Here is a 139,176-nt window from a genome sequence, read left to right as displayed (position 1 = left end):
TGATTCTATGATTCTATGATTCTATGATTCTATGATTCTATGATTCTGCGTTGCTCTATGCTTTTAAGGTCAGCAGCTCTTCCTGAGAATGCAAATGTGATCTACTGATCTCAGCTGATTGTGCAGTACAGATAATTGTCACAGTCATGGCTATGAGTTATATGAGACTTTTCTTAACAATAACAAGCTTCAGGTGTTTTAGGGCTCTGGAGATGTACTTCATTCCAGCTTTTAAGCTGGAGTGAGTCTGAAGAAATACTTCCAAGGTATTGAACTATTGCTTCGTGCTTTGTAGTTCTTTAGAGGTGGTGACTGGGGTAAAAAAGAAATGTTTTTGCACGAAGCCCAACATTTCTGAAGTAGGATTTGCCATTTTGCTGCAGCGTAGTGCCTTGTGCTTTGGTTTGCTTTCTAGTAAAGTGATGCATTCTGCATTTCTGCTATTTTCCCATTTCTTGCCTAAGGGTGAGCTAACTGGATGTGATGTGCTTACCCTGAGCTGCTCTGGGAGAGCAAAGGGTAAAGAAGATAAACTCATGGTTTGCAAAGAAGGAAAGCCAGGGAGGTGAAAAGGGAGGCTGGTGAGTTGAATTCTTAGTAGCACAAGAGGTGAGCATTTGAATTTTCAATTCAAAAAATCTGGCGCATAGGAGAAGAGAGTCTCAGCTGAATCACTGGACTGTAAGTTGAGAGAGCTAATGCTATTGTTTTTTTTTTTTTTTTTAAAGTAAGGAAATAACTTGGCAACTATGACAAATTAATTTGAATACTTTACCAGTGCCTTGTAAACTTGTGGATAACAGGATAAGAATGAACTTGTTTTCATTTTTGAAGTTATTACTGTTAATAATGATACCTAGTGGAGAATTTGAATTGTTATATTTGTATGGAGCAAACTTTTTATGCAGGAATCAAAGGTCTAATGTTAAGGTAATGTCATGGTGAGAGTAAGTAGAGCCGGTTGGTTCTAGTATAACCCCACACAAAATTTCTTAGCTGTATGCCATCATCCTCCCTTATTAAGTTTGTGTTTTGTAGCTATGACTGACATGGAGATATTTGGGGGGGGGTTATTTTCTTGTTTTTGTGGTGTGTTAAATAATATTTTATGTGGGAAAGAAATGTACAGAACAACAGTGCAGTTTTTATAATCTTGCATTAACATGTTCCTGTGTCGATATGTTACTGTTTTGTCTTGGCTTTTTTTTTTCATTTAATCTTTTGTGAAGGAAACTTTCAGATTTTTGAGTGGAAGTGTTTGACTAATAAAGAGGATAGTTGGCTGTAAATAATGTGCAAATAAAGGATGGAAAAAAAATGGAGAAGAGAGGAGATTGCATGGAAGGCTCAGGAGAAAGGACGGATTAGGTTCAGAAAGCAGAAAGCCATCTGAGGGACTCCTTGTTAATGCTTGTAGATCATGGTGAATACAAAGAACAGGGCTCTTGTCTGCTGAGAGGAATGTTAGAAGGTACAGAGCTACTCTTCAAAAGCAGTTTAATAGATTACAGAAGACAGTACTGAGAAGTCTTCCCGTGGCAGGATTTACTCTTCAAGGTTTCTGCTGGAATGGATTGTGTGTCCTATACAAGGAAGGTATTCAGATAATAAGACTCTACAGTGTAATTCTTGTGCATTTTTTTAAGGGCAGGCAAAGACATGTCAAAGTGTTAGAAATCAATAGCTGCTATGATAAGTGTGATTTAATGCCCAGTCTTTGGGAGATGTTTGCAGAATGACTCCTCAGGAGTGATTGATTCCTTTGAGTTTCCTTTTAGAGAGAATGTTTTTGTGATGGTTAAAAGTTTACATGAATCTTCCCTGACTTTTCACCCTCACTCCGTACTTGGGTTTAATTTCCACACAGCCAGGACAGAATTGGGTAAATGTGACTATAGCAGTGCATACAGAGTCTCACCAGCTAGGGTGGGCTGAAAAGAAAAGCCTCTCAACTAGAGCACTAGTGTGAAGCAGGGGAGGCATTTAAAGAAGGGGGAGAAAAAAAGAGGCTATTCCTAATCTGACTAGAATACAAAGGGAAAAAAAAAATAAGGAAATGGCACCATGCACTGTATGTGTTGCTTTAACACTCCTTTTTCTTATTTATTGTCGGTCTTGATCAAAGTCATTTTCAAATGAGATGGTGGGAAGTTCTGCTGGTACAGCATTGGGCTTGTAGGTTCCTAGAAGAAGATTTTGGTGTGGACGGAGCATTTTCATCTTGGCAGGAAATACGGGTGGGAATTATGTAATTATGGAACTTAACTTCTCTGGACTAAGGAAATAAATGCTGCTAGTGATGGCATGGCTCAGATATCTCAGGAATTGTTAGCCCAGTGATTTAGTCACCAAATTGCTACTGAATCAACAGGAGGTGGTGCTATTTTGGACATGACGTGGCAAGCAATAAGGTCTTGGTAGGAGAATTGCTTCTGGAAAACCAGCTTGTCTTGTGTGATCACAGGTTGGTTTAGAAATTGTGCAGCTAAGGTGGTTGTGGTGGTATCAGAGGCACATTTTTGGAGCACTGGACAGAATGCTGCTGTTGGTAGTTTTCTAGAGACAGTTCTGATGATGGTGCTGGAGGCCAGGGATTTATTCTGTTAGAGCTTCTAAAATGAAGTAATTTTATCCTATGTGATCCTCATTAAAGGGAAATATTGTAGGAAAACACTCCAGATTTAATTGGCTTAATAATCGCTTCAGTACAGTTAAATATTAGTTATTACTCGAGGGATGTACCAAACAGCAAGAATTGGCAAGGTCAAGCTGAGTTGCACCTTGAAAAGTCTCCTCGAATAGTAGGAAATTGCATTTCTATTTACATAGCTGAAGAAACATTGGTTATATGGGGGGCAAGCACGATCCCCAAACTAAATTGCTCTGTACGCTCCGATGGTGTAATGCAGCCCGCTGTTCTTCAAGGCTGCACACCGAGGAGCAGCCACAGCTATCACAGTAAGCTCACCATCTCATGGGGGTGGTCTGGGCTTGCCGGCTGGGAAGAATGGATCGCAGGGTTAGTATTGGGTTGCTCTTTTCTACCACGTGCCTCAGTCAAGAGGGGCTGGTTGTGGGGAAGTGGCTGGCGTGGTGCTAACTGGGATGGAAGATGAAGGTGGGTAGCCAAGCTGCTATGTCAGTGTGCAAGGTCTTAAAGAAAACACTGAAGAAAAGTAAAAATATAAAGTAGGAAATTAAATAGTAGCATGGGTTGACTGTAGATTGTGTCATTGACATTCACCCCTTTTGCTCTTGCTTCAGTCCTCAAGATGCGTAATTGTGGGCTTACTTGCAAAGAACAACAAGTCCTGCTGTAAACTTGGAGCTTACCAGTTGCAGCTGACAACAGCTTAGCAGTTGACAGCCGGAGAAACCAGCGGATGTTAGAATGATTGCAGGACCTGAGCAGGTAGCTTTAGTGACCTGTTAACTAACTGTAGTGGTTATCTAAACCAATGTGCTTTCCTGGGAAGTAGGGACAGCACCTCTGATGGCATAGTGCAGACACTGAAGAGGAGGTAACTGTAACTGGGACTCTCACGCTTGATCTCAGCCTTGTGCCATGCTGCCATGGAAGAAGGCAAATGGGCTTTTAGGGTATACTGGCCGTGATGTGTTTTCAGTGAGTGTAACAAAGTGTGCACAGCACTGATTCTGAAACTTTACTGAATTCCTCTACACAGGGAAATTAATTTCAGCTTGCTTACAGCGAAATGAAGGCTGAAAAAGGAAATTGTTATAAATATAACAAGAGGAGTAAATACTAGAGGTAATGAAACTTGTTTTAGTTGGGAAAGAATGCTGTCACAGAAATGGGTGGGTGTTAATAGATTGTAATTTTTGCCTAAATCTGTATTTGAGGAAGCTTTTAGCAGTTGTGAGTTTGTGCGGTGACCTGCCAATTAAAATAGTGATGGAGTTAAAAAATAAAGGGCGGGGGGGGGGGAATCTTGGAAAGCTTGCAAGAGGCATGGGTTACCTGTGATTGATTTGGGGTTCAGAGTCTGTGGCAGTGCCTGGCTTTCTGGGGGCAGTTTGCCCTTCTGCTGCTCAGTATTACGGAGACAAAGCTTTTGAAGGGTCCTTCAAAGAAAACTCTTTTGGTTGATCTCTGGTCAGGCAACCTCTGTGAACAGTAGCAGAAAAGAGCCAATCGGAAAACTTAAAAATGAAGGACTATTATTTCATCAGTTCCATTAATAGCATCCTTCCCCTCTCTGGTGTCTTAGCTAAGGTCACACGAGATGACACGGGACCTGATGCTGAGTTTAAAATAAAAATATATATACAAGTTTAAAAAAGTAAAAATCCCGTTGCAAAATACAGACTTTCCATTTTGGAGGTGCATGGTGCGTTTTTAATTTGTATTGTGGTTGACTCTCTTGTTTTTTGAAGTGTGCTTTTGCTTGTCCTCAACTATGCAATTGCAGGTGCTTCCTCCTTCATGTGGGTTAAGGGGTTTTCACCCAAGTTTAAAAGAAAATTTGTGTCACTAGATATGTAAAAAGCTCGCAAATCATCACTGCATTAACTTGTTGTAACTTGCATTTGGATCCTTTACATGGTGAAACTATTACTTAACTTGATTTAAAAATATATATATTTTATAACTGGGAGCAATTGTGGTCTGAAAGGTGAAAGGCGCACCTTTTTTGGTGGGAGGGACTGAATCTCTAGCATGTTTATAGAAGGGAAATGGGTTAGAGATAATGTCTAAAGCTGTTCCTTGGTGAATTCTGCACCCTTAATAGCTCGCATCACTGGCAGGTCTAGGAACCAGCTGATAGTAACCATCAGCTTCACATTGTAATGGCCTGGGAAGGTGGCACAAAGGTTTTTAAGAAAACAATGTTCAATTCAGGAAATCCCTGATGTATTCAGTGAGCATGGTATACAGGATTATACAGAACAAACCTTCAAGAACATGCCTCTAAAAATAAAAACCTTCATAGTGTCTCTCTCTAAAAAGAAATTTTGCTTCACAGTGTCCAAAAAAAAAAGTTACTGCCTGAAGGATCTGTATGAATTTCATTAATGCTGCTCTCCGGATTTGGAAGGCAAATTCAATGGAATGTATAGCTCTGGCTACACACTTCTGAAAAAACATATGTTTTCCAGAAACTACTTTTCAGTATCAAAATCCAGTGTTTTTATTTTGTAGGCAAGTTGGTATGGGGTGTGAAAATGCTGAGGAGGTGACAATGAAATTCAAGTGTATAAATAAAATAGTACCTTACATGTAACTATTAAAGATAAACATGATCTTAAACAAGGCTACAATATTCTGTGTAGTTCATGATATTGTTAAAAAATAGTGAGCGCTCCATTTGGGGAAGTCTTTCTGTATCCCAGTGGAAGTGACAGATATGTCTATTATTATTTTCATAGCTCTAAACGAGAAAAAAGCAATATGTGATTAAGTCAATGCAGTTTTAGAATAATTTAGAATTCATAGCTAATTTGACAGATTGCACTGCCTTTTTAAATGTGACCAATGAAAATAGCTTTAGCTTTGCTGGGTTGTTTTGCTTATTTTAGTGATAGTACAAATGATAATGAATTTTCTAATGCTTCACAAACTGTCTTTTAATGGAGGAAAACTCCAGCTGAAAGATAGCCATCCACTTTAGGTTACTGAACTAAAAAATGAAAATGACTCTAAACTTTAAAGTATATTTTGGGGGAGATCTGTGTGTCAAATGCTTACTTACGACTCTTTTGTTTCTCTGTTTATTTTTAAGACGAGCAAAAATCAAATTAAAGTAGATCTTGTAGATGAGAATTTTACAGAATTAAGAGGAGAAATAGCAGGACCTCCGGACACACCATATGAAGGCAAGTAATGTTTTTGTGTATGCAGTCATTGTGTACTTCATGTGTCATGAGATGCGTTGTTTGTAAATTAATTTACAGCATTAAAATGTAGAGTTGTTTTAAAATCTAATTATTTTTAAAATAGAACTGAAACATTTTTTCAAGCTTAAAGTTTAACTTCTCTGTTGCCTGAAGATGCATCTGTTCTACAGCAGGACAGACTGTCCAATATCAAAGGTTAGTTTACAGGTATAAGCTGTGCAGTATGACTGGTGTAATGCTGACTTTGTTTACGTTTTTAAAAATTTTAGATGTCTTACCATCAAGAAACTAAGTTTCACAGTCCAGTGTAACTATACGTTCATTTCTGTGGTGGTCATTCAAAAATCTGTTGTGTTATCCTGTCTGAGAGATGCCATTGCAAGTTAAATCTGGGATTAATCTCAGGCATCCATGGGTCCCAGTACTTAATTCATACTGGAGCGGGAGCCAGCTTCAAAAATTACCTTATTGACTTTCTAGTTTGTTAAAAGCTGGTATCAGTAGTCATTCATCTCTGTCTCTTCAGTCTAAAAAAAAAAAAGAGTTAATTTAACACATTTAAAAACAAAAAACCTTAAACTGATCAGGTATGTGCTCTTAGCTTCTGAGATGGCGATTTACGCAATAGTGCTTATAACTGTGAATGTTCTGTTTGTGTGTAATACCTACTGAGCTGGCAGAGACACCTTTTGTTAAAGTTCCTTGATGACAAACAATGGTAGCTTTTAAAAGATTTATTTACTTTTAAATGGTATTTTATCCAAATTTCCCATGCCCGTCTATTTCAATTTGAATTTTTAGCTAAACTTTCCTTGATAGTTTTGTTTACTGAATGTTAGAGACAAATTATTTTGAAGATTAAAACAATTTTCCAAGTTTTCAGTTGCTCTGTGCTTCGAAGCTAAGATTGAGATTTGAATATTGCCTAGGGATCAGACACAGGCTGTTTGTCACTGGTCTAAAAGGTAAATTGTAATCAATTGGGGAAAGTATTTGAAAATTGTTGTTGGTATAGGTGTACATGCACTCAAAACCTCTAGTGGCTGCTGATGAAAATCCTCATCGCGGCTTCACTGAGAAGGAATCCTCTTGGAATTGCATCCACAACAGTAAGGGACTGAGAGTAGGGTTTCCCAACACTTCTGCGTGCTAGGACCGAACAAAGGACAAGCTGAGTCTGGGAGGAGAGTGTAGAAAAATGGAAGTGTCTGTAATGTAGGGCTGCTCCCCTCCAGAACTTGAGTCCCCTCTGCTGTCAAGCAAGTAACGATGGTTCCCTTCTCTCATACCTCCATAGCCTTAGCTCATCGGTCACTAGGGTTTAGTTGACAGAAGATAATGTCTGGAAAGAAGATAATTTCTTCTGGTTATAACATGTGCTTTCAATTTAAAAGGAGAATTATGCTGTGGATCTAAAATACGTGATCCTTCTGGTAAACCCACCTGGAAGTGAATCCTGCTTTGTGGAGTAGTTCTCTTGAAAATAAAATTGGTCTTGTAATACCAAATCTTATTTACAGATTGTAAGATTACAAAATGAAGTAATTGGGTACTATGACTAGGATACATCTGAATTGTAGGGGTTTCTTTTTTGGTTTTGTTTTCCTCATAGTTCATACTCCTGGGGTGAATAGGTATATGATGGCTTGCAATTTTTTCCCCTCCAGGTCAGCATTACGTTGGTTTATAAATGGGCCTTTTTTGAAAAATGTATTAAGGGTTATTGGACAGAAAAATGTATTGTGTCACAAAATTAAAAAACTTTATAGCGGCTCATGAAGAGAGTAAAAAGTTTTGCAGACAGCCATTGAAACCTGAATTCTTAGCCCATGTAATGCAGCTAGGCCAAAATTTCAAAAGCTGAGCACTGTGTTTGGCATATCCTGCTAATGAAAGCCAGCATTACATATTTAATGCTGAATTTGTTCATGTGAAATGCACACAGGCATACTTGCATGCATACATACGTACTCTTATGTTCAGTGATGAAGATGAAAGGATCCCTTTTTCTGGGGAGTAAGGGAGAATTGTTAAATACATTGTGGAAGGGGTACTATGGAAAACAGCGTGACCCTATACTTCAGTCTGCAAGGCATATGCCCCAAAGGGCAAAATTAGTTTCTGTCAACCCAAATCCCTGTGTTCCCTGACATTTGTGTACTTTACTTTGGAATGTTAATATTTCTGTAACTTTGTAATTACATAAGGAAATAAATGCATAAAACCAAGGGCTTTCCAGTGTGTGTAGTTTACATTTTATGACTAAAGCAGTAATGCATGCTGCATAATTAGTAGATGATTTCCTGTTGTCTGTGGTCTGAACGACACAACAAGTACTTAATGGAGAAAAGCTAGCACAGCCATTCATGTCAGACAATTCCCTGATACAGGAGGGAGTTCTAGGGCTGTTGTGAAGTGAAAGAACAATAATATTTGTCACTGACTACAACTGATGGGGTATCTGAAAACAAACTGCAGCTACAGAATTCTTTTACAGGCCATGCTGGGACATCGGCCTAAGTATGGCTGAGAGGCAGAGTGCAATCTGTTTTTGACAAATTTACAGCTTTTATTTTTCTGTAAGTGTTGTCAACTGATACTGATCAATTTTCAAAATGTTAAATGCTGTTGCATTCCGTGTTAAAACACCCGCTTGGAGAGAGGACCTTTAAAAGTCAACATTAATAGATGCTAAAAGTCTATGTTAATAGCTGCTGCGTTTTACTGGAATTCAAGAGCTTTTTGATAATCAAAGTTTTAAACATTCTGTAACAAAGGTATTAATTTCAAACCAAGTTTGCATGTGAACCGCAGTAATTGTGGAATTTATAGTAGGACATTACTTCAAGGAAAATTATTAAAACTCACTCTAATTCTATTGTGAGATGTCCTTTCCAGTAGGAGTACAGAAGGAATGTTCTTCATTAGTGGCTAATTTGGTCTCAAGTATTAAATTAATAAAAGTCATACGAATGCATGCTCACTTTCTTTTTTTTTTTTAAAAAAAAAAGTAAATCAGAAATACCAGGATACGGAAGTTTGTATGTTGTTCACTTGCATATTAAATATAGTATTGAGGAAATGAAACATTGTCCAGATTTGTTCAGTTTGTTTGGTCTTCAAGCCCATATATTTAACTGTAAACTTCAATGCACAGCAACATACTTAATAAGTAATATTGCCAACTCATTGCTCCTTGCAGTTTTAAAATCTTCTGGAGCTGTACATTCCAGCTGGAAAATTTTGGCAGCCAAATAGTCTATTATGGAGAAGGCTGCAATAGACTGTCTTTTACAGGCAAATTTTAATAGCAAGCAAAAGAAACAATAATATCCAAGGCTAGGTATTACATTGCATTACAAAATGGCACGGCAGTAAAATCATAACAGGGATTGATGAACGTCTGTAATCCAGCAGCAGTTGAATTGGTCTGTTTCTTCGGGAAAATTGCTGCTGAATTGTACTTTGATTCAAACAAAAGAAAAAGCAAATTTAAGGTTTGTAAATATTAAGTGTCTTCAAAAGTAGTTCGCCTGTGCCGTCTCGTAAGTGAAGACAAGCAATCAATTTAGAAATTAACTATGATAATTTTGGGCTTATTGGCCTTTATTCTGTTGTATGCTCTTCTAAATCTTTTGGAGTTACCCTCGAATCAAGTGATGAAAAAACACTTGTAGCAGGCAGCGTAAAATGCCAAACTCACACCAAGCAGTTTCAAGTGTACTGTATTTAGAGTTAAATATATTTAAAAAGTGAGAGGTGTTAGTACCTTTCAATATGTATTTTGGCACAGATTAAAAAGGTGCCATAGGCTTTACCTGTTCAGTGTTCGTTGAAGTTTTTTTTCCTGCATGTGGACCTCACTGCCTTATTAAGACTACTTGAGAGCTGGTTTTGTATAGAGCTGTTGAAGAGGAAAACTCTTGAAATCCTAAAGGAAAGTGATTGCAAATACTTGAATTCACCCAAACTTATGAATTGTAACAAAGTCTATTTAAGGAGATAGTTTCTTTCAGAACAAATAGAGGTAGAATGGGGAAAAAATAGCAAGTGAGGAGCAATGCTTTCAGTTTCTATAAAAACTAATGTCTAAATTGCTGTATCTGTTTTGTTATAGTCTGTGCTTTTCATCGTTAAACTGCTGCCTAGCAAATAATCTTGAGTGAGTAGGCAGAGAGAGTTTGAGATTGCTCCAGAAGACAGAAGTATTGATAGAAAACTTGAATGTTAACAAGGCTGTAATTGAAATAGACTTAGGTAATGATATAGTAAAGGGAGATGGAAAAAAAAAAAAGTTCAGAAAAGGGCAGTATAAGATTCCATCCTCAAAGCTCATGTTATTCTTTATTACATGCTCTTAATTCTACAAACTATGTTAATAGTGCTAGAGTGTAAAAGTGCAGAATTGGAATGTAGTTACCGTCTTCAAATAGTAACATTAGAACATACTTTAAGTAGCATCGGAACTTCCTTTCTTCCGAAGTATGGTAACTTTTCTTAGATGGCATCCTTCAACATTCTGAGGTCTGGAAAGCTTAAAATGAAATATAATTAATTACAACTGTGTAATTTGGAGGGGGAAAATAATCAACCTTGTTAGTAGGTATGAGGCATCAGGAGAGAGTCAAAATAATGTTTCATATTTACCCTGTCCACTTCCATGGCTTTTCATTTGGTATTAGTCTTGGGGATATTGTTTTGTATTTTGGTGTATTTTACTTATATAGAATGTGCAAGTTATAATTTTGGAAATAAGTAACTATAGGTGAATGCACACACTCAGTATACCTAATAAATATAGATTCTGATTTGCATAACCAATATGACTTTATTAGATTTTGTTTATATTCATTTATAAAGTATGTGAAATCTGGAAGTATCTTCTAGGTAATACTTCTGAGTAAATGTAATTACGTGAAAAGCTCTGCATTTAGAAATGTGGGCTTCGCCAACATAAGACTAAGCTTGATTAATACGCTGGTTTAATTTCTACCATGTTTTGTCTTTTGAAGGTGGAAGATATCAACTAGAGATAAAAATTCCAGAAACATATCCATTTAATCCTCCTAAGGTAATATAAACATATTTTGGTAAAATAATTTGTCTAACAAGTTGTTTTTGAGTATTCTTATTTATTTGCTTGTGTGTGTATCTTTGTAGTACTTACCTTCTGTTCCTCTAGACAGATGTTGGGGCTGTCTTCTCTAGGTAGAAATCATGCAGGATGTATGCCTGTTCAGTCAGATGTGCAACTAAACTATTCAGTCAGAAATACTCTGATTATTCTTAAGAGTGCAAGCTGGTAAATTCTGGGCAGCGGTTTATTGGCCTCCTGTAATTTCTTTTTGGCAAGATACAGTCTTCAGATAATTCTGCTTGATGTAGAGAGTATTGATTTCTGCCAGCCACGCCTCAGAATCACTGAAGAAGTGCTGTATTAGATGGTTGTTTATTCTTTTAATTCCTTGGACTCCATAAGCTATATTTGGTAAAGTCTTGGGTTTAACCTGCCAAGTTTCTAGAAATAATTAAATGCAGCTAGACATGCAGTTGTTGTATTACTTGAAGGACTAATAGAAATAATATGATCTTATTGCAACTCTACAGAAGGAATACATAAGTGCACAAGGATAAGATATGTGAAAAATGTTTAAATTTACTCGCATGTTTCTGGAACTTAGTGCACTTCCAATTTTAACAAACCTTTCTTGTGTCTCTCTGGTATTTTCAATTTGTCTTTGCTTCCATCTTAACTAGATCAGGATAGTGTTCTTTTCCAGCTGTGTGCAGCTGTGATTTTTATATTCCTGTACCCTTCTTCAGGGGCTTATGATGAGTCAGCAGACTCCTGAGTTATCTTACAGCTGTCTAACAGCTTCTTGATTGGCTTTCTGGCTAAGTCTGAAAGATTTCTTTGATTTAAGAATGTGTCCTACATCCTGATTTTTTTTTTTTTTTTTACTCTAGTGTAACACTGAGAAGGAACTAGGGAAGAGGAGGAGGGGAGAGGTGTCAGTAGTTCTTAGCTCTTGTCCTTTGAGTGACTTCCTTGAGTCTGGAGTGAAACACATAGTTCTTCTTACTGAAAAGTCTGGTTTCAGTTCTTTCATCTGCATGTGTTTTGGTGGGAGCTAAAATAAGGAGGGCTGAAAGTGGCCATACACCCTGAAAGATGGGTCTATGGACTGTGGTTTAATTGCTGCTTTAGGGCTTGGTGCTCATTGCCAAGGCTTATGGATAGCTGTTAGGAACTCAGTGCACTGTAGGATAGTACTGCTTTTTCTGGAGTAGGAATTTATGAATTGGAGGCCTTTTTGCTTGTGTCTAGCCCTGCCTTTCATCTGAAAGATTTCTTTATCTTGTTCAGAATGTGGTTTGACAGCCATTGTTAACCTGCATTCACTGTGAGAAAATACCCAGAATTTACATGATGGGTTTTGTTTTGTGTTTTTTGTGTGTGTGTGTTTTTTTTTTTTTTTTTTTTTCAGAGTTGAGGTAGTCAGTCAGAGGCTCAGCAGACATGATCTCAGTTTCTGTCCTGGAAAGCAGAATTGTATCGCCTCAGTATTTGTACACCATTTTGTGTATTTGATTTTATCATAGCCCTGTGTGTACAGTATTTTGCAGTAGTATTTGACAAATGGTGTGTTCTCTGTTGGTCACTTGCTTTCAGATTGGGGTAAAAGATGAAGGAAAATCTGTGCCATTCATAAAATGTTTGACAAGGGTTTGGGATTAGGAGATACAGATGGGAAAAACAGAGACAGGTGAAAGTCAGTAGGAAGCAGTTAAAATGCAACTTAAGAGGTTTGAAGAGAATGAAGAAGAAAATTCTATAGGTAATCACAGGTTTGTATACGTTCCTTTCAGAGGACAGCTTTGCTTTATGAGAATTCTAAAATAAAATGCTACTTTCTCAGTGTCCTTAAAATTAAAAATGATTTTTAATGCATGCTTTATAAGCATGAATAAACTTTTCAGTGCTTAAAATGTGGACATGATCAATGAGTGAGTGCTGAGCCTAGATCCTTCCAACAGCAAAGAAAAATAATCTAGCTAGTGTTTGGTTTGTGGAAGAGCACTGTGCATAGGGATAACAGGACTGGATAGTTGTAAAAGTAGTAGTGCTCACCAAGGAAATTCTTCTAACTTCTGTAGCTATCAGCAATTTAGCTGAATGGTGAGATCCAATGTCTACATCTTGGGTTCAGGGACCTGTTTCACTGCATTAATTGAGCAGACTTTCCAGTGGTTAAGCTAATTCAACAATATTGGAAGATCTACATCTGTATATAACCGTCTGTTGTTGAAACATTGGTAGTGCTGGAAGGTATTTCAAAATGACTTCGTGGTGTGAGGATGTGCCCATGTGAAAAACCATCTAGGAAAACAGCTGGGGATGATTTTGGTGTACTCAAATGAGCAGTCATCCATTTCTGAGTAAAGCAAGGCTGTGTTGGACTTGCAAACCACCTGAAATGTCGTACCTTATGTCTTTGTTCTGTTTTTAGCTTGATCTTTCCTAAATTAGTATTTCTTCATAATATGATTAGAAATGATGCATTTTAAATGTTTACTTAATATACTGTATGTAATAACCATTTTATTTTTACTTTTATTTTTTTAATTTTCTTGTGTTTTAGGTGCGGTTTATCACCAAAATATGGCATCCTAATATTAGCTCAGTTACTGGGGCCATTTGTTTGGATATACTGAAAGATCAATGGTAAGATTCCCTACAGGCTTAAATATGCAAAATAAGTATACCAGTGTCCTGGATGGGAGGCAGCAACTCATGTTTGCATCTGTAATTTCATATGTCCTTAAAGCTTAAAGTATTGCAGTATAGTATTTTGAGTTAAAAAGAGGACCCTAATGAAATAGCTGGGTAGTAATTTTGGGAAGTATTGAGTAGATATTAACTGAGTAGAGAGCTTTTTCAATATTTTTTTTTTGCATTAGGATTAGGGTGAGCATTGTTAATGTCTTTTATTTAATTCTCTAGTAACAAATGCTACCTGTTGCCTCCTGAATTTTGTCCTTTCAGCCTCCTGAGGTGTAAGCAGAAAAACCAAGTGCTTATCTTCATTGTGATTCTTGGCTTGTGCTTCCAAATAAACTTAGTTCCCAAAGAGCTAAAACAACAACACATGGAGTATATCTGGGAATCTAAGAGTGTAAAAGGTAACAGGTAGACAGTAAGAAAGAGAAGGAGACCACCATACTAATTCTGTCTCGGTTATAGTTGATAATACTTATGATATGGACCTCTAAACAATTTGCAGTTAAATTGTTTGTCAGTTGCTGACTGATTCTTTGTTACTGTAACATTACTGAAAAGGCTGTAATGACCAAAATCCTTGGAACAAATCTGTAGGTGCCCAAACTGTAACAGCCAAACACATTATATGCTTGTTTTTCTAAGTGGTACAGTATGAAGTGCATGCACCAGTTGTACTGTAATTCTGATACCCAGCATAAGCGTGGAGTTCATCTCCTGTTACTTTCCTCCATGTCTACCCCAAAAAGAAGTGGAATTCCCAGCTACATAGATGCTCCTGACTTCCACAGCTTTATCAATACCAGTATTGGCCAAGAAGGGGTCAGCTGGGTTTGGAAGAGAAACTCTAGAGCAGAAAGCTTGAGTTCAGGTCTTACAGTTGACACACTGAGAGTATACTTCTGTGTGGTGATAAGATTATGTGAAACATGGCAGGGTATGGTGCATAACTAAAATGAAATAATAAGCAGCCATAAGTTGGCATTACTTATTGTCTTCATTATTGGAAGTGCTTATTTTTTCTTACAGTCTTGCAGCACTTGACTATATTTCAGGCAGTATGATCTTTCAACATATGTGCCATGGTATATTGTATAGTTTTTTTATCACTAAAACTAGTACTTTTCTAATCTACACATAGGTATCCATCCACCCTACAGCTGTACTGGAGATAAATGTTTCTTCAACTGTGCAAGTGCAGTTTCCTCAGATTATAACTAGATTAGCAGAAGGGTGGGAGGAAGGCTGGCTGGTTGATTTCTGTGCTAGATTTTTTTTTGGTTGGCTGTTTTGGGGTTGTTTTTAGTCAAAATAACAAATCTGGGGGGATGTTCTTAAGAGATTGTTTCGCTGATCTGATCTAGAGCGTGTGAGCCTACCTGGGAGAGCAGGTTTCACCCAGGTAAGGCTTAGTTAATGAGCGTATGGGAAGGCGTTCTTTATTTCTAGCAACAAAGATGGTTTACAGGGAACTGCATCCCAGTCTCATTAATACTCTCTGCAAGGAATTTGTCCAAAGCTTATAAGTTCAGGGTTGTCTTTTCTTCCATCTTATGCTACTCCTTTATGCACTGTCGGGTTGCTTTATTCACAGTATTAAGGTCTGTGACTTTAACAAGTATCTTCAAGGCTAATCTTACCATACTGAAGCTCCTAAACAGCGGTGGTGTGTTTTTTTTTTAAATGACATCTGTCACTTTCTACTGAAAACTTGCAGGAAAGAGTTCCTCGCAGAAGCAGAAGTCTTCGCTTTTATTTCCAAATATGATAAATAAGGAAGTCATTTAACAGATTCTTTAAAAACATTTTCTTGTCATCTTCATGTTAATGTATTTCCTAATTATTGTTTCCTGTGAAGAAGGATGGGTATTCTTGCCTCTCTAGCAGTGGGCTAGGATTCAGGAGACCACACTTTGGAACAGGTCCTGGAACAGCTCATCTTTTGTCTTTGAGCATTGCCAGACATTGAGTTAAAACTCAGTCTTATCCCACACCGTTGCTTTTGCTTTAGGAGTTAGCAGTTAATGGCTTTCAGATGAAAGTTCCTGGCCTTTTCAGCTGCTGATCAAGCTAAAAATTGTAAAATATCAAAAGGCAACAGACAAACATTTAAGACACAAAGAAAGAAAGAAGGAGCTTCCTCCTTTTTTTTTTTTTTTTCCTAAATGAAATTTGGAAAGGAAGACCAGGAGAGGAGACTTGTTCTGGTGATCCTTGAAAGTTAGGTCTTGCACAGATCGCTTAATCTGTGTCTTAGTTCTGCCAATAAAGAAAAGATCTTACCTTCCACCATCAAGATGTTTACAAAATAAGGGTATTTGAACAAGAACTTGCCTTGTGTGTATTTAAACTCTGGTACAGGGAGCACCAATATCACACCATTTGTGTATCACTGAACTCTTCCTTTGTAATGCTGTCTTCATTTAGAGGCACTGAGGAAATAATTTCACAGAACTTGGTGGTGGCAGAGGGGTAAGGCTTCTTATGTGCTATATTCCCTTTTCAAAACAATTCTTAATGTAGTGATTCCTTAGTCTTCTAATGTGTTGCTCTTGGTGATTTTTTTTGTGTGTGTTGTCATCTTTGTTTTTTTAAATCACAGCATGTTAAGTGAAAATTGCTAGTCTGGTGTTGAAGTGTTTTTCAAAGCCCCAGGTCCTTTGGGAGAAGAGGATGTGGTTGTGGCTACATCCATCCTTTCTCGTTTGAACAATTTCAGTGTTGTGATAGTTATTGATACCTGAGATACTCAGGTGGTTTTGTTCTAGAAGGTAGATTTAGTCTTACAGTCTCTCAAGTCAAGTCTTCTAGTAACAAGCCTGGTTTCTGAAGTGCCATTGACTTGTAATGGTCTTAACTGAATAATGCTCTTGTTGCTATGTTTTAAATGTACCATTTAAATTCCGGTGTGTATCTGTGATTTTCATTGAGGTCAGTGGGAGCTGAAGGACAGAATTTGGGCCTATGAGAATTTGGGCCTAATAGTGCTTTTTTTTTTTTTTAAGAGTCAGTAAAATGATATACACGACAAATACAACTTCCATGTATTTCTGTAGTTAAAACATGTCTCTTCCCTACTTACCCATCCCGTGATAATGATCTTCTATTCTAATGACCATGGCTGAGATATTGTTATGCATATTGTCAGAAGCTTTTGTCAGATTGTGAAGTAATGTGTTTAAATGTTTTTGTAATGAGTTTAATGAATTTTTCTCCACAGTATATGGTTGATCCTGAAATTCTCTGCAGCTGTGGATTTTCATGTTCAGATTTGTAGATACCTGTTGTGGCACTTTGTTTGCAAAACAACTATTGTTTGCTGGTAGAATTAAAATTGGTATATGATTTTATAGAAAGAATATCTTTTTATGCTGATCTGACTCCTGTTATGTGGTTTCGCTTAATGCAGCCTATGTTTATCTTCCAGGCTAGTATTCTATCCCTTAATTTTATTCTTAAATATAAAATGTATCCAATACTTTTTATTGAAATCTGAGAGCCAAATTGTTTGAAAGCTGTTTTGCATGCATCCCTTGAGCAGTGAATATCAAACGGGCGTGTTGTAGCTGTATATTGCTACAAAAAACTATTGGCTGTTGTGGTTTTGACAAGCAAAGTAAAAATTAATTATAAGAGCGTGGCTGTACTGGAGCATTCAACCTTCAGTTTCAGCTGAGATGCAAAATTGTTATTATAGGAGATAATGCAATTTTAATACATAAGCAACAACCAGTTAGTAGTAATCATCCTGGGCATCTATACCTGCTGGGTTTTGTTCATGTTGTTTGAGGAACACAGCCTCTTCAAAGCTTTTGAGAGGAATGTCAAGAACATTAACGCTGTTTGAGGTAACTCGCTGGCATCCTGCCATCCTCCCAGCCCTGATGTCAAAGCCCCCCCGTCCAGTCTTGTATTTCTCCTGTTATTTAGTGACTCTACAGCAGGCTTCTGCTTAAAGGCCTGATTCATCTCCCTCCATAAGCCCTTGGTACAAATTCCCAGAGCTTTTCTCTTGGATTAACAAATTCAGTTATACCACAAATTGAATAAATATTGCAGATTATTTAATTAAAATAAAAAAGCAGTTTCTAGCAGCCATACTTGGTTGACAGAGCAGAGCAGCAGTCTGCTGGCCGCAGCTGTTCTGCTGGGTTACCTTTCAAAGATGAAGTACCAGAAAGACTGTTTTCTGAGAGGAATGTATAGGACATAAATAGAAAATTACTTAGCCTTTAAAAATGATGGAAGACGGAGAGAAACTGGCAGTGTTTTGTAATCCTCTCGGGGTTCTTTCAGCTTATCAGAAGGTAAGAGATTTCTTACCTCAGGCACGCTGGGCACAACTGGGTTGCCATGCTTTTTAATATTAGCATTGTATTCACCCTCAACTAAGGCTGCTTATTTTTAATGGAAAAGCACCAAGATTTTTTTTAAAAAAAAAAAAGACAAGCATATCTGCATATGATGTATATACATCAGATCTATCAGCTTTCTGATTCACTCCAGGTTTCCCATAGTGGAGTACACTTTTGTACTTCCATTGCAAGTTTAACAAATGCCATGCCAATGGAAAAAGCCTGTATTGGGGATAGGAGGGTGCAGGTTGGGGGCTTTTGGTTTGAAGTTCTTTTTTCCCCATTTCCTACCCGTTTCATGTATGTCAAGACAGCAACCCTGCTTAGTGGCTAAGCAGTATTTTGGGGCAGGGTCGGGGTTATTATGCTTAAAAGAACCAGAAGCCAGTAGTGTTATGGGACTTGCTGCAGGGCAAATAGGGTGCTGAGATGTAAAAGGTTTACCTTAAAAACTCATGATATAAGCTGCCTGCTTTTTATTTATAACTTGTAAGGTTTCATGTGAATTGCTGTACCCTCTTTGAGCATGGTCTTCCAGGAAAGATAGGAACCATTGGAAAAATCCAGACTAAAGTAGCAAAAATGATGGCCTACACCTTAGAAAACCATTTCAGCATGCCGAATAGCAATCACAGTGAAGCACTGAAACAGATTTTCCAAGAAACTTGTGAGGCTTCAGTTAAGAACAGATTAGACAAAAATCTGTCAAGAGTAATACGAAACCATGCCTCTAGCAAAGAGGAGGGGGGGGGGGGGGGAAATAACTTAAACCCAAACGTGCAGCTAGCTTGTGTTATTAAAGGGAATTGCTTGAACTTGATGATATGTTGGTGCATAAATCCACACCTAGAAATGAGCTTCAAGTATAAGAAGAGTTGGAAGTCTTTTTTTATTCAGAATTCTATTCCTGAAAAATAAGACTTCGAGGAACGCTGGAAAAGGCAGAAGATGTGTCTTTCCATTGGAATTTGGTCTTAAGGAAAATCCTCACTCACAACTTTTTTGCAGCACATTGTTTTGTAGCTTGTGGACCAGTGATTTTGTGTGTGGCTGTGTGTTTTCTTGTTGTTGTTTTTTGTGCCACTTCAGCATAGATTTTACTTCAGAACTGATGATAATTGTTTCTGCTCTTTGCTAATGAGGAACACTGCTTTTCCAGTGTCTGTGAATGTAATTCTGCACAGTCATCTCTATTCACTTTATTCTCCCCAGAGAAGGTAATGTGAAGAAAGAAGAGGCCTTTTTTTAAGGAAATGGGGGAAAAAGTATCTATTTTTAGCTGTCCCTCCAGTTTCTTCTGGGAATATTAATTTGTTTCTGAAAATTTAAGTCTAAACTATATAAGTACGAAGTCTTTTTTAGCTTTGATCAGGAAAGCCAATGGATGTCCTCAAGGTAGAAAATGTTAGATGAGTATATGATAGCTACAGGAAATATGTCAGATTTTCTGTACCATTAATCACAAACCTTAATTTCCATTTTTAATAGGAATAGCATGCTACAGTTCCAGCTTTTTTCTTTTGTAACTTAAGGATATTTCTTTGATTGTGTCCGATGAGGACTGTCTTATTATGCATGAGATGAGGAAGCTGTTCTGAAAAATGAGACTTGAAAAGTTGTAAACTACATTAAGCCTTTTTACATATGTAGCTAAACTAGTCATGTCTATAAGCTTATTTTTTAGAGTTTGAGTTGTCAGTTAGCATATAGCCATCTGTATATCCAAATGGATGAGGTATTTATTTTTATTACTCATTTTGAAATTGGAATGTCAGAACAGAAGTTCAAGTCCCAGTATGCTTTATATAAAAATCTACATAACAGATGAGCAAGGACTGCAAGGGCCTACCAGTCTTGAAAACCAGAGAGTGTTGGAGCCACCACAGGACTCGCGTTCTAGCTGTTTGTGGCACGTTTTGTCCTCAGTAATGCTCCTGCCCCCCTGATCTATCATTTCTACTCCTGAAAGGTACAGTGCAAATGGAAGTAAATCGCCTGTAAAAGTGGCTAAAACCACTTTCCTGAGATTTCACAGAACTGTAGGGGGTTGGAAGGGACCTCGAAAGATCATCGGGTCCAACCCCCTGCCAAAGCAGGTTCCTCAGAGCAGGCTGCCCAGGTAGGCGTCCAGATGGGCCTTGAATATCTCCAGGGAAAGAGACTCCACAACCTCTCTAGGCAGCCCGTTCCAGATTTACTCCAGTTTTAATGAGGGTAGTATTTCCAGACACCTTGAAGTAGGAGTTCGGTAAAGGAAATTTCAGAACAGCTTTAATTTGGTGAAAGTAATTACAGTATCGGTTACAGTTGATAGATACTTAATGTTAAGTCTTTCCTGAAAACGATGCTAAGCTGCATAGTGAAATAACTGGGCAAAAAAAAGAACTTTGGGCTCATAGTGTATGTGGTGGCTGTGGTAGTTTCTGAAACTCCCTGCATAAAAATAAAAGTTATGTTCCTTTGAGCTTAGAAAGTCCTGAAAGACTAGTGGTCTGTGACACCTAGGTGCCAGACTAGTAAACCCATGGCATTAGGGTTTGGTCAATATTAGCAGATACTGCTATGAGTTGTGCCAGCAATACATGAGTTAAGCAGATGAATTTCAAAGTGGTATCGGCCAGTGGAGTTGAGAGCAGAGGAAATTTTAAGAGCAAAATAGCACAGGTGCATGTGAGGCAAGAACATTTTAATATTCTGTCACCCTGTTTTTTTGCGTGTGTGAGAGATTCAGGTATGGAAGAAAAAACTTTGTACTCTTGAGTTTCCTGAGTTAGCTAGGAACTCATCGTACAACTGAGGTTATGTTTCAATAACTAGGTGTTCTTTATCTGATTAAATATCTTACTAGTTAATCCCCAGCTTTCTTTGAAATTTAAAGAAGCATTCTCTTGCTTGGGGGAAACATTCAGCTTGGAAGTTGAAATACTTAAATTTAACTGGAAGAGTCTGAAATCCTGGATAAAAAATGCTTAGTTACCTAAAGATTAGGTTTGGGTGGTTCGTGATGGTTTTGTGATAGAATACAGATCTTAAAGCAAGAAGGCTTTTTTTTTTTTTTTTTGAAGAGTTAAGTCTACAAAGTTAAGCTTGAGGGGACTTGAAGCTGATGTTGTGGTTGAATTAAGACAATATGTGCAAATTAAAATCTCTATCACTTGGGATGTTTCTCACTTGCATTTTGATGTGGAACATTGCACTGTGAAAGCTCAGTGTGATTGTCAAGTGTTTGTAATTTTTTTAAAAAAAGACATGTTTCTAGGAAAAATATTTAAAAATTAGTAATGATTAGGGAAGAACGCCTTATTTCACTGTTAGCGACATAGCAGGAAAGCTGTGCATACGTGTGTCTAGGAATATAATATTCACGCGTCACAAACATACTTCTCACATCTTACCAGCATCTGTTCATCAATATGCTTTGCCAGAGTACCTCAATACAGTGCTTATGTACTGGAAAATATTCAAGCTTCTGGAATCTGACACTGGAAATAGACTTGCAAACTGTTTATTTTTGTATCTGGACTATCAGGTGAAGCTCCACCTGCTCCATCAAACTCACTGCATTTAATTTCAGCCTTCTTGGGGAAAAAAAGCTATTTTCTGTTGATTGATAACTTCTGTTGATCGTGCCTGTGTTTCACAACTTACCTTTAGCATTTCATGTCCATAACTACGTTACTCAAATGTAAGATGTCATGTTTTCCCACTTAACCTTCTAGTAGTACTTAAGCAGGGTAAATAGTTTTGTGTTAGCTTGAACATCCGTCCCTGCTGGCACCACAACAATTGAGTCTACTTGGCTGCTCAGCTCAGTGGGGTCCATATTTGATTGCCAGTATGTGCCAGCCGAAATGGTAGATCAGAGATGGTATTCATTATCAAAGTGGAATTAAATGGTATGTTTGAAATATTACAGCTTTACAGATTAGTGTGTAACTAAAAGTTTCATGCCTCTTTTCTGAACAATTGACCTTTATGAACATGCCTGGTTTTCCCTTTTAAAAAAATGTTGAGGTCTCTTATTCTAAATAGACTTTGAGATCAAGATAAATGGTGAGATCTTAGAGTCTAAACTGCTCAGCTTCTAGAACTGGCTTCTTTCGTAAATGCACCATCATTTCTACAGAAATGTTTTCCTGCATTATCTGGAACTCTTATCCCAGCTGAAACAAGGACAACGGGTTAAAACATATCAGGTTGAAATGAGAGGAAGTTGAGAATGTTTTCAATTGCATGCTTTTGTAATAGTCAAACCTTTATATTATTGTATTAGTAACTTACTATGTAAATCATTAAATTTTATTGGGAAAAATGTCATATTTAAAATGGTGCAACGCAAAAGATGTCAAATGTGTAAAATTCTGTATCTGTTACGAGAATTTGAAATATAGGTCACTGTTTCTGTATATGCTATTTTGCTATCAAGAGTGCCAGCAGAGGGAGCACACATGGGCTGCCGGTTCTGTACCTAGAGTTTATGCAAGGTACTATGACTGGAAGTAAGGAAGGACAATGCAAACTTCAGGCTAAATTTTTTTGTGCAAGTGAAATTGATTTTGTTAAGTGTATAAGGTCAATTGTGTAGGTCAAGGACTGTTCTCCTAACACTTTAGAAAGTGTTTTAATGACAAAGTCCACCTTTAAAACTCCATTTCAGTATATGGAATGGTATTCTACTCTAAGCTGCAACAGTTTGAAATTGTGACATTTAGTTTTAAAAACTCTCTATTTTTTTTATCTTCTGTCACATGAATATAACAGCACGGATGACTAAAGACATGGAATTTGGTAAAGTCATTTTCAAATTTTAATTCTAGGGCAGCAGCAATGACTCTAAGAACAGTGTTGTTATCACTGCAAGCATTGTTGGCAGCTGCAGAACCAGATGATCCACAAGACGCAGTAGTGGCAAACCAGGTAAGGTGCTCAGTTGACTATGAACTTCTAACGCATTTGTAACACCTTCATTAACTCGGATCAAGTCCCAAACCTTGGCGGGGGGGGAGAGAGGTTTTAAATAACCTATTGGAAAATTGCTTTGCAGTAAGCATGAGTTACTACACTGTTTTATGGTCTTTACTCTCTAGGTTCCAAAGTAGCAGTTACTTTTACAGTGTCAAGAGATTTAATTTCAGTTTTCTTCCTTATTTAGTTTGTCAGGAATGTTAGGAGATAATGTAGTAAAACGAAGTCCAGTATAACTTGCCTTTTAAAATTTAAGGCTTTTAGTATTTAAAAAAGTGTTTAAGACAAGTTTTAACTTGGTGTTTGTTAGATTTGGTTTGGCTTGTAGCTCCTCTTCTAGATTATTATGAATATTGTAGAGCATTGCGTTTGTTAAATGACAAAATTTGGAGTAATTACTTGTAGCATTTAGGCCTGAGATGCATTTTATCTGAATGAGGCATCCTTTGTATTTAACCTTTGCAAGTACTTGGAGTAACTAATTTAGTCGGTAGTTAAATAGGTATCAGTAGAATTCTAATGCAATCAGCAAGGTTTGTTACTCTTGAGACAGTAGCAAGAATTTATAAAAAATAGTGTTAATTGGGTCTTGTTCCATACCAATGCTATTTAAGATGTTGATTAAAGATAAGAATAATCATTCTGTGACTTAATAGTTTAACAATTTTCAGCAAAATCTCAAGTATGTATGTGTTTGTCCTTTTTTTTCTCAGGGGAGAAGGGGGAAGGGAGAGAGAAGGCTTGGCTGTGCAGTTGACTGATAATAAGGGTACATTTCAGAAACAAAACAAAAAGAGCAAGGAAAAAGTTCCAGTGTTGATCTCATCTAAGTCAGCACACTCCGTAAAAGAGAAAGAAGTGTGCACTGCCTTCCCCTAAAAAGTCTATGTAGGATGATAATTTATCAAACTTGTTATGTTTTAGAGGGAAACATGGAGATCAGAGGTAGTCCGCTATATCACGGAGTGGAATAGCTGTTTTAAAGTTGCTCGGATTTGTATATTCACGTCTAAGTGTAGAATGAATGTTTGCTTCTGTTGGGGAATCCGTGCAAAGGTCAGCAAAGCCACCAGGCGTTCCACGCAGATGATGCCCCTGCACAGGTTTTTCTTAGCAGATGCTTGTCCTTGCTGTCACATCCTCTTTTCTTGTAAACAAAAATCAGTTTTTCCTTTTTCACAAAGAAGAAAATGGAGTTTCCCATTCTGGCTACTGCTATTAGAATTGTGTGGGAATTCTAACAGTCTCATAGAAACATTTCAGCTGGAAATAGTTTTCTCTCAGACAAAAGACTTCAGGAATCTTCCTGGACTCTGAAGAGCTGTTTTCCAGGCTGCCTTTTAGGTGCCTGTAGGGATGTGTGCAGTGGGACTGTGGCACGGCTGGTGTGCGGAAGATTCAGTTTTCCTGTTCCCTGCAAATATCTGCATGAAAGCTGTGTTAGCAGATTGGCCTTTAGTTATGTGCTTGTGTACGTAAGTAGAAAGTGATTATAGTCCCTTTGAGAGATGTGATGGTAAGCATCCAGTTCCTCCATGTGGGGTGTATGGTTTCTTTTGTGTTCCCTCTCCCATCTCAAAAACAAACAACAACACACTTTTCAAAAACAAAAGTCCACAAGGAATTATTTATCCTCCACACTTTTACTTGGTGAATTTACTTAACTATTTGTTACACTACTAAACTGTCCAGGTAAATGATAGTGTCCTAGAAGAGTTAAGCTAAATCTCAGGGAGAGCACAGTGGTGTTCTACTCCTGCTTAAATAATGGCAGTATTTTCAGACTCCTGCCACCTTTCAGACACTGTCTGTCCTGTATCAAAACTACTACAACATACTTGACTAGTTGCAGATGTTTTTTCTGTTTTAAGTACAGCAACATAATTGACTGTGATTCCTGATACAGAGACATCAGTAAAAGGTGCCTGTAGGCTTCTCAGTTCAGTGAGAAGCTGGATTATTTACAGATACCTAACTAAAGTAGTTTTATTTATAGAACAGTGAAAGCTAGTTCTGAATAAAGTGCAGTTATGCAAACACAACTTCAGTCCTTTGTGCTTCATCTGGTTGTTTATTAGGCTTGTGCTGTTTTCAAATATATTAAAAACAGAAAAAAAAAATCATACCTTGGGAAGATATGGTAAGAGCATAAAAATACAGTACCCCAGGAGGCTACTGATGCTACACTTACTGCTTCCTCATTTCTTTGGTTGTAGGAAGAAATTTATTACAGATTACTGTGTGTATATATAGCACTGAATTATTCCCGACAGTAGATTCTCTCATGTTTGTTTTAATGCCATTAATCATTGGATAGTAGCTACACAGATTACTTAATGTGGGGTAGAATTAGCGTGAGGTGTGCAAAGGACACAATGCAGTGGAGTTGGTGCGTGCGCTGTTGGAAATAAAATGAAATGTGAGTGGTATTCACTTGAAAATCTGCTTTACAGATTTAATGATCACTTACATGTATGGATAAAAATACATAAAATAATCATAATCGGTTTTATTTCCATCCTTAAAGTATGTCTAAGTAGTTTAGTTGTGTATTTCCCAGTATCGTCTTATTATTTAGTACTAAAGTTACGTAGTTAAGGATGGAAAAACAGTTTTTCAACTGTAATGATTAAGGGGGAAGAAATTGTCTTCTAATAAAACAATATATGGCTATGTTGATTTAAAAAAAAACAACACAACTTTTATAGATGAAAGTTGCTAAAATAGGAAACTCCTCTTGCTTTGTTGTGTACCACTTATGACAGATGACCCACTTTCTTGTCTTTGAGTTCCTGGCACTGGCTGAAAACGCTGCTCTGGTCCATTCGGTTATTTGCTGGCAAACTTGTTAGTGACAAAACTGGTGCCAAATAATATTTACATACCCTGTGTGACTCTTATTTTCTGATGATCAATAGCTTGCATAGAGTTGCAGTGTTTTATTTTTTCACACGTTCACCTGTTTTTTCAGCCCTTTTTTGATCACACATAGTAACTACCCTTATCCTTATTTTCCGGAGAAGCCCTGCAGTAAAATGCCAACCCTCCCTGAAAAACTGCAGAACTACTTGTGATGTGCAAAACCAGGCATATTTGCTAGTGATTAGAGAAATGCTTTGGTGTGCTGTACATAAATTCAGCAGATGTTAACACGGGTAGCTTGTGCATTGCTGCAATGAATGTAAAATGTCAGTAGCTGTGCTAAATACAGCTACTTAGCTCCTGATCAATGCAGTTGAGAGCAGTATCTGATTGTACTCATAAAATACCTGTAGTGCGTAATTTAATCTAAAGGCAAACACATGAAATTAAATACTTGCATAAGCTTTCTCTAGAAGAAATCCTAGCCTCTAAGTTTCATTTCAAAAATACGAGTACAATCAGTGTGAAACAGCATTGAAGATGTTACAGAAAGAATTACGGGTAGGAATCTGCCGTATCATCGTACTTTTTGGTTGGATTGCTGAGCTGACTTAACTTTCCCATTCTCCCCCTCTCTCTCTTTTGTGTAGTACAAACAAAATCCAGAAATGTTTAAACAGACAGCTCGACTTTGGGCACATGTGTATGCTGGAGCACCAGTTTCTAGTCCAGAATACACCAGAAAAATAGAAAACCTTTGTGCTATGGGCTTTGATAGGGTAAGTATCTATAACTTAAATGTTTTTCCACCTCCATCTTTTTTGAAATAATCTGCTTATAAATGATTAACTTTTTCTTATCAAGTGGTAAACATGTTCTGATGAATCTGCAAACTTCTCATTCTGTTTCTCAGCTGCAGGCTCATGCAGTGAAAATACTGTTTTGCTTTTTTTCTCATTGCAGAATGCAGTAATAGTGGCCTTGTCTTCAAAATCATGGGATGTAGAGACTGCAACAGAATTACTCCTGAGTAACTGAGCCATGTAGAGAGAGCTGCTTCGGTAGTCCAGCATGCCCCTTCTGGAGGAGCATCACCATCTGTTATTTTTAGGATTCTATATAGATTCTCTTTTAAAACTGGCACTCTTGCCTGATGATGCTATCTAGGCACTATTGGAGACTGAAAAACTGCTCTGTAAATAAAGCTAATTAAACGTCTGTGTAAATTTAAAAAGGGGAAATACTTTAATTTTTTTCTTACTAAATATTGTAAAAATTCTTTGAGCTCAGCTAAAATAATGGGGGAAAAACATGCCTACTTTAGTGTTTAGCAGTGTGACGAAGACTAGCAGGAACTTGCTTCAGGATTTTGATTTAGTAATTCAGAAAGCAACATTTTTGAGTGTTAGTCATCAAAATTGTTGGTGCCACTCATCACAGCTATCTTACTGTTTTTAACATGGATCCTATGTGCCTGTGGATTGACCTATATTTGCATGCTTGTACTTAATAGACGTATTAGGTAGGGTTGCTGAAGAGAGCACCATTTAAATACTCGAGTGTTCTTGTACCTATTTTCCTGAAAGACTTAAAAGATTTACCCAAAGTTCCAAATGGTGACCTACTCAGAACCTTTTTCTTCCTAGCTTATGAATTGGGAAACCTCAGTGTCCTCTCCCTTACATCATACGGCTAAAAACCCTCACCGGATTATTTTTCGTTACCTGTTGGTATTGTGTGCCATTTACAGTAGCCTAGGCTCCCCTTTAAAGAATATATTTTGAATTATCAGTGATGATTTCCATCCATCGTATTTTCTACACATCTCATAAAGGTTTATTATGCCTCAATATAGCACAAAAAGATGGAGCTGGTTTTCTTTACTTTTCTTGTCTTAAATGGATGTAAAATGTTCAGTATATCCTGAATAATATGATTTCACTGGATTTGAAAGAGGAAAAAGCTAATTCTCTAGCATACTGAGAATTTTTTTTTTCTTTTGAGTACTTGATATGATGCAATCAGCTGTTTTTGCAGCACTTTTCTAGCTTTATTTTGGGCTTCAATTTAAGGATTGCTTACCAGGTACTTTAAAATTCATCCTTGCTTGCATTTTTCTCTAGTTGACACATGGAGGCTGTGTTGGTGTTTTTTCTGTACATACTTCAAATGCACATAGAAGTAGAAGTGTGTTCTCAATTTAGCTTTCTTTTGCATTGATGTTTCTGATAAACGAGAACTGAACTCTTATCTTGGCTTGTACATACAGTCAGTCGTTTTATTCGTATTAAAATGACATTTCATCCTGAGTGCAAAAGCTTGAAAATTATTAGTTTTGCAACTTCAAACACTAGTACATCTATTTAAAGAGAGCGGTAATGTCTTTATGAATATGATGCTAACTCTTGAGAATATATCTGACAAGGAAGTTCAGAGAAATCCTGAGAATAGAGCGGGGGTTGTTGATCATAAAGTACTGTGCAAGTCATCTTTGCCGTGACTTTCTTCTCCTGAGCAGTAGGATTCATGGGGTCGGGGTGGGGAAATACGTCTGTTTGGGATTTTTCTGCAACTATGAAGTACAAGTTGAAGTAGTTTCACACTTGGTAGACAGTCTGTTTATAAATTGTACAAGAGGAAATCAGAAACATTGTATCTGTTAGATATCTGGAGCATAGTCATAGTGGAACAGAACCAGAAAATAGAGCTGTAGAGACCTAACTAGTTCAGGGATGTTCCCTGGGCTGCTCTGTCTGACGTGTCCAAGCTTAAAATATTTCAGGGCACAGGCAGTAAATACTTGTAACTCATATCAGTGCAATACTAAATACATCTGCTTAGTCTTTACAGCTTTTTAAGGTGTAGTCAGTGATTTTTTTCTTGAGTTAGTGTAAATCATTCTCGAAGATGCCAAAGGAAATTGTTTTGTCTTTCCTTATATTTATTTATATTTTTTTACAAAAAAAACCTGCTACTGTTCAGCTGGTTTGCTAGGTGAAAACCAGGGACGGTAGGAAACTATGGCAGATGCCACTTGCGTTAACCTCATGTTGCTGTCTTTTCTGTTGTACAGGCTAAGAACTTCTTGGTTACATCAACACTTTTTTTTTTTTTACCCTGGTGGTAATTATGAATTGCTGACTACTTTCCCTTGTTCTTCGCTGCTATTTATCAAAAAGAAAGAACTTGGAAATTGTTGTCAGAGGACATAAAACTTCACAGTTACGGGCTGCTGAATGTGTCTTGCTAAGACCGGTCTCCTCAGAACACCGCTGGGAGCGCGTGCCCAGTGATAACCAGAGCAGGCTTCCCAAACTGTGACTGAAGGGGTGAAGGAAGAGAGGGGAAGGGAGACGGGGAGAACAGAGGAAATGGTGATGAGGTGGTCAGGGCTGCCACCGAAACAATGCCCTGTTGTGTTTTATTTCTCATGAAGTTACCTCATTTTCGTCTCTACAGAAAAACGCTCACCTTCCCCTTTCCCATTATGTATAGATTGGACACTGCTTTTTGCCCTCCATCCATGTGCTTTATAGCAAAGATACCTTGATACTAGCACAGATGCTGGCAGAGGGAAGCTTCTCAAGACCCAAGCTGGGGAGGAAAGATGACCCAGCATTTGAGGAGACATCTGTGGTCTGAAGTTCCTATGAGTTTTGACATGTGAGTCCTTTATAAGGAATGTTTTTGTATTCTTGGTAATTATCAGAGTTGAATTTAGGGGTAACGTTGTACAAGGTTAGTCGGACTGCAGCTGGGGCTGAGCCCTAGGAAGTTTACTGTTAGTGTTCAGTTTATCATTGTGAGTTTGTACGTGTAAAATCCTAGTTCTGTTTTCTGTGAGCATCTCTACATTCAGGGCCCTGTGCGTTTGCGGGTGCGGCTGCTGCACGTTCTCCGCTTGCTTAAAACAGGAACGTGGAACACGGGGACAGTTGAGTTGCTTTCTAAGTACAAATAAATCCTGCGTTGTCTTCCGCCGTTGTTTAAGAAAACAGCTTGGAGCAGTGCTTTTGAAATCCAGATGGCCCAGTTTTTCTGAGCAAGGTGTTGGTACTGGAGCTTGCTGCTTGCCAGAGCATCAGGCTTCGCTGCCGAACGTTGTGATGTGCATCTAGCCAAGTGGCTTCTCTCTTGTTTTGTTGGAGGGGAACAAGCAACTCCTGTCACATCCAGTTCTTCAGACTCAAGTATATTTTTGCTTAGAGATAAAGAAATGTCTTTCCGTGTTGCCAAAAGCCTCAGTTTTCCTCTCACCCCCACTTGCTGAACTCACAACTTTCTCCCATAGCTTCTGTGAACAAGCTGTGTCCTCAGTGCCATGGGCTGGTACCTTTCAGAGACAAACAGTTAGCAACATATCCTTCCAGAAAGATGTGGTGCTTGGTGCTGCTCATTCTGCCTAGCCCAAACTTTCTATCTGAACAGAAAAGCTTCCCCCGCTTTCAAGTTTGTAGCAGCAGAATTTCATGCGAGTGAGCAGCTTTCTAACAAGGCTCATGTCAGCCTGCCAGAGCACATGGGGCCTTGACTCTAATTGGTTCAAGAGCATTTGTTTGAGGAATTAGGTACCAATGGTGTAGGAATACGTCCTTTTTTTAATTACCATTGTATTTAACTCTTCCCAGTAAATTAGCAATTGGAACCCTGACATAAGGAATATAGGCTTTTTGTGTGTGTGTGTCTGAAAAGAGGAATTAAATAGCCAGAAAGAAGCTTGCCTTGTAATGCCAAATCTGCGTTAGTTGGTGTGGGTAACAAACATTTAAACTATGCAAATCTAGGCTTAGCAGCTGTGAATCAGACTAGGCACTTCAGAGCATATGGATTGCTTGTTTAATGGGGGAAGAGGGAAGGGGAGGGGGAAAAGCAAACCCGAACCAGAGTTTCAAGCAAGAGTTCTTGTTTACTGCATCGGTCATACACTGTTAATGTGAAATGTTCCATTTTCAGAGCAAGGGGAAGCTTAGCTGTGTGCATGGCCCTTGTTTCCTTCCTAAATACCAACAAAAGCTAGCTTAGATTTGGAGGCTTGCCCAAAGGGGAAAATAAATAATTTAGCAGTGAAGGTTAGTTTTATTTAATGTCTGTTTATGAGCAGGCACAAGAAGATGAGAGGTCCCCTCCTGCTCTCTTTTGTTGGCTGTGGAAGCTGATCAGGAGCGTCTTGATGAGCGTAGCTGCTGGTTTGTGATCCAGCCATTTGCTGTGTAGGACTTGATGAGCACTTGGCTAAGAAAAAGCTCACGAGAACGTGTTTCATCATGCCATCTATTGCACCACAGAGCCAGAGCGTGGAAGCGAAGATGCTCATTGAGTGCCTAGGGCTCTTTCTGAGAAGACCACATAGGCGCTTTCACTGCTACTGTCCTCATTTCCCTGGCACAGCTTTCTCCTATGGCTAGGTAAAGGGGCAGCTGTTTCTTTCCTCTTGTTAGTCTGATTATTCCAATACCATCGGTAAAAACACGTAGCTTGCCCTTCCTGTTGGTGCTGTTAGTGTCATCAGCCGATTCATCCTTAGGCTCACAAGACCAACTGTCCTTAACCCATTTTGCTTCTTGCTCGGTCATTCCAGCTGCAGCACTCTGTAGTTAGCAACTCGAGTTTTCAGCTTTGTTCTCATTCGACAAACTCTTGCAAGTCATTTGCACTGTACTGTGATGTGATGTTCCTTCTCTGCTGTTACCTGCTTTGTAGGCATCAAAATAGCTAGCCGATTGCTTACGGTGCTGAGCCATTCATTGAAAATGTAAGTTGAGAGACTCAACAGCTGAGGAAATGTACTGTGAAAATGCTGTACTTGTCCATTTCTGGTTTCTGACAACTGCTGGTGCTCTGTTGTGGTGTCTGGCGGAGGCTGCCATCATAAGAATGCTGATGTCAACTGTTGAAGAACCCTGCTTTACACTTACCTTTTCCATCCAATATTCTGACTTTTCTTAAAAAAAAATATTTAAAAAATAATAAAAAAAATACAGAAAAATATATATATTGCAGGAGGTTGGTTCCTGAGCATCAGGCTTCCTGTAAAGGATGAGTGGGTGGGCTGGAATGCAGCATCAGTGTTTTTGTCTTGAAAATAAAAACTACACAAACACTTTTGTACACAAATGATTTTTTAAATAAACACACATTTTAAAAGATGTTGATTTTCACTGGGAATGCTTAACAATAAATGCATGTTTCCCTGAAAGCAGTTTTCATTTTATTTCTGGGACTTTGAAGTGTTCTGCTGTTACATGGTATACTGTCAATATAATGTCAATAACGAGAGGAAGGATGAGAGTTGTCCTAATGCATATTGAAAATTTTGAGGAAGAAATTGTGTAAATAGAAGGTGTGTGACGGAAGAGCGTGTTGTTTCACCTAAGCCAGTAGGAAATGTATTTACATAAAGAAATATATTCATACATGCATAGTGTCTCCTTTAAAAAAAAAAAAAGTCTAAGGCTGTGTCTGAAGAAACAAAATGTGTTGTTTTGGTTTTGCTACCACTCATGCTCATCTTGTCTTTGTACTTTCTATAAGCTCCAGCTGCTTCCTACAGGGGGAGGCGACAGCCTCCTGCCTGCTTGGGCAGCTGTAGGAGGATGGGGGGAGACAAATGTGCCTGTGCAGCGCTGTGGCACCAGTACCTGCCACCAGCGTTTTGGCGTGTTTCGGTCAGTGCTTGCAGCATGGAGCAAGGCATGTTGAAAGATGTCCTCTGCCTACCAAGAGCTCAGAGCAGCGAGCGGGCTGGGAGGCTCCTTGTCACACGAGTTTTGTTTCTGCTTCATCTCTGCAGGCTGGTGTTCGGCCCTGGGCAGGTTTTGCAGGCTCCTGGGGAGGCTGTACCAAACTTAGCATCACTGCACAGTGATGGCGTGAGAATCAGAGGGGGATCTTCTATTTACCATTGCCACAAGCTGTGCGATACCTCATTCATTCACGGGGAGAGGAAACGTGCTCTTCTTGGCTGGGAGCTTGGCTCTCTTAGCCTGTCTGGTACTTTAGAAAAAAAACAAAACCTATTCCCTCATTCTTGTAGTTAGAGACTGCTGTGCCATGAGTAACTGAGCTGCTGTGTACAGAAACCCTTGTGAAGTTGTCCTACGGCCTTGTAATTTCTTCCAGCACCCCAAAACTGGAAGCACATTTACAGTTGAACTGGATAAACAATATCTCGATGCCTCCTGTGTTTAATTTTGTATTTCAGTAGCTGTAATGCTGACAACTTTCAGCTCTCAGCCAGGTAACTTTGATAATGCCTATGCAGCAAATTCAGGATTTAAAATTGTTTTAAGGTCATGTCTGGGGTGGGAGCTGGAGCACCGTGTCTGGTATAATGTCAAATAAATTGCGTTGCTTCACTTAGTGGCTGCTTTGTGTTGAAATACATAAAGTTTGTAGGTGGGTTTGTCCCAGCCCAGAGGGAAATAAAGGGTAATCAGCTGGCATTGTGAGGAAAAAAGGAGCCTGGTGTTGCCAGCTGGGGAAAAGTGGCTAAAAACAGCCCAGTTCTTTTACGGAGGGGCAGAAGAAGGGAATGGAGATAGTAAGCACCTTGTTTTCCATGCCTGGCTCCCCAAATGCTGATGCTCATTGTGGGCAGGTTAAGAGAGAAGCTATTGCTGAAAATACATGAGGCAGTGAGTAGTTGACTCCTGCCCATCCTGTTGGAGAGGTTTGGGAGGCTCCTGCAGCCGCATGGTGTTACCTGGCTGCGGGGGCAGCCCTTGTGTGGCTCGAGGCAATGCAGCTGCCCACGGCTGTGCTGCAGGAGCAGGTGTGGGACTGGCTGCATGGCACCGTGCTGCTTACAGCCCCAAAAAGGAGCGCCAGTCGAGCTCTGGGATGAATTTTGGTTCAGTGAGCAGGCCTAGAACAGGCTGGGCCCATTTCACCCAGATGGTGTGAGAATTAACTGCACATAAACCTGTTTGTTAACAAAGAAATAGCACCAGAAATTGTACCATTGCTGTACCTTCAGCTTTCCCTGACTACAAGGCTGCAGAACAAGCCCCAGCCACAGAGCAGGACACGGCCACTCCTGGCGGCAGTGGTGGCCAAGAGGGCTTCAGATTGCTGCAAGGTGGTGCATGGGGAGTGGCTTACGTGTGTAGAAAGTGATTTAAGTGTGCTAAAGTTGTCAGTTTAAATGTGATGAAAAAAACTCACATTTATGGCTTTTGCCACTAAAGGGACAAAATCTGGGAAATGAAGCATGTATTAACTGTCCAGAGGCGCATTACCAACCGGATGGGGCGTGGGGGAGGGATGCTCGCTCTCTTTGCTGGGCGTGCACATTCCCTTTAGAGCAATCTCCCACAGTCACGTCCTTAACTGGTCAGAACCACATCAAAAATGCCAAGAGTGAAGTGTCTCTAGGCCATACGTGTCAGAAGGGAGAGCTATTTAGAAGTAGACGTGTATCAACAAAGCAAGCACCAAAAAGTCACCGAGTTGGATGATGCAGATGAGGAAAAAGCCAAAAGGTTCACAGGAACAAGCAAGGACAGCATTGTTCCTCGTATTGTTTGTTTGCCATTGTTCTCACCTGGGACTGGGCCTTACCTGTGACTAGTTGCAGGAGCTCATCACTGTTTGTGAATGCCCAAAGGGAGGGTGTAAAGAAGATGGAGCCAGGCTCTTCTCAGTGGTGCCCAGTGCCAGGACAAGAGGCAGTGGGCACAAACTGGAGCACAGGAGGTTCTCTGTGAGCACCAGGCAGCACTTCTGTGCAGGTGACAGAGCCCTGGCACAGGCTGCCCAGAGAGGCTGTGGGGGGTCTCCTTGGCGACCTTCAGAAGCTGCCTGGAAATGGCTCAGGGCACCCTGCTGTGGGTGTCCCTGCTGGAGCAGGGGCTGGAGCAGGTGCCTCCAGAGGGCCCTGCCGGCCTCACCAGCCTGTGGTCCTGTCCCAAACCTAGACTTTGCAGCTGTGTCACAGTTAGGTGTGCTATAGCAACTGTTAAGTTCACGTTCACACGGCCATGCTGACACTGCTTTCAACTGCTTTGCGATCACTGAATCTTTTCTGCAGCAAACTGCTGTGGTCTGGGCTGCTGCATAAATCATGGCTGCTATGTCTGTAGAAGCCTCTTTGAAACCACATCCAGCTGACAATGAAACAGTACATAATGGGAGAAATAAAGCAATAGAGTTAGAAATAAAACCGTGGGCTTTGCTGTGTGTGCATGCCAACATCGCTCATGGCCGGGGTACCAGTGACCCCCTTCCTGTAAGGGCAAAGTGGGGGCCCTGCGTGTGGCAGTTCCCTGAGAGTTGCTGTTTTACACCTATTCATTAGTCAGTGATGTGTTTTAAGGCTATTTTCTGTAGGCAAATTGCTTCTTTCCCTCCACTTCCAGCTGGGCACGTGTGTGACAGTGACCATGCACAAGTGCCAGGTCCCACAGCCCTGGGTGCTCCTGAGGAGGGGACGGATGGACTGATGGACAGACAGACGGTACCACCAGGCGGTGGGGCAGGGGGATGGCCTGAATGCTGAGTCAAATGAAATGCTGGTATAAGCATAGGCACCTGCTTGAGGTCGAGTCTAAACCATCCTCAGGGACAGTGCTGTGAGGCAGGAGAAGCCATCCTCCCTCTGCCCCCCAGCAGCAGGGGATGGCCTCAGCGTGTAGTGCGGGACAGAGGGGGCAAGAAGAGGAGTGGTCTTTTGGAGGGAGCAAGTATTACCAGGGCTTCTAAGGATGAAGAGCAACCACCTAATGACCAGATGAGAACAAAATGGCAGGTTCAGCCTGGTAAATGTAGTAGGCCCTTCTAGTACTCTGGGGCCTCTCCAGGCTCCACCTGTGAAGCAGGTGGGCTCGTCTGGGGCCCAGGTCTTATTTGTCTCTTCTGAGCACATAAACTCCATGGAGAGAAAGCACCACTTAAAATAACCTGAGAAGGAACTTAAGTCACTTGTAATAGACCTGGAGAGGGGCAGGGGCAGCCGGGACCTGTCCCTGACCCTGAGGTCCCTCCCAGCCCTCTGCTCTCAGCCCCTGCCCTCACAGAAGGGGCAGTGGCAGCTCCACACATGGCTCAGCCACTCGCACAAAATCCTTGCAGGCTGTGCCTACCTGCTGCCACCGGCCTGAACCCTAGTAAAATAAATATAATTTTCATACATATATATGAAAACAGAGCTACCTCCATTACCCTGCTTAGAAGGGTTTTGGTAACATCTGCTGTGTCAGTGCATCCAAAGGGTCATTGGCTGGAGGTTGTAGGAGATTACACAAAAGAAGTCCCTGACTTATGGCCGCAGTGGCACATTGGATTTGAGCACCAGTGAACTGATGGGCTTTGTGTTCTGAGCAAGGGTTGTGGGAGAAAAAAACAAAACCAGTGACAACACAAAACAGGAGCAGCAGGAAGAAAAAATCAGTGGGAAAAGAGCTGCTCAGTGGGAAAAGAGCTGCTCAGAGGTGAAGCTGTTGGCACAACTTTGTGTGTTGAATACTAGGAGAACAGCAAGTAACACTGTATGTAAGAATTGTTGTCACAGTAAAAAGCCCAGTACTTAAATTCACAGGCTGGTGAGACTGGTAGGGCCCTCTGGAGGCCCCTGCTCCAGCAGGGACACCCACAGCAGGGTGCCCAGCACCACGTCCAGGCAGCTTCTAGAGATCTTTGAGCAGGAGATCCCACAGCCTCTCTAGGCAACCCATGCCAATCTGTCATCGGCACAATGAAAATGATTTTTTAAATATTTTTAAACAATTAAATGAAATTTCTTGTATTTCAGTGGGTGCTGATTTCCTCTTGTGTGTTCACCAAGAAGAGCCCGGCACCACTTCTTTACCTTCTCCTACCAAGTGCTTAGCAGATGGACTAGGCCCTGTGGCCAGGAAGCTTCCCTACAGCACTGGGAGGTTTGGCCATCCAGTGCCTGGCAGGTCCTGAGGGGGCTGCATGGGGCCAGTAGCCGGGGAGACATCAAGGTGACGTACAGCTGACCAGCACAGAGGGGTATCCTCTGGGAAACAACTCCCTACTTGAAGAAGGGAGAAAATAACAGAAGCAACCTGTGCTGAAATAGGGAGGAAACCTACTCTGAAGAGTCCTTGTGGGAAAAGCACAGTTTAAAATCCTGTTACCTCAATCCTGTCCTGGTGCACGGGCAAGGGGAAGGCTGAGCCCGGGGAGCACAGTAGCAGGTGGTGCCACCACAGCCCGCACTGACCTGTCTGGCAACACAGCCCAAATTGAGCATGGTCATACCTCCCCTGGGCTTTGGGGGAGGGATGCTGCCTTTTTTTTTGGCTTCGGCAACTGAATGCAGTATGGTTCCTGTCAGAGAAATCTTCTGTCCAGCTTCTGTTGTGGGCCTTGCAGCGTTCTTGAGCCATTTGAAAGATAAATGGGGTTTTATGGAGGAGATTGCTTCTGTTTTACTTGCCTAGCTGCCTGAAGGCTGCAGAAACCTCCAAAGCAATGAAGTCATCCCTGATCTTTCCAAAGACCAGCCAGCACCGATCTACTTGAGCTGGGATAGTTTTGTACTCCTAAATGATGGCAAGGAACAAGTGTGGCTCTGTCACAACCTGGAGGAACACATCCAGGCCTACCCGGCATTTCCAGTCTATCTCACACAAACACCACCTCACCTCTGGTTTCTGGAAAACCACCACAGAAATCAAAAGTGAATGCTGTCGTACCGAGAGCAAACGTCACCATTAGCCTAGGATAACTCATAATGGTCTTAAAAGCAGGGACTCCAAACCTTAACTCAGAGCAGGGATATTAAGTTAAGCACACCTCTCCAACATCCAGCTGAGCACATGCTCACACTGGTGTGAGAAATTGAACTTTTAGGCAAAAAAGCGTGTTTGGATCCAAACTGACTGAAAGCTGTACTGCAGTTTACAAGTTACTAAAGATGTTAGATTTTCAGAGGTGCACAGGAAGATCATCTTTTTAAGTGACAGAAGCCCCACAGAATTTGGTCTTAATAGTGCTACTTGTAGGAGAAGGGAATGCCTGAAAGACCTGGATTACATGTTTTCTATGGAGAGCACTTTTATTACTTATACAGTAATACATAATCTGGAGCATCTCACACTGCCAACCCTTCTGGGTGGATTGAGGCCTTGCCCAGTGCTTTGGGTGCCTGTGGTGCAAGGTGAGATGGAGCCATCACTGCAGCTTGCAGGCACAGCACAGCGGGATCAGGTCCAGGCCCGCATGTCACAGGCCCCCAAAATCTCAAGTTCATAGGCTTGTCTAAATCCATCTTAAACCAACTTCTCTTTTAGGAGGTTCTTCCAAATATCGTTTGGTTAGATGGTTAGAAACCATCTCCTGATTTCTACTCTACCCATGTCACATTTCTGCAGTCTTTTACTGCTCTGTGTCACCAACCCCAGCCAGCCCTGTGAACCCCAGCCTTTAACTTTAACACCGCTTGTGGGTCTGACTGAAATCACACTCGAGTCTGGAAAGGCTTTCAGTAACAAAGCAGAGATCTGCTGAAGTACAAGAATCAGCTTTATGCAGCAGCTGTGCGTAAGTGTACCAGAGAGAAACCTTCCCCAGCCAGACAGGGTGGGAAAATGGTGAAATCAGCTTCCCTGGAGGTGACAGCGTTACCCCAAAACATCCCAGCTTTCCTTAGGGAAGGGTGCCAGGCTGCGAGCCAGCTGCCTGGCAAGACAACACCTGCACAGCTACGCCGCACCAAGGAAAGAAATCAGATTGTTACCGATGAAATTGTCTGAAAGAGCAGACAGCGATACCTACCTGCTGTGGAGCACTCAGACCCACCACCAAAGCAACTCGGCTCATGTCTGGGACTGCCATGATCACAGGCCAGCTTTCGCTTCACAAACTTTGGTGCATCGGGGTCAGCAAACATCAGTCTTGGCTTCCTGAGCAATAAGAGAAGAATTAAATGCTTGAACTTAAGGAGCAAAACGTGTCTTTCTTGTTCTGGAGCCTGCCTGCCTTGCAGCATTATGAACACACAGCTGGGTTCTTGTGGCTATTGAAATAACAGTCTTGTTGTGGGTGGAGGACGCGCAGGGTATGCAAAGTTGTGTGGTCATGCTTCGTACTGCAGCTGCCTTGCTGTTGAGACTGCCCTGCCGCCAGCATGACTTCTCAGAGAGCTACAGACCAGCCCAGATAACCTCTGTGCTCCCACCAAAGAACAGATGTGTCTCCTGATGGCCGTCCCTCCTCACCAAGGACAAGACTGCGCTGTCTGGGGTGCCCATGGATGTCTCAGCTCTGCTGGCCATGGATCGAGCTGTGCAGTGATAAATCCACCAGGTTGAAAGTGGAGTGGCTTCCTGTCAAAGCTAGCGGGGTCACAGCAGGTCCTGACTCTACCTCCTGTCGGCTGACAGCACCTAGCCTCTGTGCAGCTGAGTGGTTCAGAAGTTTGTCGTGTCCTATGCCAAGCAGAAATGGAGAGAGGACACACTGCTGCAGGTGAGCAGGACCTTTCCATCAGGTCAAGCAGGAAGGCTTCTCCCAGAGCAATACTAAAATGACTGTACGCTGCCTGGCGCAGGCAGCAGCTCCCTTGGTTATGTAGCTTAAGTACAGTTTGCATCAAACACCCGTGAGCAACACAACAGCTCTGAGGAACACAGCCACACTGTCTTCAGGCAAATGTGACTCCAGAGTTCAGGTGTAGCTGCTTCTCCCAGTTAATGGGGTGAGTGTGCCTGCTGCTTTGGCTTTTGTGACCTGAGTGAAGGAGGTTATTTGAACTGGAACAGCTGGCCTCTTGCTGGGGTCCCACTGGATCAGTTATTTCTTTACAAGCAGCTACAGTTGCCTAAAACTTCACCATTTACTTCAGAACTGTATAAAATAAGGGACTCAGAGAAGAGTGGGAGATGTTTCTAGGTATTTAAAGTCAGATTTGTCAAAGCAGGCACTTTGTGGGTTCAAACGCTGACTTGGTGCTGGAACACAACTGATGGGAACTGTGCAACTGGCCATCTTCAGTCTGAAACAGAAGATGCTCTGTAGTCAGATTAAAGCAAGAAATGGTGTAACTCACCCCCTTTGTCTCTCGTGGTAACAGATACAGGAATAAGAAATTTTGCTCTTGAACAAAAGCCTTTGCTCCATCACAAGGAATTTGTATCAGTGGGAAAGTAAGCACAGTACTGTAAAACCAGCTCTGAAAGAGATGCTAATGCAAATTCCAGAATGGCTTTGGCTGAAATAAAGTCGTACCATGCTTGAAACATGAGAGGCAGATGTCTGGGTGTGTGACTTAAGCAGAAAGGACAGCATAAGGTTGTAAATTTGAGCGTTTTTGCCAGGCTTTTAGTGCTGTACCCACGGATCCACTCGCCTGACCCAGGCTGTGCAGCAGGGGAGGGGAGGCTGTTGTCTCTGCTTCTGTAGTAGGACTTACAAGTTCTCCTGCAGAAGTCCGATCTTGTTTGCTTCCTTCCAGGAACCAAGACAAATGAATCTAGGGAATGCCAGGCTTTAAAACTCTTCAGAAAATGGAAGCTGTTATTAGTCTTTGTAGTTTCAGAATATTTTCCTCCAAGACAACATTCTTTTGGTTTGAACTTCCCTCTTATCCCTTGAATATCCCAGGCAGCAGGGCAGGATGATTGTCAGAAACCTGAGGAGGAGAAGGCTTCCAGGGACGTACCAGGTGCTGCTGTACCGAACAACTTTTTAAGTTGCTGTGTGACACCTTGCTGTTGGCTATGCATACCCGCTGCTGCACTGTGACACAATTCCTCTGGCTGAGACCAGCTGGTCTGTGAACAGTTTTGGTTATCAGCTGTGCACGCCTGGCTGGCGAGCAGGCTTTAGAGTCCGACGGCTTTCAGCTATTTCCTTGAGCGTTGATTTGCGACTTGATTTCTGCACACAAACAAACCTATTACTGCTGATAATGTAACCACGGGGCACACGTGCAGGTGAACTAGGATCATCACGCTCAATTTCTCAAAGCAGCAAGTGTCCTGTGCATTGCAAACGTTTGGTGATCCCAAATCTTGCTGGATCTTTAGATGAGACAGTTCTGCTACGAGAGCCCCATCAGTTAACACAAGACTCCACAGGCAGTCTGACGTTGAGCTTGGCCCGATGATGCGCGCTACGCATCTATTGGCTGAAGTACATTTCAGATTAGGACTTTTGTTGTTATATAGCAGTTCTAAAGCCTTGACACAACACATGCTGAAGAGATTCATAATGCATATTACTCTTCCTGTGTAAGAAATACACCAGGTTGCTCTAGAAATATTACTGTCTATACCAAATGCTCAGATTCGGTTCTGTTGAGTGGTACAGGGTTAATTTGCTCCATTTACAGAGGATGGTCCCAGAGCAGCCTTACTCTCGTTGTTACAAGAGCCGGACCGTCTAGGAATCAGAGGAAACAAAGCAACAGATATAGATGTATGTCCACTAAGAAACAAAGCCACACTTTTATGAAGATGGGAACTTAAAGATGATAACTTAGCTCTGGCTATGGAACTGAACGTGAAACCTCAACACCTCAGTCCTGCCCTGGATAAAAGCCATAAGCACTACATTTGAATCGGGCTTCCTTTTATTCTTTATTACACATTAGAAGTAAAAAACCCCTGAGCATCAGCGCTCTTATTACAATGAGACAATCTCAAAAAAAAAGCTCATGTCTGATCAACTACAAAATAAACATCTTCTTTGCAATAATTTGCCTTCAATTCCACAGCTCTACGCTAACAGATTTTGATGTTTTAACTTCAAAAAGAGAATGAGCAACGCATATATTTTGTGTATAAAATTACGCCTGTACTTCCATGTAACTGTTATAAAGGCTGATGTTCACCCCTGAAATAACTGAATTTTACCATGTGCACGCTCAGGAGCTTGGCGAGGAGCAGCAGGGGGCAGGCAGAGCCATTCCACAGGTAGCCTTGCCTGTGGCAAGGTCCCGTAACAAACTAATGTACCATTAGAAGACCTTTTCCTACAGCCCGTATGAGTTTTTGCTCAGCCAATTACATCCAACCTGATTTGCACTTCACAAAAATCATGGCTTTTTGAAACAATTCTGAATATTTGCAAGATTTATTAAGTCCAGATTTCAAATCACTGTTAGAGACACATCACCAGGTACCAGAGCTAATTTCTAAAAATCAACAAAGAAGTTTAAAAATAGTTTAAAATCAACACAGCACATTGTCTCCATGAGGGAAGTATCTGACCAGAGCACCAAAAACTAACTGTATTATGATCAGTAAATCCAATTTGTAAAAATATTTCAGTTTTAGGTATCAAAACTCTGATGGAGCAATGTGTGATTAAGTGCCTTTCGAATCTCCAAGCCCCTCCCCAGTATTTAAAATAAAAAAGTATTTAATAATAAGAAAGAATTTAAAAAATAAGAAAGCATTATAAATCCTTCAAGTCAAAGCATCTGCTTGCTTTAGGCACAATTCCACACAAAGAGTTTGCTTTCTCTGGTACAGAGAAAAAAATAACTGTAACACCAATGACATGCTCGATAATGCAGCCTCAGTCACTGCTTCACAGCACACAGCCACACCCTACCCATTTCAGGACAGCAAGTAATCCTCAGCTTACGGCCAAAATATCCAACTCCTCTTCAGTGCACCAAGGGATTTCAAAACTATTTGCAAAAAAGCAACAGGGAACTGATGCACAGGGAAACAAGGTGCACTGCTCACGGTCGCTCTGCAGACCGAGCCCCTTCTTCCCATGCAACTTTACAAGATGAACTACCATATTTCACCCCAAAATGTATCTTTTTAACTATATAGCTGTCTGCATTACAACTTCTTTGCTCAATGGCTTATTTCTATGAATACCCAAGACCATGCATGGAAACAGAGCAAGTTGGTTTTTTGAAGGAGAAATTACAAAAAGAAGAAAAAAAAAAAAAAAAAGAAAGACTGCCACATGACACCTAGAAGCGTTTATTTTATGCAACAAACTTAAATATGATCGTGTGTACATAAAAGTGTACACTTTATCTATGCTGAACAATGCCAGGAAACATAATATTGATGCAACAATCTTCTAAAATAAACATTAAAAAATGAGCCTGGACAGGAAGACAAAATGCAAAACAGACTTACTTCCAATCAGCACGATGCTTAAAATTGAGAGCAATCCTAAACATTTCCAACTTTCCTTACAAAGCTGCCGAAGTCCAACTATTTTTAAAAATCGATTTTTTTTTTCTTTACATCAATAATAAAAATCTGGTGACAAACATTATAAAACCAAATGCTGGACTGTCTTTACTCCTTTAAAATTTAGAATATTCCAACAGAACCGCAGGAGTAAAAACACTTAAAAGTGATATATGTTTTTATAAAACAAACATCAATATGTACATTTATTGCAAATTATATTAAACTAAAATGGAGGGAAAATTAAAAAATGAAATGTCTACTTGCGAATTAATAATAATTTTAAGTGATTACTTTCCCACTCTGATAAAAATCAGAAAGCAACATTTATAAAATTGCCACCACATGACTTTTCATAGCAGGGAACTGAAATCTGTACATCTTATTTTTGCAGAAAAGTAGGCAGGCAGAAAGAATTATACATAAAACAGTCTCCAAAAGTAAAGCAAAAAAATTTGTTGTGAATTTTTTTCCTTTAGTCTTGTTTAAAATCCATTCAGTAGGCTTCTACTTTTTCTGTGAAACATGGGGATACCTGGCTCTAGGATCATGAATTTTCAATGTCAGTGTAAGGACCTCCTCTGACTTCCTTTAAAAAAAAATGCAGCATGAAAAATTAATGGTGTAAATACACTTTTAAACTCCAGAATGCAGGAACTGGAACCAAGTGTTAAGCAATTTGCTTAATTATTGACTTTTCATAAAAAAAGTCTCTGGGGAAATAAGTACAGATGCTTTTAGCCTCTTTCTCAAGAGTTTCTGCTTTACATTTCCATTGAGAAGGATTAATTTCACGTGAAAGGGAAGCATAGTTTTCCTTCTGTTTTCAGAGCTGAAAGCTGTGTGTTTTGAAGTAATTTCAGTTCCTGTACAGGAAATTTCTGAATCCTAGTTTTTGCAGAAGCTTGGAGCATGCCTTTATTTGGCCTTCATTTCCTCCCTTTTCGAGTGAGTTTTCTTTTTACCTTTTTGGGGGGAGAAAAGGAAAGAAAAGTTAATCGTAAGGACAAGGAAATGACAACTGATTCTGAATCAAAAACCCACCTATACTGTTTACATTTTAGCTTATACATTCTTTACACTGTGAGTCTTCCAGCTCTAGCTTTTATCTTCTCAAATACTAAGTAATTAATTCAATACAACGCAATTTCCTTATAGCATAACTTCTGATGAACTTGAAAATGCACAAGTTCAATGATGATAATTCCATAAATTTTCTCATAAACAGAAATACATTTATTCACAGCTTTCACTGGAATCAGAGAATAACAACAACAACTTGTTTTAATTTACTGTATGGAAATACCCAGGTTAATAAAAACAGCTTTAACTTAAAAGCCATTATTACTTCAAGTGTTTTCAAATGTTTACACTAACTTGTATGTTTCTACATAAAAGCAAAAAAAATAAACATAACTATTTTTAATATATATTCTTCTAGAAATAAAAAAAGACAAATTTCTTTAATTCTCTATTGTTTAAGTAACAAGAGGATTGTCCTATGTAAGATGCCTGCTACACCTTAAGGAAGCCTCCCTCTGCTATCTCTGTATCCTCAGTATCTTCCTGGCTGCTCTCACAGGCCTTAAAAAGATCCATTGTATTCTGGGAATATCCTGGACTTGAGTCTATCTCCAACAGTGAATCTCCATCACTTCCAAGCACCTGGCTTCTGAAAAATGTCAACACTGTTTTGGCATTTTTTCCAAGAAACATTGATGTACTGCATATTTCAAAAAAGCTACCTTATACAGGGGGTTATTTAAGGGTATGGATAGAGCAGGTTTTTTTTTTTTTTTTTTAAATGAAGATTTAAAGAAATTTGACATATACAACAAGCATTGCAAGGCAGTATACAAATACTATTATCTTGAAAGACCAACCAATTTACTAGTATGGGACTCTTGCTGTGAAAGGAAAAGGGTAATTTGTTTTTGATCAAGGTGCTCTGCAACGCCTTCAGTTTCACAAAATCTCTCTAGAAATCAATGATTCCAATTATTCATACTTCCTTTAGATTAAATTGAGATTTCTTCTAGCATGCTGGTTTGCTGACCTCACCCCTTATCGCTCTACAACTTTGGACCCTTTTTCATTAAAATGACAATTGTATCTGATTCAGCTAACCAGGTTTCCTCAGTGTTTTTCTACATTTCTGGTTTGTTTATATTGGAAATCAAATTAACACATTTCAACATTAGAGGACAGAAAATAAATCATCATCCAAGAGCTGGTTTTTAGATTACAGTTTCAAATTCTGCTGTGGATTTACTTTGTATATACTAAAATGTTGTTAATATTAAACAAGCATCAGATCCAAAATATCAGAAAGTAATTACAGTTAGATTACAATTTATTTTGTTCATTACAGATGGTCAGTTTTCAAGCCTTTGTTCCTGTATACCTGTTATTAATGAATGCACTAAAAGACCCTCAACTCTTGGTTATATTACACAGCAATTCTGGTAAGCTGAACCAAGACGCAACATTCAAGAAATAAAATTTGGTGACAACAGCTTACATTATCCTGTTTTGAGAGAACAACTTCAGTTTCCTCTAATCCTAGTTACCTTTTAACGTACATTGAAAAAACAGAAGATAGCTACGCATGTTGAAGCACGGTGTTTATAAATTACTGTGGTTTAGTTGTGCCCTTTTAAATATGCTAGATCTTTTATAATTGTATGAATGTGCAATTCATGGTCTACCTTGAAAAGTATTTGTAATTTTATTCATTTTTACCTTTGTAGATCAATTTGTCTCTGTGCTGCTGCTGGCTTTTTTGCTGTGTCTTGCTGTTTTGGTGCTTTGGCGTTACCTGCCTCTAAACTCCCTGGACTTTCTTGAGTGACTGCTGCCCTTTTCCTTCCCCTGACAGGTGGTTTATTTGTTTCCTCATTTTTTGCAGTGGTACCCTGAGGTTCAGGTTTGGGTGGACGCCCTCTCCTGGTTTTTGCTGCAAGTGATGGTCCTGTTTCATCTGCATTTTTTTCTTCTGCTTTTTGATGAATATTCTCAGTTCCAGATGCCGTTGCTGTTCTTTTTTTCCCACGTTCAGTGCTGTTTCCTTGTGTAGCCTGATCGGAATTAATTTCCTAGAAAAGAAAAATCATTCATGTGAAAAGATTCCCAGAGCAAACTCAAACTGTTACCTCTGTCTGACAGAAACATGAGTTTCTAAAACAAAGTAAGAATTCTTACAGAAACCTATCACATAGGCTTAGACCTAGTTAAACGTTTTACTAAATGGGGTTATAACATTAAACAAAGAGAGATTTTCTACACTGTATGTTATGATAGTATCTGTACTTAATATATCTTTTAGTTGCTTGAAAGTGAGGCTATAGTAAGACTAATAATCACAGCTCCTCCCATGATGGTTTTACTGGACAGGCTCCGTTAGTGCCTCTCTGCTAATCAGCAGGAAGGAACTGAGGAGTGGGAGTAACGATGCCGTTACAACAAATACTTCAATAAATGCAAATTTTGAGCACAAACTCCAGTGAAGGTGCAGACTACTAAAGCACAAAACACCATTAAAAAGAAAAAAAAAAAAGAAAAAAGAAAAAAAACATGACTTGTGGGGAATAAAGGGATTAAGGCCTAGTCACGTATGAAACTTTGTTAATTCTGTAGAGTTTAAATAGGCATGGCCCCAATAAACTGAACAAAGTAATGGAGGTGTTTCAGTTTCATGAAGCACCATCTGTATGTGAAGGACAGAAAGGCTGGTGGCAAGGTAGGTCTGTACACAGAAAACCATTCACATGGAAACACAAATGAAGCAACTGGATGCTGGACCTTCACTTGAACACTGGCTTGGGAAACAGTTAGGAACAGAGGCAGAGAAAAGGGTATTTAAGAAGCACGGCTGGGATGACTTAGCAATCTCAAAACACACCAATTAAGTGTGTTTGAAATAGAGCGCCTCACTATTAGAAGTACTGTGTCTGAACCAAGGGCTTTTTTTCTTAAATATTCTTCCATTATTATAAATGTTTAAATAAGTCTTTTTCAGTTGTTGTAATCTTTATTATTGTTCTAATAGATTCAAAAGAGACATTTACAGTAGTTATTCACAGTAACACTCCTTGAAAATTTCAACTAAAGCCAGGTTTAAAGAACCTTGAAAGCATTTCAGACATATTTCATAAATGCCTTGTCTCTTATCTAACTTTTCAGAAGAGCTCTGCTCTATTTTGGCAAAGAAGTACTAAAAAGGGGAAAAAAGAAAAAAAGGAACCATCATACTGTTTAAATTTCTAGAAAAAAATCTTCTTCATTAGCTCATAGGTGTGAATATCATGTGGATTTTATTTGAAAAGATTATGAAAAATTAACTTGTTTTATGATGCAAATCCAAAACACCTGTTTACAACTCTGATTTCAACTAATTGAAAGTGACTGAGTAGATGCATCAGTTCTTAAAATGTGTAGAGCGTGAACCATCTCTACACATCCCTATATTATTTGAGAAAGCTGCTTTGATTTTAGAATCACAGAGTCATCTAGTTTGGAAGTGACTTCTGGAAATGATCTGGTCCAACCTTCTGTTGAAAGTAGGTGGTTATCCTACTTGTCATGCCACCCTACCCTTGTCATGCCAAACCTTGAAGAGCATCCCAGTGTCTAGTTTTCCACACAACATACACATTTTTTGCTTATATCCAGTTGAAATTTCCTGAATCAACTTCTGCCTGTAGCCTTTTGTCCTGTCACCATGCAGCGTTAAGGAAACCTCCACCTTCTCTGTGAGTATCTTCTAGGTATTGAAAGGCTGATGAGAGGCTGCTTCTCCTTTGTAGGCTGAAAAAGCCCAGTTCCTTGAACCTTTCTTCATATAACAAATTATCCAAGCCTTAACATCTTGGTGGCCCTTTGCAAGACTCTCTCCAGTTTTTCTGTGTCTGTGTTGAACTGGGGAGGTCAAGGTATTCCAGGAGTGGTCTAAAGAACATCAGATATGGTGGAAAAATCATATCCCTTGATCTGCTGACCATACCAACAAAGCTCAGGACTCAGTTTGCCCTCATGGCTGCCAAGATGTGCTGCTGACTTGTGCTCTGCTGGTTTCCACTGTGATGGTCCCCCACGTCCTTAGCAGACCCAGCCAGGCAGATCCCAGCCTGTTGCACTGTTGCTTGGGTTTAATCTATCCCAGATACAGGACTTAACATCTACCTTTGTTAAACTTTGTGTAGTTACATGCTTTATCAGTTAAAAAAACATTGTGATTTAGGCATGGTCACCTCTCTTTAATAGAAGGGGAAGGAGGCATTAAAATCCTCCAAGTTTAAATAATGTTTAGAGTTACATGTTCATGCTAGAGGACCAGTTGAAATTTTCTGGGCAATATCTTTGGTTACTGGAAAAACAGAATGAAGGTGGAAATCTTTTGATATTTTATAAAAAAAGAAGGAAGTACTTTCTGATTTTTCTGTGTTATTTTTGATTAAGAGCTTTATTATTTACTCTGGATTAAATTTTTGAAAGTAGTTTTGAAAATAAAGTTGTTTTTTTTGTTTGTTTTTTTTTTTTTACCGTGCTAAGAAAACGGAACAATTATATGAAATGAAATCTGACATTAACAATTCCTCAGAGAATATCCACAGTGATGTATACTGAATACACCTCCAATGCCAAGCTAATTATAGAGATACAGTCCATAAAATCCCCAAACATACCTTGTTTTTCACAGGTTCTGTCTTTGCTGGTGTGACTGAAATAATTCTCACAGGATTTTCATCATTTTCACTGACCCCAGTTTCTGATATATCTGAACTTTGTTCCCTTGTAGCATAATTGAAGACAAAATAAAACCAAAATACAAACAACAAAAAAAAGAAAAACAAATGTTTGCAACTTTTTTTTTTTTTTTAAAAATATCGACACAGCCTAAATTAAAAAATACAGTTGAATTTGCCTCACTCCATGCTCACACCCAGACTGAAAGGACTGGAAGGGATTGCCTAGTTACTAAGCCAAGTCCCTTATCACACACACACAGCACCGTATAATTATTTTCACAAACATAAGAACAGTGCTGTAAACAAGACTGTGTTCTTGTTTCAGATGGAAAAAGCTAATACTGGAAAGGATAGGGAGGAAAAATACAGACCAGCAATGCTCAAACTAATTTCCACAAACATACAAGAGTTTTAAAAACAAAATAGTTTTAAAAACATCAAGATCATTGCAGCATATATCATTCACACATATAGAACATATTCAGAACCGAGTTATATTTCCCTTTGGCTTTATGAAATGTAGCAGCTACAGTTAACTTTCTCTGCTTTCTTTAATCCATTATCTTATATCTTATCCAGTTAATCATTTCCTAACAAATTAAACTTGATCTTCAAATTTGAAAGTATAATCTGTTTCTCCAGATTTCTGACAAATTTAAAAGCACTGGATCCACGTTAAAATAACTATTACTGGAAGAAAGACAGACTATTACAATTATATGTTACATCTTTTCACTGAGAACCTAGTCCTCTTAAGCATGCTCTTTTCTATTATTCTTAATTTACATCAAAAAATACTTATTCCCAGTCAGGACCAATCCCAATTTATACATCACAAATGTGTGAGTTGCAAAAGTGTCCCTTCTGCTATATTATATATGATTACAGGCAGGCCACTCCTTATACACTTTAGTTAATTTTCATCTATTGAACACAAAGAAAAAGCAAATATAGACATTTTATCTATAGGCAACTACTGATATTTATAAATACTGGACAAAGCAAGATATCCTCATTGTTCAAAGACAGGCATGCAAACCAAATCAACTCCTGTACTAGAATGCAAGTACACTCGAGAACATGAAATGAAGAGATGATGAAACAACTTTCAAAGTCCTGTACCTTGATCTGTTTCCTGCAGGAGAGCTCAGTTCAGAGTTTACACTGATATTGCTTCCAGTCTCTGATCCTGTGGTTCTAATATACGGTCTCCTTCCAGTTGCAGATAACGGTTTGTTTACTGTACCTAATACACCAGTTGGTTTTGGCTAAAAGAAAACGGTTTAATTTTAAAAGCAAGAACTCCAGATACTCATTTCATTTTTAAAGTATCTCATTGAATATTTTAAAATACTTCTGGATTAACAGTATCAGTCATTATTCCATCAGTTTAGAGCTACAGACCTCATCTTTACTTAACTAGCAGTCTATCATAGGTTTGTTTCTCATCATTTAACAGCAGTTCATCAATTGCCTTGCTCTCCCTCCTGCTTTGAAGGGGTAGTGGCTGGAAAAGACTCAGCTAAAGGTAGAAGTTTAGATAATACCAGATGTCTGAAACAATGGAGCAACCTCCTATATTTGCAAAGCAAAACATCTTTGGGAAAAAGCTTTCCAAAACGTAATGCAGAATTAAGTTCACTGCAACAGCAGAATATGTATATACTTATTATATAGAAAGTAGGTGTACAGAATCAGAAAATATCTGGAACTGGAAGGGATCCACGAGGCCCACTGAGTCCAACTCATGATTCCACACATGACTACTTAAAAATTAAACCTTATTTCTGAGAGCGTCGTCCAAACGCTTCTTGAACTCCAGCAGGTTCGGTGCCATGACCACTGCCCTGGGGAGCCTGTCCCAGTGCCCGACCATCTTCTGGGTGCAGAACCTGTCCCTAACCCCAGCCTGACCCTCCCCTGTCCCAGCTCCATGCTGTTCCCTCGGGTCCTGTCGCTGTCCCCAGAGAGCAGAGCTCAGCGCCTGCCCCTCCGCTCCCCTCGTGAGGGAGCTGCAGGCCGCCATGAGGCCTCCCCTCAGCCTGCTCTGCTCGGGGCTCAACAAACCAACGGACCTCAGCTGCTCCTCATGCATCTTCCCCTCTAGACCCTTCACCATCTTTGTAGCCCTCCTTTGGACACCCTGTAATAGTTTTATGTCCTGCTTATATTGTGACACCCAAAACTGCACACGCTACTTGAGGTGAGGCCACACCAGCACAGAGCAGAGCAGGACAATCCTTTCCCTCCACCAGCTATTGATGCCATGACTGATACAGCCAGATCTTTTGGCTGCCAAGTCACACTGCTGACTTGTATTGTTTCTTAAAACACCATCTATACTGAGGTTCTCTGATATAATACTATTTTTTTATCTTGCTACAGCTGGTGTCTGTTGACTGATTTGGTCAGGCTGAGAAGGCAGCAGGAAGTTGTTGTTTTTTTTTTCTTTTGTCTCTTGAGAGAAGTCAGGGAAGTTTTCATGACTGGCATGTCACATTCTTTGTGCAATTTTACATTTCCTCAGAGAAGTTAACTTATTAACACATTCTCACAAGAAAAATTAATTCGCATATATAGAAGCCGAGAGAGGAGGCAGGAAAGAGATACCACAAATGCTGGATAATATTTGGCCAGCAAAAAAGCAACACATCTCTGTAAAAATGCCTGTTACTTTAGAGATGTTCAGTAACTGCATCATCCCAGTGCTAATACCGTACTTTAACATATTATTCTCGTCACATTTGTTATTTACTCAATTTACTCAGTATTTTTTATAGTGTAGGCAGTATTTGGTGCAACCCACATGAGAGAGAAAATGTTTAAGAGAGAAAAGAAAGTACTTCTTCACAACCACCAGGCTGCCAATTTCTGGCACATACTGCTATGAGAGGTTGTGATAGCATAGTATCAGTAGGTTCAAAACAAGAGCAGACAAATTTGTGATCAAGTCCATAAACAGATATCAAAACCAACAAACAGGCAGAGATGTCTAGCATCCCATTAAAAGTTATGAAAGCTGGGAAATGTACTGCAGAAAGTGGCTAGGCCTGCCTTATATTGCTTTGGTCACTCTGGAAAGCGAGTGAAAAGAACAAAACAACTAAAAAATCCTGCTAATTTAAGACAAGACAGCTTTAGCCTAATTTGCTGAATGCCTTGAAAATAGAAACGCTTTAAGTTTATACAACCAACCAGAAATGCTTCTTTTATCATATTTGAATGTTGTCGAAGGTGAAACAATTACAGCAGTAGACATATAACCACCAGCCTGGTACTGGCTGCTGACAGAGAAGATAGTCTTCTGCCTGCCTCCTCTCTTCATAACATAATGCCAACAACTTGCTAAATGAGCACACAACCATTTACATGCCCCCCGCCCCTATTTTCCTGCCAGTGTAACAAGCTCAACCAGCTCACTGAATAGCACACAGGATGGTGTCAAAGCGTGAAAATGAAGCAAGGAGATGCAGGATTCTGCCAGCTTAGCAAACCTCACCCACATGAACTGCTCTGATAGCAAAAGATTTTGTACAGAATGAAAAACAGTGTGAGGAGCAGCAATTTTAAATGATATGGCTATTTACAGAGTGATCATCTGCCTCCACCCTTAAAATGAACAATTACCACAAGTAAGTTCTGCTCTTACTGAATACTTCAGAAACTAATGCAGTAATAGTTCACTTAACATAGAATATGAAAATTAATAAGTGCACATTGAATTTACGTTAGAAATATGATTTATACTGTTCTTGGAATATTTTTTTAACAGAAAAAAGCCAGCATCGTTTCACGAAGCTTAAGAAAAAAAATCTGCTGCTTTTGTGTGCTACATTAAAAATATTCCAACATACTTTAAATGGAACCTTAGAAAGACAGTTTTCAAATCCCAAGAAAGGATGGCTGATGGAAAAAAATTGAATAGACTGTGACTTTTGGTGATTTTTCCCCACTAGAAAGACATGGTATTTTCTCTCCCCAGTGAACGTACCAGTCAAATTATGTCTGAAAGAGTCAGCTGTTCAAAACGATGTAGACATGTATAGTTAAACAGCTATATTACAAGTATTAAGACTACAAATTTAATACCTCCAATGCTAGCAATGTCACGGTTAAGTATCTGCATTATAACTTCATGCCATACTTATCTGAATAAAAGAAAAACCTGTAATTATGTGCAAAACTGTACTTAATCAAGAACCTATGTCTCAGTACAAGACTGTAGGCTACACAAAGGTAACAGTCTTGGCGTTTTGTCCTCAACAAGTAATATGTGGAGTTACAGGCATTAATTATTCCATCAAATAAAAGAATGTTAAATCATTGTACACAGTCTTTAAACAATTTTTAAACTATTGCAGTCCACTTCATGATTTATAATAAAACTAAAGAGAACATTTAAAAATCACAATTAATATTCAAATTAATTGTAACTTGTCAAAATATGCTACCTTTCCTGTCAGAAGAAGAACCCTTGTCTCTTCTGAAATGTAATTCCTGTCATTGCAGAAATCCTGTGTAAAAAAAAAAATAAATAAAAAGCAGTTTGTTTGATCTCTCAGCCTTGCTGTTGTTTTTATATATTAATGATTGATTTCTCAAATGTGATAGTATGATGTGCTAGAGATCTTTTGTATTATGCAACCTTCTACTGATAAATGAATTAATCTAATAAACATAGGTCAAACTAGTACTTTGGAGATCTGTAGTGAGCATTACTGAATGACAGTACACCATACTTGGAAGTTGGGATTAATTTTTTTTTTTCTTAAATGACATGAATTGTTTGAACTGAAGAAAAAACGACCACCCTATTGTCCATAGAGAGGAAAAGAGTTGCTGTTTTCTCTACACAAATTGCCATCTTGCTATGATTTACAGAGACCAAATACACATCACTGCATACGAATGCAGCTAGCCTATGACAGACACCAGCTCCCTGTCACCGTGGCACCTGCCATTTCAAAATTAAATAAACAATCTATAGTTTGCTTAAACAGACTCTGGAAAGGCAATTAACAGTCTGTGATAGTGAAAAATATGAAATGGATTCTTCAGCATGATCAAAACTAGTCTGGACAATTACTTGTGTTCCACTTATACTTTTTAAAAGTATGTCTCTTAAAATAACAATAATGCTATTGTTGACAGTACAACTCTACTCACTAGGACTATTGTTGGACAGTAAGAGGACTGACTTGTGCAGTAAGCAAAATAGCCACAGTTATTGACAACTACAAACATACCACAGATAACATCAAAACTTTTCCCTTTTTCTTCTGTTGTCTGCTTTGCATTCTAATTCAGATATACAGACAGAATATACATATTTTCCCATTCATTCAGATGTACTTTTAAAATACTTTAATGAAATTATCTAGCCATGCCTATTAACATGTTGATATTCTAATTAGCTCTCACCTTGTTATGTTAATGAGACATATCTTATGATACAGCCAGAGTTAAAAAAAAATATTATTGATGATAATAAGCATGCATTTTCCCACTCATGATTTTATGTTATGGAGATAACCTGCTCTCAATTATAAAATCAAACTATTTCCCCCTATTACTGTGGAAATTAAAGTAACAAATTTACCTTTTCAGGTTGCGTGAAAAATTTGGTTGGCAATACAGGGTCCTTTGGTGAATCTGCATTGCATAAAGCACTTTTGCTGTTGATTACACACAATGCTACATCACATACTGTATAAAGTTTCTGAAGAAGAAAAAAGAAAAGTATGTGTTAGGAATTACTGTTTTCACAGGTGTACAGAGAATGTAGTTCTTTAAGAAGTTTTAACCGGTGTGTGAAAATTACCACTGCTGAGGACCTATTTTCTAATTATACACCATTAGCCATACTGTTGGCTCTTCAAACATATTATAATATGAAAAATGTGGGCTTCTCTATTTAATAAAAACTAATAAAACTATACATGCCTACGCTGTACAATAAAAAGCTCCTAATCAAATAATCACAAATGGTTTCTCATCTCTGCTGAAAACTAATAGTTTTAACAATAGCAATGTACTACAGCATTTCCCCAACAACAGAAGATCCTTATGTCGGGAAATTAGACATTTGGAGTTAAAACAAGCAGTTGGGCAGTAACAGGAACATTTAACAAAATTTGTTTATTAACTTCACTGGGCACAGTGTGCTAGCTAAGGTCAACATGGTTCTGAAAGAATGAGATTGGTGACATACAGACAATGCTTGCAATTAACACACACTCTAAAAGACAATAAAAATGTCTGAGCTAGTGCTTTCAGATTTCCTGCAAATCCTGTTCAGCAACTGCTTGTGAAACCCTTAGCCCATCACCCAACACTTATCTGAATTGCATTTCTTACTTCATTGGCCTTTGGCTCATCAGGAGACTGAGCATCTCGGGTAAGCTTGATGTTTTCTGCCATTTTTTTCATGAAGGCATGGCTATTGTTCTCATTCTTTGTCATTAAAACTTCAAGCATGAACCACAGGCACCTAAAAAGCCATAAAACCACAAGCAATTACATTCTAGCTTTTATACTGTAGCTCCCACTTACAGCAAAGCAATGTCTTATTATTTATTTTTGCCAGCTGTACTAGCTTTTTTTCTTAAGCAACCACACTCAGTTTGAAGATATCATAAACACATAACATCCAAAGACATAAATAGAGTCTAGACTTTTAATACTAAGGGTTTCAATCGTACTCTTGAGAATAAGCCTGCCAAATTAGTGTACTTCTCTATTTTATCCATAAATACTGCCCAAACAATCAACATTTTTTCTCTTCCAAGTATGAATAGAAACAAGAATTCTAGTGCTACCAATTTGTACATGAAATTCGGTAATCACTACCTCGGGCTATACCTATGATACCGTCAGCAATATGCCATGACCACGCTCAAAACAGGTTTAAACAAACTAGCCTGCTGCTAGACTGTTACCCACTGTATGGGAATACCAGAACTCACGTACTAGAGGATCCAAAGTGAACAGGTCAGATCTTGCTGATGCTCAATATGGGAGGAGAAAGAACCCTTACAGATAGAATTAATTTTTCCAATTTTCTTTCTTTAAAACTAGTTTATAGGGAAAAGCTATTGCATTTTGACAAAATGCTTGAAGAATTTTTCATTTATGCTATAAACACACGTGGTCCAAGTTATGGTTTGCTATCAAGCTTCAGACCTACAAGTGGCTAGGGGGTCAACAACAGTCATAATGTGGTAAAATACTACTTAGCTGGGAAAGACACATGGGTGGGGTCTGAGAAGTGCAAACTTTGCCAGCAGCTAGTTTAATTCTCTGTAAGAAAAATTACCTTTGAAAAAGAGGCTAAAAAAAACTAGAAAAATTAGACTGCCAAATATTAGAATTCCCTGTCCACAAAAGGCTCAATCTTCTTTACTGATACAAATTAAAGAGAGTAATGTATGAGCTGAAAGAGTACTTCTCTCAAAAACTCAGAGGGCTGTACTTTATCAAAACATTTAAACAGACATTTTAATTGAACATCAGATAACTACTTTCTGACTTGCATCCAAAAGCTACAAAGGGTAAGAAAATAAAAGTATTAGGTACCTTTGCATCCATCTACTCACTATGTTTCACTATGCTCACTATTCACTATGCTGTTACCATGCCACACCAAACAGCTCTTCAAAAACCCTGTTCTGTCCAAAGATTGCTACCAAGGACAAATTTTACTCTGATAATGCCAGTTAACACACATTAATTTCAATAGCTTGATTTCCACAGTAAGGCAATAGATAAATAAATCAAACCTGAACAACACCTTTCCAAAACAAGTAGGATTTAATGTAGAAAAGCATGCACCCAGAAGAACAGTCACACAATGTTCACTCTCTGTATGCATTTCATTGTTCTTGGAATACAAATTCAGAAGGAAAAGACATTATCTCAAAAAAACAACAAACAAACAAAATAAAACCCACCAACAATTCCATAGGACAAGCTTGAAAGACTCAATAAGTATCACAGACTATGACTAAGGAATTCACGAAGTATATTTTTACTTTATGTGACTGTATTTAGGCCATATAAAACCCAAGATGAACTGAGGAGACAACTGCAAAATACACTACCAGTCTGTTTCTACAAGTTTGCAAGCATCTATGTCAACACTTTAAAGTGAACACACTGACTCTCAGAATTCTTGAAAGAAATTCTGTATTACATTGTATGAGAAAAACTTTTTGCATTTATCTCAGGAGACTCTTCAGAGAAGTATTCCTGCCAAAATTCCTGTACAGAGTATTTCTTTGTTTGGAACAGTCCTCTCTGGCTAGTTCAGCCAGCCTGTGACAAGCATGAGGGAGGAAATCTGACAACAAAGGAGAGCTATACAAGGGGTATCCAAAAAAGCTCTGTGCACTAGAAAGCACTTCTCAGAGAAAGTATTAACTCAACAACTGCAAATCAGAACTTGTTCCTCACATTCTGGATAGAACAGTGAAGTACACATTGGAGTGCTTTCAGATGTTGCCAGGAACAGGGAGTCCCAGGACAAAATGCAGACTTGATGATTAGGTAAGAAATCTTCCCTGGCTTCAGGTTCTGACCAGGTGGGAGTCAAGTAACTCAGACATCAGAATGAATCAAGTTTTTCATTTAAAGAAAGAATCAGACTTGGCCTCTCAACGGTGAACATGCAAAAATGAATTAAGATGTGAACTGGATGGTCGATTTGTGCCAAGAATGTATTGCTTTTCTAATGAAAAGTATTGCTAATTGCTAATGTATCGCTTTTCTAATATTGTAGTATGTTGCTATACGTGCTGCTGTAGTACCAAAGCAACATCACTTACAGTTCCACCTAAAATGAACACAAGAGAAAACCAGAACATCAAAAACAAACAGGCTGGGGGGAGAGGTGTGCCTCAACAATTAAAAATGTAAATTTAACAGTTTCTAAAAATTCATTACAAAACACTAAGGAAGACAAAATCCATACTTTAGGTCTTAGAGATTGTTTGAGGCATACAAGATGATCTTAAACTGGAAACATTACAGAAAGAACAAACTTCTGTGTGGAACGCTAGTGTAAAATAATCTGTGCTGAATACATTCAACATTACTAAGGCTGTACTGCAGACGTACAGTGGACATGGCAAGTTAGCAGCAAATTTAGTATGAATTCTGGTAGGTTTGCAAAGAGCAAAATAATGAATTTCCAGTGAAGCAGGACTTAAAGCATCACTGGCATTACAATTTTTAGTTTTAGGGGAGCTCCCTATTTTATAAGTATGTATATATTTATTTATACATAATATACACACACACAACAAACACGCACATGTTTGGGCTGACATTACTTAGTATCACTGTAGGGAATTTCTACAGATATTCCTAGGCACAAACACAAGAATCTAAAATCAGTATTTTAGTATTTCACTTTAAAAGAAGCCCACACAATTCACTAATCTGGTATACTGAGGTGTGACCTAGATGTTACCATTTGGGCTTTCAGAATATACTGCTAAGCAGTTTCTGATGCTTTCCTCCCTTTCCAAGATAAGTTTTGCAAAATGCAATCGATAAAACAGGAGTTCCTTGTTTTTTCCTTTTTTTTTTTTTTTTTTTTTTTTTTTTCCAAGCACAGAAAAATTCTCAGCAACAACAATTCTAGAGTCATTTGACACTTACTCTTTAACATCACGAAGCTGATCAACATCCTGAGGTTTTGTGAAATCTGGATCATGTGCCAGTAAGTGAATCATATATGGTACCACATATTCAGGCAACAATGATAGCAATTTTTCTACAGTAAGAAACAGAAAACATACATACACACATGCATCACAAGACACGCTGTTTCAGAGGATTACTTTTTCAAAAAAAAGAATGTAAAATTTACACTTGCATTATTTTTGCTGAGAATTTTACTTCCAATAAATCATTAAAAATATTCCTACTACAAAACTATTTGCCCTCACTTGAGGAAGAGATGATAAAAACAACAGAAACCAAAATTTTATTTTTCAAGTAAAACAGCTACCATAACAACAGCACTGTATTTTACACATATAATTCTCAGAAATGTATAGGAAAGTATTTTATGGTTAATGCTAATGCTAAACTACATAAATTTAAATTTGAATGTATTTAATATAAAAATGAGAAAATAAATTAAACTTAGCATTTCTTTACAAAAGCTTAACTTTAATGATTACTCCTTCCAGTTTAGTATTCAACTACTGTATTCTTAACAATTTTACTGAAATACTAACCGTTAGCCATAGGATTCTGCTTAATATATTCTCTTCGTATACTGATGTTTTTGAGCAAGCACTGTCTGGCATGTGCTCTTCTCTCTTTCACAGGGTCTTTGGCACACAAAGCAAAGATCGCCATATATTCCAAAGGGAGCAGTAATTTCACAAGTGCCTTATGCAGTTTCTGGGCAAATATCTGCCTCACTTGGTAGCACTCATCCTATAACAACATAAAACATAAGAGTACAACCATAAAAATCTTTTTTAAAAAATCCATCAGGCTGGAATTATGAGGAGATTTTTTTTTAAAATATCAACAGATGCATCATAGTAAATATTTGAAGTTTCAAGAACTCTTTTGAAAGGTGCAGTGAGGAATAGAAAATACTAAATTTAGCAGCAACAAAAGCTCAGATGTTAGGACTCTGTACTCTTTTAATTAAGAGTCACTTCAATTTAAATCCAGTTACTTACATTGATGACAAGCGCACAGAGTTGGAACTGTTCTGGGGTAATTATTTCATGGTAACAGGGTTCCTGTGCAAGCTTCATTATTGCACTGCCAGCAGCTAATCGTAGTCGAGACATATCGGATTTACTACACAAACACAAGGCAGAAAAAAAAAGAAAACCACAACTATCCTTAATCACTTGCATATCATGATTTCTTCTTTTTACAAGATCATTCAATGAGCAATTAAGGTTTTTCAGATCAGATCACAGTTCTATAGGTTCAGATCGAGTTAAATCAACCCAACCAAATTTGTGAAGGTAAGGTGCTTTGCTTTCCTCCTAGAAACTTAATTCCAGTAAAACAGTGAAATGAGAAGAGTTAAGTTTCTTGTCTGCATACCACTATGTAAATCAAAGCAACACATTTGTCACAGATTCTTTACCTCACCCTCTGAATGAAGTGTAAAGTAACCTCACTGTTGGAATGAAGAAGCTCCACCCAAAATTGCCCAAGCTGCTAAAATGTGTTAAATCTGATCACCCAATTGTTTTCAAAGAAACTCATGAAGGTATTTTTGTCTCTGGAAGGTCCTTTACTAGCAAGATATCTACAGTGTTCTCATATTACCAGCAAATTGCAAGAAAGAGGGAGTATCAATATCTTTTACTATGTGCCATTCCACTCTAAATTTTAAACTCCAGTCAGATCCATTTTCTATCATCCCAATTATCCAACATGTTCTTCACTTTAAAATTCTAAAAAAGCTCTAAAGGAATTAGTATTCACTGAAATTTTACAACAAAATCGATAGAAGCTTGAAAGTAACAAAACCTGACCTGATTCGTTTCTGTTCTGTCAAGTCTCCTTCACTGACAAGCATAGCTGATAATAACCGGAGTGTGGAATTTGCAGATTTTGATTGGTTGTTTTTCATACCCAATAGCCAGCGTACCAAAAGTTTAATTGCTTGCACCTATCAATAATGAAAAAAAAAAAGGAAGAAAAACAATTACTTTCTAAACTTGATAGGCAGTAAAACCCACTATCGTCAAATTGAAATATCCAAAGACTTATTAGAGTTGATATATTTTAAAAGGAACAAAATGAAGCAGTAAATATTTACAGAATGAAGACAGAAGTATCAACTATTGTTCAGTGTCATCTCACAAGTGTGTCTGTGATACTTGCCACATGACTAGAAAGAAGACCAACTAAATAAATATTTCTAGAAATGGTCACAATTAGGTTCACAGTAAATAACCTATGAAGTTGAATGAAGAAAATTAATCAATGTATTTCAAATCTGTTTAGTTGGTAAAGTCAAATTACTTTTCTTATAAGTAAAACTAACACTTTTGAATGTCTTAATTTTCTCAATACACTCAATGTCAGTAAGTGAAGACACCAAAACCTGTGGTTTCCACCAGTTCTGTAACTGTGTGTATAACCCCAAAAAAACTCTAAAATAGTGCATATTCTAAAAAGACTAATACCAAAGAACTCACAGGGATTTACTCTTATACTTTCCATTGCTTAACTTCAAAAAAGTAAGTTTTTAATCTCAAATATATACATTTTTATTGAGAGCTGATCATTCACCTTTGCTAATACTTCTGGAGAAACCTCTTCATCTGGAGACCACAATTTTCCATTTTTCTCACCTGTTGACTACAGATACTCATGTAAGTTTAAGAACTTGTTCAACCCATACAGAAAACGTAGAGATAGAAATGAAGAAGAATCATGGACTAAGCTATCTTTCACACATAAGATTTATTTTTATAATGCAGTATCACTGTACTAGCCATTTATAGAATGTTCCTTTATTGACCCAATTTACAAAAAAACAGCTCTATTCCCCAGAGAGTTAATAACAAGCAAACAGAACAGCAAGGACTTATTGAAGTAAAAATAATAAATAAATCTTACCCTGTCATTCATTAGGAGATCTTTCACAATGAAATTTGCAACAACAGATTTCATTGGAGAAGCAAACTGGTCTGGGGCCAACATAGAAATATGACCCAGTGAGACTAATGGAGTTATAAGTTGCTCTGGTACATCAGCATTCAAACTTCTACTAAGAGGCTAAGGAAGAAATAAAAAAAAAAAAAAAAGAACTCAAAATGAGCTACACATACATAAATTACCATGCCCCAGAATCACTTATTTTACTACTGAACTGCTGATGATTTTACATTTTCTCCCTAAGAATTAATAACACTAGCCAAAAAAAAATGGAGAAAGAATGCAATTTCCGAATTAACAGAATAACCAAAAATCTCACATGAGATACACGCAAAAAAAATGTTATGATCTTTCCTGTTTTAACAGTGAAAACATTAAGTGTTGGGAGACATGGGAAAAACCCTCAGCTCTATTCTATTCATGACTTGTGAAAACCTGAATTTTTAACTACAAATGCCCGAAAATAATAGGAGGGAAAAAAAAAAAAAAAACATCTTGGAAGCAACCAGTGATACTTCTATTGGTGGTCAGTATTTCCGTTCCAGACAACAGTTACAAGGATAATTCCATGCTGCTGTGTCACTCAGTACCTTTGCATTGTATCCTGATAGCGAAGGGAACATGAATTTGCACTCTCATGTAAGTCTAAGCAGAGAGATCAAACTCTGTAATTCAAAGATTTTCACACTTCTGAATTACGTTCAAAGACAGCCAAGGTGGAGAATCTATACTTTACAAATGCAAATTAATATTATTTAAGAGCTTACAGTGAAAACTAGTAACTTCTCTGTTCTGTATAATGTGTTTTGCTTTACAATGTGTCTAAGTAGTGAGCAGTAAGTTATCGTTTGAGCCTAGTCAGTGTCAGAGTATAGTTACTCTGCATTAACTTTCTTAGTGAGAACGTGCTGTATGAGCACAGACCTTAGAGCATGGTAACTCAATACAGTTTGGAAGTAGATGATGTTATTACTCATTTAGTATCTGCTACAGGTGCTCTCATGGGAGTTAGTGTGGATCAGTCTGGCATATTTATTTCATTTTCCCCCTACTTCTCCCATGTAGACAAAAAGGAGTATCTTACGTATCAGAATACTACAAGATCAGGACTGTAAGAAATAGAAACATTAGTAATTTGTTATTGTGAAATTACCGACTTATCTCAACTACCATGTACCTGTAAGGCTTGCTGACCTTATAAATTGTTATCTGTTAATTAGATGTATGAATTAAAGAATAGTATCAATTAAGAACAGAAACAAATCTTAAAAACAAAAAAACAAGACATACCTCAAAGATCTGTGCAAGTTGCACTTCTTTATTTGAAAATATGGCATGTATACAGTGAACAGCTTGTTTTGCCTGATGAGGAGTGCCTCTTTTTGCTTTCTGATGCAAAATTGGAATTAATGTTCTGTGAACATTAAATAATTCAAAATATAATTTGCAATCTACAAAACATAACACTTTTCACCTATACAGATATATCCTCATAGAACAGTCTAACAAATCATGTGCCCCTTTGAAGTCTGTTTAGAAAAGATCATAATCACAAACTGAAAAGTATAATGGAATTTATTTAGTATTATTTGTTGAACATCTGATTGTACACTGTTAAGCAACAAAAAAGCCCACAGGGAAAATCAAGCACACAAAAAAAAAAATCAAAATAAGATTAGCTAGGAATAGCTGTTAAACTACAGCAGGTTTAGAGGCCTTTACTGCTTTCACTTTGGTCTTTAATTGCAATGTATACCCAGGTGAATAACTGCTTTGAGTTTCTGCATTTCAGTCCCCTAAAATCTATTTGCTGATCAGAGGTCACTGAGGGAAGAGGAGGGCAAAAGCCACTGCAGGGACCACTCCTTAAAGTGCGGGAAGGCAGGCCCATTGCCTGAGATAACACTGCCTGAGACACTAACTCATGAGGTTTTACCATGTAGCTCAGTCACTGAGACAAGGAAACAAGACTGTTTACAGAACATCCAACAAACATTAAAAAAATCCTACTTTATGGAAAAGCTCAGTAACAATACAGCATTCAGTACATGAGTTATTTAGCACTCAAGCTTCACTAACGCATTCTACATAATCAGAAGTAGCAAAAGAGATGGAAGAAAAGCTTGCAGGGTTGAAAGAAGTCTTGAAATTTTTTCCTCAAAAAAGCACAGCGCCTGAAAACTAACAAATAATCAAAGACCCCTTGAAAAATGTTAACAGCATCTTAAAGTATGAGAAAGTCTCTTCTCAAACCTGCTAAAGATTCTACAGGTTGGATTAAATAAGGAACAAAACACCACAGAATTCAGTGAAACTTACAGTTAAAATAAGCATCAATGCTTAACCTAACGTTTTAAAGTCTAACTGTATCTAGATTAAAGGGCTTTTGCCAAGGGTTGATGCATAATTCACAAACCATACCTCATCATATCCCAACTGAGGTAAATCTGCAAAAGGTAGAACTCAACATGTTTAACGGCAGTTACATTAGTAAGTTATTAAGTTATTAAACTCAACCCTGACTATATTTCCACGGTATCTGGCTGAGATATGAAGCCAGAAGAAATGTCAGTGGTATCAGCTCCTTTGACAGAAGATGATGTACCCCAGCAACGCACAGTCTTGATTAAACTTTAGTGGCTTCTGAGAACTATACTGACAAATGGGTTGCTTGGCTTTTCCTTCTCCTCACCTACAAATGTTTTTAAAGGTGTATTGTATCTGAACTTGTAATATATTTCTTTTGCCCAGATTTTGATTAATAGAATCACAGAATCATCAAGGTTGGAAAAGACCTTCCAGATCATCAAGTCCAACCATCCACTTGACCTACCAAGTCCCCTCACTAAGCCATGACCCTTAGTGCCTTGACCACACACCTCTTAAATACCTCCAGAGATGGGGAGCTCACCACTTCCCTGGGGAAACTATCCCAGTGCTTGATTACCATCTCCATGAAGAAATTCTTCCTAGTGTCCAATCTAAACCAGGTTTCCGATCTAGACCAGGTTTCTCAAAGAGAGTCCCATGGTCTAAAAAGCCAAATCCCTGGCTATAAATAACACCATTTCTGCAACCACTCAAAGCCATAAAAGTAACTGAGGTTACTGCAGTTCTGTTGGTATGCACTGTTGCATGATATTATCCGAGATGTTATTTCAATATATGAGAACTTGGAAACTCAAGTTTATAATTAAGTAGTAACTAATTACTTAGTAACTATTATAATTAGTACAAATACTATATATAATTAGTTAGTGACTGGATTTGTTACTAAAAGGCAAATTTTAAGGTTTTTGATGTCACCCACAAAATTTTGAAGTCTGCAAATACCTAGTAGATAATCAGCAGTTAAAGCACGTATTGTATGATGACTTACAGACAGCCAATTAATCTTTGTTAGAATTTCATGCTTGCTTTTGGAACTTATTTCCCATTTTGTTTCATAACAAACAGAGCTGTTAAGCATCAGAGATTACATTTTCATTCCTTACAGACAGAAAATATTGTGTGAAGGAAAGATATGAGTAGGAATCATGCCAAGAAATTACATCTTCACCATGTTTTTTGTTTTTGTTTTTTGCTTGCTTTGTCACCTGGAAAACATACTACACTCTGACTTTAATGCATCTGTTACAAGAGGACTTTCAATAAGTATGTAACATCTTCAATAAATACACAAAAATTGAGAGAACACAATTTAAATATTTAAGAGACAGAAAGGCCATGAAGGAATACAGAATGATGGAAAAGCTGCTGCTCATGTTTATGGCTATAAAGTAACATTAGGGGCAATATATTGAACAGAATACCAAGAGCGAAAAGTCTAGGTATGAAAAGTAGTGTGTAGGTAGTAACACTCACGATCTTATCTGTGGCAGGTCTGTTTCTATTTTGTGACCCGTGTTTCTGAAAATCTGTATGGCTGCCTCAGCTACCTTATCATCTTCCATCCTGAGGCACTGCAGCAGAGACTCGTAGGTCTCCGCAGAGTGAAACGAGGTAGGATGTGTAAAGGAGAGAACCTGTGGAGATACACATTAAAACAGAAGGTATGTTTACCCATGGCAAATGAATCATCAGAAAAACAATATTATAGCTGTTTATGAGCCCTACCATCAACATAAATAGCTATTACATGTTCTTACTAAATTATTAAATTCAATAGCTGCATTTTGAAAAACTTATATAGGCATTTTGAAACACATTCATCTATGCTTTGTTCTTCAGGACCTTCCCCCCCACATTTTATACATTTTATAAAAATAATGAATTATTTGAGCATGGAAACATATCTATTAAAACAAACATTTATCCAGATGTATTCATTTATATTCCTATCTACTTAAGAACACGTTTTTTCTACATAACTTAATGGAACTAAAATCTTAACTTCTCCAAAATCTATAGTCCTGGAGCAGAAAAGAAATCAAGAAGTTTAATATATACACACAAACAAATCACAGATTACTGTCTTTTAATTTAAAACTCATGAAACATAGCACATTCTTTTAAACAGAAGTAACATCAAGTAAGAAATTAAGCGTGCAGAGATTCAAGGCAGGATAAGAGAACAAACTGTTATCCTGAAGCAAAACTATATTAAGTATAGTAAAGTTCAGATAACATATGGTAGAGAGAACAACGAAAAAATGAATATATTTATGCATTTTGGGGGTTTATGTCATCCTGGTTTCTTTGATCAGAGTTGCCTACTTCTTGTGTGAGTATCAATGTGTGAAATAACATTCTCAGAAGTATCCAAGTCACAGCAACAGAATCTTCAAACTTGTCAGCTTTCTTTTCTGAGCTACTTTAGCAAACAGACATTTCTTTCTTGTGTATTTCTGCGTAGCTTTTTCTACCACGCTGTTGCCATTACCAAACTTGGTGTGATGAACCTCCATAACCTTCAAGTTCATTCACATTTCAGAAATGTCTCACCTCAATTATGTGAACTTCCTCTCCATACCCTCCTTGATATTATAGTGCTCTCTTTGTAACATATTGAAAATAAAGTCTCATTAGTCAACTGCTAAATCCATCAGAGATATCTTCCAGATATTTCAAATCCTTACTCCTCCACCCAAGCATTTCTCACTCATCACCACTCATTTAAAAAATAAAATAAATTTCTCTACAAACTTGGGCTCTTGAATTTATTGTTCATTTTCCTTTCAGCCTCATACAGGCACCAAAAACATGCCTCCCCTGATCTGCCCTTTTCTCTTCCTCCCACATAACCTCTGCAACTTCTTCTTTGACTTCCCTAAGCACAGATTGATTTCTGCTTTAATGTGCATACTTCAATTCTTGGTGCACTTTTCAAAACATCTTCCAAAAAACTGTTTCTTTCATTATTCTTTTCCTAAGCAAGTATTAATAATCAAAACCTTACTTTCATTTTTTTAAAAAGTTATCTAAACAGTAACTATTAAAAACATGCTAACATTCATTCATTAGTCACACCACTTTAGTCTCTTCCTTCACAAACTACAAATACTTTAATAATGTAGATTACCTTGAGAAGTTCAAGTCCTGCACGAATAGCAGTGTCAGGACTTACACCCTCCTCTTCATCATCAGCTGTCCCCTCTATTGATTTATTCATCAGTTTTACTAGTGCACTAAATAAGAGATACAAAGGAAAAAAACAAATGAACTTGACAACATGCAATGTTAAGGCTGGACACATCAGCAAGATTACTTGTTTTTGACATTAAAGAAATGGATGGTGGTTTTTGTTTTCAAACCAAGCTATTTCAGTATTATTTTCCTTCAAAATGAACTTACTGCAAAATTTAATTCTTTAGGAAGAAAAAAAAGACATGTTGGCAGCATTCAGATCAACACATAGTTGCATGCATTTCAAAATATAATTAGGTTGCCAGACAAGTCTCAAAAGAAATCCAAACATTCTCTTACTCAATCCCACAAAAACTAATTAATTCATCTGTTATATGGAAGACTGTGTTGCAGTTAGCTATGTGAAAATTATGATCATCATTTTCACCTTAAACCCCCCAAATAGCAGTTTCACCAGGAACAACTGCTAAAATTTTAAAATCACTTGTAGACTTAGCATTGCAAAGCAGTAGCTAAAACAAAAACCCTCACACTCTCTAGATTGCTAAAAACCCACATCTATAAAGAATGCTTTTTTTTAAATGTGTATTTACTGTTATGACAGACTTATTTAAATCCCAATAAAGTAACTTTTTTTTTGGTCATTTAAATAATCTTTGTAATCATTCATGATTTAAGAAGATCTTCCAAACTTACCTAATGGCTTCTGAGTCAATATGTACAGGGGCAATCCTTTCCAAAAGAAATTTGACCATTTCCAGAAAAGGATTTGTTGGCTGCTTAGGATTTGCAAGTTTCCGGGCTATCTCTCTCTACAAGAAACGTTACATTGCAAACAAGAATTACACTCATTTTAATTATTTCTTAATCATGTTGAATAAGAAAAATAAAACCAGTTCTTTGAACTACAGCAATTGGGTATATAATCAATGAAATATATTTTAAGGGGGATTGTTGTTATCCCCATGAAAGCAGGCATACAACAGTATTAAAACTAAGATGTGCATAGGTTTCTAATGAGAGGCAGATTCAAAAAAGAACCAACGGAGAGCTAGAGTGCAACACAGAATTTAAATATCTATGTAGACCAGAGTAATCCATAAATCTGTATATAACCCTCCTGCATTCTTCATATTCCATAAGCAACAACAATCGTAGTAAAAGCTACAGTACTGCAGATGTGCAGAAGCACTACGTGCTATTTGGGCTACAGTAGATGTTCAGGACCCATGTTCTTGCCCATGAATGTCTTGGAATCAAAACCTTCTTTTCCCTTTCTGAATGCCTCAAGTGTAAAAACATGAAATTCAGCTGCAAACCTAGCAGAAGGTGGTGGCTAAAATATTTTTGTTTTGAACACAAGTCTTATATGTCTCAAAGAAAGGATTTCTCAACCTTCCGTCTCCTGAAGGGTTAGAAGCTGTAGACCCTACGCAGACTACGAAATAGTTCTAACCATCACGCTATAGTATCTTCGTAAAGAAGGAAGAATCCTTCCTTCTAAAATTGCATCACTGCGTTCCCAAAGTGCAAAACTCACTAGTTTAGAAGGAGACGTATTCTGTACATTAGTTGTTAGGAACATAATTCTGATTTCTTCTCTGAACAATTATAGAGCCATTAGACAAACACTGAGAAACCTATGTTTTGAGTTCTGTCAACCCAATTGCTTGCTTTATTTTAGGACCGAATAGAGGAGGAGGGTGTTCAAAAAAAAAAATGATAATCAGAAGTTATATTATCAGTAATCTCTGCTGTTAATCAAAAAGGTATTTTATAGAATCATAGAATGGTTTGGGTAGAAGGGACCTTAAAGATCACCTAATTCCAACCCCTCTGCCATGGGCAGGGACACTTCCACCAGACCAGGTTGCTCAAAGCCCCATCCAAACTGGCCTTGAACACCTTCAGAGATGGGCCATCCACAGCTTCTCTGGGCAACCTGTGCCAATGCCTCACTACCCTCAGAGTAAAGTATTTCTTCCATATATACAAATTTCACGAAAATATGAAATATATATAAAAAAATCACATTAAGGTACCAAAACAGACCATTAACTTTGAAGAACTGTTTTAATGCACAAATATAAAGTTTGTTTGTCCATTTCCTTACCACACAGACATCTGCCTGTTTACAAGAACATGTAGGGCTAATTAACAGTTCAAGCTGGGATCGAAGTTTTTCATCATCACCTAGAACCTGATTGAATTTCTTCACAAAATCTTGTGCTTTTCCAGGATCTGGTAGGTTTTCTGTATGATTAAGAACAATTTAACATGAAATAAATTTGCCACTTCAGTATGCCAGCGTTCACAGAAATACAATTTCCAAGAACGCTGTAATAGCAGTTTACAGAACTTATTAACACTTACTTGCTATGGTCATCAGCTTTCCAAACATGGCAGCACTGTTTGCTTCTGACTGGGGACGACAGCAAATACAAACAAACAAACAAAGTCAGCACTATCTCCTTCCAAAAATAAAGCCTAAATGCTTTATTATAAAACATAGCTTTAAGCTTATCTGTCAGTTCTTCTGCAGCAGTTTGTTCTACTCTGTAATCTGGGTTTTAGGTTTTTAAGAATAAACACTGTCTTAAAAGCTGTTACACAGCAAAAAGGGGAAAAATCTTCTTGCAATACCAAAGAAATGCAAAAATTCACTAAACCTTGACAAATCAATTGTCTGTACTGTTGGAAAATACCTAAAAAAAAAAGCAAAAATAAACAAGCAAACAAACAATTCCCCCTCAATAGGCCAACTCCTCACACTACATCCCCAGAGCAACCATGAACTCCCATTAACAGCTTCTGCTAGTTTGCTGATACACTTCCAGGTAACATTCCTATATAAATACTTCAAAACTTATGTTAAAACATATTCCATTTAGAAAATCTCAAAGTAGTTTATAAGGTGAGAATCAAAAAAGGTCTGTCAAAAATGAGCAAAAAACTTGGAAAATTTTCTTAACTTCTTCCGAAGTTATTGACTGGTAATATAAAATCAGGGTAAACTTAAGGAGTTCAAGCACTACTTACATTACCTGTAAACATTAACAAAAGCAACTTTACTTAATGAGAAGAGAACTTTGTCTACATGTGGATATCAACAAGTCCACTGAACAATAAATACCATATTAAAAAACCTGTAAATTAGTCTAACAAATGTATTGGATAAAGTATTAATATTTTCAAAACCGTACTGTGGGCTGCTTATGCAAGTCTAGTAATTCGCGTACGTGACTCCTTAGCATGTTCTGGCACTTCCACATCTCATTCAGCGCTCTGCAAAAATGCAAAACCAGGAAAGAAAGCTTACCAATTTGTTTATTGCAAGAACATGCTGGACATATTAGTAAACAAGATTATTTCTTTGACAAGTGCAACATCTCAAACCTACAACATAATGAAAATAACAGTTCCAAACAAGGTAGAACTAACCTCTTCTTGGATAACATCATTTTTCTTTTTTATTCAGTTACTTGTATCAGTTTTATATGTGCAGGACAACCACAGTATGTCTTGTAAGTGCACATTGTTCGCACTGGATGAAAACAGATAAAACCCTAAAACTACTATTCTTAAAGATGTATCTTGTCTAAAGGCCTTGTACAATTTGTATATAAATGTTTACATATCTAAAGGGAATGTTTGGAAATAATAATTGCAAATAGTACTAAGCATCTATTACTTGTAATGTTATTTAAATCCTGATAATACAAGCAGAAAACAGAAACGTTTGATAAGACTGAAAAAGAGTAAGTATTTGCTGAATATGAACTATACTCACTTGACAGCATTTGGATCCAAGCTGGCATACAAATAGTACAAGCACTTCATTCGTTCTTCTGTTTCCAAATTGTGTGGAACAAGATACTGAGCAAAGATTTTCTCTACTAGTAATCTGCAGGAAAAGAAGAGAGAAAAATCTCGATGGGTCAAAAAGTGGTAATATCTTTCAGACAAGCTGAAAGAACAAGAAATATCAGAAGTCACTGAAACTACTTTCTTCCAAACAGTGAAGAAATAAAGTATTGGTCTTTTTCTTATCTGTAAAGATCCCTTCCACCATTAATAGAGATTAGCAAGCACTGCTTCTTGAGAGCTTTTCCATTCACTTTCACCTTTAAGAGGGTGTAATTGCTTTATTTGTCACCATCTAAATTCTCCTTTTTCTCTAGGTTTTGAGCATCTACCTGTGTTCAATCTCATACATAAGAAGAAAGGAATACAGACAGCAAAAAGCTCAAATAAAGGAGAAAGAATACAAGAATATATATTGAAAAGGAATAAAAGTAAAAATCTGAAGTATCCTAGAAGGAAAGGGTAAGATAAAATCATATTATTTAACAGAAGAATATTTGAAACACTCATGCCAACACAGAAACCATAAGCATTAAAAAAGGTAGAGACAAAGGAACACCAAAATGTATACAGCAAAAGGAGCAAAGGGGAAACTGAGGGCAAACCAAAAGAGCAAAAACATTCTCCAATTATATCTTCTAAAAAAACAACAAATCAAATACAAGAATACATACTTAAGGTTTTAAATAAAATAAAAAGTTGAGTTACTGTATGACTGTACAGATCATCTAATAATCTTCCCCTCCAATAAAAAAACATTCAGATATTAATTTAATCCATAGCAATGAGATCTGTACACAATGTCCAGCTACAGAATTTCATATTTATGGACAAATACTTTGTGTGCTTGAATTTAGAGACTTTGTTTACTATGATTCCTAAAGCCACCCTAGGAGCGCCTTGTACAAAAGAGCATAGAAGACAGCACAGGTCACACATGCATCTTATTTCTACTCAAAGAAAATTCCAAGGGACATGATGCTATGGCAGAGGAATGAGAGGATGACCATGAATATGGATAGTTACCTCAAGGCATCCCATTAATATTAAAGAAAACTTGGCTTTTTCCTTTTGGGTGTACATTTTTACTACTGATGACTCCAATGACTACATTACTTGGGGGACAGGATCTTTAGATCTCAGGAGATTGGAGGCATCACAGCTATCTACTAATTTCTGAACACTGCTGTAGCCCATGTCTCCACAGATACGTTCCCCATAAAAGCTGTCAATACAAACAGTGTGAGTGTATTGCGACTTCCCTGGTCCATGTCACCTAGGGTACGTATTTACTAATAGGTAATACCTCTGCAACAAAGACTTTTCTCCTGTGAGGAAAGTCATTGGCTAACATATAAAGAGTGAGCAACAGGTCAGTGCTTAACGTGTGGTTATTTCGAGCCATTCCCTATGCATTTGTTGTAGAACATGAAATCTCGGAGCACACAGGAGATAAACTGCCCTTACGGCTTCAAGTTCTCAGTCCTGAGTACACAAACTCATCAATAGTTGAATAACATCAAAACAAGTAGGAAGTGACAGAGTTAAGGATGTCTGGAGAAAATGTGTTCCATTCCACTTCATGCCTGAATACTGTATGATGCTGTGCTATTATCTTCTCAAAGAACTAGTGTTATTCCATGTGCACAATGGAAAATGCTCTGAGGCTCAGACAGCTGTTCACCGTTATGTTTTATCCTTCTCCCTCATTATGGAAAGAAAACAGATCAGAGGTTGCTAATTTTGACTTATGCTTGTGTGTTTAAAGGACTGGATTGACTGTGTCTTAAAGATAATGGCATTTCTACAGCTCTTCTAGTGCTTCAAGTACTAACTTTCTAATTCTAAACAATGATAACATTGAAATGCATTTACTTCTCCATTCTGAGCACTTCAGCCCAATGCAGCTGAACAAAAATTTCATTGTCAACTTAAAAAACTAGCCTGAATTTTAATCCAAATTCTGCTATCAAACAGAACTAGAGGAATGATGAGAATCAAGCCGCCAATCTTTCAGCAAACAGCTTACAATCAGTGCCTGCTTATGAAAAGGCTGGCTTAAATGGCTCAACAAGACTTTTAGAAGAAACCACATTAGAGAAAGAAACTCCGCTTTGATGACACAGCCCTTCCTTGAAATTCCTTGTCTTGTTCCCTTTACGGTATTCTGCATTTCCAGTGAGCAGGAATACGGAAAAGATCTGCCACATTCACTGCAGAACTGTAATTCATTCCTGGCTCACTATGAAGCCTGTGTGCTGTATGAGACACGAACATACTAGAAAAAAACGTGAATCTCTCCAGGCAAATTAAAGCATATTTGATGCATATGCGAAAGCAGAATTAGCTTTGTATGAACTATGTGGGGATTTCCTCGTTTTTCCCCACTATTTAACACTTCTATCTCAGCAGACTTTTAGCATAATTTTTATGTGCAGAATCTTACAACTGCATCTTTCTTCTTTTTTTACAAAAAGGCAATGAATCAAATATGTAACTCTAACCCACTTATGATCAACAAGATTAACAAAAGTGAGATCCTTCACCAGTCTTTTGTGATGCCATCTGTAAGAATTAACTATAATAACTGGAAACCAAAGGAGGTTGCTGGCTCATTTGATGCTAAGAAACATTATAAAGAAATGGCTGGATTCTAGGTCTGCTGCATTAAACATCTAGGCTGAAATTCCATCTGTGTGTGATCTCATAGTTTGGCTTTTCCAGTGAAAGACAAAGAATTAACAGTGAGAGCTGAAAACTATCTTCCAAAACCTAAGCCAAAATACTTTCCCCTAAGCCAAAATATTATTTCAAAAATTAAAGGGACTGAGTGACAAAACAGGGAAGATTAGACAATGGTGGAAGCATCCCTGACATTTCTTCAGCTTTTGTTTTAACGAAAGGGTCAATTTCCATGTAGTGTAGCAAAAGGAGATGTTGCTATGCTGCATGCATGTATGGTGCTCACAGATTGATTATTTCAACATGCTAGCCTCTGGGAAGTAACAGGCAAACAAGAATGGGGCATAATAAAAGCAAAATTTGACTTTTTTTTTCCTATGCTGAAATTAATGACAATTTACTATCATCACAGATATACTTCCATCAGCATACAGAATAAATATATGAACAGATAATGCCAGTACCCCAAAGATCTTAGCACTTCTTAATAATTATTTAAATATATCATACTTAAAACCACAAATATAGAATGTACTACAACAGCTTTCTCAGGAAAAGCAGATTTTCATTTTCAAAGTATCTCTTATCACTATACAATTAAAATTAGGAAGGCTTAGGTTGACTCACTTGTCATCAATGCTATTTTGATAATATATGTGCAAAAGTTTATCCTTTATCCAGCTCACTTTCTCTGCAGCATCTTTTCCAGCCTCGGCATGAAGACAATACTTCTTGTATAGCTGGGCAAGACCCATCATAGCTTCTTTTCTTACTCGCCACTTGAGGGGGAAGAAAAGGAGATGGGAAAGTGGTTTTGGTAAATAAGTATCGAACATATACAAAATACAGTAAATATGGAGAAGACAAAATGGCCACATTCTGACCCCCTACATTTAGTCACTGCTAAAGCTGAAAAATGCATTTTAGAGCCTCTAAGTGAGAATTTGTAAAGCATACATAAGGTGTTTCCTCTCTGCAAAATAAGTATTATCCGTACAGAGTAAGCCAGTGTTTCACTACGCTGAGCAAAGAAAATTTGTCAGTATATAAAAAAACAACAGCTAAGTACAGCTTAACTGTACGTGCATGCCTGCATAAGTGCCTTCTTAAATCACAATTTGGAAGACTTATCTATTCAGAAACGGGCACCGATCAGTCATGGCAGCTTTTATTCACACAACAGCCTTACAGTTGGCACACTTGTCCAGGAACAGAAGATCTAGACCTTAGGCGCAGCTAAACTTGCCAGGGCTTGAACTCTGAGGCCACTTTTCACAATGGTGGGAGAGGCCATCTTTGCCAAAGTCTTGAAGTAATCACTGTAAGACTCCAGGGATGTCAAAGGGAGGTTTTTTTTTGTTTTGTTTTTGTTTTGTTTTGTTTTTTAAAGCAGCAATAAAATGCCTGACTGCAGCTTCCATAGATGGCATTCCTAGGTTCTCATCTTTATTTTTGGTGGTCACTACTTTATCTACTCATGTAAACAGGAAATCTCCCATTATTAAACACTTTAACAGACATAGCCCAAAAGCCCTCTTGCACTGCCTTGCGGAAGAAGTCATACCAGAACAGATGGAGGATTAATTTAGAGAAAGAATAGCGTCTCCCACTGAATGGTTTACATAGGAAGCCTCAGAAGGAACTTACTTCCCTCACCATTCAAAAGAAATGCATGAATAGCAGACTGCAAGGGAGAATTTACTTCTAGAATTTACTTACATTGCTAGATGACAACTTCGGTCTTGAACTCCAAGGACTAGCAATGTTCAAATTATTTCACCCTAACTAGCATAGATGTAGACACTGTTATTCACATTGTGCACAACTTCTTCAGCCTTGTTAAACTTAGCACTAGCAATAACAGCACAAAGTGAGATATTGCACTTTTAATTTCTTAATTTCTCTACTGAGTGATTTCCTTTTCTAGAAAGGCAAAGAAAAGAAAAATCCTGAAGGTGTTATGGCTTTATGTCAGCACAACAGCCTGCTTAGCATGAGATGATCAAATTTTATCAACAAGATGATGAAGAAAAAAACCTGCCTTTTTGTATTTCTTAAATATTAAAAAAAAAAAAAAAAAAAAAAAAAAACAGGTCAAGATTGCATTGACTTTGACAGTAGAGCGCGTGAGATGTTTTTATGAAAATGAAAAATTTTAGATATCAACAGAGGTTATTGTTCAACTTCTCTGCAGGAATTATTTGTTTATGCTTGTTGCACATCTATAGCACATTTTAAAGTGAAATCAAGGTGTGAAAGAGAAACACTTTCAGATAAGTATTCTTATTTTCCCATTCAGGTATACCCATCCAATGAAATACTATCACTTCATTAAATCTTCTATATAAGACAGCAAGGATGGCAAAGCTGTTGTCAGGACACAAAGGAGAAGGATTAAAAGAAATGATTCTATAAAATTTAAGCCTAAAATGAAAGCAGAGTACTTAACGAGGGATTATAAGAAGGGAATTTTGGATTGTGAATAGATTCCCGATCCCTGAAACTGCCGCAGAGAGCAGAGGTCAGAGAAGGCAGCTTTGGAGAGAACACAAGGCACTGGACAGGCTGCTTAGAAAATGCTTTGAAACATCATGGAAGCAGTCACCCAACAGGAAAATACAAGAAAAAAGAATAAGGTGCTACTGAAAGTTGAAGCAACAAACAGTAGGGTAAAAGATTAAGACAAATAAAAAGGGGGAAAATAACAATCACTTTGAAATGGAGCAACTAACAGAAGTACTACCCTGATATAATTAACAAAAGAATTTTGACCATCTTAGCTTCCTTGCTTAACTAGCACAACTAAACTCCTGCACTGAAGAATGCAGGGCTGAGTTACAGAACTATTGAAGCTCAAGATAACCCCTTAACTGTTGGAATCGGTCTTTAACAGAGTTAAGAATTAAAAAAATCTCAAATATTCCTCCTCCATCTGACAAAAGCCGCAGTGTTTGTTAGTACATACAGCAAACAAGGAGTCAGAACTAACTCGTGCAGAAAGTCTTAAAGAGAACTAGAATACCGGGATAATTCCCATGGATAATTCCTATGGCTTCATTCCACAGCTTCTCCAAGCTGATGATGTGAAAGTCTGTGTTCCCATTAATGGACTAAGTCTCTAGGCTACAAAGACTGGGGAAATGGGAACATAAGTCAGTTTTCAGAAACTCTCCTGTAATTTCTTAGATTCTCCAGGTTATTCCAGCATAAATGGAAATTTTTATTTTATTTACTTATTTATTTTTAAAGTCTCCTGGAACTAACTATTCTAAAAAGTGAAGACACTAGAAAGACATTAGAGATGGTGCTCTAATGGAAAACGGAAAATTCCTCAGGACAATTCTTACCAAAGATTGGATTCCAGTTTTTTTGAAAGTGTCTGTTTCCAGAGATACTTTTTCAACTGGACCAATAAAAATGGATTTGAAAAACATGTGTGGGTTGTTTTGTTTTTGTTATTTTATTTTATTTTTATAGCTGTAATCCTTGCACAAATGCCCTTACAGATCAAGTTACCTAAAGATATTTTATAAAAAATTAAGTACAAAAAAAAGCTATTAGGCTACCTCTATTTAACAGACAATTAGAATATAGTCAGGAGAAAAAACAGATTGCATACATGGTGTAACAGTTAGCATGCTTTAATTTTAAAGTGTTCTAAATTTCACATTGTTTTACAAAGGCACCACTGAAAGGAGATCAGTGTGTTTAAATAATCAGCATTTTACTTTAGCCTGTTTGATGAGTGTTGTTCTCACTACAGTATCTGTAATCATTTGACAGATAATTGAAAGCCCCCCAAAATGAGATGAAGTCAAATTTATGAATCTTCACATGCGAGTTTTCAGTGGATTTGTCAAAAAGTAACCCAAATAAAAGAGGTAAATGCAGTCAGCAGAGGATCAAGTTCTTAAAAGCAACGGAATAATTAAAATAGGTATAATGCATTATGTCTGGAACTAAAAAAAAATCCCGTTTAAAAAAGTACGAATACTGTTGCAAGGATGTATCAATACCCCTCTTCCAAACTGAAAGAAATCTTAAAAAAAATAATACGCAGAAAGTTTACAAGTGCTTGATACTCACTGTATAACACGTTTCTGTTTACAAAGAAATACTATACTGTTATGGCCTACTTCAAATTGCTAAGCATCTGTTGTAGTTATTTCTAGTTAATTCTCAACTTTTAGTTTTCCTCAGGATGTAGTTTCACTAAAGCTCTCACCCAATATTTTTATGAAAGAAACACCATCTAGAGTTGAAGTTATTCTTCACTAATTAACGCCTGAGAAGGCACCCAAACTCTTGAAATGCAGTATCATCAAACCTATGACTGGTGTGAAATCACCACGACAAGCATATTAGTAACATTAAAAAATACCACACTGGGTTTACGGCTATGCAAATTGAAAATTCCTAGCTCTGTAGAAATAACTATTACAATTGTACAACTGACTGCCCATCACTGATAGTGAAGGATGGTAAAGGAGAACAGAGACACTATGTAGAAGACACTAAGAATCATTCCAGTCTGAAGACGTCAAAGTCCTGGTGGGTTGGACTAAGAATTCTTAGATCTCATGAGTTACTTTTTGGGGGATATTTTTTTGATGTCTGAAAAAGAAGGAAGTAGTTTCTCTTAATCACTCCTGAGAAATGATTAATGTTAAGTGGCAGGTATAACTAACTGAAGATTTGCTTTATAATAATGAACATAACGTATTCAAAATCAGAATTTCTGTTTGTGCAAAGATGACAAATTCCTTTTCTCCAAATCCCTTACAGTAACATTCTCATCTAAAAAGGCGAACATAAAAAAGAGAAAAGTATTTAAAAAGAAATAAAGGGACTATCTGGAATGACGTGGTTTATATAGAAAGGTCACTCCCTACCAAAAACTACTACATACATTAAACTTGAACTAATTGGTGCAGATGCCATCGACACATGTCAAGTACAAACATGTTCAAGAAAGAACTTGATAAAATCACAGGAGAAAGTTTCTTTGAAAGCTATGGTGAACATGACCAAGCAGATTTAAGAAATTGATAATGTGCTCTAAGCCAAAAACTGACCACTGTGAGAATTATATTCGGCTATATAGACCTTTGGCCTAAACCTATGTGGCTACTCCCATGCTCTTACAGAATGACCGTATTCCTCAAAACGATGACTGTACTTGCTTGCCTACACTTGATTAGTGTCTCCATAATATGCTCTCTTCATTAAGATGCTCTGGTAAGAAATTTTTCCCCACAGCTTTCTAGTTAACAGTTAACTCTAAGATCTTCTATTTCTGGGGCTTTGGTAAAATTTAAAAAAAATTTAAAATGGCATTACAGGCAGACATTCATGAAAATAAAATATTAACACTTACCCGTTTATCTAGTGTTCTTTCCCTTACAAAGCCAAGCAGCTGGTCATTAACTAAAGAAAGATCTCTCTTGCCCGCAGTAATAATTGTAACAATAACATCATGGCGAATAGCTTCCTCTGGGTCATGGGATCTAACTTTCAAATATTCTATTATGAAAAGAAACAATGAAAAGTTTGGCTTTTTATTTACATATTATGTAATCAAATTTATATTAATAATTACAAGCTAAATTTGCATGTTCAGTCATATATCAGAATTTTAGTATCTATTAAACATAGAACTGCCTATAAGAAACACCTATTCTACCATTTTCTACATTACATTTATATATATATAAATATACATGCACATTTAAATACAAAAAGGTTATAAAAGTGAATAGCTTTTACAATAACCTCACTTGCAACAGGCAATGATTTTAAATAAAACTGATTAGAATATATTGAAACTAAATAAAGTTGGGAAAGGGAAAAAAAACTCATTTGCAAAGACATAGCAAGGTAAATAATTTAAAAATACTGACAGTTGCTGAAAGTTATCTAGCATCAAAAAAAAACAGTATTTTCAGTTAAGCCTGAAATTCTGCTCATAGTTAGAATGATGGTGAACTAAAGGAAGAGACTTTGTATTTTAGACCAGCACAATGGCTTCTTCTAAACTGTGTTCTCCAGTACTCTCTTCCACTTATTTTTGAAAACAATTCAGTACCTTGCACAACTATTTGCTTTGATGTGCCAAAACTTCCATTAGAATCTGAAAATACTTTAGAACTCAAGCTACAATGGTAGCTTCTTAAACACTCACTCTTACAAAGCCCACACAAAGTCGCACATTCCATGTGTGAGTGTGCTTTCTCTTGTGCTCTTGTCTTCATCAAAAAGCAATTACACATTAGTTAGCTCTTCCATTCAGTATTATGCATTGGGTTTGATACATTTTGGAACTACACTGCTACGTACAGAAATAATTACGTTCTTCCCTGCTCGTATCTTAAATTATTCTAAACACCAGTATTAGCATCTCACCAGTGAGGTCTTTTGCTAAGTCCGGATGGTTCATTAAACAATGACTGGCGAATTTCACACTCTCTAATCTCACAGGGACGTGGATATCATTGAACCTAGAGAGATAGGAGATGATGAATGTTAATTTTTAATTAGCCTTGCAAATCAAGATTATTCTTTATGTAGTAACATGTGTTCAAACTACGTTTCATTAATTATTAGAACACTCAGATGGCAAAATAATACATTAGAAATATTTCAAATTTATTTCCATAATGTACCTCATACAAGAGTTTGTTACTATTTAAATTAGGACTACAATTAAAGAAAAAATACGCTACATACAGATTAAATGGTGACCCAAGGGTCATCATCCATTGACATAATTCTCTACATCTATCAGGTTGACCTTCAATCACCACTATATACCCACACACACGTGTATATATGGAACTATAAAAAACATATATATCCATATAACATGTACCATTTGAAAACATTAAAATAATGTTTAATTTCTATGTTTACTTAAAAGGAAATATTACTTCATTCAAAAGGTAAATGCCGAATAAAAAGGGTATAGCTGCAGATATAGTTGTACAGTAAATACGAGAGCATTATGTGGAATTTCATATTGTGTAATTTCTGCTATGTATCTAATGTAGCTATCTATCTGATCTATATTCCTATAACTGACAGCTACATAGCAGCAATCATTCAGGTTTTTTATTCAAAAATGTAACTGTATGCAATTCTCTGCTTCAAAGGCAGAAAAAACCAACCAACCAAAAAACCCACCAAAATCACAAATAAAAATACAATATTATTAGGAAAATTCATCACAAAAAGAATGGAAATTCAGAACTGCATCCCTATTTCTCTTACCGCCCAAGAAAGCACTGCCAAAGAGGACGATTTTGTGTGGCCAGATCAGAATCTTTAGAGCCAAAGAGTTTAGCCAGAAGTCGAACAACAGCCAAACGTTCTTCTCCATCATTGCTCTAAAAATCAAATAATGTAAAAGAAACTGTAATTTGTTACCTGTGATACCTTAATAATAATTTCTGGCTTCCTTTTCCTCCTGCTTTTATAAATTGGATTAAAAAGTCATTTTGAAATAATTTCTGATAATCTCCAGTCTACCTAATTAATTAGATGAATATGATGAAAAACATACATACCTATTAATTTAATATATTACAGCCACTGATGGCTGTGCTTTGAAAATTCCTTTCAGGAATGAAAAAAACTATACACAGCAGTTTGAATAATGTATATCTCTAGCAATTTCAACAGTAAACGATCTTATTTTTGTTTTAAAACATACTTAAAGACTTCTGTGCATGTGGAAAAAACACCAATTAAGATTTTCTATATAGATGGGCACTGACAAAAGATATTAAATTGATAGGATGTAATTCAACTGGTTTGTTTCTTTATTATTTCTATTTGTTATTTTTGTTTATTGTCACCATACCCTATATGTACAAACACAAACACACTTCTTCACAATTCTTTCCCTGTCCAGTTACAATCTTATGAGTCATATAGCTATTAATTAAAATGGCAACAAAAAACCACAACCAGGATAACTGAACCATTTCAAAAGATTCAAAAGCAGTCAGCTGACTTACTAGCTGATTACAAATCCAACAAAATATTTGGAAGTAATTCCTCATTTATTAGAATATTCTCTTTGTAAATCAATATCGAAGCTGACACTCTTGCATTCCATGTGTAACGCCAACCACAGCTCAATTACTTTATAAATTCCAAGTGAAATCCAAAGATTAAGTATATACAACTTTTACATTACAATCCATTACATGTGGATTTATGATTGCAATGATTCTATATTTTGCGTGTATATAACATCCATTTGCAAGCATGGAAAGTACGCAATTGTGTACACTGCTTCAGTGCCCATATTTTAATAATAAATGTAAACAAAATTGGTAAATATAAAATTTCTTTCACTCTAGAGGAACACATTAAATCTACAACAACTCACTCTTTAATATCCATGTCAATCGTATTACCTGTCTCAAGCTACACTGTAACCTACCTTCAGTTTGAATTCAAGTTGTGGCATGACTGACAGCAGTAAGTGAGGGTCTATGGCAAAAAGCTCTTGTATCAAGTCAAACACATGTTCTGATAAGTCACTTACTGAAGATTTTCCCAGTACCAGAACCTGGTTAAAAAACTAGAATACAAATGTTATTGCTTAGAAGATTTGTTTTCATTAATGCAAATACTGTTTTTTACAAATTATTTTAACCTAATATCATTTCAATTCTGTTGGAAAGTACTCAATACGCATTTCTGATTCCATCAAAGCATTTCAACCCTTACAGTTCTGTTTCAAGCACATTAGAGACAAACATCCATCAAAAATCAGTTCTACTACTTCTATCATATCAATTAATTCATAGAATCACAGAATGGTTTGGGTTGGAAAAGACCTTAAAGACCGTCTAGTCCAACTCCCTGCCATAGGCAGGGACATCTCCCATCAGACCAGGTTGCCCAAAGCCCCATTCTGCCAGGGATGGGGCATCCACAGCTTCTCTGGGCAGCCTGTGCCAGTGCCTCACCATCCTCTAAGAATTTCTGCCTACTACCTAATCTAAATCTATCCTCTTTCAGTTTAAAGCCATTATTCCTTGTCCTATCACTACACTCCCTGACAAGGAGTCTCTCTCCAGCTTTCTTGTAGGCCCCCAGCACTCCAGGTGGGGTCTTAGGAGAGTGTTACAGAGGGGGAAGATTGCCTCCCTCACCCTGCTCCTTTTGATGCAGCCCAGGATATGGTTGACTTCCTGGGCTGGAATTAAGTCCTGCCAGCTTATGTCCAAACTTGGTAATTTGATGGTATGATAAAATTTTATAGTAACTTCATAATAATATAGTAACTTGATAATTTAAAATATTACTATACCCCCAGTCAAATTAAAAGATAATACAAGAATTGCTAATTTCAAATTGAAGTCCATTATAAGTTGAGAAAATTTATCTTAGTTTTGATTTTCTTGTAAGAGCAATCCAAATTGAGTATCATGATGTACTGAAAAATAAAGTTTCTCTACTTTTAGTCCATTTTAAAAAATTCCAGATGACTATGATAGGTCTTGTGGTATTTGATGGTCATGTATCAAGATTCTTGGCATTCTAAGAAGAAAAAAAAAAGTAGCCTAACATATGAATTTTCTCATGGATTTCTTAATGTTTGATATGCTTCCTACTAGGTACTACGGATGATAATATTTGAGTAATGCAAATGCTACAAAGCTATTACACACTTGAGCAAGAACATAAGAATAATATTAAATCAACTCAAAGGTCATTGTCTACTATGCTGTTTTCAGCTAAAACTAATTACAAAAGCTTAAGGAAACAAGGGAATTGGAAAGTGGTACTTGTTAGTGAGACTCCCTGAGCTTTTAAATACTTACTGATTAATCTTTCATGAATTTGCCTAATTCCCTTCTTAATCTACTCTGACTTTAAAGAATACCATTGGCTTCAGCACCAAAGAAAGACAACAGAATGGAACATGCTACATCCCCCACAAGGCTCTAGTAGCTGTTTTAATAGTTAGAACACATTATTGATATTCATCAAAAAGAAACAGTAGGAAATAGTAAAAAAAACAAAAACAACAACAACAAAAAAAAAAAAAAAACCACTCAAGTCTTAGTCTTTCTAACTAGAACAAGTTCAGGATAGACTAAAAATCTATTAAGGAACTGTTAGTTTAATGTGCTTCATCCTGAAGTTAGGCATAAAACGAGGATGCCTGGTTGCTGGACATACAAAACACTAACGATTCCTTGTGTTGAAGCAGGATTTTTTGGTGTTCAATAATGCTGAAAGACAGGTCACCTATTGTTACAGCCTAGATTTCTATGCTTAAAACTGGCCTGGATAAAAATTTATTTGCTCTTCACTTATTTGAAACACCTCACACTTTTTTTAAACAAGCAAACTAATAATATCCTATCTGGAAAAAATGTATTCTTCTAACTCCATTACCAAATGTGAATTTTATAAGCAATACTGTAAATAAACAAACCTTCAGTAAATCAGAACATTACTAAGAATACTTGTTAGTTGTAGTAAATGTGAATGAACTAACTGACATACATTGGCAATACACGGTTCAATGGTCTGGACGGTCCTCTTCAACAGGACTTTTGCAAGATCAAATGCTTGTTTATTAAGGTTCTGAAAAAAAGGAAAAAAAATATAAAATTTTAAAGAGAGACAAGCTAATTCAGTTGACTTCACTTTTTTATCACAACCTTAAAAACCCATGATTTTAGTAAGGTGTGTTTTGACATCAATTTATTTATTTTCAAAGCAATCAAAATTCAGGTATATTAACTACACAACCACAGACTTAGTAAAAATTTTAAATTGTTTTTTTTAGATACTTAAAAAAAAATCTAAACCAGAAACATCACTTCCTGCACATTCTTCTAGGACTTTATCGCTCCAGTTGTTACCTTTAGTACTGTACCAGTATTTAAAAAGTGTTTTTACTTGCAATCATATTAAAAAATTTGAAGAAACATTGCCACACCTCCACACTTTAATAATTACCATGCACTACATTTGCCACACTGAGGGAAGATGAATTAACTAGTTGAACTTTCTAAATTCCCCCAATGTACACCCTGTGACAAAGTTCACACTTGTCTAGACAGTAAAATTTTGCTTTGAGTTCTACATGGACTGTGCTGCATGCTCTAAGATCGCCCACATCTAGAGCACCTAAACTTGGGCAGAGCTATCTGCAACCTCCTCAAGTAAACATTTGATTGCAACATAACAAATCTGAACATTGTTTTCATTAATCTCAAGCAAGATAAGAAATGTAAGAGCAAATATGGAAACTGCGACTGCCCAAAAAAAATCAACAAAAAATACAATATGCAATATATCATCTCATCTAGGGATTAATGCTGCTTGGAGAGGAGAGGGGGAGAGGAGGGAGGGAGAGGGGGAGGGAAAGAGAGGAGGAGGGAGGGAGAAGGGTGGATTCACTGACTGCCCTGAAAATTACAGGCTACTGCAGACAAAACATGGATAATGTGTAAGGATGACCAATTCTTGGAAGATGGTATTTGGTAAGCCTACACTGAGAATGATTCCTCCTTGTTCTTTTAGCTGACAGGACAACAAAAATCAAAAATAAATAAATAAATAATAATAATAATAATAATAATAATAATAATAAAAAGGCAGCTCTCCTCAACTGGTAATAAAGAGAAAAAAATGGCCACAGGCTCAAACAAATACCTCTTTAGTCACAGTGGCATTAAATTGGTGACATATTATATAAACCAGACAAATATGTATAAAACTGTTCCCAAATTCTGACTGCTATACAGCCTAAAACAAAACAGTTTCTCTCCAAACCAGACAGACCATCATAAAAATCATGTTGGTAGGTATGTTGGTATTAAACTAAAGGACTGCCAACTTCTTATATAAAATATATTTGACTTGGATTTTCGTTTCGAAGATTTATTTTTCAACATTTCTGGACACCTCCTACCCCAATAGGTCCACCAGAGCTAAAAAAGCCTAAATGAGCAAGTATATATTGACAAAATAAACAAATATTAGTACACAATACAAATAACCATTCTGTTAGGCACAGAATAAAGCCTTGAAGCTCTGGATTGGCCAGGATGCAGAGAAAACCACTGATGTGAAGTACAGAGAATATGAATTTTTAAAGCAATAACTTTAACAAGAGCAGCATGAAGAAAAACATTCACTAAATAGACTGAAAGCTCTGGTTTTAAAGTGCAGAAAAAGACCTACAGCTTGATGCCACAGCTTGATGCCACGTATCTTCTGAGCAAGCTGTGATATACCTTACCACTAGTGAAATTCTGCATTTACTAGAGGGGAGAGCCACATTAACACACACAGAGAAGAACAATGTATATTAAAATCACTTTACTGATAATGGAAATATAAATGAGGATCATTTAGATACTGAGGTGGACTAGACTTCGTGTTCTCTTTTTTATTGCAGTATTGTCTTATGTGGGACAAATTATTAAAAAAATGGAACATCACCCAAAATACATATTCCAACTTTGTTATATGGATGAATTTCCATAGACTGTGATAGTCCAGCCACACTGATATCTTTGTTATGTCACGGCAGAGAATGACAACTCTTCAATTTCTTTGCATGGACATAAAAATATTGTTACTATATGTTCCTTACCAGAAAATAAACTATGCTTTTCATGGTATGGTGTTTCTGATTTACATTAACTAAGAATAAACAATTAATAGAATCACAGAATTTCCTAGGATATCTGTGCATGAAAGGAGAACATAATTACTGCAGTCAAGCTGTGCTAGGCAGAAAAAACAAAACTTCCTGATTTTTATTTACTGATTTTTTTAAAGTACCACGTAAAGCAATAGTTTAAATTCTGTTGTTACAGAAAAAAGTTAAAACAGATCAAAATATGGAGCAAAGGATGATACTGAACTCTGACTACAGCATATTACTTGTTCAGTCATGATAGCCAAGAGCCAGTGAGGACTGGAGACCAGTGATATAGAAGATATTAAATATGGAGTACACCCCAATATTTACTTAAATTTTACCTTCCTCTTACCAGTCATGAGAATTTCCTTCATTAAGCAAAATTATATTATTAAACTAACAATATTAATGATAAAGGATGGTGTTCATTTTTGCTTTGCCTACACCAAGAAGTCACAACACACTGTTCAATTGAACGAAGCTTACCAGGTCTTCGCATCCTCAGAGCAAGTCCACCATCATTAACAGCATCACCCAGCACCTGCCATACACACCTACACTCCACTATTTCCACTTTTGATCACTACTGCCTATAATTTATTAGAAACAACTTTGTATATTTTTAAAAAGAGACTCTTCTCCTAAGGTTATGGATAAGAGGCCTCTCTTTCCATTAACAGTTCTAATAAGACACCATCTCACTACTGCCAATAAAAATGAATCGATAAAATGACACTGCCAACTCATGATCACGACAGACTGAATGCAAACTGCCCTCAGACAACAGGTATTTTTATAAATCAGCTGCTGGGGTTGCACAGATAAATGACAATCACCATTGCTTAGTCACTCTTGTGCTATATGTTTCATGAATACATGAATTCTCTCTCCTTTTTTATGTAACCAAAGAATAGATCTCTGCTTGTATGCGCTAATTTAACTTTAATTATGTAGCCATGGATGGAATTGTCTTAATTGTATCATTATTTTAAATTAATAAATGAACAAGCAAAAACACATACTCAGCAATGAGAGTACAGTTCATTTACTGTAGCTCATAATTGAAACTTACTGTACTCCATGCAGTTTTTAGCAAGAAGCAGGAGCACGTGACAAGGGTCACTTATAGTTAGAAGGATGCTGAATTCTACAGAAGGTAGAAAGATTACGGAACTTGAAAGTATATGGAACACTAAAAGCAGCCAACCAAACTACAACACTGCTACATAAGTCCTATTCTTACATGAAGCTAGGACTAAAGTTGAAGGGGAAGAAGACAGGGAAAAAATAACAGGGAGGTGCAAGGGAGTCTGACTGACAAGCTGAGGCAAGCAGCAAGTCTCCGCAAAAGTCTTTGGGAAATAATTTTGGTTTTGTTTTGTTTATTTGGTTTTGTTTTTAATGAACAAAATACTCCACACCTTTTCAATTAAAAAATGCTTTCTTATTAGAATATTAAATTTGCTTGGAGACACTTTCTGTTTAAGCACGTAGTTCTTGACATTGATAGTAGAAAGAATCTCTTGATATTGAGTAATCCAGACACAGCTAAAGAACACCACCAAATAAATCCCAAAGACAATTTTCAATCCACTGTTACAAGGCTGGAAAAATTGCAGCAGTGATCAGTTCCCTAAGTGTGTGGAGAAATAAACAAGCTAAAAGCAATAAAAATTATTGTTAAAGTGGTATATTACTATCATAATTTTACTTTGCAGACCTTGTGTGCAGGAATGAGGTTAATCAAAATGGAGTCCAGCAGCTCCTGAGTTACTCCATCGCCTTCCATGATGATAGAACTCATCAAATCCAGCATATGCATTTGTACCTTCTGGTTGTGGCTATTACTAAGAAGAAAAAAGACTTATCAGCACTACATTTTCAGACACTGACAAATACTAACAGTGTTTTTAAGAAACGATGGATTAATATCTAATAATCTTAAGCTTGCACTCACTTATATTTTCCAGATCAGAAAACTCAGAACAAATTTGTCTTTCCTCTTTTCTTGAAAGTTTCAAAAATCTGTAACACCCTAGCATTGCTTTAAGAAGGGGAACAAAATAAACAAGCAGCAAACATCCAACCACAGAAATAAAAATGTACATAAGCCGGAATGAAGTATACCACTGTAACATACATATTTTTAGCAGTTAGTATGTCTGCTTTCAGCAACACACCTCTCTATACTGTCAATAATTTGTACTCGGTTGCTTTCCCTTTATCTCCTTGCTTGGAGGAATGGGGACTTGTTCTATTCAGATCTATTCACTTGTAGGCTATGTAATGATTCAGTCTATGCCTGAAACTGATGATATTTTGACAGTTTAATAGAATTGAAGTGATTCAACTTACTTGATAACTGAAAAAAGAGTCCTAAAAAGTTGAATAAAAATTTCATTGCAATCTTCCAACTCAAAGCAGATGTTGTAAGATTTAACCCAAGCTAAATTCTAAAACAAAAATAGGATATTCAAGATATTACAACTTCGCAAATCACATAAATACAATTATGTTATTTTTTTCTATTCAGAGAAGAATATCATATTATAAATTGTAAATCCTTTGCATATATATAGACCTTAACACAAAGGGGCTTTTCAATATACATCCAGAAGAAAACTAAATAAAGAATAATCTCATGTCTTAGATATAAAAGCAGAGTGACAGAAAATGTTAATCTAACAGGGCCGTATCTCTAGACTTTGTTTTTGGATTCATGTTATCAAACAATGCTGTTTTAAAAAATTAGAAAGCATCTTGTTTGTAAACATTTTACTAAAAGCAAGCTGATAAAACCCCCATGCCTCTTGTTAAGAGTAGGTTTTGCTAATGTTTTTAAACCAAAATCTCACTGTCCTTCTCCCATCATCAATATAAGGACATCTGCATTTTAATCAGCATTTGAATTTCTCCCTTGACAATAAAAGCTTAAGGGTGCACAATATGAGAAACTGAAGGTCTAACACTGCAAGACAAAGGCTAAACATTAATAAATACCAATAATTTTAACACATCCTTAACTATAGGCTGCATGATCTTATTAAATGCAAACGAAATTTTAACTGCTGAAGGAAGCAATTCATTGAGCATCAAATTGTCTGGTATAATTGACAGTATACACATCTGTAAATCTGACATATCTGGAGAAAGGCGGATTACATTCATAGGCTCACAGAGCAAATAGCATCTACTGAAAGTTACAGTTAATACAATAATGTTACCTCTAACAAGTAAAAGTATCTGTTAAACTGGGGGCTCTTTGTGTCCTCCAAGCCTTTTAATTGTCTTGTAATAAACAAGAATATGTCCTGCCAAAAAAGAAGAAAGTGTTTACAAGCTTGATTCTGCACAGAATAAAAATACAACCCTTTAGTACTGACATCTACCTGCTTTTACAAGCTCATGATATTAAAAACATAAAATTGTCAGTTTTAGGCAATGACAGAAATCTATCACCAACACAGATACTGTTTATTTAGTAGTTCTTGACACATTTCTGACCCTGAGAGTACTCCATTGACTCAAACGACTAAAGTAACATCTCTAACAAAACTCAGTATTAAGTGTGAGTAAACAATATTTATTTATTTTAAATGCAACAAGAGAACAAGCGAGGAAGGCATCCTTTATTCCATAAAGTATTTTACCTTAAGTTTGTCATGGGAAGTATATGGAGCTTCAGGAGCATAGATACGAAAGATATCAGCCAAGCAACATGCTACAAGGAGGCGCACATCTTTATTGGGATTCCTGAGGAAGAATTCAGATGCAAGGTGCAAGGCTAATGGGAGATACTGCTGTTTCTCATCCTCTGAGTCCTGGTCCATATCCATGAAGGTTTTTACCACCATCTGGAAAATACAGAAAAAAATCTCATTCAAGTGCTTTTGGCTTTTTATTCCAAATACTAAATGATAGTTTCTGAACAGATGAAACACTATCAATACATTTTAGACTACCTAGATACAGTAATGCAAATTTTTGTTTGGACAAGCATCGGAAAGAGAGAAGCATTAATCTGATACTTAAAGACTTATTGAACATGAACTTGGTATTTTCAATTAAGGCACTGAAAAATGCTTCACAGCTGTGCTCATTTTGCCAATCCTAACCTGAGGTGTAGTACAGGAACTGCTGCACACTGATGAGGTTGGAGACAGCAGCACCTCTGCACCACAGCAGTACTAAACCACTTCAGTGTGAGGGCTTGTCTAGTGCAGGCAGTATGAGGAACTGCAAGCCATCACAGCCAGCTGGCCACAGTACAGAGCAGCTGCTTCATCAGCCATACCAAGACTTAAGAGGATCCTACAAGCAGGCAGTCTTACACTGGCTATGAGCTCATACACAATCCTTTTACCTGTATTAAATGAACTGAGTACCAGACAAGAATCTCATCCCTCATGTAAAACACTTCTAGCACTGTGGATCTACTCTTTCTGCATACTCAAAACTGCATCCATATCCCTACCTATATAATGCAACAATCAACTGTACCTTATTCCAGGCACAGCTAAGACCTACTAGTTCTTGTGAAATGCCTCCAAATTTTTTGTTTTAAGATATGTTTTGTTTAACTGGAGCTGTATAATCTCAACATAATCTGTTGGCATAATTGAAAGTGAGAATTAAATTTGAAGAAATAAAGAGCTGTAGGCTTAACTTTTGGAAGGGGGGTCATTAAATGCCAAAGGATGACATCTAGGATACCAGTGCAGAACTGGAAGACGTGCCACAGATTCTTAGCATGACCTCAGTCAGACTGGCCTCTGTGTCCCATGTCCCCCTGTACAAGTATCCTTAGAGTTAAAATGGTGAAGGAGAGACATACTGCGTCCTGATAGGGTTTTGTATACCCAATACACACACAGTACACATGCTAAAGAGATATAGGAGAAAAAACAGAATGATAAGTCAACAGGTCAACTTTTGCCTCTAGAATACCAACAGTAACACACAAGAGGAGAGTGACTATTAGAAAACCAGTAAACACCTCTTTCATTATTGTAATTATTTTATTTCTATGTCACTCAAATGATAATAAGATTGTCCCTCCTTTATTAAATGTGACACATTTCAACGTGAAAATGTTGTCTTTCGGTTTTATTCCCTCCCTGAGTTTTGAAATCAGTTTTAAACACAGAAGATCTTTTTAATTAATGTGTTTGACCGCAACCTTTTCTGCATTGTTACTTAAAACTCCCCAATTTCTACAAATGTGTAAGTTCATTCCCTCATGAAGCAACATATAGCAACACCAAGAATCAAGGGGGGTGACAAAGAAAAAACAACACCAGAACAAAGGAGAACTTAAAAGCCACTGCCCACAAAATTCCAAATTCTACCTACATCGGCCTGTTTCCCTCAAAACATCCTTAAGCTATATGTAGAAGCATTACTCAAAAGGATAAAAACAGAACTACAAAACTATTTCACCTCCTTCTACTGACAGCACAGGTGTCCCTGTTCCAGTGTCACGGATTGCCTGTCTTATCTAGTTATTAAAAAAAAAAAAAAAAAAAAGATAACAGACTTCAAAACCTACCAGATTCGCTCAATAAGGAAGGTAAAAACCACCTCTTTGTCTGCTGGTGGCAGGACAAGAAATAATGGCCTTGACTTGCAGCATGGGAAGAGCCTGAACTGCACACAGGAGAACTGCAACCATAGCTATTATTAAGCATTGATTCAGATAACTGTGTTACTGAAGGCTTTAAGAACAGGGTAGAAAGGACTAAAAGATCTGTGCATTTGGAGGCTGGTAATAAACTGTATCTGTACCATGTTAACTTGTCGCACTAGGATTCCTTCAGTCGATAAACTTACAGATAACCTATATAAAGAATCTTTTGATCTCACCCATAAGCCCCATCTCCTCTCTCCATGTAGGTATCATAAGCTTCACAACCAGAACACCCTTGTGGATTCAGAGCCCTCTTCAGGTTCTCACATTCATATAACAATATGCCAAAGTCTTGCCTAAATACCTTCTCTGATATGTGGAAAATGGACAACATAAAACAGCAAGGTGCTGTGAAACTCAAACAACTTTTTAATTTGTTACCAAGGGTATTCTGGGATTAAAATAATGAAATTTATCTTCAGCACTGCATTACCTGTTGGAAAACAGAACAGACTCATGGATTAATTACCCCATGGTTCATGGTTCTCTTGTATGCAGAAGGAACTGCCAGCAAATAGCCATAAACCTTATTCAATTTTCCTGCAAAGCACTCCTTAGTATTTCTTTTCTATTAGAAAACAACACTTAGGCAGTAATTGAGCCATGGGCAAGCTTCAGCTGTTATTTAATGTACTGATCTATGTTTTCTCCATTGTTTCTTTTTAGTCCCATATCTGCTTGTATTTGTGTGTTGTCTTTTGTTTTATTATAAAGTCTTTGGTGCGTGACGTTCTGTTGATAGCAGGCACAAAACCAGAACAGAATCACATCTTGGTCTTTACATAGGATCCTAGTTACCAAAGCAATACAAATACAGAATAATATGTATGGGGTATATAAAATAAATAGTATAAAACAAATAATGGAAGTAATACATAAACTTACTAGAAAGGGCAATACAACAGTTAAAAGCAAATTCTTGCTAATATAAGGCATCTAAGATTCTGGGAAAAGGTAATTAATATTTTTGAAGACTTGTGTTTAAGTACACCCTATAGATTTATTGGATTCTGTCATAATAGTTCAACAAAGTAATTCAGTAAGTTTCTTGAATATAGGCAATTAACTGTATCTATAATCCTACATCCTAGGAGAGTACTCTCTATAGCCACACAACTGCTGGCATTGATTAAAGTACTACACAACAGAATGGCTTCCAAACATCTGTTAATCTACAAACGGCATTAGCTGTTAAAGGGAAAAAAAAAAAAAAAGATACAGTCCATAAATTAAGTATAATACATGCTTGGCTCTTGACACTTGCTAGAAAGCCAAGAACTCACTCAAACCTTCACCAGTTACAAGGCTGGTACTCTTGTCTTCCATCACAACTGAAAAGTTAATCAAACAATAATCAAGAGGGCAACTTAAGTCTCCAGAAATATAAAATATAGCACATTTGGTTAAGTCACTTATTTGTAACAGAACTATGTGCAGCATCCTGGAGCACAAAACACTTGCCATTCCATAGCCATCTGCTGTCTTGTTTTCTCCAGAGCTCTCTTAAGACAGGAACTACCTTCCCTTCTTTCCCCAGGCTTACACCACTTTAACGCAAAGTCCTGCTCTGTGGTCAGAAATACTCTATGGCTCTATGGGTCACAAATACTTCCATAACAGTGAGAAACAACATGACAACATATAGTAAGTTCCTTTCTGTGTTAAGGTCTGACCGAAAATAAATAGATAAATATCTCCAAAGGACTAAAAATTCCAAGTAACTCGAAGTCTTTTTTTTTTTTTTTAACAAGCTAGAAGCCACTCATGTAACTAGTGATATACATAAATGCAAGAATGAAAGAATATGACAAAGCAAGTGAAAAAAAAAAAAAAAAAAATCAAGGCTGTGATTAATATTTCATTGGACCACAGAGAAGAAGTACAACAGCAGACAGGAGAGAGATGAATTGCTACTTCCAGACAGTTTTTAGTACATTTATTTTTTTCCAATATACATGACCAGTTACAGAAATTCTTCTTTAGTAAAGTTGCTCACATTGTAGGTTCTCTGTGAAAGCATCCTTAGTGCCCTTGCTCTAATTGAAAAAAAAGCCCAAAGCAAACAAAAATGCTCTCCAATTTCTCTTTGTATGAAAGTTTACTTTTCAAGTCTAAAATGAGTTTCAGTTTCCAGAATATTTGATTTAACTATTACACAAATACTTCCCTAGCAGAATGAAGTAGTTATTTCAGAGTTAAGTGTTCATTATTATGCTAAGCCAGTTTCTATTCCAGGGAAAAAAATGATTAAATCACATCAGGAACTCACTACTTTTTCAAATTGCAGTAGCTGTCTAACTGAAGTCCTGCCATGCAGTAGAAGCAACCCTAGCTAGAGCAGCAATATTCATTTGTATAAAAACCTAACAGACTTAATAGCTCACACCACAGACGACTGTCCTCTATGCAGAAAGCAGAAGACAATACAGTATTATCTGAACATATTAATGTAATATCATCCATTCTTTTCTGAACAATTAAGCACCCAATTTCCATACTAACTGCTAGCAAAGGTAAACAAAATACAGCTATTCACATTTAATATGAAATTCATTCTATGCTGCTCTTAATTTAACATGTCTCCATTAAGTAAGTTATCACACTGGCACTTCAGTTACCTTGTAAAAATAAGTGTTAAAGCTATTATAGAAACTTTAATTATTGCTATTTTTACCATGGTACCTTGAAATTCTTATTATCAGTCTAAGATTTCACCCTCCTAGGCTCTGCAAACATGGAAGTGAAACGCTCTGGGTATAACACGTGAGACAGTACAGAAATGCAAACAGCTTCATTCAGCTAGCGAGAAGGTTCAATTAACACCACTAAGTCACTCTTTCCACTTTATGAACACCTTGAAAATTGAAGAATTTCAAGTTTTCAGGGTAGTACTTGTGCCATTACATAAAAAACACGTGCTGTGCAAGCCAGCCACTCTGGGCTACCCTGGTCACCGAGAAATGAACAGATACCGCCTGCACTCAAGCATGAATGTCTAATGACATCTACAGACCTCAGCTCTACTTCCCCTGAAAGTGCCTAACTCTCTCCACCGACTATGAACAGAGTGCAGTGTGCCTAGATGACTAAAGTAAGTTGAGAGGAACTCTACCTGCAGCTTCTTCTGAGGCTGTCAGCCTTTCACAGTTGTATCAATTCTCTACAACCAGCGGTTGCCAAATACTCTTCACTATCTGCCCATACCTGATGCAGTTTACATGCGTCCTTTTTTCAACATCAGCATGGTAGCTTGCCCTTAAGCATCTCAGCTGCTCTTGTCCAAGACCCGTGCCTCAGACAGAACACCAAGTTTTGCTGTTCAGACCACGGTTGATGTTTGTTTACCACACAAATTTAGGTGCATGGCTTACTGGATCACAAAGCTCAGATATCACTGGAATATACTGATCATTCCAATCACATTGGGAAGAGAGGTGCATAAACACAGAGAAAAGACAGGGTAATTGGTATAAATAAAAAAGTGACCCCAAATGGTGCTCACACAGAAGACGAAGGCAGACCTAGGAAAGCTTTGCTGCAGTTGGCAGGGTAAACACAACTCCAAGCTCATCACAGTATTGGGAAGATGTGTGCATGTTGCATTTGTCCTACTGTTCTTACAACAGCTTATTCGTAGCACCGCAAAGATGCAACATTTAACCACCCTTGGACAATATTTTAAAATTTCACCTTGCAAGCACCAAAAGAAGAAATTTAAGAGATTCTGACAGGACTTACGGGAATAATATTAGACGTGTACTGGAGTACTAACATTAAACAAAGGTATTTAGAAGTAAAACTTCTCAGACTCATGTGAGTTTAGCTCCCTCTTGAAGAGCGTGACTGGCTCAGGGAAAGAAACCAAGAAAGACTCTGGAATCAAAGTCCACCCAAATGCTGACATTTTCAGTTCTGTCATCAGTGTCTTTCTTTCCTTACATGGTTTTAGCAGTGTTATGGATGGCCTTTGCCATTAGCTATTAGTAGTCAGTAATGTTATTTGACTAAGACCAATAGTAAAATCTACAAGTGCGTATCTATGAAACGTACTTCTCAACAGATACAGAATTAATGGTGCAGATTTGGGATGAGAACTCTTGGTCTACTTCAGATATAGTTTTATCTATCAGCTGGAGCCACTGGACAAATATGGAAGCATGGCAATTACTGTATGGATAGAAACAAAACAGAAAGATCTCTAAAAAGAGGGATTATTCAAATCAGGAGGAGCAGATGATTTTGGTTTCAGGATTTATAAATTCCCCCCCAAATGAAATCACATGCTTAGTAACAGTTTGTTTGCTTTTCTTTGAAATAAATCAAATGAGAAGGGTACCACAGCCAGAAAATAGCAAATGTTTACCTAATAATCAAGAAAAGTGATTCAGCAACAAATCCAACAGGCTGACATCAACAGAATTTCATGATACAGACCTAACTTGGAAAGGCTAAAGGAACACAGAGGTTAAGAAAAACACAGAAACACTTGAAAAGGGAGTTACAAGGCTACTTTGCTAACCTAATGACCAACTTTCTAGAGAAGGCAGACCGTGATGGGCCATTAGTCTGAGTGTCAAGAAGAGCATCACACTGAACCACATGGAAATTGATTTGGAGGAGATGGAGTTTAGTCCAACAGTGTAATTTCTCCTTAGCCATTTTCTAAAGCGTTAACTCGAAAGGACATACTGGACCTGAATGAACTTATTACCAGAGAACGGCATTATAATTGACCCTGTTTGCTATTTCCATAAACAACTGTGGCATAAGAAGTAGGAATGGAGCATAATTACAACCGACAGCTAGGGACTGGCAGTAGAGGACAGGATATTACATGAGAAGAACAGAATTACACAAATCAATCTACTAATATTAAATAGTCATGTTTCTAGCGCTTAAAAGCAACAATTTTTTGCTATGAAGAGCTTATCAGCTGGCAACAACAGAAGAGAAAGATGAGCATTTATTAAGCAACTGTAAAGAGATTCTGAGCCAACACCAGGCTATGTGCATGAAAACAATGAACATGCAATTGCAGGATGTGACAGAAGAGGTATTTCCAGGCAAGGAAAGGAAAAAACAGCAATACTACTTATGAAATTCTAAAAATACTAAATGACGACTTCAAACACATCACTTAAATCTGATTATCCCCACTGATGAAAACATAATTCAAACTGAGAAAGGTACAAAAGATGTCTTCCAAAGGAGTTTAAAAAGCTTTTTCTTGTAGGGGGACACTACGAGACTATGATTTGTTTTAATTTACCAAAACAGCCCCAAAAAATCAGTCAATATGCTTTAAAGATGAGTGCTATTTTATGCTAAGGGAAAAGATATTTACTTCATATTTTAAATGGGTGACTAAATATGGATAGAAATTGGTTGGAAGCATCCCCAGCCTGAGAAAGGGGTCTGCCTTTTGATCACAAAGGATCCAAGCTGAAGCAGCTGTTAGGTTTGTACCTCATGACAAAGAATTCCTTTTGAGAGTCAACATTTATCAGAGTCCTAGCTTGAGAGAAGGAGATATACAAATTAATCAAGGAGCATATGTGAACTGTAAAAAAACTAAATGTACAGGATCTGATGTATTTTTTTTAAAGTTAGTAACATGAAGAGTAGTACTCCCTTCCTGATACTGCTAGTAACCCTTGAAGAAGAAATTTATCTGCAATCTATGCTCTCTGACACGACACTTTCTCTGCACTTTCTCTGAGTAAGTCAGTGGAAAAGAAGTTAAAATATTACCCAAAGCACATTGTAAGCTTTTTGGGGCAAAGACTATTTGCTCCCTTCTTTATTTCTGCTCCCCCAGCTAAGCCAATGACAAGGGTTTCTAGATGTGACTGCGGATATGTAAGAGACGTAAGCTTATGCAGGAACAGCAGCAGCAGCCTGCCCAGCACTGCCCCTGTGACTGGGCAAACAGCGTGATCGCCTCTCCTTCCCCCGTGAAGGGGGGCCTTTCTGCGGAGGTTTGGCTAACTGCCTGATCACGAGCAAAGCAGCCTTATACTTGTCATTTCCCACCATCTTCACGTCAGTAGAGCAGTACATCCCATATTATTTTACTTACATCAAGCAAATCTAGTGAGAATATTTTAGAATATTTTCTAGAAGCCCAGAAACTAACGTGACCTAAGGAAAAGCAAAGCAAACTGACTACTACTTACAGTAAAGCAATACACTAAGCAGTTCATTAGTTATGTGAAGCAATTCTCGATACTTACTTTTAAGTAAATATATATAATGAATATAAACATCAGACATACCACATCATAATCAAAACAGGACAAATTTTGCTACAAATGTGGGGGGAGAGAGATAGTACAATTACCTATGTGTTCTATTTCCATTACTAAAAACATAGCAGACTTTAAGTTCTGCTGTAAATCTAGATGATTCCTCAAGTCATACAAATGCTGGAGGTGGGGGGGTGTTTCTGTGTAGGCAAATAAAATACGAGAAAAATCAGATGCCTTGGTCCACAGTGTCTTTCACAGCAGAACTTAGAACGTGGTATTTAAATAGCAGTGGAATGTTTTGCCCTGCAAGATCAACCACTTCACTTGGATCTCTTGATTACAGTAACGTGACCACTGCAAGAAAAGGTTGTAAAAGAAATATTAATTCCAAGATTATAACAGCACAAAAGGAAGTAAAATTGTGTCCTTCCTGCCCAGCAGAAGATAATCCTAATAATGTTATCACTGTATGTGATAAATCTTGTACTCTTTGGCCATGAACAAACCCAAGGGAAAAATCACACCCACAACGTGCAAAGAAAATATTCCATACCCTTCCTTATCAGTTAGACACAATACAACATCTTAGTCAGAACGTTTTCAGATACTATCATCAACATTTTACTGCAGTAAGAACTAGAAGATCCAATACCATTTACATGGCATTGTGCCTTCCTCACATCCTCGACTATTATATGTAATAATTATTTTCTTCTTCTCCAAGCCAAATGCTACTTTACAGCCAAGTCTATTTCTTTTGTCTTTAAGCAGAAACCACTATCCTTCATGTAAGAACATCCTGTAAATTCATTTAGATCAACCGTCGTAACAATGAGATCTTTTTCATCTCTCCTCTGCTTTGAGAGACTATTTTAAACTTACAACGAAGAACTCCATCCTAACAGACCATGCTTTTGTTTGTTCTGAAATATCACAATTGGTCATTTAGGAGAAAGCAGTTTATAATCAGTGTTAATGGCCAGGAATTTAAGAGAACTTCACTTGTAACTGGCTGACCAGAGGTAAAAATAAGCTTGGACCTGGTCTTACTTCAATAACCACCAACTGACTCTGCTGATCTGACCTCCGTCAGGAGCACCCAGCACAGCTTTTACTGCCACGCTATCTTCACTACAGTTCTGTACATAGTGATAGGGTACAAAATACTACAGGAAGACAAAGCACAGACAGAATTTCAGGCCTGTTTGCCAAGCAGGAATCGCAGCAGTACATGGTTCAAACCCCTCTCCCAGTATTTATGGTTTTGATTCCACATGACAGAGATCCAGTTCGGTTGCTTGGTGCCTCCACCTGCTTCTCCCTTTCCCATTGCTCACCCTGTCCTGCTGCTGGCCATGCAGTGCCACCAAGTATTTTACACTGGCCCCAACACGTGTTGAATAATTCTGTGAGGCAAAGTAATTTATTGATCTGGCAGAAGACCTCCGGAAAAATCCTTGATAGTTTTGTGACAGGCATGGTTAGATCTTGGAAGGATCTGGTCTGTCCCAGGGCTGGCAGAAGGGAAGGTCCTAGGTCTTCATCTAACAGTGGCACAGACTCTTAGCCTTGACAACATGTATATGAAGCCTGAAATGGCAGCTGTATACAAATCCTACTAATCACCCCCCAAAACTCATATTTACCTCTATTCATTAGAAACCAACACAAGCATACGGCGTGATCATTGATAATTTTATTTTGTCTCAGAAACATTCTGGTAGAGTAAATGCCACAACTTGCATCTGACACATCAATCCATTTATTCGTTTCAAAGTTATTGGTTTTCCTGGTTTTGTATTTCCTGGTTTTGTATCATGACCCAAGACAGCAGAACCTCCCCATCACATCTCTAGATCACTACTTTTATTTTGATTTCCTGGTCCTTGTTATTCTCATCACTTCCTCCAAAGGGTCACTACAACTGCAGTGTCACACACAGCATATTCACAACCTTTTTAAACTAGCACAGATGCCCAGTTTATATAAAGAAAGCGTAATATCCACGTTGTTTACAATTCTGCTCCTTACACAATGTCTATTTGCCTTTCTGGACAGAAGATGTTCAGTGGAAGATTTCACTGAGCAGCCTACACTGATGCATCGGTCTCCCCCAGCTCAATCCATTAAAACATCGTAAATTCACCAAATAGTTCTGTTTTTCCTTGCTATTCCTTACCTTGCTTTTAATGATATTAAGTCTAAAATGTTCCATTGAATTCATCTCATTCACTTCAGTTATTTGACTGAAATCCTCACAGAAGCCTATGAATTTTGTGACCAACCAAACCACCTCATCCCATTGTGCCTCCAGTTCCTCAAAGAGCTACAGAAAGGTATCAAGCATACAGAGTACTAGGTAACCTTAGTTCACTGTACGGTTGGTCATTAACAAAAAATATTTCCTTAAATCTATTTCTTGTTTACAGTCAGCTTTTGAAGCATGACCACACTTGGCTATTCAACCCAAGATCCTTTAAAGCAATTCATTTTAAGAAATGTTGAGAAATACTGCTAATTTGTCCTCAGCATATTGAAATCCTTCAAGTATTTTATCCTAGTTTTAAAACTCTTTTGTCCAATTTGCCATGACAGCAGCAGATCAAACCACAAGTTTTAAATGTGTGTATATTTCTTCTCAAATAATGGGAAGTAAGGGACAATGGATGTATTTATCAGCACGTTATCCTTCATGCTCTTGCCTCTGAGACATCTATGATTTGAGTGTGGTGCCACAGCACCAGTATTATTTATTTACTTTGTCAAGCAATTCAGTCCTCAGCAGTATCTAGTCTTTATTAGTGGAAAGATTTGGAATACGATTCTTTCCAGCTTTCCCTGCCAAAGTCTAACAATTGTTTAAGCACTCTAAAGAAGGTTAAGATTTTCATAAATTAAAACACTGAAAGTCTTCTAAGATGTCAGAAACTTTGCTTCCACATAACAAAAGAGTATTTGCAGAGGGACTAAAAAGAAACTATTCTTTAAACATTCTAATGATAATTCAAGACATCATCAGTTAGAAGCATTTCATTAAATAGTCCTTTTCCCCTAGGTACACTAGCAAGTGTTATATATGGCTGGGGCAAAACCAAAACGTTCTTAAAAGCATATTCCCCATGGTGAAGGAGTTTCTATTTCCATATGAAGTTTCCCAAGTACTTTGATAATAGCCTCCAGATGTGAAAGACAGGATTCTTTATAACCAACTCATTGCTGTGTGATAATTCATTTCCTCTTCCAGAGGACAGAAGGTAGTGTTGGACAAGAAAAACAAAAGCATTTTAATTTCTACTGTGAATTGACTGTAAGGATTCATTTCAAAGTGAATATTTAGGCTCAATTCTCACAACAAAATCAACTTTTAGACTTTGACACCAAAACAAAACTAGAGAGCTACACTTACAATACTGGTTATGTTTTTAAGGAATATATCCGTGACTATTTCTACACCACAGTGCAAGTGCATTCCATGGTGCATCATACAGTCTTCCCCACTCAGCTATCCAGAAAAAGGATGCATAAAGCACGTCATGCTCTTTCCTACTTGTGCTCCAACACAACAAATAAATGAGGCCAAAAAAAAAAAAAAAAGATTTTCTAAGAATGTACAGTTATTTTATTTCCACAATCTTGTAAATTATGGTGAATTGAAAATTTACTGTATCTACTGAACCAGAAAATTATGCAAAATATTTGTGCCTTGATCTTCTGCTCAGGTTACACAGTTTGCAATAGCAGCAGAAGAAAGAAATTAAAAGTTCTTTCATGGAACTTGTTCAGTGATTGGCAATTACACGTAATACCATCATATTCAGTAGCACACAAAGGTGTGAAGGCGAGCAAGAAAACATTCTTCAGCTGTGACATTCATTTTCTGGTTTCTTTAGGAGGCAGACTGCACTGAGCCTGAATGAACATTAGGAGCCAAATGATGCAGTGCCCTAGCATAAACCTGTACCTGGTGATAAAATTGTATTGAAGAATTTTGTCTGTGTGCCTGTAATCTGCTGGAGTCTCAATAAAGGACTCTCATTTTAACGGAGGTTATCTAGAATACAGATGGTGGGTTTCCATTCCCATGTGAAATGACTAGACAAAAACGCAAATTGCCAAACTGTAAAAAGTTGGTATTTCACACTCAAAACTTACACTAAAAATCAGAAACAGCACCAAACCCAAGCCCATGGCACTTAAAAGCAGAATCTGCTAACCAGGACTCACTGCCTGAAAGGCGCATTCCTGCTCATCGCGTTGCTGCAAACATCAGCCAGCAGCTGGTGGGCATAGCGGCTCTTGCACATATCAAACCACAGACACTTCTGCAAGGAATTTCTATTCAGATAAATTATTCCCCAATGAAGTACTATTTTACCAGAAAACTTTGCTACCCCATGAGCATTATAACCTATATTATTAGGAAAAAAATAACATTTACACAACTATCAAGCTCAAAATGGAGTACTTTATTACTCTAAAATAGACTGAAGGCAAAAATGAAGAAGTTTGCTTACCATGTGGTGGGATCATTTTATTTTTTTGGTAGCCCCATTAAAAATATAAAGTTTCTGGAAATTCTGAAAGCACTGGAAAAAACATTTGGAGAACTGAAACGTATCTGCAGTAGTTTCCTAGCTGTACATCTTATTTAAGTCTTTACGAGGAGTGAGGAAAAAAATCATGTGTAATTACTACATGGAAACTGTTGTATTGGTAGAATGTATTAAATCAATTTAAATTATTTTACTCTGAATAATGACAAATATCCCTAGTCATAAAGGCTAATTTCTGATATATATATATATATATATTGAAAGAATAAAATATGTTTAAAAGTTTTCCTTTCTTAATTTTTTTTTAAACCCCCCACTCCTTACCCCCCTAAAAAAGCACCACCATTGCTGATATAAGGATATGAAAGTCCATTACATAGTACTCAGAAACAGAATGATGCTAAACACAGAATTCCATTTCTAAGAAATAAGCCTGGAAAATGAATATGACATCCCTATGCATTTTATTACTATGTAGGTAGCAAAATGTAATGTGAAAAGTCTACAATAAATTCAACTTTTATAGAATACTGCCATCATAATTGCCAATATTGAAAGTGAGGAAATAATTCAAATGGAATATAATATTTTGGAGGACTTTACATGACAATATTTAAAATGTTATTTCTAATGATTTTTGTCTTCATTTTATGATGCAGTATTTTACACAAGAACCTGGGTTTTTCCATTAGGAGCATGGGCATGAAGTGCATTTGTATGTCTAAGGAGAAAATAAAAGGAAAAGTTAGGAGACAGAAGGGAAGAGACAGAAAAGACAAAAATGGAACCTTAACCATTCATTGTCTCTGTCTCAAATCTATTTTTATTTATTGGATCTTGATGTCAATACCCACTCACCAGGCACAAGACTAAATTTTCACTTAGTTCAAATTGCTAAACATATTAATTATATTTTCAAGCTAAATAGCTATCTTGAGCTGATTGAAAATTGTCCGCCCCAATCCAATTCAGATACTCGGTTCCCAAAACTGACACTTTTTTTCCAAGAAAATAAAGAAAAAAAATCAACTTTTACAGAGCTCTACTACACCTTCCTGCATTAGCAGTAGTATCTTAGAGGATAGTATGTTACCTTCCAGTGTTGTGGTATTTTTATTTACCACAGTTATTGTAATTTCAAGCTAATAATGCCTTGTCTGGGAACTCTTCTCTAATGTTTTGTGAACTTTAAGTAACTCCTGATTCTTTCCATAAGAGTTCTGCAACTATTTTGTTTATCTGTTCTGTCAATTTTTTTTGCCTTGTGGCTAGCTAGAATATGCCAGTAATTGCTGTACCTGTCCCTCAACATTCCTCATACGCAATCGCAGTTTTATAGCTGCTGATTTTACCGAGATAAGTAGCAGGCAATATACCAGAAACAAAATATTACTGCAAGGTAGTAGGCTTTCAAAACATGTCTGACTTTTTCAAGTTACAGTTAAGGAGTCCACTCATACTAAAATTTTCTGTGAAATATGTGAAGAACACTGACGTCCCAAAAATCAGTGACCACTACAATTTTCTTTCTTTCCCAAAACCAAACTTCAGAAGGTATCATAGTGTGACCATTCCCATTACAGTACTTTCCCATTTTAACCTCCATATTCACTTCTACTTTATTTCAAAGCTCTCCAACTGATGTTACCATTTCATTACCTAAGCAAAGATATATTCTGGTATATACTATACAAGAAAGAACTGGAGTCAGACAAACTTCTCAAGTTACAAAGGCTGAAAGGTCACTGCATACAATTTGTGAAATTTTCCAGCTTGAAAAAAAATACACTAGAATAGTTTGCTTGCATAATTAAACATGCTGAATTTAGATTAAAATCACATTTATCTAAGCTATGCTGCTGAAACCAGCAATCTGTAAGTAATAAATATCATTTAAGCAGCTACCAGCAACATTAAGGGTGAAATAGGAATTATCAAAAATTTTGAGAGGTGCACCACACTTAAAAAAGCACTTGAGAAAGAGTAGTTTTGTATTTTCAAAATGCTCACGTTTCATATGTACCCAGAAAATCTTTCATCTTACGCAAGACCAAATTTGAGAAAGGTCAACCCTAAAAGTAGAAAACAACGTAAGATTTGATCGGTTCCTGAGGTTATAGCACTATTGATATTTTGCCTTTTGTTTCTTTAAAATTACTTTAACGTCTACTTAGAACAATGTTAGAAAACATATATATGCATATATATGTTTTTTAAATTAATTTTAGAGTTTTTATGAGGTCCGTAGTACAAGTTTGCCACTGTTATGTCTTAAAACAGTGCTCAGATTGCAGCAATGAGTGCTTAACTTGTGCCTTCACTTGAAATAGTGGTAAGATGAAGATCAGACACCTGAAACAATAGTAACGTACCCCGGGCATGAACCTAAGTTTGGTACCCATGGGCAGAGGATTTGGTCATTTTACAAATGTCTGCATCTGTGACTAAGAGACAGTGACTAAGAGAAATCTGAGAAGCTTGCAGAGAAGGCAGCAAGCCTCAATCTAAAGCATAATTGCCCAGAAAACATAAGAAAGCGCACGCTTCATCAAGCGTACTGCCTTAAAGTGGCCTGAAGCTACAAGCAAAATTAATGCCTCATTGTTTAAAAATGATCTTTGTTTTGTTTCCCCAACTCAAAAATTGAACAGGGAACCAATTTCATTTGCTCAGCTGCGGTGACCTCAGAATAGCAGCCCGCATGCATGAGCTGGATATACAAAAAGCAGTTAAAACATTTAAAAAGTTATGAAAAACCGACTGGGAAACTGAAAATATGAGGGGAAAAGTTATCCACAAAAAGATGCAACAGTTCTCTCTCACATAGAAACTCCACGGGAAAATGATAACTAATTGACTAGGTGGTGGTTAAAATAAATCATCTGATCTTTCCTAAGCATACCCAAGACATTTTTAAAGCCCAGAATTTATCTTTTCATAACTAAAACCGTTCTGTCTTGTATAGTAATCCCTGCAGGGCCTGAATCCCACATATACTTCTCACGCCTTGCATACAGAGTACTTGAAGTCCCATTGCTGTAGCTACTCTTCAAAAGCCAAAACACAATGAAACTCAGCACTTTCATTTGTATTCTATAGGTATGTTTTGTCATTGCTGCAGATTTATTTTTTAATCACCCTCACGATCATAGCATGCAGGTCAGTAGCATCCTGCAATGATTTAAACAAAAACTGTGGGATGCACCTTGCTGTTTGTTTTCCCACCTTCCCACCCTACCCAGAAAAATGCAGCAGTGGATTGTTTTATTCTGGTCTGTTATTCTTAACTTGATGTCAGAACATTCTGCAATGCATCTGCATAGCATGACAGGAAGGATTTAGAAGTGCACCTTGGCCTACAGATCGCTGAGTTTTGCAACAGTCTCTAATAGCTGCAGGAGTTAATTTCAAAGCCTAAATATGCTGATGGCTGAGATTTATGATCAGGGAACAAAAGCTATCAACTATAATCTTCAGTGCCTAAAACTTGGGCATTGAGCAGAAAGAAGCCTTTTAGCGCCTTCAAGAAAAGGACTGAGACCTAATGTTCGATGATTAATTTTATGGGAGGAGACACGAAGTTGTGGCCCAAGTAAGTCACATTGAGGAAAACGTTTCATTATTTCTATTAGCTATTCCCCAAATACTGCTATATTCATGATGAGATTAATCACAGAACTCGAGGCCAGATGTTAAGAGCAGACCTAATAACCAAACCGAGGAGAGAGCTCAAACTCCCTGCCAAGTAGAGAGGCCAGGAGGTGTTACTCCCCTATAGGACTCCTGGCACCTTCCTCACTAGTGCTAAGTGCTGCCCTGTATTAAGGACAGAAAAGAAACAAGTAGTACAGGGAAACATCCAGCAAAGGACACAAAAGGATGCAGAAAGCTACGTCCTACTGCCTACCTGAACCCACTGCCTTGCTCAGCTTTAACTTTTTTTGTCTTTTGCCAGAGCTTTGATTGCTCACACGCAAGGTTACGTTGTAGTGGTGAAGTCGGGTGGTAGCACACAGACCAGGTTGTGGGCCATCTGTACGAGTCTGCAGCATCTGGTTTGAATTTGCTTAGGAGCTGCTTTTACATGTCAAAAGGAAGACTTCAGAAAACAGTTGGTTCTTGTGAGTCATGTATTGAGATTTGAAATATTTTCTTTCAGCTGAAGTGTTGTGTATTTCTGCCTAGTTATCGCTCATCTTGGGTAAGAAAGCAGTACCTCCTCGTTGGCCATCCCAGAGAAGCTCAAGGAAATCAGAACAACTTTGCCCTTCATTTTCACTAAGACCATTTTGCATGCATTCTGGTTCGAATTAAGACAGTGCAAAGTCAGTTTACAGTGTTAAAATTGGTATTGAATCTCACCTAGCTTGCCTTTGCAACAGGATTAACATCTAGAACCAACATACCCAAGTCGCTGTGTGTTGGCCAAGCCACTGAACATTTGATCCCTTGGTCACGAATAGTATCAGTGACTCATAGCTTCTTCATATACCATCAGACATGGAATTTAGTTACAGATTTTGAACCAAGACTCACTCGAGGTCTCCAGAATTTCTTTATGAACAAAACAGACAGAACCCCAGGAATCCCAACAGACTACCAACTGGTGAATATATGCAAGGCAGATCCAGGCACTCGTTCCTTATGCATTATTGTGCAGCTTTCTGGATTGAAGATTACAAATAAAGATTTGCTTTAATAATAATATGAAATGAAACAACTAAAAAGAACAGGCCACAAACCCACTCAATAACATGAGATGAAATCTAATTATTTTAAAGTGAGGATTTGTATAATCAAAATTATCCATACAACTTCATCCAACAGTTTCTGGCAACATTTTCATGCTGCTATTTTCATAGAAGTTTCCATATACAAATTACTAATGGAAAAACAGGTAAAATTGAGTTCAAAGATGGGCTAAAGTGAGGCAGATACAGAATTTCCATGCATACAATGCTACAGGAGTGCAAGCTCTTTGCAAACAGCGTCTCTTCAAAAAATAAACAAAATTATGCTTGAACACTTTTCAGTAATCAAACTGATTTTTACCCAATCAAGCATACCTTAATAGAGTAGTCCGCATATTTTTCAGACCCTAAAGAGCGTAAGAAATACAAGTTAAATGACTAGCATTTTTAAAAGTGTTTTCACTTTCTATGAATACTTGTGGAACAGCTGTACAGTACAGTGCAACAGTAAACTCGTGGTCTATCTCTGCTATGAGCCCAGCAGAGTGTTACTAATGCTGGCTTTGGGTTGACACAAAAAAGATTTACTACTTGTACTCTATCAGCTCATGCTTGGGGGAAAAGAACAAGCTATTTACGGTGCTTATCTCCAGGGTAGTACTTTTTTTTTTTTTTTTCCTCCAAAGTATGATTATTTACAAGTAAGATTTATTTCTCAGTATGATGTGTAAGTTAGTGCAAGTCTTTGTTTAAAGACCAATCAATTCCAGGCGTTAGGAGGGGGAAAAAAGAATGAGAGCTGGCATGAAGAGAAATCTGTTTGCAAGCACGGGCCTGTACCGCCTACTCTAGTTCAAGTCACAGCGCAGGACTCAGCAGTTGGGACTGCAGAACAGGAAAAGACCAGCCTAAACATCAAAGACCACATCTTCTGATCATAATAGTAGTACGGAAGTGTGAACCACTTGGGCTTAGGATGGCCTGAAAAACACTGAAGCCTCAAATTTTTCTTTCATTTGTATAAATGAGAAGGACTATAATGGAAAAAAAGCACTCCTAAAGCCCTTCTAGAGAAAGGAGAAGTGTAAGTACCCCTCACTAAATATGACCCAACCAATTCCAAATTCCCATATAAAATCTATTTATTTTGAAAGCAATTGTGTATTAGCATGAATGATATTATCTATTACAGCAGTCCAAAAAATCATTGTGGATTCCACGACATCCACTTTAGTTCAAAGTTACTGGCACCAGCAGGATTCACACATTTGTATATAAGCACAGCAGCAATTTAAATTGTTTCTAACCAAACAACATTATTCTCTATGTCATGCTTTCTTTTCCAGAGAGGGAAAGGTAGTGCATCACTCACTATACTTAAATTTGCAGCTCTCTGAAACAAGAGACATACTTCATTTTGTCTCAACAAACTGGGAGGGGAGGCAGTTGCTGTACATTTTCTTAGGGGGCAATTTCACAGCAGTGCGAGTCAATCTGAATCTGTCAGTGCTATCCCTCCACTCGGCCAGCACTCACGTGATGGATGAGTGGCACTACTGAAACACCATGTTTTTGGCCAGGTTACTTCTCAGAAAGATCTGCTTCCTGAACCAGCTCACTACGTGGCCGTAAAAGTGCTATTGTCAGTACAAGACAAAGGTCTCCCCACAGGGGAGGGTGGAACTGCTTCAGTCCAATCCTAGGGTGCAGTTTAATGTATATTTAAGTTGATCTAATAAGGTCTAACCCAACGAACAGGGTTCCAAATTAAGCCATCACTGAAGTAACCGTTCTACCAGCCCGCAACTGTCACACAGATTCTGCCAGCACAAGGAGGGGGTACCACAAGTCACGTTGATCCAGATGAAAACTAACCTGGAATAAAAAGCACAGTTTTGGATAGGCTCAGTTCCATGAACCAGTATCCTGCAGGCCACAGACACACATGGGCTGGCAGGTTGGAAAAGGTTGGCCCAGGAGCAAGTAGGACTACTTCTCTGGCTCAAAGCGCTGGTTTTGGTGTTGCACTTCCACACATTCCAGCACAGTGAGGCACAGCAGGCTTTGATTAAGGGTAATCCTCCAGCTACTGGTGGAACAACTCCATACTTTACAATATGATTATTTCCCTGCTCCCCACCCCCTCCTCCAGTCACTACATACCTCTATTTTGCACTTGTCTCCTCTTACTCGTCACAAGCTTGACTTGTTTCTACAACTTTGGGAGAGCAGCTGACTCAAAGGTAAATGACTTGGAATCGGTATTCCCTGAACATCAGTGGCAGCAGCAGCAAGGGTGAAAAACTGCTTCCTTCAGTAGTGGTGTCACCTTAGAGCACTCAAAATAGTCAGGTACAACACTGTCAGGACGACAAGTCTCCACATACATCTTTGGCACTCTGTAAAGAGGGCTTGCATTTTTTATTTTTAGATAAACTGACTTGCTTTTGGCTATGTTAAAATACCCACTATGCAGGTTACCTTAGATTACCAAACTGACTCACAACTCTCTGCAGAACTAACCTGTCATTATTTACCTACCTGCCTTTCTACCTGTCTGCTGAAATTATTTTTGCCCCCAATTGGTTTTGTTGTTATTTTTTCGTTTGCTTATTTTGAGCAGAAGATTGACAAAGATCTTGAAAACCAGTAGGAAAATAATAAACCCTCTAGAAATATTACCAATTAGTATTTTTTTCATTTATAAAATTTTGAGGTGATCAGCCAAATATAAAATCAATTTTATGTGGATATGGCACGACGCAGCCTTTTAACGATAGTGCTGATTGGCGTTAAATCACTTAGTATGTGGGAACTTTCATACTCATCGCAGCCCACACATGGACCCCAGTAGGAATGACTCAGAAGAATTCAAAGACAGTGTGCATTAGGGTGCAGTTCCATGCACAGTTTCTCAGGAGGAGAACCAGTGTAAGAGTCTTTGAAGAAGTCTCCCACATTAGCTTCACTGCTAGAGGAGCTGTAGGGGAGAACTCCTGGAGAACATGAATATAGTTTTCATCTGTGAAACAGCTCCAAAGCAGACCAGAATGCTTCAGTGAAGAATCAAAACTCAGATCAATAGGTAAAGATGTCAAAATGAAACAAAATTCAAGGGCACCCATTCTTTGTAATCTGACTGAAGGTGTTTTAATCTTTACAGGGAAACAAAGACTGGGAATGAAAGAGTAACTGTGAAAAAGCTACATGCTGCACCCACTTCCCCCAGGTACTGTTTAGAAACAGATTTTAAATTGGTTTTTACTCCCAGTTCAGAGATTTTTACAAAACTCTAAATATTAAGATTTCAACTGACTTCTTTCAGTTATAGCAGAACGTATACCATGTGTATGAATTCTACAAAGACATACTTGGTGAAACCTCCTATTTCCTAAAGCAAAATTCTAATGACTTACCAGCAGTCTGGACTACCAGTTCCAACTGGAACAAAACTGAAAGCTTATTTCCAGATTTCCCAGTTTCCCTTAGGCTACAGAGTTATGCCTACTTTCATATTCTATACATGCTTTCTAAGAAAAAATGTCACTAACAGCTCACAAATGCAACTCCTAGACCCTCATTTACTGACTTCACACAAGCAAAAATAGTTCTTTTTTTCTTGCCACTAGAATTTTCCTGTCGATAGCAGAAGTGGGAGCTTTGGAGAAGAGATGGAGAAGTTTTCCAGAAATAGTGACACATATCATCTACATTTACAAAAGATGACTGAATAAGGTATTTAAATAAATGTAGTTTCAGCAAAGATCTTTAAAATTATCTTGCTTTTCCTTTTGCTTTTTAAGCAAATGAATGTTAACTCTGCAGCAATTCAATGCTGAGAAAGAACCACCTGTCAAAGAAAATAAATAAATAAATAAATAAATGAACTGTACCTACCTCTTCCACCTCTTCCCAGAACGCTGAATTCTGTTTCTGCCATCAGAAGTAAGTAAAGTCTACTTTATCTCATTCTTATTACTGGAACAGTTTAAGAACTAAAACTTCCTTTCCCTTCAACTACAATACGCTGCGTCACTGTGAGAACAAAGGGCATAATTTCTGAATGATTCCTCTTTGGTTCTTCACGTAAACAAATATTTTTTTAAAAAAAGTTACATCCTTTCTAACGGGATAGGACAAAAGCCCACAGTTATTTAAAGGACTGAGTATTGGGTTTCATTCTTTTAAATCACAAGAAGAGAACAATTTTCATGTTCCTCAAAATTTAACTTTAAACACATTCCCTACTAAATTATAACTATGGTTTCTTTAAGCTTCAATAATGAATGTATTATGAAGAAGTATTACGCATTTTGGATAATTAAGTGCTTGCCTCTATTTTTCAAGCAGGAACAGAAGATGACAATGGTTAGAACAAAAATATATGTAACGGGACTTACCCTGCTTTGACCACTATCTACCTGAAGGCAGAATAAAACTCTTAAGGGGAAAAATCCAACAGCATTTCCCTTCCATTAAAAAGGCAACACAAAGTCAGTGGCAGGGGTTGTGCTTTTGTTTTGTTTTTTAAGCAATTTATTCCAAACTTCTGGAATAATCAGATAATCACAATGTTCAAAATGATCTTCTTTATATTAAACACTTCCTAAATTCAACTATTTACTTTCATCTTTTTCAACCTGTGAGAGACTTAGTTCTCAATCACTTAAAACTACACTAATAAAAATTTCACAGTAAGTAAAGTTTGAAGTTGGCTCATTTCAATGGTCTTCAAAAGACTCCAGAAATATTTGATTTCTGTAGATTCCTTTTAAAGCATTGTCCTTAAATGTTTCTCCTTCTATGTATCAATAAAAAAGGGAATTTTTAAATAGAAAAGGCACACAACAATTTAATGCTTATGAATGTGTTTTGCCAGTACAAAATTTATTTACTGCTTCATTAGTTTGATAATTTTTGACAAATTTCCTGGAGATAGCTGTTAATTTTTATGACAAGATAATAAAAATGCAACTCTAACAACAAAATGTAAGGCCTAAAATTGCTGATGACCACACCAAATAGTGTTTCAGCAAAGGTAACAGACTGCGTTGATGGAAGACAACAGAATATCATTAGGATGGGTAACATTTTTAACAATTAGAAAGAAATGGTCACTCACTCAAGAATAACTAAGACATCAAAAATGCTGACCACTCTTAACAGTAAATTTGCATGGATTTTTCCCCCACCATGACTGCAAAACTGATTCTAGAACTGCAGTTCTGACATCTCCATCAGATAAGTACAGATACCTGCCTCACATTAATAAAATATTTAGGATACCAAATGCTATCTCGGTAGCACAAAATTTTCAACCTTCATTTCTGAGCAGGAGCACATGTTGCACCCCTTCCATCCTTCTTTACCCTTAGCAGCACTTCCTCATGCTTAAGACATCTTTGCAATAGCCAAATTCTGATGTCAGCACAGCAATGGGAATACAGTTCATTAGTTTACTGCAGCTGCAGAGTCAGCAAACGCGCACTGCTCTGAGTGACACCAATAATAAGCATGTGGTTTAGATTTCTAGGTAACAATGGTGATTAAGAAGATATTACAGTCTGGAAGAGCTTCATATATGAAGAATGTTCAACGTGCACTGGGATCTAGACAAAAGTTAAGAACTAAAATGTCTCTAATATATCCTGTGAACTAATGATCTGGGTTGTTTTTTTTTCCTCTTTTTGGTAGCAAACGACTCACACAGGCATTAAGCAGACAAAATAGTATGAATTGATTCAAGCAGACAAGGAATACAAGTAACCCCAGATGATATTCCATTTCGCTGCCTATCAATCAGCTCTGTACTGCTGTCTGCAAACCAAGGGATAATCTCACACCAGTGCTATAAAGTGAAAGAAAAATTAACACTTCATTTACGAGACTTTGAGCACAGCTGAAACTACTGCTGTTTCAAACTTACGCATACAACCCCCTCGTAGGAATGCAGCGATATGTCAAGGATTTTATGACCAAACTTTGTTTAAAATATTTGAATACGCAAGGAGTCTCCCACATTATACCATAAAAATACGTATGCCAGGCACACCCACCTGAAGTGAGTGATATACATGATTAAAGCATGCTTCTTGTACAAACCACAGCCTAAGTTCAGCTCTGCTCTGCCACAGTCTTCCAGGACAAGCCTGAGAAATAGCTAACCTTCAACACTTCTTATGTTCAATTTCAATTAATGTTCTTTTTTCATGGGGGGTGGTGGGGAACCAGAAATTTGTCATTTACGACGTCATTTTGTATGTTTTTAATACAGTTCATCTCTTTGGCAAGGTAAGCAAACCCATGCTTATCAAACCTCTGCTCGAGCTTCTCAATCCTGATGTTGATATGGTATTTGCCAACTGATGACAGGCATTAAAAAATGCCCCAAAACTTGAAGTCATTGCTTCTTACAGTCCACAGAAAGGACTTGCTCTGTAGTTAATCGAGGTTGTTTACGAGAGGAGCTTATTGCCCAGCAGCCACCTTTCTTATTTATTGAAGCTGGAAGACCATAACTGGAAAATAATGCGGTAAAGAAATATTGTATGCCACATGTCAAAACAGTTGAGCCTAAAGACTACTGTGTGCTATCCTGTTACCCCTTACAAAGTTTCTGTATGATGCCTGTTAAACAACCTATAAAACTTTTCTGAGAAAAAAAAAAAAAAAATCTAGGTTCCTAAGCAGAAATGAAGAGGCCTGCTTCAAAGAAGTGTAAAGCACTCAATAACTGTAACTGAAATCCAAGGAACCTGTGTTCTGAACAGGTGAAGTGCAACACAACACAGTCACTCTGGAAGTCCCATTTTGACACACCAAGTCAGGTGTATGAAGCCAGCTTGCCTCCCTCCCCAGTAGCTCTGCACTTCCCCACCTTTTATGCCATCCTGCCCTCACCTTGCAGAAAAGCACGAAGCAAAACAATAAAGCTGAAGAATTCTTCAAGGCTTCAAGCAGAATTAACAAGGGCATGAGGACTTCTGACCTAGTCTCTCCATTTCGGTGGTCTGTCAGCATGAGTGAGCATGTCTCATTCGGCAAACTGTGGTTTTTCCCCTCTCAAACAGGGACTGCTTCTTTTGTAATTTATTTAGCTTTTTGTTGCCACGACACCATTAGAGTAATATTGTGCATGTGAAATTACCATTAATTACCGAAGTACTTGTAACAAAAGAAAATTACCAGATTAAAAAAAAACAAAAGGTCTCATCATCAATCAGCTTAAAATAAAAAGTAACATCTGGGTGAACCTACACAGTCTATTTCTCCAAGGATTGATAAAATTGGGGCATTTACAAAGCAAACAGCTAACACTCCATTAGAAAAAAAAAATCAGAACAAGATTTCTTCTTCTCTGACTAGTGGCCTGTCCTAGTTAATGAAAAACTTGATTGTTACAAGAGTCAAACTAATTAAAAAGATTAAACTATGAGCAAAATCAAATTAGAAATTTGGCTTTAGGCTTCTGTGGCCAGCAATAGCTCAAGAACACTGCAAACTGCAGTCTGCAGTTAAATACAATTAATGGGAGTTTTAAAAGTGTTAGAATAATTATCTGTAGATCATTTCTGTAACCTGGCAATACGACCTCCACAAAACTACTTGTAATTCTTAAATTTAAGCACACATGTACATGCAAGTCTGAGGTCTAAGCCATGCAAATACCCACCATCTCTTATCAGTTTATTAATACATGAATAAATATAATCCAACATACAAAATGGATATTCCCCCCCCAAACACAATGTAAAACAGGTTTTCTTCTCTAAATTATATTTTTAAAGTTTTCATCAAAATAATTACATAAGCATAGCGAGAGCAGATCAAAGGTCCTTCTGACTTCACTACACAACCCCAAAGAACAGCCATATGCAGAAATATCAGACAAGTACGGAGCAATGTGGTATCTTCCCCTCTCACACACCTCCACAGCCTACTCCACAACACGTAGATAGCAAAATTACAACCTTTCTCAATTTTAAAATTCTGTAAGAGATGCCTAATAAATATATGTGCATAAGAAATTATAAGCATTAACTGTTTCCAGCAATACGAGGATAATCTCCCAAAGATACAAACACAACAGGCCCAGCTACAACAGGCCAGCTCCTAATAACCAGAGGAACACCCAGGAAGACAATGGGCAGGATGGGGAGTGCTCCTTCCACTCTGGCTCAAACCCAACAGCTTTAAAATGCCATGGGACAAGATAAGGAAGACTTCAAGGCACTCTAGGAGTGCTGACTGCTCCAGCTGATCACAAGCTAGGCCTTGGGGTGGGGCAGCAGGGGGAGATTTGGAGGGGTGGAATAAAAAGAAACTTTCACAGAAAATACCTTGCTAGAATGTCACCGTGGGAAAAGCAACAAGACTATGGGACTGACTGCAACACCACAGGAAGATTACCCCCCAAAAAAAATAAAAACAACCACAGAAAACAGAATGCTAACCCCAGCTACAACAAAGAAATGCATCGCTCCTATTCAATTCTGACCTACAGAACTCTTAATTTCACAAAAGTTTTTTTTTTTTTTTTTTTACACCGCCTTACAGCTTTGTTAAAAATCTCTACGCTGAAACAAATCTATGAATCCACTCTTTTGGAAGGTTTCAGAAACTTTTTGTTTGTGCTTTCTTGGTGTCTGACTAAATGTGGTTTTTACATATTTTATGAGTTAGCATTGCTTATACTGATATGTATATGTAAAACCAAGCACTGCACTATAAATACTTTCATTTTTTCCTACAGATCTGTCACACACTTTATCAAACTGCATCGTTATTGATACAAATCTATACTGGAACTCATCGTCACGCATTATTTCTTCTACTGAAAAAAATTAACATGCAAGATAAATATGGGGACTTTCGTACAGTTTCTGCACAAGTATCTCAAAACATAGTCTTTGCAAACTCACACATTCAAAATTGACTCTGGAGTTTCTTTAACACTCTAAGGAAGGACTGCCACAAAAAAAGAAGTTGCCTTCTCCCCTGTGCCAGCACAACCATTTGTGAGATCTTGGAGAAAAAAAAAAAAAAAAAACAAAATTAAAAAAAAAAAAAAAAGGCAAGAAAATGATTCAGGCTAAAATTACCAGAGTATTTTTTCTCCTAAGTTTTAACCCAAATCTGTTCATCCATCAGTTTTACCATGCGGCAAAACAAAATGCTTGCAAAGAGGGTAGAGAACAGAGGCAGGAGACAAGCAGCAGAAAGCTCCATCTTTCAGTGGCAGCTCTTGCTTTGCCTACAAAGGCTCCGTGAAAGCCAGTCTCTGAGAAACTCTGTGCATTTTGGATTGATAGAGCTATTTTAAATCTATGTGACAATCAAGTATACTACCTTAGTCTTGCTCACAACGATGACATGGATATATATAAACTACATCAAAATATTATCTTGTGACCAAAGAAAGTGTATCTGAAATTTGGCATTTTACTGGCAACAATATACAAGTCTGGAGTGTGACAAGGCAGTAAAATAAATTCAATTTTGAAAATTTTCAACAGTTACATTTTTTGAGGTTGCAAAGAAGCTTTGCAGAACAACAGACGGTGAGCTTCTAAAACTTCCTTCAACTATCTTAAAGGAAGAAATATAATACTGAGAACAAACAATTGTTCTCAGCTTGTATTTAACTGCTGGTCTGATTTTAGACCTAAAGAATGACTTAGGTGACTGAATTGTTTGTTGTTTTCCACTTGTATTGCTCAGTTAAATAAAAGATACTGTTTCTAACCACAAACCTTACTAAATTGACAAACATTTTATTTACAGCACTGAAACCAATTGCTATCTATTAAACTGATTCATTGTAAAGAGGAACATGAGCCTAAAAAAACTCATTTTACACCAGAAGTATGTGGCAGTAAGTTTCAACACTGCTACTTGCCAGCTGCCTATTTTGGCTTAAACTTAATTGGAACCATGAAATGGACACTTGTCCCCAGCTGTAGCACAATACAGTTAAAATCACTTCTTTAATATCTGAAATTATACACAGCATACTGCCCCACTCCAGGAAAGCGCTGACCCATCAGCGTAACCTAACACGCCAAAAAAAAAAAAAAAAACACTTTGACACCATTAAGTACCTGTACTCCTGGTGTTTCATTCAACATACATATGCAATTCAGAGGCTTTTCCTTTCTGCATCGCTCAGAAGGTACATGCTGATTTCCAAGTTCTCAATACTTCCATTTTTGGGACAGCGCTAATGTTACCATACAGATGTATCAAAACACTGTAAATGAATCTGGCCTACATTTTTATTACCCACAACCCCAAGCAGAAGGAGGGAAAGGATAGAAAAACATTCTTTTAAAAAGTCCTTGGCACAAAAGCTGCTGCTCAGGCACTCTGGGACAGGTGCCCAGAATGTCTCAAGTTCCAATAATAAGAAAACCCTTCATTACGAGAAGAGGTCTGGACACAAAAATACAGATGTGATATCAGGAAAGTTGCTAATACTGACACAAATTTGTAGCCAATTAGGTTGACCATGAACTTATTAAGTTAGAGAACAAAAATTTGCACGAACTGACCCAAAGACTGGTCATCAAAACACCAAGTTACATATGCATATTCTAAAAAAAGACACGCAGAGCATCTTTAGGTCATATATGGCTGAGGAAAAGGAAAAAAAAATAGTTGCAAGGATCAAAACATGCCTGAATTTGTACATCGTGCTAAAGCTGGCTTTTATCATTGTCACATCTGAAGCTCTGAAGAACTATCTTTACATTGAACAAAACTTTTTCAAGCATTTCTGTCTCAAGTACTGCATCATAATACTACTCCATGTGCCAACGTGCCTTTTTTCTATAAATGAAGCTGATGTAAAGTAGCGTGGATTTCACACACAAGGATTATACGTGTCTATGCAAAAATGAAGAGCAACAACAGCATTTGTTGGTTTAGTTCTGAAACATAGCACTAGTACTTTCAATCCTCTTGATGTTTCAGTAAAGTGAACATCTGATAAAAAAAATCCTCAAGCTAAGATTAAGCAGTACTAATAGGAGAAGAAAAATCTTTCTCTGTTGCTTCAGTGACAGTGGGGCCACTTGCAAAGTACTTGCTCCCATTTAAGGTTAGTCTACAGTTCTGATGTCATCTGAATTCCTTAGCAGCGCTTAATTAAAAAATGACAGAAAAAAAAATCTTCTCTTAACCTGTAAGTTACATCCAACGCACAAACATGAATTCTGTGAAACGCATACGTATGACTGTGAAATGCTATTATTTCTATTATCTCGGATGGCGTGGCCCACCATTACAAGTTCTCCAACTGGGACAAAATAAAATAGTCATTTAGTCTCAAAACCGCGCTCCTCCCCACTCCACACAGACTTTGATTCAAGGTCTCTGTTCAAACAAAGCTCTAGGTTCTTCTTCTGTAACTGGCAATATTCCACTGCAGTTCTGAAAATACCAGGTTAGACTCTTGCATTCAACAGACAATTTTCAAAACTGCAATTGGACAGCATGCCTCATCTTCCAAGTAACAACTGGCATATACCTCACTGCTTTGAGAGCATCAGACAAAGCTTACAGTCTCTTCACTTTTATAGTTAAGGCATATTTCAGGGTACTCTGTGACTAGCCAAGACCACAATTTCTATTTTTCAATCTTTGTGGGGTTACAATTGTGATGGGAAACACAACATCAGATGAGAGAATATTTCTGATCTCAGGAAAATCATTACTACATCTCCACCCTGGGCACAGGACCAAATCCTAGGTTACGACAACTTTCTGGACCAAAGACCATGGCATTAGCAAATGAGCTGTGCCAATATTAGAGAATAAAGTTAAGTGTTGATCCATCTTCAGCACAGAGTTAAGAAATAATATGATTGTATCATAATATTTCATGTTGCTAATGGAAAAGCAGATTAAAAAAATTAAAAACAGAGGTAAGCCACACACTACCCAGGATGATGTCAAACAAGCAGAGAAAATGCTTTTATAACAATCCCTATTGTTTACGAAAATTTAGCAACTTTGCCAAGCACTAGTTATACCAAATAGGAAAGACACATGAGTTGAATCAAGTTGCAGAATCTGAGGCACTTTTACATAGGAAACATCTCAAAATTCCACCTACAAATTCCAGAAAATCACCTTTGCTGTCTATAAACAATGCCAACTTTTTGGTCAAGAACACCCTACACTGGATCGAGTTGTTTCCCCCACCCCACTACATCTTGCTCTGCTGGAACCCACAGACATCTAGCTTGACAGCAAGTATTTTTGGTAATATGTCTCACAATTGTTACTTAGGATTTCACTTCAGATCTGTCTCCAACACCGCGGATGTATTTCACGCACAAATCAGCTGCATCGACTCCGGCTTTGAGTGAATACACAGACAGGTACAGCCACAAATTACAAAAAAAAAATGATTCCTCCTCATTAAGGAGAAGCAAGGGAGCAGCATTCCTATGAGGGTCTGTAGGCAAGGAGCGGACATTTCAGCCACGACAAGAAACCCCCAGCAGTCCTCTCCTGTGAGGAAACGTTTCCTTCGAGAAGAGAGAGTTGCAGGGCAGAGGGGTCAGGATTGCTCACCTTTAACCGTTTAACCACCTCATCGTTGGTAATCTTGTCCGTGATCTCCTTCACCCCGGGAGGGTAGTAGATGATTTTCCCGTCGGCGGCAGGTTTCGGCTGGGTAGCAGGGAAGTCCATCCTGGCGCCGCCGCTTATAAACTTTCCCTCTGCGCAGTCCTCTACCGGCCTCTATCGGTCAGAAAACAAAAGTTCAGCGGAATGGGAACGACTTTCTAACCCTCTTTTTCCCATTTCTAACCCTCAATTCGCACAAGGCCCCGCTCCCCGCCGCGCCGGCCGAGCCCCCCGGGGTCGCCCCCCGCCGGCCCGGGCAGCGCTGGGGCCGGGCCGCCGCCTCCCCCCGCCGCCCCGGCCCCTCGGTTCCCCTCCGGCGCCTCCTTTCATCGCGGGGCTGCTCCAGCCCGACGCTCTCACTTCGGAACCGACGCTTTTACAATGAAATTTCGGCCCCCATCCGAGGATGCCCCGGCCACGGGGGCCCGCTGCGAGCCCCGGAGGGGGGGGACCGGGTGGGGACCAGCCCCGGCTCCGAGGAGGGGTGCTTCGGAGCCGGCCCCCCGCCGCCGGGAGCCGAGGCCTAAGCGGTTAGGCCTCAAAACTATCAGGAGGCAGAGAAACCAACGGCGGAGGGGGAGGGAGGCGGGGAGGGAGGCAGGGAGGCGGCGGCGATCGCAAACAAAACCCCCCCGGCGGCCCCCCCCGAGCCCCACGGACCCCCCCCCGGGGAGGGGGCCAGGCCGCTGGCCACTTTCCGTTTGTTCCCGCAACTTCATGCCCCCCCCCGGCCCCCCGGCCCCTCCTCGCCGCCCCGCCGCCACCCCTCGGCGCCCCGCCGCCCCTCACCCCAGCGGGGCCCACAAAGACCCCCCCCCCCAGGCCCCGGCCCCGCGCACCCCCAGCCCCCCCTCGGGGCGAAGGAGGAGGAGGAGGAGGAGGAGGGGGGAGGAAGGAGGGGAGCGGGACCCGGAGCCGCCTTTACCTCATGCAGCTCCGGAAGGTGCAGCATTGAGCAGGCTCCGCGCCGGCTACTTCTCGCCGCTCCGCCGCCGCCCCCCCGCCGCCGGCCGCTGCCCTGCGCTCCTCGCCGCCTCCCTGCTCCGCGGTGCGGCGGCTCCTGCTCGGGGACGGGGGAGGGGGAGCTGCTCGCTGCTGCTGCTGCTGGCGGCGGAGGCAGGGGGAGACGGGGAGGCTCCGGCGGAGCGTGCGCCGCGGGGCCACAGTGCCGCTCTCCGACCGGCCGGGGAAGGGCAGCCGGGAGGAGGCTCCGCGCCGCCCCCTCCCCCGGCCTCCCCTCCCTCCTCCAGCCGCCCTAGGCAGGAATCCCCCGTCCCCAAGCCTGGCCCGGCACGGCACGGCACAGTACGGCCCTGGCCGCAGGGCAGCGGGGGAAGCCGGCCAGAGAGCGCCGTCGCCCCGCCGAGCCTCCCGCAGGGCGGCGGCGGGCAGTACCGGGCATGGCCGCCGCAGCGCTGCCTCACGCTTGGCGCCAAAAGCCCCGGAGCAGCACCTCAGGGCTCCCCGCGACCCCTCGGGGCTGCCTGGAGCCCTCAGAGCTCCCCGCAGTCCCTCAGGGCTTCCCCTGGCCCCTCAGGGCTCCCCGAAATCCTCGGGGCTGGCCCCGGCTCCTCGGGGCTCCCCGAAGTCCTTAGGGCTGCCCCCAGCCCCTCAGGGTTAACCCTGTCCCCTCAAGGCTGCTCCCAGCCTTCAGGGCTTCCCAAAGCCCTCAGGGCTGTCCCCCCGGCCGAGCCCCGACCCCCAGGGGCTCCTTTGCCATGTGAGGTGTGTGTGAGGCCTGGGGGACACAGAGGGCACCGGGACATGTTTGTCCCCACAGCGTGTGCTCCCCACACCAAGGTGTGTGGTGCTGTTGGTGGTTTTGGCAGTGCTTTGCAGGTGCTGCTCAACCCCATGTTTCCCTTTCAGCTTTTATTTCTTACTCTGGTGATGGTGTCGAGGCCTAGCTGGTGTGATATATCACAAAATTGGTGGTAAATTGTGCATGGTGGCACCAACAGCGTGAAGGCAGGTAAATGGCCCTTCCTCAGATAGACTGGGGATAGACCCGCATCTACACATTGACATCTACATTTTTTGCCCTTGCTGTTGGCAGATGAGCATCTCAGTCATTGGTTTCCTTATAAATCTTCAGCAGGAACTTGAAGGTGCCCTAGCCAGTAACCTCAGGAAGGCTTTCCCTGTGAAATGGCTCTGTAATGTTCTTTCATCTTTCCAAGAGATGGAATATGCCTGGAAAGAAGGTCAGTAGCGAAGTAGGATGTATCTGTCCATTTTGAATCTGTAGTTCATGTAATACATGTCCAAGTATAGACACAAGTACTTATCCAGCTGCCCACCCTGTTTCCAATTTCTTGGTTAAGTGAACCAGCTGAAAGTATAATTGTTCTCACTTTTGAACATCTCTAGTGAATTTTCTGCAGAGGAAGTTTAAGGAAGACAGCTGGGGTCAGTGTGACCGAAGGGGACAAGGAGCTGGCTGAGTGTACAGGAGCTGTGCGCAGCAGAGGGGCTGGCCGGGCCCACAGGAGGGATGAGCCCTGCAGCCTGTGGGAAGGATGTCCGTGTCCAGGTTTACAAGGGCTGGGAGGAAAATGAAGACTGAGGAGCTCTCAGGTACTTCAGGTGTAATAACGTGTGGGTAGGAATTTTCTTTTCTAGACCTGTGTTCCCTATTTGCCTGCAATGTTGTCCTGGAGGAGTTAATTGGAAAGCCTTGAGTAGCCTATGTGAAACCAGCTCAGAAGGGTGATAGTGAAAATGACTTAGAGTTGCCAGATATGCACAGTGGATCACAGACACTGATTTGGGAATCTAGAATGATGCCAGGCAAAGGGTTTAGATCTGGTTGTGATTCCAAGGTTAGAAAAAAGGGATTGTCACCAGGTTTAAGGATCGGTGGATTGGGGCACTCACAATAGAAAAGTGGCCATAGGAGTGGGATACAGGGTTCAGTTATAAGGAGATTTTAGTGATTGAAAAGAATAATAAAAATCCAACTTCAAACTTCAGTGGCCGTTTAGACTAGATTTGCCTTAGAGCTGAAGTACTCAGACTAGCTGTCAACCCTTATTTGTTGTCAATAACGTATGAAAATGCACATTGCCAGAACTATTATACTTGTGAGGAACTTTTTTTTTCTTTACCTTTACAATTTTTACATTAGGTACATTGCTTCCCAATTCAAATGACTAATATGAGCACTTCATTTGATATAGATTCCTCATTTTTAATATACTTTGAATTAACACAATAAATCAGAAACAAATCCTAAAAGATTATTCTGTTACTAAAAAGGAGAAGTATATATCAAAACCTATATGAGCTGTCTTTAATTTAAATAGAAAAAGAGAGAATGGTAGTAAATAAAAATGATACAAGAAATAAATGTGAAGTGACCCTTTGTTGGATTTTTTTTTAATGACCTAAATATGAAGCCAAGAAGATGCTAAGCAGACTTTGTTGGGCAGAGCTGAAGTCATGTAGGTGTAATATCCAGAAATTCCACCATAATCTGTGAAGTTTCTGTTTTTAAATGTTTAAGTATTGTTGTATCCTTGAAAAGTGGTGTTCTATGTAAATTGTTAATATGACCTGTTGTCATAACGTTTTCTTGTGATCTTGTAGTTACGAGTGTTTCACAAACTGTCTCTTCTTTACCTAGAAACCTTTATACAACAGGTCATGTAGTAGGGAAAAGAATGAAAATGGAGAGGGCTGCTGTCCCACAACTTGCTTTTAGTCTAAGTTAAGAACAAACATAGTGCAGAGCTCTACTGTGCACTTCTTGTCATTTTTATTTTCCAGTGAAGGATAAGATAAACTCTTGTATTATAAGATAAACATACCCCATAACTAATGCGTAGTTAGATGTGACAGTTAATAGATTTCACTTCAAAGTGCCAGCTAAGGTTGGTTAAAGTTTTATTTCATCATGAGCAAGCTGTTCATGAAGCCGTGCACTGGAGTGCTCTTGGTTGGGTGGACCAAGATCTCTGCATCTTCTTGCAGACTTCAGATAAATAGTGAAGTTAGTAATTACTATGGAATAATGTTTGAAGATTCTTAATTGTCAGGGGTTTGTTTCTGGAGTATATCAGAGAAAAAAATCCCCAAACACATCAGTAGAAATCTAAGTATTCAAGGAGAAGTTTACAGTAGATTTCTGCTTTCACAGACATGATTAGCCAGCAGTATGAAAAGTCTGGCCACTCCCCAGCATCGATGTTGCTGGAGTCCTGAGCTGTTAAATGCAGATGCAGCTCTACTGGTAGATAATTCTGTTCCTGGTAGGATTTGCTCCTGCTCTCTGACTGCAGTTTCTGGTATCAGTACAAAGCACAACCTCACTGACATACCCTGGGTCCACAGCAGGAGTATTTTGCCAGTGTGCTGGTGTAAAACTGTCAGAGGGCTCTTAGGATAGCTATTAATTTAGATGCTATTAATCAGATATATGCTGTTTTGAATGAGTCTTAGACAAATCACCATCAGCTAAGTTGTTGAGAGAAGAGTAGGTGGTACAAATTCTGTAATCACGGGCTGATTAGGCAGTGGCCCATCTCTCATCTCCCCGCAGCAGAGGCAGAAGAGAAGCAGCAGGATACACACTTCTGCACCATTTGAAATTCTAAAGGGCTAAAACAAAATGTGTGGTTCTGATATCAGACCCAATTAAGGGAGGTATGAATGAACACTTAACTGCCAATTAGCTTGAATGCACGCATCGAGTTTTCCAAATGTGCAAACACAGAAGCTGCAGATCATCTGACCTGTGGTACTCGCAGACTGAATGAAGAGACCTGAAATCTGCTTGCAGACATGACTGCAGCCGCTAGTGTCTGGTTTGTTGCCTTTGCTTATTTGACCTTCACCTTTCTAATTTCAGCGTGCAGCTGAGATCTGACTTGGACTCTGCTGCTTTTACAGCTGTAGCCAGGTTCACATGATCAGTTGTGTTTTAATGGATGGCTCTGTCTAATAATAAGACCTAGTCTTTTAGTCTTTACTCAGATTTTATTGAGTTCCTACCTGGCCAAATTTCTACTGAAATTTATTTACTTTTAATCCTGTTATTTTCTTTGAAGTATATTTAATCCATTTTTTTTTTTTTAGTTTATTAATATATTTAATCTACCATTGCAAGTGGAATTTATAAACAGACTTAAACAAAGGGTGCTATATACTCTTGTGGGGCAAGTTTGTTCCACTTCTTTCTCTGCCATGTCAGGAGAGGTTAAAGGAAAGTAGCAGGAAAAGAGGAATGCTTTTTTTGGTAGGGGAAATAATGCAGCACAAGATTCTCAGAAAAAAATGGCTTTCAAATGAAACAGAAGAGAGTATGGAGTGATAACTTCAAGCACAGGGAATCCATTAGCTCATGTTAAATTAAGCAACGTGCGCTTAATGGTTGTCCTCAGGTCTTTGTTAGTACAGTAAGCACAGATAGTACAAGTGATTGGGAATGAAGAAGTAGTCGTATCAAGACACTGCGGTGTATCACGAACTGCAGAGTAAGTCATATCTGTCAGTCAGCTGGGCAAACAAGTAAGAAATTCTATCTGGTGGGTTAGCAAAGCACTTGTCTTCCTAATAATAGCTATGCTCTTGAAAAGTCCTGCTTTGCAGAACCTCTCTGCAAAGGTGGAGTATGGTCCTTCACTGTTGTATTTTTTAGGTAACAAATAGGTCAATAGGAAACAAAACATCATTACTTGCTTTCAGCTCTAGTATTTAGCCAGTTTTCAATATCTATCAGGTTGCTTTCTGGCAGGTTACTTCCTAGTTATGAATTTTTTTTTTTTTAATGAAAACTTTTTTTTTTTCATAATATATATATATTTTTTCCTGCAATACACAAGTCCCTCTGTACTCAGTAAAAGTCAAAAAGCCTTAGAAAATCATTTTTTTGTCCGTGGTATTGCACAGAAGGTTTCTCCTTTAGGCTTCTGACTTTGGTATTAGTCCCAGTTCTTCTCTACTCTTTATATATCAGTTTGTTCTTTCACGTATGTATTTGTACATAGCGCCTCCAATTAAAATTGTAGCCTCTAAGTTTGTTGTATTGGGTCTTCAGCAAAATCCCTGATGTTCCTAATTAAACTTTGCAGTGTAATATGTCTTGGATAACAGCATCTCATTGTTTTAACTACCTCTTTTTATATAATACTTGGTGCTTTTTACATCTTCTGTAAATTGTAAATTTACGTCTTCTGTAAATTCTGTACATTGGCCAGGAAGAAGACAAAGCTAGGAAGAAAAGTCTTCCACTTATATGTGATAAATGCAACAAAGATGGCTTGGAAGCAAGTTGCTTTGATCAAAGTAAAATCCATAAAAGCCTGGAGGGAGACTTGTGCGTGGTGCTATCTCTTGAAGACTCAGCTGGAGACAGAAAGGGCTTCCTTGAGAAAGAGAAGGGAGAGTCCCACGACTCACTGACGACTCACTGACGGTTCATGGAATACCACCCGTTCTGAAGTAAGACAGAGACCACATACTGTATGGCTGATGTTCTCCTTTGAAACTGATTGCTAGCCATAATCTGTCTAAATGTGGTGCTGCTTTTTTTTTTTTTTTTCCTCCTGCTTTTGTTAAGGGCAGTTTTCTCCTGTAGTGTCTAACGCTGTCCTTATTTTGAATCACACTTGCCGATAGGGCAGTTTTATTTGCCACCAGACTTTGAATGTGCCTTGTATCATGAGAGATAACAGGGATTGGTAAGCTAAGGTAAAAAAGTGTATACTTGCAAATACACTTGCAATTTATAAAATACTGTATTGACAGAACAATTGTGGTTGTTTCCTTTGCTTGCAAGTTAAGTAAAATCAATTTATCAGCACCTGCATGTTGGTGATATCATAGGAGAATTTTTAGAAGCCTCCTCAATCCATTGCTAGTTTTGGGCATTCACTGCTTGAAGTCACAGCAATCTACTGCCTGCCATCTATCCACCTCCCTCCTAGCGGTTCTCTATTATGATGACTTGTCACCATTCACTCTATAATTACATTTTCAAGGTTATTTCCATCTCTACTCCTGATGTCTCCAAAGCACATACATTCAGACCGATTCATTTCTGACAACCAAGTCTACTTTTCTCCAATAATATCTTTAATATGAGCATTTATCTTCTTTTCTGTCCAGGAGATATGCAAGAGTCTTTGCTTGCACCACATCTCAAAAGCTTCAATTTTCTTCCTGTCACTATTAATAATTTCTCAGGATTCACATTCATAAATTGCTACAGCAAAAAATTAAGTATTTCACCAGTCAAGTCTTTCTCCATTTTGAGGTGAAATGTTTTTTCAGGCTTATATAAGGAAAGCCATGGCCGAATCAACTATTTCTCAAAATTTTCCGGTTTCTATTGGACAGATTTTGATTGGAAATATTTGATTCCAGGTAAATGAATTCATGAACAGTCTCTGTAGCTAGACCATTAAGCATAAAGCTAGGATATATTCTATTTTTATTAATTAAGTATAGTTACTTTATTTATGGCACATTCAAAACTAGCTTGTAGTTTTCATTAGCTTTTTATTGGCTCTCTAATACTTGCTGCACAGCACAAGCATTTGTGACAAAGAGCATTAAGTCATCAGCCTACAGTCACTTAAAAGGAGTCTATTGCAAATCCAGCTCTTCAGTTCTGAAAAGTCCTTCACAGATTTTTTTTTTTTTTTTTTTTCCCCAGCCAGGTTATAAGGAAATCTGCAGTTAGCTGCAGTTGCAACAGTAGCATATGGCTCTTTGTGTGCTTGATACTTTTTTGAAGAACAAGGCAGATTTGGGGAATTTCTGAGTGCATGGGACCACTCCTGGATGAAATACCACCAAGAAAACTGGGAGAGTTTGGTAATATATTTAGCCCACAACAGCTGCCCACTGAAGGGGAGATGATAAGAGCAGTCTCCCTCTTTCCCAGTTAGATGGGGACTGTTCTACGATCTGTTATAAATGAGAACATGTGTGGTACTAAAGTTCTGATTAAGACGCTTCTTCAGGAAAAGTATTGATTGCATTTGTAATGCTGCTGTTTCTCATTCTTTCTCAGGTACAATGCCTGCTGCTTGCAGTAAAGAAAAGAATGATATGAAACCTCACAAATGAGAACAGATCTGGAATTTACCATTATGATCAAAGAAAGATGTTTGATGAATGGATGCAAAATCTCAGAACTCTAATGTAATGATGGGGTCACTTCATCATGATGGATAGATATGTCGTGTACTCTTCAGAGTCTTAAAAAAAGGGTTGCATTTATCATACTCAGGGAAGCATCGAAGTGTTTGGGTATGACTTGAAGCACTAGAACCATTACAATTTGCCTTTGAACAAAGTCAGCAAATGTATTGATCACATAGGTTTATGCTGCTAGAAAAGCAGCTAATGATGGCTCAGTCGATGTGTTCTGTGAACAGCTTGAGGGAATGTTCATTAAAACCTTACACCATGTATGCTGTTGCACCATTTGGGAACTTGAATATAAAAGCTGGAATTTCAAACCCCTGTAAAGAAAAATTTGAGTTTACAAGATACAGTAGCATATCTGAATTCTGCAGCACCAGTCCTTTCACCCTTACAATGCTTCTTTGGTTAATGCGTGGGATTTCTGTATCCGTGCAGGTTATGACAGCATGACAAAGGAGCACGCTGACAACACAGTGATCGTCAGCATGGAGCTTCGAGTGTCAGTGGAAGAACACTTTCCTAAATTCAGGATGTGTGGTGAACCACAGCATGTATGCATTTATTATAAAATTAATTCTCAATATGCTCTTTCACAAATATCTTCCTTCTGGTCCCTTGTCTAGAATACATGAAAACTATAGGACTTTTGTCCAGAATAGTGTGGTCAGAGGTGAAAGAGGAATACATCAGATGATGTCTGGAGTAAATGAATGAGAATGCTCTTGTTTTCTCGAATGTGCTGGTGCATGGTGTTCAATTACAACAATACTGGTCAATAGAGAAGGTGACTGAGTTTATCTGAGCCAGTGCTTGAATGGGTATTTAACAAAGTGGACCATGAATGTGTGTCTAAGGAGAGGACAAAATACCAGTTATTAAGCAGACAAAGCCAGAAGTAGGCTAGACAAGGCAAGAGCAAACACAGAAATGAGAAAAGCATAGTCTTGACAGGCATGAATGCTTAGCAATACAAAAGTTGTGTTCACAACAGCCACATTACTAACCAAAAATTTGCTGTGACCGAATATTGGAAAGTCCGTGATGGTATGGTCACAGAACATGATGATATTGAATGCCAGCAGAGAGATTCTTTTTGTAAAGTGGAGCGATATGTATCCACTTACAATTTTACCAACATCTAATAGCACTATTTATATCCTATCTGAATTTGGCAAGGCAGCTCATGCGTACTCTGTGTAATATACTGTAACTACACTGTATGAAGTGCATAAGCACTTGCTTTCTTAAGTATATCTTGGTACTGTTCTTTTTATCTTCCAGACACTGCGTATTTATGCCTAGTCTTTTATATTTTCAGTTAAGCACATGCTAAAACTGTCAGCCTCCTTTATCTGACAGTATTATAAAGGCAGACAAAGATTTTTAGCGAGCATGTGAACATTTTAAGTTGCTACTTTATATGTACTCATTTTTTGATTACGGGATGTCATTGATTTATATTTGATCTATATTTTTTAAACTTCCTTCAAGATCTGCTCAGCAGCTATCTGTAATCCTGCACATGGAGAAAAAAACTAGAGTGAACCAGTTTCTTCATTAATTTTCAGTATCATTTAGCTCTGACACTGCCTTGGTTCATGCAGTCAGCCTTCTATCCTTGCTTCAAAAACTGTAAGAGTATGTTCCCTCACAGAGCTTTATAGTAAAAAAAGATTTAAATGAAAGAATAAGTTGACAAATATAACAGATTCTGGAAATAGTAAGAATAGAACAACATTACTTATAGGGGAAGAAAACATTAGGTAGTAACTGGTGATATGTCCTTAAATCCTCCAGGCAAGTAGCTTCATATAGCAAGGAAGAAATAAGACTAAATAAGTAAACAAGTGCTGACAATCTATAAATAAATAAATGAATAAATAAAAACAAGAGCTTTACAGTTTCCTGAATTCAAGATAATTTGCAGTAATACTTAATCTGCTGTACCAACCCCCAGTTTTGGGGTTTGTCTCTGTTTTCCTTTCTAAAAGGATTTCCCCGTGGCCCATTGCCAGATATGAGAAGTGGGAACACAAGAAAACGTATGAATGAGCAGGATAAATGGTAGGAATTAAGATGAACACATGCTAGAGAATCTGGAGCTGGCTGAGCATCAGGGAGTTTCATGTGAGTGAAAAAAAAAAAAAAAAAGAGAGAGAAGGTGAAAAAAAATAGCCCCGAGTGAATCACAGGTATATTTTAAATATCATTGTTTATGATCAGTAAGTACACTGTTGCCAAATTCAAGCTGAACTGGAGAAGCCAAATTCTGCAAACAATATGATTAAATGCTCTCTTACATATCTTAAAACTAGTTACACCTATGGTTAATATTTACTTAATATCAACCTCCTTTCTAGTTTGATTTTGGCTTTGCATATTTGGAAGCTACAAAAAGTCTTCTCTGAAACTAGATGAAAGAACTTGCAATATTTTTACGAATCAGAGCATACTAATAAAATTCAAAGTTAAAAAAGAGATTGTTGTGGATTTTTTCTCCCGTTTACATACGAAGGGGAGTTCCAGGTCATCTGAAGAGCCCCATCAAAACATATAGGGAGTTTTTGTTTCTGCATGCCTGCTTGCTGCTTTGAGGCTCCCATGGTTAGTAAATGTCTTCTTGCCGAACCTGGGGAAGAACATGTATGTGACAGCAGCTGTAGTAGTCCTTGGGAGTGATACGGCCTGCCAGGCACAAAAGGGAGAACCTGAGTGTTTAGACTGTTGACAGGTAAATTAAACAAACCTAACACAGAGAAGTGTTGTTTCTCTTACTCTTCATTTCTAATAATAGGTTTAAACATAATCCGGATAGAGATTTGCTTTGTATGTGCCTTTAATCACTGCTGAATTTGAAAAGTGGATGTGTAAGCAGCAGCAATTAGGAGGGTCCATAAAGATTCACTCGGAGTCATCAGAGGCATGAACTGCATAATGCTGCTGAGGAGAGTAACTGCTAAGACATGTATGGATAAGGGAAAATTTGTCATTTGTTTTTCTCGCAAATATTTAACCATTTTCAATTTCTACTCTTCAGTACTGTGTAGTACATATAGTTTATTTTTAGTATGTAGAAAATGGTCCTGTTCATAACAAAAAAAAATATGAAGATAAAATTCTTATTTGGTTTCAAAGTGCCCATTGTTCTCTCCTAACCATCACCACTGCGTAGGAGAAATCACACCTCAGGAGTGGAAGAAGTGCATAGAATAAATTAATTAATCCTCTTTCAATGTTCTTTTAAGTTACTGTGTTCTTTCTTCCAGGTTTTTGTGAGTGTAAACAAGAAGAGTCAAGTAATTGAAAGAGTTCAGTGTTTGATTATCTATTTGAAGAAAGCTTAAACATGTTTTCATGCTAGTTGTATTAACTTTTTTTTTTTTTTTTTTTTTAGGTTGTCTATTACAGATGGGCCCACATCCAAATTGCAACATCCAGAATTGTGTGTGAGCTAAATCTGGTTACAGATACAGATCTGAATATCATGAGCAGGGTGGAGTGGATCTTGTGTTATGATCTGACTCCCTTGGCCTGGTGACTTGGATTTGGCATGAGTTTGGCGTGTCCAAGCTAACACTCATTTTTTACCTAGCCCCCAAATAAATGGGAAACTGGAGGCTGTCCTGTAAATGAGTGACTTGTGTTACGTCTCTGAAACCATAGGGTGGTCTTTAGCTGCCTGCAGCACTCTACATTTGAGTTTCTTTTGTTGCTGATGTTATTCACTGGGAAAGAATGTGGCCCCATTTCCAGTGACAGAGGGTGTGAAATGTTAAAAAGTAGAAGTGCTAAGTGGATTTTGAAGAGACCAAAAAAAAAAAAAAAGTCAGAATTTACAGGAAAGGAAAAAGCCCAGTAGTTCCCTATTCATTAGTGACCAAAAACCATGGAGCCATTTTCCTATTTAAATAACTGAGGTACTGTCATGTGACAGTTACACAGAATCACATACTGAAGAAAGAATTTCCTTAAAAAAAAAAAAAAAGAAGAAGAAAAAAAGAAGATGTAGTCTATGCAGCTGTTTTTAAATGCACAGCACTCCCTGCTCCCTTCCCCCATCTCCTTGGCTTCTTGTCTCAGAGTAAGAAGTACAGCATACAAGTTATTCAAGTTTAGAAACTAGTTAGTGAAATTGAATTCATAAACAAGTGCTAGTGGTTTTAGACTATAAAATGTTTCCTAATTTATTTTTATAAGCAGCTGGATTACTTCTCAGATATTCATGACAGAGGTCAAGTTTAAGGTTTGCTGTAGCCAGACAGTTTTTTTTTTTTTCTTTTGTAAGAATGGTGATTGAGGAACATTGACACCACATAGGATACATGTGAGATGCCTATGCTAATATAGCATGTATACCATATACTAATATTATATGCTTATATATAATTTTTATCTCAGAAAATTTTGTGAAATATGCAGGCCCAGGTCAGATCTGTAATTGAATAAAAGGCCTATAAGAAACACTTTGCTGAAAGAAAGCACATAGATTTTTATGTTTTTTAATCTCTTATTCGTTGAAGGTCAGTCACTGTGAGGAAAACAGATTTATAAATGACTAGTGATTGTCAAGAAATTAACTTCTGGTAAATGATTTGTACAGATACTGGAGTCGAGTCGCTCTTGACAGGTAAAAGCATTTCATCATTCAAGTGACATTAATAAATAGGTAACTGAAACTTGCCTGAAATTCAGGGTTGTACTTAACATTAGATTTATTTAGAAATTCCATTCTGCAGGAAGGTCCAATGTTAATATTTTAAAATCTCTGAATCAGAGCAGTAGAACAGTAGGCACCCCCAAACTTTGAGTAGAATGAAAATACAAGGTATTTTGTTTGGTTTGTTTGTTTGTTAATCTAGAATCACTAAAAGGTTCTTATGATTTTTTTTTTTCAGGATTTTAGTAAGGTTAAATAGATGGATTAACATCAAAAGAACAAACAAACAAAAACCCACCACCATGAAATATGAAAATACATAAACTATAAAGCAGACAACCTTTTGGTTGAAAAGATATCACAATCAAAATAAAACATAAAACATTAAAAGAGCTATAAGATTTTATAGCTCTTTTAAACTTTTCTTTACAAAGCCAAATTTAAAATTTGACTCTCAGTAAATTATTTGTTTTTGAATGTTTAATTCTTCATCTCAAAATGACTTGATCACATTAAGTGAACTTTGGAGGTAATATATTTGAGGAAATGCACCTGTTTTATTCTAAGCAGAATGGTTATTTTTGGTGATACATAATACCTTAGTGTGCTGAAATCTTAATATGGGCAAGGTAGTTTGTAGTTTTTATATGCTATTGGAGTGAAGGCAAACAGGTAGGAATATAAAATTACTTTAACCCTCTGGTACACATCACAGTACATTTTTTTTCCAGCTAAAAGATAAAAGCTTCCTTCCCTTTCTGCCTCTGTCCCTGTTTTCCTTAGGGAAGACATGGTCCCAACATAGGATGATGCAGATTTAGTAGGTATGACTTACACTAGGGACCTGACTGAGTAAAATAACCCAGGAAAAGGTCAGCTGCCCAATAAAATAAATTTCTCAAGTTTCCTACTGAAAATTCTTGAATTATGTTAGTTCTGTTTTCACCTAGAAAATTGTAGCCCAGTTCCAAACCAGAGCAATTCCTTCTGCACCTATGGCGACCGTGGTCCAGCAGCTGCCAAGCAGGCTGAAGACCTGGAGATTTCCTGTCCCAGGGCGGTGTTGTTCTTGCACCTCTGGCTTTACCAGTGAATGGAGGCTGTGAAGGTTACTGTTCCTTGGAAATATCTTCTTTCTTGGTCAGCATACAAATTGTTTTGTAAAAAAAAGTAAGTAAACATCCTGGTCAAATTCCAGTTCAGATAACAGCACTCAGCTTGCAGAGTTTCTGCAGTTTCAACTGGATAGCATATTTATGCCTGTTAACCTGTTCTGTGGCATTGCATGGTGTGGTGAAACAGCTGTTGCATTGTGTTTGAAAGGTGGGCTCAGCCAACCGAGGTATAAAATGGATCTCCTGTGTTTTCTGTTTGATTAATGACATATGTTCTGGACAGTAAAAGTTACAGAAGTGTCAAACATTATTCTTTTTTTCTTTTATCCTGGTATGCTTGGTCTAATTATTGCAGTTATATAAATGAAGACTGATCTTTTAAATATTACAAATGTATAGTTTTACTCCTTGCCTTGTACTTAGACCATGTCTTAAATACATTGGTCTGTAAGACCACTAATATTAAATTTGCTATGGGATAGGATCGATGCAGTTTTCCAAAATAAAGTCAGTAATATCCAACAGATAAAAACATGACAGTTTCAATAACAGCCAGCTTATTACTTTTTATCATACTTCAGGGGAGCATATTAAGCATAACTTGTTTTTCCTTTCCCCAGTTTCAACAGATCAGGATGCATTTTTGATATCTATGAAATCTGACATATCAGACTGATGAAAACAGCGCAGCAGAGAACATCCAATACATGAATCTGATTCATCACAAATCAAAACTGAAACGTGAGTTTATTCCAAATTCAGAAAGTCTTTGCAGCAGGGAGGCTTCTTTCGGCCATACAAGCATGATCTCACTCTGCCTGCAGAAAAGACACAATTAAGTATAATCCTTTACTTCTTGGATTACAGCATTTGTTTTTATCATCTCTCCCTATCTCCTTTCCAAAAACCCAATCTTTGTACTTCATATGTTCTTGTGATGTTTATCAGGTCTAATAAGCACATTTTATTTATGTTCTGCAATATATCTAGAATCTCTCTTTAAAGTTCAAGCACTTTACTTGAATAGTAGCAATATGTTGCTTTAGAATGCCTTTTAAACACAAAATTGAAAACTCATAAAACTACTAACTTTCAGCAGTAAACTCATACAATCCTTTGATAGTTTACTGATGAGTACATGAACCCATCATGAACAAGTGTTGACTTGTTAACTAACTTGTCAATTCATGATTCATTAGTGGTAATGCTGGAATTAGTCTGACCTGCTCACCTAAAATCTTGCTCTTATTGAAGCCAGCAGAATTTTTGCTGTTGTCTTCAGTGGGGCAAACGCTGCCCCACAATCTAATTTTTTGCTGCTTCTAAATACTAATTTTTCCTCACTTAAAATAATGCTGAAATAGGACCCTGTATAAAAGGAATGAATGCATTGTTTTAGTATAGGTGCAGAAAAATGTGTTACTTGGAATGAAACAAATGCATATGTGAATAAATTAACATTACTGCAGTGATTCTAACTGAACAGTTAATTTCTATGGTTAACTAAGGAGTCATTAGCTGTATGGAATAGAAGATCAGGGTACTTCAAGTACAGAAGTAAGATGTGGAGTCCCCTTACGGAGATAAAACACTGTAATTCACTATGCATTTGGTATAAATCTGGAGAGGGCTGGAGGAGAAGAGACAGCTGTGTGACTTATTCTGCAAACATTTATTTATATAAAGCTTCTTTCTCTCCCCCTTCTCTCTCTCTCTTTTTAAATTTTACTTAGAGAATTAAATTTCTACTTGAGAAATCAAATTTTGGCTGAGGGAAGAGTTATTTCTTGTAGGAACGCAAACTCCAAGATCATGGACAAAGTAATACTAACTGGAGACACAGACAGTCCAAGAAGCCAAGGCCAAGTTAAACATCTTTAAATCAGCATTAAGTTAAATCTATTGGGGGAAGAAAGGGAATAAAAGGATAAGCTAAGACCTTTTTTTCTCCCCAGTGTAAATGAAACCTAACGGTGGCAACAGAATATGGAAGCATTCTTAGGAAGAGGGTGGTTTGTAGCATGGAGGGACCGAAACAATTTTTACATAAATGCTTACTCTGGGAACTAGATACGAGATTTTTTCATCTCTTCTTTCTGAAGGGTGGAAATAACACTATGATTTGGGGCTCTGTTCATATGTATTAATAGCCCAAATATATATATATATATATGAATGATGAAAATTATGTCATAAGTTTCTGGAAAGATGTTTTATATATACTGTGGGCACATGTGAGTTTTTAATGCACCCTGAGTTCTCAGATGTTTCCCTACAGTACTAGTTACTGTATACTTAATGTTACTGTAAGTAAAAATTAAAATCTTTAATGCTGACAGAATTAAACATGTCTTTTTTACCATGTAAGAATGTTATTCAAACCTAAAGTCTAGCTGCAAATTGTCCATGCAAACTACAATCTAATCTAATCTAAACACTTTTAACTATATACCCTCAAAGGCAATTTGACCATAGATGGAAGGAAGTGACAATTTGCTGAGTAGTCATAGGCTGTATATAACCAGAAACTTTAAAAGGGACTGACATTTTCTTGTTTTTATGGCCCAAATCTGGTAGTAATAATATTTTAATGTGAGTTATAACATAAGCAAGAACACAGTGCAGTATTTTTACTTGGAGAAGGCAGCATCATAGAAAATGAAATGGAAAATCTGTTGTTAAAGCATCCAGTGAAGACCAGACTAAACACTTGTGCCAAACAGCACAGATTACATGCTGTATGTTCAAGCCATTCCAAGTAGAAACAAGCCAACTGTAGACATAAGGGGAGACAAAGGAATGGAAAAAACAATAGCGGGTAATAAGTGATTACTGTAGTAAGTTTGAAAAACAGTTGTGTGAAAACTCAAAGAAAGACCTAGAGATAGTTGAAAGAAGCTCTATCTATTACAGTGAGTAAAATTATCTAGATACCAAACCAGCTCCTGTTTAAACTGTTAACTGTGGTAGTGAGAAATCTGCCAGTACCCAAATTAGTCTGGCATTTTCATGGTGTCAAATACTGTAATATGTACAACTGGCAAAGAACAACATAGTTTCATGCATCAAGTGCCAGCAGCAACACCCCACGAGCAAGGCAGTTTAATGGAGGCTATCAGACTCGAGCATAACAAAACCCCTTCTCTTCCTCTTTTTGGCAACCTTAAAAATATAAAGCACAGTCATTAGACTGGAATTTACATGACCTATTTTTCCAAACGTATGATTAACACTTTACCAGCATCACACCCTTAAAGAGAAAAGATTTTGTTTCTGATACTCGTCCAGGCGCTGAACAGATGAAGTTAGGTAACAGTTCCTTGCACACGCATGAAATCATCACTTGACACGAGACAAACATACACACAAACATTTATCACTGGTTTTCCTTCGTATTTTGGGACATTTACAATATCGGGGTATTAAATAACTTCCAGTTTTCCTCCTGTGAGTCGTGGCAAGTGACTGCTTTTTTGAAACTTAACAGCACATCCTGCGGATGAATATGCATATACATATTGTATTAGAAATGTAAATGTTTGTCCATATTTATTTAAATATCGCACACCATATAACTAGGAGATAAGCACTGGAACAGCAAAGTTGACAGGCAAATTAGCAATGCTTAAATCAATCTAATCCCCCAAACATTAACTGTTTTGAATACTTTTCTCAATTTTAAACATTACTCGTATTGCAAAATATATACGAGCCTACATACAAAATATGAATTTGCTTTTCAGTCGCTGTGCTATCAAACAGATGGCACTTGGGGGCTGTGATCCCCACAAGCTATAGAGAAGGTACTCGGAGCACCCTTGCGCGGATTTCACAGGAAAACCACGGTGAGTTACCCATACACAATTATTTCATCTTAAAACTCTCTCTTAATTTTGTACCCCGCTTTTTCTTTACGGACAGTAAAGTTACAGCTGTAATGCAGACAGGTCAGTGCTGGTGGCAGGGGGAAACAACCTCCGGCCCCAGAGGAAGCCACCGGGGCAGCGCGAGTGACCGAGGGACAAAACTGGCCGTGACTCCCCTTGGGCTTTCTTAAGAGGTGTGCGAGATTAGGGGCTCGTAAACAGCGCTTTAGCGTAAGTAGTTTGCTAAAGACCACCTCTTGTTCCCCTCTTTGAAGGAAAAAGGACAAATGGGGCTTGGAGATGCCACCTTCTTCCCTGAATTGGCTGAATCACAATGTAAGTGATCTGTGGGCTGGGAGACGGCTTTACTGCCTCCGGGAAGAAATGGTTCTCGCCTTTCACAAGCGAGGAATCCTTGCTTCTGGGCACTGGGAAAATTACAGCGTGACCCCCCCAGCTCGCTTCCCCCGGCGGCATTGTGCCATGGAGGGAGAAGCTGAATGCAGGTGGTGGTGGGGGGCATCTGGAAACAAAGAGGTGTGGGGAAGGGACAAAGAGGGGCATGAGGAACACCTGTCTCCGGCCTGGAACCGAGTGAAAGGGCAGGGAGGAACTGAGCCCCTCCTTTTATCTTGCTCGGACAGGCGGGGAGGCAGGAAGCCCGCGGCCCTGTAATGGAGCGCTCTTCTTAGCAGTCAGTAGCGGGTAAACTTCATCAGCGATTTTCCCATTGTATTTTAATGACTGTTTGTTGAACCTCAGATTTCTTGGATCATCAAACGTATATAAAATTAAAGAAAAGTTTCCCAGTAGACCCTCTTGATTTTCTCTAAAGAGCTTTTCCCCTTTTGTTGATGCATCCAAAATTCCAGCTTGGGTGCTTAGTTCTCTTCACGGTGATTCCAGTTTAAGAGTTGCTCATCATCACCCCAGTCTGTCAGAAGCACGTCTCTCCTTTTTCATCTTTCCATAATCTTCAATCATCCATCTCTACCAAACAATCCTTGCTTGCTGCAGGTAATTATAACTTCTCATCAGTTTCTCTTCTACTTCTTCCACAGTTCATACCTTCCACTGCAATCACAGATGCCAGATCCCACCAGATTCCCCCATTTCCTCAAAAAACATGACTTCTTGGCACCACTTGTCCTCCAGGCTCAGCCCGCAGAACCCCTCCATCCTGCCAGGCTGCACTCAAGCCTCTTTTGCTGCGGCCTGAGAAACTGCGTAATAAAGCCAATGTTTACCTGCTGATGCCCTGTTTTCTTTTTAATCAGAAATTGGGAGCCCGTCACTACATGGCTCATAGATTTAACCCTCCTCAACCTCTTCAATCTCCGACGGCTTGATAAACCGGCCTACCTCCCGCCGCCGGTGCCATGCCCTCCGTAGGAAGGGTTTTTGGTAA

At 38.1% G+C, this 139,176-nt stretch overlaps 2 protein-coding genes across 6 annotated transcripts in view; one reads left to right on the top strand and one right to left on the bottom strand.

The window, feature by feature from the left end:
• The window catches only part of UBE2K (ubiquitin conjugating enzyme E2 K), a 38,106-nt gene extending 9,968 nt beyond the window's left edge, over nucleotides 1-28,138 (top strand). Inside the window, exons 1-7 of one of the 3 annotated variants that reach the window (XM_035326247.1) lie at nucleotides 3,377-3,412; nucleotides 5,745-5,838; nucleotides 10,872-10,930; nucleotides 13,503-13,585; nucleotides 22,812-22,911; nucleotides 26,472-26,600; nucleotides 26,785-28,138. In XM_035326247.1, coding sequence (XP_035182138.1) covers nucleotides 3,392-3,412; nucleotides 5,745-5,838; nucleotides 10,872-10,930; nucleotides 13,503-13,585; nucleotides 22,812-22,911; nucleotides 26,472-26,600; nucleotides 26,785-26,859 — 561 coding nt within the window. In that variant the 5' untranslated portion in view covers nucleotides 3,377-3,391 and the 3' untranslated portion in view covers nucleotides 26,860-28,138. Of the gene's footprint in view, nucleotides 1-3,376; nucleotides 3,413-5,744; nucleotides 5,839-10,871; nucleotides 10,931-13,502; nucleotides 13,586-22,811; nucleotides 22,912-26,471; nucleotides 26,601-26,784 lie in introns of those variants that run through there. The other 2 variants (XM_035326246.1, XM_035326245.1) reach the window with 2 other exon arrangements.
• A 14,577-nt stretch (nucleotides 28,139-42,715) lies between these two features.
• On the bottom strand, nucleotides 42,716-121,144 carry PDS5A (PDS5 cohesin associated factor A). 3 transcript variants are annotated; one of them, XM_035326242.1, is made up of 33 exons: nucleotides 120,902-121,142; nucleotides 119,920-120,090; nucleotides 89,813-90,016; nucleotides 89,387-89,473; nucleotides 88,518-88,615; nucleotides 87,883-88,009; nucleotides 84,008-84,088; nucleotides 81,927-82,067; nucleotides 80,747-80,862; nucleotides 79,883-79,977; nucleotides 78,858-79,003; nucleotides 74,108-74,259; nucleotides 70,725-70,838; nucleotides 70,138-70,219; nucleotides 69,308-69,356; nucleotides 69,048-69,187; nucleotides 67,631-67,746; nucleotides 66,870-66,975; nucleotides 65,213-65,373; nucleotides 62,639-62,762; nucleotides 61,310-61,468; nucleotides 60,980-61,048; nucleotides 60,217-60,353; nucleotides 59,401-59,524; nucleotides 58,942-59,146; nucleotides 58,358-58,472; nucleotides 55,055-55,187; nucleotides 54,297-54,416; nucleotides 53,149-53,211; nucleotides 49,820-49,965; nucleotides 48,635-48,740; nucleotides 45,693-46,045; nucleotides 42,716-43,915 (listed from the first exon to the last, which is right to left on the bottom strand). In XM_035326242.1, exons 1-33 carry the CDS (start codon nucleotides 120,926-120,928, stop codon nucleotides 43,912-43,914), a joined length of 4,071 nt encoding a protein of 1,356 aa, XP_035182133.1. In that variant the 5' UTR covers nucleotides 120,929-121,142; the 3' UTR covers nucleotides 42,716-43,911. The 3 variants fall into 3 exon arrangements, with proteins under 3 accessions (XP_035182133.1, XP_035182134.1, XP_035182135.1); XM_035326243.1 differs by lacking the exon at nucleotides 120,902-121,142 and adding an exon at nucleotides 120,337-120,487; XM_035326244.1 differs by lacking the exon at nucleotides 42,716-43,915 and adding an exon at nucleotides 44,304-44,622 and having other exon boundaries at nucleotides 120,902-121,144.
• Between the last annotated feature and the right edge of the window lie 18,032 nt (nucleotides 121,145-139,176).

The sequence above is a fragment of the Oxyura jamaicensis genome, chromosome 4, assembly GCF_011077185.1.
Source record: "Oxyura jamaicensis isolate SHBP4307 breed ruddy duck chromosome 4, BPBGC_Ojam_1.0, whole genome shotgun sequence".
NCBI classification, from domain to species: Eukaryota; Metazoa; Chordata; class Aves; order Anseriformes; family Anatidae; genus Oxyura; species Oxyura jamaicensis.
The sequence above is the reverse complement of the archived record's forward strand: the minus strand, read 5'-3'. Positions and strand labels throughout refer to the sequence as shown.

Coding starts and splice junctions, on each gene's coding strand:
- PDS5A (XM_035326244.1), bottom strand. CDS start 120,928: ATGCTGCACCTTCCGGAGCTGCATGAG. Junction 59,147..59,400: donor TCTGTGCGCTTGTCATCAAT/GTAAGTAACTGG, acceptor ATGTTGTTATAG/GATGAGTGCTACCAAGTGAG. Junction 46,046..48,634: donor CAGAACCTGTGAAAAACAAG/GTATGTTTGGGG, acceptor TTTCTTTTCTAG/GAAATTAATTCCGATCAGGC.